At 34.1% G+C, this 121896-nt stretch overlaps 1 protein-coding gene across 1 annotated transcript; it reads left to right on the top strand.

Annotated features, from left to right (window-relative positions):
* Window positions 1-2422: 2422 nt before the first annotated feature.
* On the top strand, window positions 2423-79698 carry TMEM182 (transmembrane protein 182). The gene is made up of 5 exons (XM_003765685.2): window positions 2423-2554; window positions 2794-2893; window positions 5893-5991; window positions 33545-33682; window positions 78361-79698. Exons 1-5 carry the CDS (start codon window positions 2423-2425, stop codon window positions 78579-78581), a joined length of 690 nt encoding a protein of 229 aa, XP_003765733.1. The 3' UTR covers window positions 78582-79698.
* The last annotated feature ends 42198 nt before the right edge of the window (window positions 79699-121896 follow it).

Raw genomic sequence — 121896 nt, 5'->3', positions numbered from 1 at the left:
AGTTGTATCCAAGTCTCCATGACCCCATTTAGAGTTTTCTAGGCAAAGATACTAGAATGGTTTGTTATTTTATAGTCAATTTTATATAATGAGGGAACTAAAGTAAACAGTGACTTGCTCAGGGTCACAGAGCTAGTGTCTGAGGCTGGATCTGAACTCAGGAAGATGAATCTGGCCTTTACTTCCATACATTCCAAAAATTAAATATCTAATGATGTAGTTCTCACAGTCACATATGTAGCCAACAGAACTGATTATACATTATGAGTCAAGTAACAGCCATTGATATTGTAATGCTGGAGAAACTGAGGCAAGATAGAGATTAGAGAGTTTTTAACATTTAATTTGAAAGGGAGAGATTGTGCTGGGGACATGCTGCCCCCCAGGGCTGATGTCCAAAGCATCCAGCAACTAATGTGTGCTTCCCATGAAGTATATATACACATGTGCCTCAGCTACAGGCATAGACAAAGGCAGGGGCAGAGTCAGAGTGCTGACAGCAGCAATGGACTATCAATATGGTTCTGACAGGGTTGGGGGAGGACCGGGACATTCTGATACGTTGGGATGGGGAGAGGCACCGAACATTCTGATGATGTCTAAGATAAAAGATCTTTATCCTTATCAAACATTGTAATGATTAAGATGGAGGAGTAGTATTGTAAGATTGAGCAGAACAATTAGGAACCGAGGCAGAACAATTCAGGGAAACCTAGGCAGGACAATTTAGGGAAATTGAGTCAGGACAATAAAAGGGAACTTTAGCACAACAATAAGATCTTTTTATTTCCATCCCAAGTGATGGGCTATATTTCTCAGTTGATGGCGATTCCTTGCATACCTCATGATTGAGAAATCTGGGCCACAGAATGATTATGTGACTGCTAACTTGAATCTATGTCTATCCTTTTTCTACTATTGCAGTTCTTTTTTCAATAAACAATGAACAAACCCCTTGGGATGTATACAGTGGTGAGAATGAAAACAATAATAGCATATATACAATGATGGGAATGAGTTTAAGGGGACTTACTAGAGTGAGTAATTACAGAGAAAAATGACTGATCTTATTTTAGAAAATACCTTGCAGGTGTGATGAACCAAACGAGCAGAAAACAGGAATGGGAAGGAGCATTCTTATATTTGTCATTTTGATCTATAGTGTGAGGAGGCCAAGTTCTGGTTCTCAAAAAAAACCAACCTTCCCCAATCCCTCTTAAAGTCAGTGTCTTTCTGTGAAATATTTCCTATTTATCCTGTATACAGATTGCTTTGTATATATTTATTTGCATGTGATGTCCCCATTAGAATATAATAAACTCCTTGAGGAAAGGGATTGTCTTTTGCACTTCCCTGCCCTCTTCCCCTTTTTTCTTCAGTTCTTAGCATGGGCCCTGGCACATTCTAGGCACTTAATAAATATTTACTGATTGCTGAATTTGCTGAATTAAAGAGGAGATACGATCTGTTTCCTTAGATCACCACATGTTTTCTAGGACTTTCTCTTTACCCTGAAAGGACAAGAACTTCAGATGCCAATCACTTTAATTTCTGGTGCTTTGTATACCTACCCTCTTATAAATTGTATAAAAACAGTTTCCCCTTTCTCCCTTTAAAACCAGAAAGCTCTGCTACTCTGCTGAGTTTTTACTTTTAAAATACATATCTGAACATATATTTAGCATATCTAAATATCTACAGAGTAACCAGTGATATCTGTTTTAGAACCATCTGCTGCATAAATACTTTTCATATAAAAATGTAGGCAATTAAATAAGAAATTAATTATAAGCTATATTTAAGTGTAGATCATGCATACCACAAGAGGTCTTTGCAATTTGTAACTGTGATTTGTACATCTTCTATGAGCTTCTCAAATATCTTCTGGGATACCATTCAGCTCATGGTGACTATTTTAAAATAAGACTTGTTGAGGCAAGACTTTTTTTTTTTTTTTTTTTTTTTTTAAAGATAGTCACACCTATTGCTTTGGTTCCATTTCATCTTCTTTCCATGTTTTATGGATGAATCAACTTCAATGATGATAATCTGAGACAGTGCCTGACACTAGTTAGTCATGGGAAGGTCAACTATTTTTGATCACTACGATCTTGATGCTCACTGTTCCCCCTCCTCTCCTGAGAAGCTCCTCAATTAATATCTTAAAATAGCAGGTCATCCTCAGCTGCCAGGCTAACGTCTGCCCAGGGGAAAGGAAAACATCAACTGATAAAAGTATAGGAGAAAAGTGACCGAAGACAAGGAAAGAGACACTCCTCAGATTGTGTTTCCTTGGGAAGAAAAAGATTCCTTTTGTCTACATCAGTATATTGCTCCTGTTTTATTGAACATCGAGTTTCACAAAAGATTTTTCAAAAACTTTTTTGCTTTGTTTTTTGAAAACGAAAACAGTAGCTTAACTATGAAACGGAACGTGGCAGTCTTTTTTGGAGCTCTTTTTGGTGCCCTAGGAGTTCTGCTCTTCTTGGTGGCTTTTGGGTCAGATTATTGGCTGCTTGTGACTGAAGTTGGGAAATGTTCAGGTGAACATAATGTGCGTTTTCTTCTTCAGAATAATGATTTATTCTGTTGTTTCTAGTATATATTCACCTCCTCATGTGGATGAAGAATCCATGGAAATAATGGAGTTAATGCTTGTATTCCTACATTCAAGAGATGTGATGATATCCAGTAACAGTCAACATTAGAAATATTTTTCTTTTTTTTTAATGACTAAATGTGATTAGGTTGGTTGCTTTCTATGCAATAATATGGCTTTTATGTTTTGGGCAGGTAGAAAATGTCACTTTCCATCATGAAGGTTTCTTTTGGAGATGTTGGTTTAGTGGTGTTGCTGAGGAAAACACAGTCAACATTTGGAAATTCTGGTACAGTAAGTGAAATTTAACTTCATTTTTCCCCTTTTGTTAAAAAATAACTTTAACATTGTTAGTAAATATTTCACTGAGTTATTATAGCATCTGAAATAGTTGCATTTCCAGTATTTTTAGGGAATAATTTCTTTGGCTAATAGTTGAATGGAAATAATGTGTGTGTGTGTGTGTGTGTGTGTGTGTGTAAAAGGTGACTGGTAGTAGTTAATGTGACATTTAATATCTTACAGTTCCCATCCAGCTAGGGGCAATTTAACTTTCCACTCCCTACCACCATCCCCAAGTATTTGTTATTAATATTATCTTGAAAATCAAACTTCTTTTGATTATAACCCTTTAAAACCTTATGACTTCAGAAATTCTAGAACATCAGGTTTACCTTTAAATTTTTTGTCTAAGAACATACAGCAAAATCTTATAAGAAATAGTAGTAGAGACACGAAATCTATTTAAACTATTGTATAATGTATTGATAGATTTTGTTTTATGTAAATATAGTTTTGAAATGTACATAAGATATTTTCATGGCTCTATTTAAGACAGACTACTATGACCCTTTTCCCCAAAATATATTTCATGTGATTTATATAAGCTCAGAAACTGATTTGTTTGAAAAACAAAACTTGCATTTTGGTCACTTAAAGAATATTCTTTTTTTCCTGATAATGATTGAGAACTTCACTCTTGCTGTTTATAATGTCTATTATAATGTCTATAATAATAAACCTTATGAGAAATAGCAAGGAAAGTTATTACCATATTAGGAAAACTTATGGAATCTATAATTAAGGATAGAATCATTGAACACCTTAGCAACCTAACTTATTGGGGGAAAGGTAAGAATAAAGTTGATTTTAAGAGACTTTTGTATTTAATCATTTTTTTAGTCCTGACTGTAACCAAGTGCAAAACTTGGAGTTTTCTTGACAGAAATACTGGAGAGATTTGACATTTCTTTCTCCAGTTCATTTTACAGATGAGGAAACTGAGGCAAATAGAATTATCTCACTTATTTCGAGTCACACAACTAGTAAGTGTATGTGATGCCAGATTTTGATTCAGGAAGAAGTATTTTCCTGCCTCCATATCTTGCCCTCTATCTGCTGTGCTACTGACTATCCCTTAAAGATATCCTTTGAAGGAATAATAAAGATAAAGATAAATCAGTTAGTATGCTACATTTAGACTTCTAAAAGGTCTTTGACAATGTTGAGTAGAATTTGAGTAGAGTTATGCTGTCTTATATTTAAAGACAAAAATCACATTATATTTTATATTGATAATATGGGGAATGACACATAAACATTGACATTTCCCTCAGTAGTAAGTGTTGGCAATATTTTTCTGTATTTTTAGAAATGAATTTTTAGAAAGAATATATAGTGAAATCTCTAGGTTTCCAGATCTTTTAGAGATGTCCCTTTGAACAAATAAATAATAAACATTTAAGGGAACTAATTTTCTTTCCAATATTATATTTTCTCTACAAATAGAAATCAAAAAAAGACATGTAAAGGGAATATTCTTATTACTGATTTCTGGATAGTGCAGATTTTTTTCTACTGTTGATGGTAAAAGAAAGGCCTGTCTTCATTTTGAAAACTGTCTAGTGGAACAGTTTCCTAATTGATTGAAATTGTAATTGATCTAGCATTTATTGAAATAGTGATTCATCTAGCATGGTTATTATGTGCCAGATCTGTGCAAACATTTGAGAATATGAAGAAAGAAAAGAAAGAAATGCAAACAACTATGTACAAACAAGATATATACAGGATACATTGAGGGTAATTTCAGAGAAAAGTCATTAAGATTAAAGAAGATTGGGAAAGGTTTCTTGAAGAAGATGACATTTTAATTGAGACTTGAAGGAAGCCAAAGAAGCTGAGATAAAGAAGGTCTTTATTCTAGTTATGAATAACAGGGCAAATTCTTAGAGTCAGGGAATGTAGTATTGTATAGGAGGAACAACAAGAAAGTCTGTGTTCCTTTAAGGGAGTAAGATAAAAGAAAATAGGACAGGTAGAAAAGAAGAAAAGAGTCAGGTAATGAAAGGCTTTGAAAACCAAACAGATGATTTTACATTTAGTCCTGAACTTAATAGGGAGAATTACAGATTCCAGAAGCTTACCTTCAATAAACTGCAGTTTATTGAATGAGGAGGAGGAATGGAGTGACTTGCTCAGACCTTCATTTTAGGTAAATCAATTTAACATTTTAGTGGAGGATAGATTAGGATAGGGATAGATTGCAGATAGGGATAGACTGCAGGTAGGGAACCTAAGTAGTAGGGTATTGCAATAGTTTAGGTATGAAGTGGTGAGGGCCAGATCTAGGGTGATAGCAGTGTCAGAAGAGAGAAAGAGTTGTCTAAGAAAAGTGAAGGGACTTGGGGTAGTGATGAAGAGAAAGTGTGAGAAGCTGAGGATGAAACCTAGGTTTGACTAAGAGGATAGTGGTACCCTTGATGGTAATAGGAAAGTTAGAAAGAAGCAAAGGGGACAATCAAGTGGCATAGGGGATAGAACACTGACTTTGGAGTCAGGAGAATCTGAGTTCAAATTCAGCCTCAGTTACTTACTAAGCTGTGTCAGAGTAAGTCACTTAACCTCAATTGCTTCCCCCAAAAAAACAAATCAAGAAAAAGTAAGGGTTTGAGGGAAAGATTCAATTTTAAATGTGTTTAATTTAAAATGTCTATAGGAGCAAATACTTTTGAGCAAACAATGCTGAAATCTAGATTAAACACTTCCAAGCTCCCCTTTGCCCTTCCAAATACCAAATAACAGTAGATCTCTCTCTCTCTCTCTCTCTCTCTGTGTGTGTGTGTGTGTGTGTGTGTGTGTGTGTGTAGGATTTTCTGGATAATGTTTTAATAATGTTTCAAATACTCTATTTTGTGTAATCCCAATTCTTATGTCCCCTTTATTATAAACAAAAACATCTCATTATCTCAATAACAAAGATTTTCTTTTTTTAAATTTTGATTCATTTCTAGCAAATCAGTCACCATCTAAGAATTGTACACATGCTTACCTCTCCCCCTATCCCTTCCTGAGAGATGAGCACAATTCAACTTCCTATGACTCTGCAGTCAGTAAGTACTTCCATTTCTTGTAATGCACACTTTAAAGATTATCTGAGTTAATGTTTGATCAAAAAGATTGGGATTCATTTTAAAAAAATCATTTAGTGAGCTGAAGGTAAGCATTTTTTCTTCCCATAAATAAATCATAAATTTAGAGATACGTCTATGGAATGATACTTGTGTCTTCTAATACTACTATGAGAGGATTTTAGAATATGAAGTCAGAAAACCTTGGCTCAAATCCTAGTTTTGCCAGTTACTACTTGACTGACCTTGAATAAAATTCTTTACCTTGATAAGTCTCAGTTTCCTCACAAGTATTATAGAGAGGTTAAAATAGATGATCTCTAAGTTTAATAAAAATGTCAAGTTTTGGAATTTATTTTACCATTGATTATTTGGCTACTCATAAAAATGAGGTTTTTCTGTCTTTAAGACTAATACACAAGTGGCATAACTTATCCAATTTGATTCTCAGAATAATTAACTAGAAGATATACTTATGTAGCTTCCTTTGTGCCTACATAATTTCATTTGGTGAGTTTTAGAGAAAGTATAGAAATTTTCTAGGTCTCATATACTGTCACCCTTATTTAATCATTGCATAAATCAAGGCTGATCAGCCTGACCAAGTGTAGGAGCCAGAAATCATCAATGTCATCCATGAAGGCCACAATATTTATATTTTCTAAATTTTAATGCCTAATTCATTTTTTATACTGCACAGACTCAACAAATGTTTATATTATCCATCCATTTATTCATTTGTATGTAAAATTGGTTTTGTCTCCACATTATTATATCACTTTAGGTCTTTTAAAGATATAATACTACATTTAATGATAGCATCAATACAATACTTAATGTCAATTTTTTCTTTTTTTCCCCTCATACTTGCTTCAAACACTGCCACTCAAAGTTCTAAAGAATCTTAGCTATCTACCCTTGGCATAAATTAATCTCTAGATAGGCCAAAGTATCAATAGTTACTCATCTAAATAGGATTTTGAGCCTGAATCACTTGATTAATTGTGTAGGATACTGAGCAGAAAGTAAGACACTTAGAAGATATACCACTCCAAGGTCACTATATTTAGAAGTCACATTGTCTAAGTAAGTCGACATGGAAGAATTTATTAAAGTCCCATTTGTTTGCCATGCTACACTAAGCATAATACATGAATAATTTGTCCAGATGCCTCTTACTTTCTCAATATAAAACTAATACTTTTCCTGGTCTAAAAGACTTGTGTATGCCAGAGCATCTAATATATCATCAGAAAGTACCTTTAGCTCCACACTATGTGGTATATTTTACAAGGTTTCTTCATAAGGATTTGCAATCCTTTGTCAACTCAGTGCTTTGTCTAGTTAAGGAAGAACAATAAGGTTTCTATAAAGTAATCATGAATTATAAAGTTAATGTAATCAATAGAAAATATGGTCTGATCGAGCTGGCAAGTACTTGTCATGGAAATCAGGGGAAATTTTTTTTTTTACATTTAGACTCCCTTCTTTCCTTTTTCTTTTCTCAATATTATTATATTTACCTTTGAATAAATGGCCTGCTTTGTAGAGGGCTGGGACTCTGAAAAGGTGTACTTGAATCCAGAACAGCAGAGTACTTAAGGCTAAGTACTTACTCAAGGTGAGATAATGGTTCTATAAACATATACTTAGATGATATGATGATGTGATGGCTCTCCTCAGGACTGGCACCTGCTGAATGTGGTGTGGTGAGGTAATTGTATGTAAGGATTGGAGAGAGGAGGGAGAGAATTCTTCTGTCTGCTGAAGCAAGCTCAGCAGGGAAGACTTCAGGCTCCCGACTCCCAAGTCCAGGATGCATTTTTGATGAGCCACATGGCAGCTTGCCTACCTCCTTCACTTCTCCTCCTAAAGACTAAGGTCTTTGATTGATCCTGACTCTGACTGATCCTGAGGCCCTCCAGAGAGCCAGCCTGGACATTACACTGTTCCATGCTTTCCAGAATAGTATTTGTTATTTAGTTGTTTCTGACTCTTTGGGACATTATTTGAGGTTTTCTTGGCAAAGACACTAAAATGATTAGCCATTCTCTTCTCCAGTCCAATTTACATATGAGGAAACTGAGTCAAACTGGATTAAGTGATTTGCTCGGGGTCACATAGTTAGGAACTATCTGAGGCTAGATTTCAACTTGAGAAGGTGGGTCTTCATGCTCTGTACTTTATCCATTTCACCACTTAACTGAATAATATATTTATAAATCATTTATAAGTTAGATGACTATAATTAGTGGAGGCCTGGGAGGTGGAAGAGACCAGGAAGTCATCCATACAGATTCCTTATTTTACACATGAAGAAACAGAGGCCCAGGCCCTAGGTCCTAGGCCATACAGTCAGTCAACAATCATTTATCAAGTGTTTATTGTGTGATAGCACAGTGCTAACTAAGTTCTGGAATTCAAAAGAAAGGCAGCAGTCCCTGCCTTCAAGTAGTTCATGTTATAATGCAGAAGAGAAAAATTTAAATAATTAAATAAATGTATATATATATATATATATATATATATATATATATATATAGTAGTTAGACTATAAGAGTTTGTAGTCGGGAGTAAAGCAGAAAAAGGTTATAAAGGTTGAAAAGGGTCAAGTTATGAAGAATTTTAAATGTCAGAATTTTAAAAATTGATTTTAGAGGTAATAAAGAGGTTATTAAATGAGGGAGAGTAATAGTTCTGCTGCATGCTGAGTAGAGGATAAATTGCAGTGGAAAAGATTTGAAGAAAGGAGATCAATTATATTTTGTTTTAATAGTTTAGACTAGAATTTGGAACTATGCTCAAAAAGTTATCAAACTGTGCATACCCTTTGATCCAGCAGTGTTATTATTGGGCTTATATCCCAAAGAGATCATAAAGAAGGGAAAGGGACCTATATGTGCGCGAATGTTTGTGGCAGCCCTCTTTGTAGTGGCCAGAAACTGGAAACTGAGTGGATGCCCATCAGTTGGAGAATGGCTGAATAAATTGTGGTATATGAATATTATGGAATATTCTTGTTTGGTAAGAAATGACCAACAGGATGATTTCAGAAAGGCCTGGAGAGACTTACACGAACTGATGCTGAGTGAAACAAGCAGGGCCAAGAGATCATTATTTACTTCAACAACAATACTATATGATGACCAATTCTGATGGACCTGGCCATCCTCGGCAATGAGATCAACCAAATCATTTCCAATGGAGCAGTAATGAACTGAACCAGCTACGCCCAGAGAAGGAACTCTGTGTGATGACTAAAAACCATTACATTGAATTCCCAATCCCTATATTTTTGCCCACCTACATTTTTGATTTCCTTCACAGGCTAATTGTACAATATTTCAGAGTCTGATTCTATTTGTACAGCAAAATAATGGTTTGGTCATGTATACTTATTGTATATCTAATTTATATTTTAATATATTTAACATCTACTGGTCATCCTGCCATCTGGGGGAGAGGGTGGGGGGAAAGAGGGGAAAAATTGGAACAAGAGGTTTGGCAATTGTCAATGCTGTAAAGTTACCCATACATATAACCTGTAAATAAAAGGCTATTAAATAAAAAAAATAGTTTAGGCTAGAGGTGGCCAGATCTTGAAGGAGAGTAGTTGCTGTATGTATAGAGAAGGGGAAATGTATGAGAAATGTTATGAAGGTAGAACTATAAAAGTTAAAAAAATAAGTTTTGATGACAAGATTTGAATCCAGGCCCTCTGACTCCAAAGTCAATGCACTTTTCCTTGAATCAAGGCAAGTTATTTAACCCTGTTTTCCTTGGTTTCTTCATTTGTAAAATAAGTGGAGTGGGAAATGACAAACCATTTCAGTATCTGTCAAGAACACCTTAAATGGGGTCCTGAAGTTGAACACAACTGAAGACAATTGAACAACAGCATAGTAAAGATGTCTCGTTGTTCCCCTACCACAATGAGATCATGTATATGAAACCATATACATGATCTCATTCAGTTGTTACAGCAATTCTTGTGAGATAAAATCAGGAGATCTTGTTTCACAGTTAAGGGTACTGTGGCTCAGATAAATTAAATGATTTGCCAGATGTCACATGATTACTAATTCCAACATTTAGCAGTTTTTCACTTTCTCTCTCTCTCACTCTTTTTTTCCTTGTGTCCTCCCTCCCTCCCTCTCTCCCTCCCTCTTTCTTTCCTTTCTTCCTCCTTCCTTCTCTCCTTCTTTCCTTCCTTCCTTCCTTCCTTCCTTCCTTCCTTCCTTCCTTCCTTCCTTCCTTCCTTCCTTCTCCCTCCTTCCCTGTCTCCCCTCTTTTTCTCTTTCCCTTCCTTTTTCCCCTTCCTTCCTCCCATTCTTCTTTCCTTCCTTCTTCTATTCATTTATTTTTTTTGATACTATCCAGCTGTCTCTCTGCTCTATTAGCTGTTCTTCATATGGGATGGAAAAATTTAATTCCCAAATAAGTCTATTGTTATATCACCATATTAACATAATTATATAGACTGATGGTTTTTTCAGACTATTTGACTTGCAAACCAAGGATCCTGAATTATGCTTTTCCTGACCCAACTATGCCCTTGTTAGCTCTAACTGCATCCCTAGCTTCACCTCAGAAAACTCCTTGAATCTCTCTCTTGCCTTAGCCCAATTCTTTCATGACAGTCCTATTTCTATGCTTACTTTCCAGGATTTCTGACTCTAAATCCCAATAGCCTTATCTTGTTCCAGTCTTACCTCAGCGTATTTTCACAAACAAAGAAGAATATGTTCTTGCTACAGAATCTCTCTTTATTTTCTCCACTTTCAACCAATCTTAGTGTGTAAGAAAATTTCTCTAAATTGAATGTAGATAAAAAAGACAAAGGGTTAAATTAACCTAGGGTTAGCTGTCTAACCCTAGGTGAGATGGAGGGGGAGAGACAATTCGGCTATCCATTCTGTAATGGGCAGAATGTCAACTGTGGAGTCAGAAAACCTGAGTTTAAATCCAACCTCAAACACTTATTAGCTGTGTGACACCCTGGCCAAATTACTTAACCCTATTTGCCAAATAGGGTTTCCTTGATTGTAAAATGAGTTACAGAAAGAAAAAGCAAACATTTCAGTATCTGTGGCAAGAAAACCTTAAATGAGGTCACAAAGAGACAGACATGTTTGAGATGATTCAATGACAACACTTTTAATCTCCATTTACTTATCCCTTAGCTCCTCTCATCAACTCTAATTCTTTCCTACTTTTTCTGATCTGGAAATTTAATTTGTTGATTCTATTATACTCTGTATAGGAAATATCAGGAGTGACCTTGTGCTACAGAAGGTAGTCTAGCATCCTCGTCCTTTTCTCCTTTCAAATCAAAGATATCTAATCTGAAAACCTGAAATTGCAAAGAAAATTACAAATCTAGACATCATCTTTTATTCACTAGATAATTGTTTTCACCTTCTCTTTTCATCTGCCAGAGCAACAATTTGAATCCAGATTTTTCACATCAAAAGTCACTGATTTTTTCACCATTACACACAGATAAATAAGACATGTTTTCTGAACTCATAGGGTTATTATTCTAGTAATAAGCTAGTGATAGCTCCTAGTATTAGGAGATGAGATTTTTGATGTTATTGTTCAGTTATTTTTTAATCATTTCTGATTGGGGTTTGGCATTTCTTCTCTTGGCCAATTTATACATGAGGAAACTAAATTAAACAGTTAAGTGCCTTGTCTAAGATCATACAACTAGTAAATGTCTGTGACTGAATTTGAACTCAGGTCTTCCTGACTCCAGGCTTAGCACTCTATACACTGTCACCTCCCTGCCCAATGAAATCATAGAAGAGATTAAAAAGGAGAAAAATAGGAATGGACTAAAAGGAGGTTGAAAGTGGGAGCTTTGTTTATCTGTCTCATTATAGAATTCTGTTTTTTTTTCCTTTTCATGCCACTGTGGCCTTGGTATACCCAAGTTATATATTTTCATGTCCTTCAAATACATGGAGGTTGATTTCTCACCCTATTGTGAGAACACAAGAAATTTTCTTACATGGTCTAATTAGAGACTACTTTCATGAATGTGGATATGGTGTAAACTCTCTCACTAATGAGAGGAAGAATGTCTTGGGGAAGAATAGAACAAATGCTTTCCTATTATTAAAAGAAAAAGACACCATTCACTTGCCAATCTTCCTTTTATAAGCAAACTCTAAAGTAATGAAGGGTTGCAGCCCTAGAGAGTTGACTGTGCATGCCATTATTATTTTTATTATAATTATTAATATAATAATTAATAATTTGTTTTCCACAAGTAGAGATAATGCGTGGAGTTTTCAGTTAGAATAGAAGTTTCAATATTGGGGGGAAAAAGTCTTTACCTAAAAGAAATAGTGGAGAGCATGAAAAACAAGGTAACATAATCCATGCATAATAATTATAGTGTAGATGGATAGTAAATACATGTCAGAAGAAATTGCACAGCAATTATACTTAGAATTATTAGGTAGCTTCACATATAATTACTATGTCATTTTTTGGATCTAATGACAAAACAATATTCCGCATTTTTTATAATCAGACCCATCTCTGGCACACATGTAAGTAACTCCTTCATCATTTATGGCAACTTCATCAAATCCATATTCAAAACTTTCAGGAATGATGGCAACAGTAAAGAATATTTTGTTATGATAATAGGATCTACCTGAGAAATAATTGTTTAAGTTGACTTTATTCTTTTTTGTCATTGCATACCCAGACATCTGACCTTATGCTTGGTTGTGTGCAACTTGTTTTTCACTTCAGCTGTGAAGAACATATACATATCATTCTAAAACTATACTGTTTAGTTGGAATTAAATATTGTTCTGTGATTCTTTTTATTCTTAAATAACATGAATAGTCTTGTGCTGTATTACTTAGCTACAAATTCATTTTGTAAACTTTATGTTCTCTTTAGAGAATATTACATATGGATTGACTTATCATTGGCAAAGCAAAAGGATCATTTGCAAAAATGAGAGTACATAAGTATGGCAAATTATTTGTGTCCTACTTAGTTTGTGAAAATAATATGCTTCAGTTTGCTAGTATTGAAATAGGCTAAAAATAACAGTCTACTCTATTCTGAAACAATTATTTTGGAATGAATCATAGCATTTTTGAGCTGGAAGGTATCTTAGAGATCTAGTCCAATTCCTCATTTTACAGAGGAGGATATTGAGGCACAAAAAGTTAAGTACACTCACTGTAACAGTTGATTAGTGGCAAAGACACTAGAAACCAAGTCCTCTTTTTTCCTTTTTTGTTTTTGCTATATCAAATTTTCTGTCTGTCTGTCTCTGTCTCTCTCTCTGTCTCTGTATGTCTTTGTCTCTGTCTTTCTCCATCTCCACTTATCTATACCTAACTATTTATGTGTTGTTACATTAGAATATATGCTTCTTGAGGATAGGGATTATTTTTTATTTTTCTTCTCATATCTAATACATGGTACTTAGGAAGAGCTTAATAAATGCTTGTAAATTGATTATAAATACAAGTTGGGAATAATGTGACTCCATAAGATATAACAGAAAGAGTATTGGATTTCATGCCAAAGGACATAGTTTCAGTACATGGCTCTGCCCTCTTTGATTATAGGTAAGTTATTTAGCAGCTTTTTAGTTAGATGGCAAAGTAGATAGAGTAAGGAAGACTTGAGATGAAATTCAGTCTCAAACACTTAAAATCTTGGACAAATAAATAACCTTCATTTGCCTCAGTTTCCTCAGCTTATAGAATGGGGATGTTAAAAACACCTACCTCACAAAATTTTTGTAAAGATTAAAAAAGGATATTTGTAAAGAGCTTAACATAGTACTTGGCATCTAATAAGTGTTATATAAACGCTAGATATTTATATTGTTATTATTATGGTTAATTATCACGTGGACAATAATTTTGGACTAATAGAAAATACAGAGAGGAATTGTTCACTATATAAAGAATAGCTTCTTGGCAATCAGAAATATCCTACAGTTGAGTGGGTTGTTTTAGAAATAGTGATTTCTGCAGCATTTAAAGAGTGGCTGATCTCTGCTCAGACATGCTATAGGAAGAATTTATGCTTTAGGTTTGGATTAGATTAGGTGAGCTCTAAAGTCTCTTCTAATTTCATGAGTCTATGTTCAATAAGTAAAAGAGTTATTCAAGAAACAATTTGTATCTACTAATTAAAGAAACTCAAGTAAAATGTTACATGTGAAGAAAAACATTAATGAATATGATAGTTTTAAGCAACCAAAAATAAAATTTGATTCCAAACATAATGCATTTTTAGTAATTCAAGTGATTAATATAGCTATCTGTGAATTAGTGGATAAAAAGTTGACCTACTTTATCAATCAGGAATATTTCTTATATGACTCTGGTTGAGTTATTTAATTTTTTCAGTGCTTTAGGCAACTCTTTAAGACTAAAAGCTAACACAAGGTTCTGCAAAGATGAATGTTGAAAACTATCTTTGTATGTATTTGGAAAAATAAAATACTATTAAAAAAAAAAGACTAAGAGCTACTGAGCTGCATTTACAGAGGTAACTTATGCTACCAATTTAAATCATAGATTCAATCCAAAAAGAAAGGGACACATCAAAGAGTTGAATAAGATTGCACCAGAGGGTTGATGAACTTGGAACTGTCTTCCTGGGCAAAACAGAAAACTTTAGAAAAAGCTGGTTTTTATTTATGAAGATTATATGTGGATGTGTATTGAACTCCGTATGTACATTCCTTAAATTCACAAGACATTTCAGTAACCTTTTGTTATGCTTTGACTGTAGAAACAAATTGTGTATATACAACACTGAAATGCTCAGATAGAAAGTGAAAAATTCAGTCAGTCATCCAGATGTTTTGTTTATAGAACATCAAATATCTGGGCGGTTAAAAACATCTGGATAATTGACTGAAATGTTTGCTGTTTATCCAGATGTTTGGCATTATATAGATGTTGTCATATTCACAGGCTTATACAACAGCAGTATCAGTTCTTAGTTGTTCACTGTCTCGTTATGTGTGTTTCTAGCCTGGGCTTAATTTCACTGTTCAATTTTCTGTGTCACTCATAGGGTGGCATTCTAAGTTTTCTCACATCATCACTCATGCTGGCATGATCAACTTTTTACAGTTATAGGTTGCAGCTTCAAAACTGTAATTTTAAAAAATCTTTTTTTACAGTTGCTGTTATTTTACGTTCTTTGCACGTTCATTCTTGAAAGCACCATGTGCCTCTAAGGATTGATTGGCAGTTTACAATAACAGTGTCTGCTAATGATAGGCAAATTCTTACCATGAAAGAGACTCTTCTCACTGGCTTCACAAAAATTTCTCTATGTATAGAAGACTCTGAGAACTATGAAGGCAGCTAGGTGGTATAGTGAATATAGTGCTGGGCTTGAAATCAGGAAGATTCATCTTCCTGACTTAAAACCTGACCTCAGATACTTACTAATTGTGTGATCCTGGGCAAATCACTTAATCCTATTTACCTTAATTCTTTATCTGTAAAACTGAGCTTGAGGAAGAAATGGTAAATAATTCCAGTATTTTTGCTAAGAAAATCCCAAATGGGGTCAGGAAGAGGCAGACATGATTGAAAAGACTGAACAATTAGTAAGAACTATGAAAGAGGAAAGGAAGACCTCTAGTACCAAGAATCAGCATCACAGCCAGTGGAAAATGAAAGTATTGGTGATAAAAACCAACCAGTGACTAAAAAAATCAGAAAATGTGCACCTTCCCATGCAGAAATAGGAATCCTATATTCTCATGGCATTCATCCCCCACTCCTCTTTTTGAGCTGCATTTGCACCATTTACACTACACCATCTGTAGACTACTTATTATGTTACTTTGGACTAAAATATCCTTTAAATGTTCCTGGTACATTTTTTTTTGATCTAGTGACATTGACTACTTGACTAGTTTACAAGTATGATACTTCATTTCTCAGTTCTGGGCATTTTTCCTGGCTGTCCTCATGCCCACAATGTTCTCCCTTTTCCACTTTGAACACTAACCTTCCTTGTATCCTTTGAGTCCCAACTAAAACTTTACCATCTCTGGGAAGCCTTCCCCAATCTCTGTTAATTCCAATGCCTTCTTTCTGAATCATGTCCTTAATATATGGATAGAGCACTGGCACTCGAGTCAGGAGGACCTGAGTTCAAATTCGGCCTCAGACACTTAATATTTCCTAGCTGTGTGACCCTGGGCAAGTCAGTTAACTTCAATTGCCTCATAAAAATTTTTAAAAAGCCCTCAATAATTTTAATCATGTTCTATTTAAACTGTATATGGCTTGTTTTGTAATAAAATTGTTTGCGTGTCACCTGCCTTGTCTCAAGTTCCTTGCAAGTTTCTTAAGATCAAAAATCATCTTTTACCTCTTTTTGTTTCCTGAGCACTTAGAACATTGCCTGACTCAGTTCATACTTAATCAATGTTTATGTATTGGTTGAATTCCTTCACAAGAAATGTGAAGTCTTAGGATATGATTTTGAGAAGCTGTGTGGGCTCAAAAAAAAAAAAAAAGACAAAACAAACCTCAATGTACAGAGCTGCTCTTAGAATTACAAGACAACTGGTATGATCTTGAACAAGCCACTTAATCTACTTGATCTAAAATTACTCATTTCTAAAATGAAGGATTTGGATTAAATTGTCACTGAGATTCTTTTTAGCTTTAGATTAGTGATCCTATGATTTTAGTTTGAAATCTGTATCAGTGTAAACTGTATGACCCTGACCAAGTCACTTGATCTCTGCTTTGATTTTAATATCTGTAAAATATAATTCCATGGATCTAGAATTTGAAGGGACCTCAGAAACTATTTAGCCCTCTCCTCCCCACTTCTATAATTTGAATGATAAGGTAACTGAGTTAATTGAAGAAAATTTAATTGACTTGCCCAAAGTCACAAGTATAAGAAATGGGATTTGAATCCATGTCCTCCAATTCTAAAACTATTGATATTTTCACCATATATCTCATAAGGTTGTTGATGAGAAGGAGAAAAAGAGATGGAGATAGAGAAGGAGACAGAGTAACAGTGACGGGACAGAGAAACAGAGACAGAGACAGAGAGACATTTTCTTAAAAAAAAAAACTAGCCAGAAATGGGAAAGGAAAGGAGAAGTAAAGAAGAGAGTTAAATTTCATTTTTTAAATCTGTGAGCCTCCAAAAGGATGCTAGGCCTCTCTGATAAGCATACTAAAAGAAGGAAAAGGAAAGGTAATCAGAAAAAAAGACATAATAAGAACTGTTATCTCTATTTTTAAAATCTTTGAAAATGCTCCAAACACAATCCGTCCAAGTAGCTCTACATAAGATTTCATCTTCCTTCTCATTTTCTCCTAATTAAAATATGGGCATTAAGACAAATTAAATTAGATAAAACATTTGTTAAGTTTTACTATGTAATAGGCTCTCAGCTAAATGCTAGGAATACAGATAGAATTAGAAAGGTAATTCCTGCTTTCAAGGAGTTTACTTTCCAATGGGTAAATATTGTTCACATAAGAGTTAACAAGGAAGTTGTGTGAGGAAGGCTGGATGGAAAAATAGTCCAGAGAGTCAAGAGGTCAAACAGCTAAGAAGTCAACAAGACTGATGTAGGGTACTTTCTGAAAGAAAGGTAGCAAATGGAGACTCACCAATCAAAGGAAGACACCACAAGAGGTGAGGCATCTCCAATATGAGAAGGCTTCTGGGATGGAGCTGAAGAAATCCAGAGTCAGGAATTGATTTAAATCCTAAATCAACCATTATTTTTTCATTTACTTTTCAATCTTTTAAAAATGTCTAGTAATTTTACTTGTATTTTTTGCTGCTGGTTTAATGTAAAATACCAGAGTTTCAGCTATATTATTGATGATTAGCTTGGAAACACAACCACCTTTTATAACCTTCTGAGTGCTGAGATCCAAATAACAACTTGTAAATGGGAGAAAGTGTAGTATAGTACAAAGCATGATGAATTTGGAGTAATTCTCATGATTCTCATCTCTGAGATTATTTTCTATATGATCTAGGTAGATCATTTAACTTTCCTTGGTCTTTCACTTCCCTCATTTGTAACACAAGAGGATTGGATTAGATGACTTTGAAGACTGACTCTAACATTCAACTTTTAGAAAACCTTGTATTTGTAAATTGAATATTTTTCATATTAGATTTGATATACATATGAGAAACTAGCAAAAAAGAAATCATTTGATCTACATATTTACATAATTTCTTACCTCTTTATTTCCCTTTGCTTTCTTAACTCCTGGCATTAGGAGAGATACTTTTAAATTCTCAAGACATTTTAACAAGTTTAGTCAGGTGATTCAGTGGAAAGAATGTTAAAATTAGATCAGAAAGTCCTGAGTTCAAAATCAGTTTAAAACACCACTTATTAGCTGTGTGACTCTAGGCATGTCATTTAAGCATTGCTTGCCTCAGCTTCCTCAATTACAAAATGGGGATAATAACAGCATTTATTTCCCTGGGATGTCATGAGGAAAAAAATGAGATTATATTTGTAAAGATCTATATAAATGTTAGCTATTATTATTAAATCTGGTAGTTTTAAAGCCTGTTTTCTTAGACAATTGTCTAATGCTCAAATTTAAATTACTTTCTTTTATGCCAGCAATTGGGTGGAATTCAATATAAAAAGTTTGACTCTAGATATTTGTGAAATGCCATTTGAATGAATTCATTCTTTTTCATTGCATGGGTAATTATGTTACATGTAATTATCACAATATAATACCCCCTGAACTGAGAGAGTGATTGATGAAATGTTATTTTATAAGAGAAATCAAAAGAATTTATGAGCGATATAAAGTCTAGTCTAAAAGAGAAATGCAATTTTAATTTGGAAAGCATGGAGTTAATTTATTTCTAGAGCAACAGCTGTTGTTATGTAATACAGAGACATATTTACACACAACAGCTTGCATGTATCTAGTAAAGGGAAATCTTCCAACTCTGCACCCTCTCCTTACAAAATACATGAAATGAAGGAATGTATCAACTATGGATATATTGTATTTTTTCTCATGCAAAGATTTGGAGTTGGGAAATGTTAATGTTAACTGCCAGCAATGGGTGGAATTTGGCGCTTTATTATGGCACCTTGATCCCCAAGTTTTCATGAGTTTTTAAATCCAGGAATGTTATATCCTACATGAGAAACATGTAAGATGATTCTTCAGTGTTCCCAATGTACTGTGATTTTATACAGAATAAATTTTTAAGAGAAATTTCAGAGTTATATTTAAATTTTATATAAAGAAAAACCTTTTTTAACAATTAGAGCTATGGAAATATGAAATAAAAAGTTGTGAAAAGTTGTCAATTGTGCAAGGGTAGAGATATTTAAAGAAAAGTCTGTATGACTCCTTGTTGGATATTTTGTGTAGTAAAAGACAAATTAGATGGGACTGAAAGTTTACCTTTATGCATTTTCACACTAAGTCCTAATACTTTACATCCCCAAGAGACACCAGAATGGCTTTAACTACTACATTTAATAGATCATATTTTTGAAAATAGCAAAGATGGTATTTCCTCTAAAGTACAAAAAGTATGATTCTTTAGTCTTTTAATGTCTCTTTACAGATAAGGAAAATGTCTAGAGCTATTTTACAGTGGGAGGAGGAATGCTTGCCTCATCAGAATTTCCTACTATGTCTTCAGTTATCTTACCTATCGCTGAGAGTTACTCATTTTACAGCATCTGAGTTACCTTTGCACATGGTGTGGATCCTAAATTGCCCAGATCCCAGATTCCCAACTGGCAAAGTATTTCTCAAATCACATCTACTCCTTGGCCTTCACAGTGTGAATACACAGAAATACACTTGCATGCACACACACATACATACACACATGCTCACAGACAAACATCCACAAATACTCTACACAATCTAATGGATGCTTTCAATTTTTGTTTGGCTATACTTATAACTCAGGAGAGACCTCAGAATCAAATTATGGGACTTGATCTTCTAGTTTATTTCTCCATCTCAAAGATGTAGTTAGGGAAGAGTGCGAGTTTGCATCCTAGTTTTGCCACTTAATAGCTTTGTGAACTTGGGTGAGTTACTTTCTTTTCCTTGTTGATCCTAAGTTTGATTAACTATAGGATGAAGAACCTGGGCCAGATGACTTCAAAAGGCCCATCTAACTTCTAAATCTTGTGGTCCTATGATAATTTAAAAGGCATCTTTCCTGTTACATTGTTTTCCATAATAGTACAAATTTTAGTTTGTTTGAGGAATAACACAATAAAATTTACAAAGTACCTTCAAAGTACCTTTCAAACATTGATGTTATTATTCTTATTATGTAGACAAAGAAACAGATGATCAGAGAAATGATTTGTCCATGATTATACATCTAGGAAGGGTATTCACTGGAATTCAAATCCAAATAGGGCATCTAATTCAGAGAATGTTTCCTAGGTATTATTGATGAGATTTCCTGGTAGTCAGGGAGTTAAATGATGAGGTTAGTGGCAGGTTTGGGCTTTAGGGAACCAAATGAAGAGGTTTGGCTCCCCTAAATCCCCTTAGGATTCAGTACAAGGTAGGGAGTTGTGGGACCCCCCTTCTAGTGGCACAGAGGACCTTTGTAAAGGAATTTACGAATCTGAAAAACTAGACTGGTAAAAGGAAATCCCGGCAGAGAAGTATAAAGTCTTGTTAGGGAAATAGATGAGAGGGTTAACAGAGGGTAACTCTGAAAGAGAATATCATTTCAGCAGGCAGAGGTTGCTGCTATGCCAGGGATGGTATATTAGGTCTTCTGCAAGGAAATGAGTAAAATTGGCTCTTTTTATAATAGAAGCCTTGGCTACAAGCTGGGGTTTGCTCTTGATGGGGGCTGGGTGAGCTTGAGGTTGAATTGAATAGAATTAAATCCAACAGGGTTGGAATTTTCCAGCTCCTGACTCAACTAGCCCCATCTAAATAAACCAGTTTTATCTTGATTCCCTGAAATGGATCTCAAAGAGGCAGGTTCAAGGAGAATTTCTCCTTCAAGGAACTTCTCAAGTGCTCTACCTCATGGCTCATTCCCAAAGTCAGAAAGAGAGAGAGAGAAAGAGTATCGAGGTTCCCCTCATCATTATGATATCTCTCTTCTAATGTAATAATAAGATGTGTGCTCCTTATGGAAACACTTATTCTTTGTGTATGAGGTTTTATTGCCATTCACTATTTGTAAAATTTTTGTTCAATTAGCATTTGGTAGGAAGGAGCCAAGCAAATGAATATAAGCTTAAGAAATAATGACCAAGAAAGCATCTTTTTGTCCTGAATTAATTATATTCCTCAACACTGCAATATTTAGGAAGACAAATTGATATAATTCTAGTTCAGTAGCCCTCTCTCAGAGAAGTACTACTAGTCCCATGTCTCCTTTTCCTGCCAAGGTCTAGGAATATAATTGATGTGAATGACAATCAAACATATTTATCAAAGCAAATAGAAAACCAAACTCAGAGAAATTCTATATATTAAATATATTAGAAAATATACAAGGGAAAATGACTCTTTAGATAAGTATTAAATGAGATTTCCAGTCAATCAGGCGAGAGGACCAGATAGTATCACCTGAAATCTATAGGGAGGCAATCTTGGATATGAGCTGACTTCTACTACATCTTAAAGAGATTGATTTTTTTACCTTCCCTGAAGTTGGTCCCAAAGAGAATCTGTATCCACATGTGTATCACTGTCTTAAAAAGCTGAACAAAGCACTCAAAACAACTGTATTACTCATGCCAGCACATAAGTGTTTTCTAGAAAGCATTAACTTCACTGTTTACTGGGGTCTCAGGTATGCTTCAGGCTTGACTGGAAACTTGGATTCCAGAATCTCTCTCTTTCTGTCTCTGTCTCTCTCTCTCCTTTCTCTCTCTCTCTTTTATTATATAAGGTGGAGTTCAAATCTAGGCTGCAACACTTACCAGTTATATGACCCTGAGGAGATCTCTTAACTCTCTTTGCCTCCTTTCCTCATCTGTATAATCTAGACAAGGAAATGGCAAACCACTTTAGTATCTTTGTCAAGAAAACCCTAAATAGAGTCATTGACAGTCAGTCACAACTTAAAATTAACACAACAACAAAAGCAACTTACAGAAGGAAAAAAAAAGCATGTAGCTAACACAAAGGACTGCAGAGAAGCAATTGCTTTCTGTGGTATTTATAAATTATTTTAATAAAAAAAAGAGATTTTATAGAATTCTAAGACATAGCTTCCTCATTTCAGATTGTTCTTTAATGATTAGTGATTATCAATAGGATGAGGCTATGTGTAGACAAAAAGCCAGTTCTGTTCATATTTTATTAAAAATTTCTAAATGTTTATATATTATGTGTATGGGTTAGAGAAAATTATAAAGGGACAGATTTCTTGTATAAACAATAATACATAAAAATATCATTTTTGTTTCATTGAGAAAGACAGTGCTAAAATAATCATGAGAATAGCAGAGATTTATATAGAAGGTGAAGATTTACAAAGTATTTTCCATTCATTACTTCTCTTCATAGAAAAAGTATATAAATTAGGTGAAATAAGGTGAAGAGGTATGTATGAAAAAGTATACCTTAAACAATCTCAATTATTACAAAAAGGAATGGGACAAATAACAACCCTCTAGATTCTGTGAGCTCTGGTTTTTACTGTAGTTTCTTTTTATGTGTATAAGTTTTAATTCATTTTTATGGATATTCAGGTAGAATGGTAAAGAATATGATAAAATTCAGAAGAAAATAGAACTCTTGTAATTCTCAAGTACTAATATTACAAAGAATATTTGAGAATATTTATTTCCTCTACTACTATATTCTTCAAAGTATTTGAAGGGATATAATTTTGAAGAGTAAACTTCTTGTGTTTGGCTTTAGAGGACAAAATTAGAAACATTGAGTAAAAGTTGAAAAGAGATATCTTTAGAGTAGGTCAGGGGAAAAAAAGCTTCCTAAGCTTAAGTTGTGGATTCAATTCCTGCAGGAGTCACATAACTTCACTGTGTGCCATAGCAATAGGCTGAATATTTAATTTGACCCCAAATTGTCTTACAAGTGTATACAGGATAACTCAATGGCAAAAACATAGGTGAATTATTTTAACCACATAATGACTAATGAAAAAAAAGTCAAAGAACAGACCTGATCTATTAATAGTGGTTAAGCAGAATAATTTTATCATTATTTTCATCAATACATAGTAACAGGAACAGCAAATATCAGTAGTACTCACTAGTAATACTAACAGCAACTCGTATTTATATAGAATTTTGTGATTTACAGATTATTTTCTCAATAGAGAATTATTATTATCTTTATGTTACATTTAAGTAAAACAAGGCTCAGTTAGCTAGAAAGTGGCAAGGCTAAGAGGTATACCAGTTATATACATATATATGTATGTATACACACACACACACACACACACACGATTTAGAATCCAGAAGATCTGATCTCTAATCATATCTCAGGTGGTTAATAAATATGTGACCCTGGGAAAATTATTTAATCTTTTTCATCTTCAGTTTTTCTCCTCTTCATGACCCTTAAGGTTTTGACCAACTCTAAAACTGTGTCTCAAAAGGTTATTTATTTTAAGGAAGTATAATTGCTTTTTGGACCTTAAAATGTTCATTTCTTGACCTGAAAAAAAAAGTTTACTGAAGTGCATAAGCACTTAAGTGATCACCAGAGAGTGACTATAACACTAGGGAGAATTTGGCTCATTCTCTGAATAACTGCAGAATTCAGAAGCTGACATACTGTACAGCTTGTCCTTCTGTTTTGATCCAGGCATTACTGTATTTTTAGGTTCTCATGACATTGCCAAGACAAGTGGTATACTGAGATGAAAGAAAAGCTCACTGGCCTGCATAACAGACATGTTCTGTTTAAAGCGATTGCAACATATGCTGATAGCTGTGTTTGGGGGAGGGGTTGTTTTGTTTTGGCTCAATTTAGGACTTTTATAGCGTATTTCACACTCAACGTGCTTAGGAATGTGTTGAAACATAGATTTAGATTTCTGAACTATCTTGGGAGTTGTCTAAAGCAATTTAGAGTAAAAAAAATTCAATAGATAACCCTTATATTTGTTTTTGCATTCAATTATGAAAAAAATATTTTCTCAAATTAATTTTCTTGAATATAACAAAGTTTTTAAAATTTTTACCATACTCATTTGCAACCTGTTCTTATTGGGATTGTTCTTTACCTCTTTCCTATTTATGAAAGTATGATTTTTCTATGTGAATTGTACAGATGAACTAGAAGAGAACTATTTGACCTTCCTAAGGGATTAAACTATTTTTGAAACCTTTATCAGCTCCAGTTGCTGTTAGACCATTAATGTACTAATTACAATGTTATTGTAATGTTGTAATATTGTAATATTGTAATGTTATTGTTTTTTTTTTCTTCTCTAAATTGGAGTTAAGAAGAAAGGTAATTTCCTATATTAGCATCCTGCTTGTATAAGTCTACAACAGAAGTAGCACCAATAGCAGGAGTGCAAAGAAAGACATTTATGTAGGCGTAAAGCATCTTCCATATTCTTGTCAGTGTGTTTATAGTCCAATTTTATTTAATAATTAATAAATAATGAGAAACACTTATTGACAAAAAGGGAGAGAAAATGATCAATAAATTGAAAATGCAATTAAAAACAGTAGAAAACAAAATTTTAAAATTTTAAACAATAAAATAGAAATTCTGAAAATAAAAGATGAAATTAACAAACTTTGAAAATACATTGAATAAAAATTAGAATCTTCCCCCCAAAAGAAAACAAAACAATAAGATAGATAAACATTAGCTACATTGAATGAGAGGAAGACCAAATTACCAATATAAAAAATAAAAAAGGGGAATTCTTAACAAATTAAGAAAAAATTAAGTGTATTAATAGAAATAATTTTTGCCTAGCAATATAACAGACAATAAAAACAATCACCAGCAATTTAAATGAAATACATAAATTTCACACAAATATAAAAATGCTCAATATAACTGGAAATAGGTAATTTAAACAACAAAATTTCAAAAAAAAAGAAAAGAAAAGAAATAAGGAATAAATGAATTTCCCAAGAGGAAAAAAAAGAAATCCAGAATCAGGTGGATTTACAGATTAATTCTATCAAACTTTTAAAGAATAATTCATTTCAATATTACATAGTTAGAAAAAGTAGCAAAAGAAGACCAAATTCTTTCTATGACAAAGATAGATTTTTGATCTCTAAGTCAGGAAGTTAAAAGAAAAAAAAAAGATAGTTGTAAACTAATATCCTTAATGAACCTAGGTGTAAAAATTTAAGTAATTTAAATATTAACCAGGAGGTTATAACAATGTTTTTTTTATTATAGCTTTTTATATACAACACATATGCATAGGTAATTTTTCAACACTGACCCTTGCAAAAACTTCTGTTTCAACTTTTCCCCTCCTTCCCTTTACCTTCTCCCCTAGATGGCAGGTAGTCACATACATGTTAAATATGTATAACAATGTTTTACAAAGATTATACACTATGATCAGGTTGGAATTATATCAAGAATGCATGATTGATTTATATAACTAAAACTAATTAATTACACTGTTAACAAAATCAACAAAAGTCATGATTAAAATAATCAATGGAGAAAAAAGCTTTTGACAAAATATAACACACATTTCCCTTACATAGAAAAACACCAGAAACAGGAATAAATGAAGATTTAGTAGAATCTAAAACTAAAATCTATCATTATAATGCAATTGTGATAGACTAGTATCCTTTCCATTAAGTTTATGGGTGATAAAAGATGTCTATTGTCACACAATCTTAGAAATGTTCATTTATAGCAATAAAAACATGAAAACAAATTGAAAAGTAAATAAGAAAAAAAATCATTTACCCCCCAAATAGTATAAAGAAGAAGTATTTAGAGAACCCTCAATAGTCAGCTACAAAAACAGTTTAATAATTTTAGCCAGGGTATGAAATAAATTCACATGATATCAGCATTTCTACATAATTCCAATAAAACTCAGTAGGAAGAAAAAGAGAAATTCCATTTAAAATGCTACAGAAAGTATAACATGCTCAGGATACTATCTGCCAAAATATACATAATAAAAAATGAATATAGAAGGCAGTAAGGTGGTGAAGTGAATAGAACATGAGGCCTGGAGTCAGAAAGACTGTTCTCTTCCTGAGTAAAAATCTGACCTTAAGTACCTCCTAGATAGGTTATTCTGGGCAACCCATTTAACCTTGTTTGCCTCAGTTTCCTTATATGTGAAATGGACTGAAGAAGAAAATAGCAAACCAAAAAGGGATGAAAGAGTTGAACACAACTGAAAAACTGTTATATCAACAAATATAAATACAATTACAAATAACTGTTTACCTAAATAAAGATAGAACTTAGTAATTGGGAAAATATTAATGGCTCATTAGTAGGATTAGTCAGTATGTAAATGAGAATATGGCAATACTTCCTAAATTAATTTACTCATTCAATGATATATCAATCAAAATTCAATTTAATATGACAACTATTTATTAAGCACCCAGCACTAGAAACTGCACTATTTTCTGAGTATACAAAGGATAACATCAACAAATAATCTATTAGAATAAGAACCAACATTTATACAGAAATTTAAGGTTTACAGAACATTTTTCCTCAGAACAATCCTATAAAATAGGAATTGCAAATGTCATTTTCTCCATTTTACAATGAAGACCTGAAAGTGGGAAAGGCTGTGACTTAAATGCATGTAGGATCTGGAATTCTAAGGGATCACTGAAGAAAGTGTAGAGGTCATCTAATTTAAGTTCCAGTGGAGACCCAAATGATTTGCTCAGGAGATGCAGATATTAGTTGACAAAGGTGGAATTGGAATTCAGGTTCTCTGACAACAGAGCCAAGTCCTTCTTTGATGTTACACTAGTCTAGATCTCTAATTTTTACAGATAAGACTTAGAAATAGGAAAGGAACCACACAAGGTCCCATAGATAATGCTCCTTGAAGGTAAGGACCATTCTCTTTTCATATCCCCAAGCTTAGTACATTTTTTTAGGTGGGGGGAAAGGTAAGGCCTTGATTTATGATATTATATATGTAGAACATCAGGAGAAAAAATTCTCTTTAACAATGTAGATAAGCAACTATTTTGCTGTTTCTCTGAATAGAGTTACACAGGGACTAATATAATATAATTATATTATAGCTAATATAAATAAAAAGTGGTATTAGAACCCAGGTCTTCTGGATTCAGAGAATGGTTTTTTATCCTTATACCACATTGTTGCTAATTCTCCCAAATGTTTTCTCCCATCTCTTTTAAAAGGGAGTTCAGAAAAGAATAGCAATTTTGAAGAGACTTGAGCATCTAGACTGGTCAGTATGGATAGCCAAATTTAGGAAATAATTGTCAAACATTAACAATGTGAATTTCTATCTTCTAATGTCCAACCAGTGTTCTTTTGAAAATGATCACATAGCAGGGCCAGAGTTAGCATAAATTTTTCTTCTATTATTCAACAAACATGTCATCAAATGGCAGGCACTGTTAGATGATGAATAAAGAAAAGCAAAAACAAAACCCCTCCTCTAATAGAGATTATAATCTGTTGATAGGGAGAACAGGGAATACTAAACTTAGAAAAATAGAAAGTATTTTCAGAGGTTGAGGGGACCATACTTATTTTACTTTACCATATTACTTTTGTCATATCTTTGTCTTGTGTTTTTTTTTCTTCTTCTTGTTTTTACACCTTTGATGCAGCATTAACTGTCAGTTTTGCAGTTTATTTGCCTGGAAAATCCCTAAAAAATTACTTTGAAGTTTGACCTCTTTAAAAAGAAATACCAATGATTTTGCATTTTATTTGAGTTTGAATCTGAACATCCTATTTGTATAATCTTGATATCAGGCACTTTCTAGTGAATAAAACTGGGGAAAATGGAATCAGAAAATTTTTCATTATCAATATTCTGTTAGAATTAGCAAATGCATAAGACTAGAAAATGAAAACAGAAGAGTTACATAAGGTAGTTCAACAAAACTTTACATGTTCTGTCTTCTTAAATTCAGAATTTTTAATTGAATAAACAAGATTTGAGCTTAAGTGAAATTGTCAACTTTACATGAGCAAAGGTCCTGTAAAGGTAAGTTAATCATATAAGGAAATTTGTTAAGCTTTTTTTCCCCAAGTATTTCAGAAAAATTAAACCATTTATATACAAACTGTGATATGTCTGCATACCTTCATGTTATTGAGTATATCTGAAAATATTTTTAAAATCACATTTATTTGAAAATATCATGTTAAATATTTTACAAATTCATATGCCCTTTTTACTCAACTAATATTAATTTGTGAAGTTTGCTTAAGCTATATTGTAAATTTATATATAATGTTCTAATGAACCATGTTGTAAACCTTGCTTCATGCTTTAAAGACTTCATAGAAGTTCAACTTTTAGTTTATTATATTAAGTTATATAACTTATTTTAATAATATATTTGCATTTAGTATGATGTTATGCAATGTATAGTCAACTGTCAAGAATGCTATTATGAAATGTGAAAATATATTATTTTAGAGTACTAGAGTTGGGATTTTGGTATCATAAACTCCCTTGGCAGTCTAGAAAGGCATATGAATCTCTTCGTACTTAATTCCCTGGAATATTTTTTTTAAATTGAAGGAGATATTAAATTTCATTTATAGGTTAGTTGAAATGAAAATGTAATCATTTTTCCATCCAAGTTCATGGGTCTCATACAATCTATTTATGAGCCCTTGTCCTAGGTTAAGAAGCCCTATGTTGAAAAAAATCAAATGATGGACTTTAATGATTGTCAACATCATTTGATTTAGACAGCAGAAATATTATATCATGTTACAGATGAAGGACTAAGGCCCAGAAAAGCTAGATGACTTGGATAATGTTACAATAAAACCAAGACATCTTCACCATATTTGTACTGAATTCACTTCAGAATTACTCTGTTTCCCACTTAGAATTGCTACTTACATAGATATATACATTTTGCCAAGAAACTACGAAGAAAAGAAGATATTTAACCTAATTGAAAAGCCTATGTGGATTGGTCATGAGAACTAATTTTCTGTAGTGGTTAAAACAATAAAAGTTAAGTTAAAGAAAGAATGAATTCTTTCTTTGCAAGTTTGAGTTTGCAAGCATGAGTTAAAAAAAAAAAAAACTTCCTAATGTTCTCAATTAAAAACTTTCATTTCACTCTATAGGATTCTCAGTCTCTGAACTTTTCTTTTCTAGACTCTGTTTCATTCTCACAAAGAGATCTTTATTGATATTCTTTTATATGATTCTTTTGTCCTGGAGATAAAGAGGATGCATAGGTCAATCAATCAACACATACTTATTAAGCTCTTATATTTTCCAGATACTGTATAAAAATGAGAATTTTTTTAAAAAGTTAAAAAAAAGTCAGCTTTTATCCTCAAGGAACTTAAATTTTAATGGAGGAGGCAACATGTCAAACTATGTACATACAAGATATATATTGAGTAGATTGAAAATAATATCAGAGGGAAGACATTAATTATGTGAATTAGTCCTGGAGCAGTGGGAGACCATGAAAAGCCTTTTGAAGAAAGTAGGAATTAAAGATGAGAATTGAAGAAAGTCAGGGAAGCCAGAATACTAAGTTATTATGAAAAGGCATTCCAGGCATGAGGAAAGCAAAATGCAAATGCATTGAGATTGGAGTCACAGTGTTGTGTATAATAAAAAACAAGAAGGTAATTGCTGCTGGATCATAAAATACATGAAGAAGAGAAAGGTGTAAGAAAGTTAGAAAGAGATTAGATTATGGGGGTCATTAAATGCCAAATAATTTGTTTTTGTTAGATCTTGGGGAAGTGATAGGGAACCAGTGGAATTTTGGGGGGAAGGTATGTGACAATCAGACTTGTACTTTAACAATATCACTTTCACTGCTAAGTAGATGATGGATTATATAGAGAAAGAATTGACCAACTTGAAAGTTCTTTAGTGAAGTAATCCATTGCTGGCAATGTGATGCAGCGAAGGGGACATACATAAAAAGACTTGTCAAGAGATTGGATATTTTGAGTAAGTAGTACAGAATTGAGTATGATTTGGAGATTGTAAACCTGTTGTTTAGGAAGATGACGAGTGCACTCAGTAATAGTAGAGAACTTTGGAAGATGGTGAGATTTGGGGGCAAACGGTAATAATGTTTAGTGAGTTTAAGATGCATGTGAGACATCCAACTTGAAATACCCATAGGGCAACTGGTAATGTAAAACTAGAGTTCAGGAGAGAAGTTAGGACATATACATCAGAGAAGAGGGTGACCAACAGTGTCAAAGGTTATAGAGAAGTAAGAAAATATGAGGATTTAGAGAAAGTCAATAGGTGATTACAGAAGTTCATCAGTGATTTTTGAAAGGTCTTTTGAAAGAGACCTTATCAATGAATGATAAGGTCTGAAGCCAGATTATAGAAGGATTAAAATAGAGTAAGAGGAGGCAATGATTATAGACAGTTTTCTCAAGGAGTTTGAAAACCAGCAAATGGAGGATACATACTTGAAATCTAATTACATCTGGAGAAAAAAGAAAAAAAATACAAAGGCTTTAAATACACATACATGTATGGTTATATATAATACATATATAATTGTTTCTTTGTTGTGAGTCTTAAAGTGTTATATAAATGTTGTTATACTCACACATGTGAAAAACATATGAGAAACAGTTTCTCTTTAAGAACCTAAACATTACTCATTGTTTTGCTTAGTCAAAACCTCATTATTTCCTGCATCTGTGGTCAAATTAATACTAGCATGTCATTGATAGAAATCCCAGACTATCCATGCCTTCTTTTTTTTATTATGGATAACTGTTGTGCAAGTCCTTCTTCAAGTTCTTCTAACTTCTCTCTTTTAAAACCCAGAATTTCTTGCAAAGTGCAGCTTACTTGCTGTCTCTTATAGGAATCTATTCCTAATCATCCCATTTTTAGTGCTTTCTACTTCTTAAGATTATGATGTATTACTTTGTGCTAACTTATTTTTAAACAGACATTACATTTGTGTTGTTACCCAAACCCAGTGGTTTCCAAAAATTTTTGTTCCACTATCCCTTTTCAATAATAAAAAAGTGTTATGAACCCTCAGGCTAATTTTATATACTACTCAAAATATTCTTTATAGGCACCATAAAGGATTTTTAGTACAAACTCTTTAGACCATCATTGGACAGGGTATGTGAACCATTAAATAGAACCACTTCCCTTACCCTTTTTCACTCTCCCAAATATATTTTCAATATAAGCTCAATAAGGGACTGTTTCCTTTTTTGTCTCTGTAATCATTGCACCAGGCACACTGGCTTGTCAAATAGTAGTAGATGCTTAATATGTAATTGCTAAATTGAATTAAGTAGAACAAAGAGCCTTTATGGATGTTATACTCATGAGCTGGGGGACTTTAGTTCTTTTCATAGTTAGTAGGTACCAGTGCAGCTGACATTTTTCCTATTTTTTCTTCTTATCCCAGAATCTCCCTTCACTTCAACATATTTGTCTTAACTCTACTTATATCAGTCCTATACAAGCTTAGAGGGCTTAGGTCAGGCACAAATAGTCCATTAAACATTTGGGATGAAGATGTCTCTCAATTTGTATAGCTCATTTATTTTCCTTGTGCTACTGTGATTCTGTTTTACTCATGGAGCATAATACCTTCTTTGATGCAGACATGTTATGCTGGGTGGTCCTGTGCCAGGACCTCTCATGTCTCACAATGCCAGGCTGATTGTTATTCAGTAATATTAAAATAAGTAGTCCATTGAAATCTTTTTTTGAAGCATTTGTTGTTGTTTAGTTGATCTAGTCACATCTGACTCTTTATAATACCATTTGGGGTTTTCTTGGAGTGATTTGCCATTTCCTTCTCCATCTCATTTTATAGATGAGGAAACAGAGACAAAATAGATGAAAAGTGATCTGCCCAGGGTCACACAATTAGGAAGTGTCTGAGATATGAATATGAACACAGGAAGATGAATCTTCCTGATTTTAGGCCCAGCATTCTATCCACTGTGCCATCTAACTGCTTTTTTTTTTTTGAAGCATTAGACTCAATCAATTCTATGTCAATTTTAAATGATACATAAAGCTGACTAGTTGTTCTAAGATTTCAGGGATAGGAGAGGTAAGCTAAGTAATTCAGGCCAAGATTTTAAAATCGTAAGCATTTTGATATATATTTATTCTCTGCTGTTTTTAATGATTGGTTGACTGATTACTTTAGCTTCAATGATGTCAGCAATGTCACTTCTTAGATCCTATCTGTTCCCCTTATATATTTCCCATTACCTTTCTCACTTTATAAGATTCTACTTGATTGACATATTTCAGCATTGCCAGGTGGACCTTTTAAAAAGATTTTTGCTTCCTTTCTCTCTGTAGTTTCTGTTTTCCTATTCTGCAACACAGCCGATAAGAACTCATAATTTGACTAATAGGTTCCATTGAGGGCCTTTGAGTTAAATTTACAAGAAGAATTTATTTCAGCGTTTTAGCCATTGAAAAATGATGAATTTGTTTAATAGATGTGCAATTAACCAGCTCAAAAATGATCATTAGAAACCCTTTTTTATTTGGCTACTATATATCTCCAAACCCTCAGTCCATTTATCACCAGCTGCATCCATTAATTCAGTATTACTTGTCCTTGACTAAGAGCCTTCTGAAACTTCACATTTTGAATTTAACAAAGTACAAATATTAGGACAGAGTTTTTCTGCCTAAATATATCTGATTTTAAAGCTTGGAAAACATTGTTTTGAGTTTTTCTTATTTTACCATTTTTGTTGCTTTACAATATATTAAAAAAAAAAAAAAGAAAAAAGATTGGCAATCCATACAGTAGGATTGCAGTTGGTGAATATTACCAGTTTTCAAGTGATTGCTTTTTTCTAAGAAAGAAAGAAAAGAAATCGTTCTATCAGGGTTGGGCTGGGGTTTGTATATGAGATTTTTTTTAGATTTAGTGCTAAGAATTTCAATGTCTTTTTATGTTTGTCTACATTTGTGGTAGAATACATATCTGATCCAGCTGGGCAGTAATTCAAAAGAATACTGCCTGCAGCTTTTGGTACTCCAAGTTTTAAAATATGAAATCTGATTGGGGAAAATTAACTCCCTAATTATATTAAGTATGTGTGTAGTGCAAATACCAAGAATCCAGGTTTGACTGTAGTCTACTACCATTTATTCCATGGCTGTTGGATAAAATCTGAAGTTCTAGCCTAATTCAATACACATGATGCATACTATGTCCTAGGATCAATAACAGAAGGGTTGCTGTTTTTATAGTTAGAAAAATGAAAAAAAAAAAGAAACTTTATTTACTACTGGTTTAAGTTCTAAATATGTTTTTCTTTTCCTTCTCTCTTTTATTCTCTCTTTCCTCCGGGTTTCCAGTTTATCGTGGTTTCTGGGCAGTGTTCCTTTTCCTTGGTGTTATGGCAGCAATAATCGCGACCTTCTTCATCATCTGCGCTGCTCCCTTTGCCAGCCATATTCTGTTTAAAGCAGCAGGAGGTGCCTTTATCACTGCTGGTAGGTACAGTAGTACACTGTGTATAGATTTAAGTCCATGTTTTTTCCATGTTTTTTTTTTAATTTCTGTTTTTGGGAATTCTAGACTTGACTCCTAGCTTAGCCTCTAACTTTCTACATGGTTTTGGACAAGCATCTATACAACATAGATGTTTGTCCAAGCATCTCTAAAAATTTTCCCATCTGTTGGATTGTGGAAAGTCACAACTCCATAAATTTGGTGGCTTCTGTGTAACTGTGGACTTTCTTATGGTGTCCACCACACCATAGCAGGATAAAATTAACCCAAACTCAAATATTGTGATATATATTGCCTGTGAATGAGTTGGGCCATGTATCCTATTTGGTACTTTTATAACAGGGAAGGGACAATAATAAGTGCAGATGAATTATTTACCTTAAAATCAGGGTTTATATCATATTTTCTTTTTTTCCCCTTTTTCCTTCTCCCAAGAAGAATAGATGTGAACCTAGAGTTTTCTCTGTGTGTGTGTGTTTCTGTGTGTATGTCTGTCTCTGTCTTACATCTGTCTTCCTTTTACCATATTAGAATCAATAGTAGTTTTACATACCTGATCATGTCACATTAAGTGATATTTCAGAAAAACATTTTACTCATTTTTGTTATTATCTTGCTATTTATGGAATCAATTGAGAAATCTTAATCTTCAAAGCTAGATTCCTTGGAATTATCTTTGAATCATCCTTAACTTTTATTATCAAATTCTACTGATTTTTCCAATACAGTTTCTCTTAAGAATTCACCTTGATTCACATAAATATTAATGTCATGATTACATTGTATGTAATATTATTGGCCAGGGGATTGGGTGATATTGTTCATCCTTCTGAATGATGACATATGAGCAGAAACAGTATGTTACTGGTACGTGTATGGCATGTGTACTTATAGATATAAATCTATTTATATACATGTACTCAGGAATTTAGGTGACAGTGCTGGGTCTAGAGTAAGGAAGATTCAGGCCTTGGATTATGTGATCATGGGCAAGTCACTTGACTCTGTTTGCCCCAGTTTTCTCGTCTGTAAAATGAACTGGAGAATGAAATGAAAGTGAAAAACTACTCCAGGATCTTTGCCAAGAAAACCCCAAATGGGATCATAAAGAGTTGGACATGACTAAAGAACAAACTCATATATGTATATCATTTATAAGTGATATATGATAAATAAATATAATTTAATAAATTGATATATATTCAATTTACATGTGAAATTTACAAATAGAAGCAACCTAGCAGAGGAGATAGAGAGTTTGGAAGACCTGGGTTCAAGACCTGCCTCTCACAGATTTTTTCTGTCTATATCTCAATAAACTCCCAAAGACTTTGAATTGCAGAGAAAGTGTCACCATCTTCATGGACAGATGAAGTTTTCTTAAGGGGAAGACCCCAATATTAATGACTCTCAGGTTTTGTCTCATTCCTGATGTCTTTAAAGTGTTGTTTCCCTCCCTCAAATCCTAATAATTGTTTTAGTTATTCAAATATACATCAATGAGTTGTTTACATTGTCAGAAACCTAAATTAGTGTTAATAACTGATGGCACAAATTAAAAATAAAAGACATGTGAAGAATGATGCTATCTGCATCAAGAGAAAGAACTGACAAATTAGAAATATGTGTGGGATAATTTTATGTGTATATATACCTGTTTGTATCTAATGGTAGCCATTTTTAGGATAGAGAGGGAGTGAAGAAAAAAGGAAAAAAAGAAATTTACATTTTAATTTTATTTGGGGGGAATATTTGAAGGGAATACAAGTTGTATATGATAGATATGCAGTTTCATGTGCAACCATCTTTTAATTTTACTATGTTATTGAAATGCTTGTACATTTCTACAGTGTGTCAAGCACCATGCTAAGTAAGAACTTTACAAGTTACTATCTCATTTGACCCTATGATATAGGTGCTATTTTTATTCTCACATTACTCTTGAGGAAACTGGGACAAACAAAGATTTAGCAATTTGCTGAGGGTCACATAGATTGTGTCAGAGGCTGAATTTGAACTCTGGTTTTCTTGCCTCCATACCCAGGATTTTAACCATTGTAGCCTAGGTGATGATTCCTGATCACAAAGAAATTAAAACTTAGTCAGAGAGATGTAACTAATATAATCCCTAAACAAAATGACTTACAGTGGCTCTTTATTGCTTATTAGTTCCAGCACACACCCTTGAGACCTTTGAAGTCTTTTCACAATTCTCTCTCAGATCTTATTTTGATCAGAGAACAAAATGCTTGACCTGCAATAAAAGTTGGGAAGGATTCAAGTCCATGACCTCTTAGCTAAACCTGAGATGAAGTTATCACCACCTAAAGCTACTAAATCAGGAATTCTTTATATTTTTTGTGTCGTGACCCCTTTGGCAATCTGATGAAGTTTCAAATTAATATTTTAAATGCATAGGATAAACATAATATTACAAAGGAAATTATTTATATTGAAATAGTTATGAAAAATTGTTTTAAGTTCACAACTATACCCAAAGCACTATAAAATTGTACATACCCTTTGACCCAGGAGGGCCATTATTGAGTCTGTATACCAAGAAAATCATTAAGGAGGGAAAAGGACCCACATGTGCAAAAATGTAGCAGTTCTTTTTGTGGCAGTAAAGAATTGGAAAATGAGTAGATGCCTATCAATTAGGGAATGGCTGAATAAATTTTAGCATATGAAGGTAAAAGATTATTATTATTCTATAAAAAATGAAGAACAAGTTGATTTTAGAAAGGCCTGGAAAGATTTATACAAACTGATGCTGAGTGAAACACGTAGAACCAAGACTATATGGCACATAGTAAAAGTAAGACTGTGGGATGATCAACAATGAAAGACTTGGTTCTTCTCAGTAGTTCAGTGATTGAAGGCAATCCCAATAAACTTTAGATGGAAAACACCATTTGCATCCAGAAAGAGAATTATGTTGATTGAATATAAATCAACACATGCTATGTTCATATCTTTTTTGTTTTTTTTTCTCTCTTATGGTTTTTTCCTTTTATTCTGGTTTTTCTCTCCCAACAGGATTCATAAAGAAATGTGTATTAAAAAGGTTAATATACATGTATGTCAGAAACAAATAAAACAGTTAGTTAAAAAAATGTTCACAGATTACAGATTAAAGACCTCTGCACTAAATGAAAAGGTACTCCTTTGAGAATCCTATTTGAGACATATAGAACAGAAGGGCTAATTTTTGTGTAGTTTCAGGGCAGTGTAATATTTTATTTATTTATTATTTTGGTGTTAAACAATGCCTTGTTTTTCCTTTTATTTTCCTTCTTCCTGGGGCAGAGGAATTAACTAAGGGATCATGAATCCCTTGGATCCCATGGATGTAGCACCAAATATTTGAACTTCCCAATTATCCCAGAATGAGTTTAGGATTATAGAATTAATGACATAAATGCAGCAAGCTCAGCCGGGATAAATTACTAAATCGTCTGGGTGCATCAGAAGGGACATACTATTCTATTCATTGCACCAAGCACAACCATCACATATCTGTTGAATTGATTTAAATTGAAAAGTCAGTATCTTTGGAAAGATATTCATGTTATCCACTGTTCGTGTACCTCTAGAGAAATAACAAAAAATATAAGTGCTCATACCTAATTAATGTTTCTTTTATATAACATTTTTTAAATTGCTAATTTTTTTAAGGCATTGACTCAGACTGTATTTGTTAAGGAGAAAATATTGTCCTTAGAGTCATGAAGGCATGTGTCATGTTCCAGCTTTGCTGCTAACTTCTTATGTGAACTTAGACAAAGTTGGTTAATTTCTCTGGATGTCAGGAGATTCTCTGAAATCATCTCTGAGATTCCCTTCTGGCTCTTATCAATATCTAAGTTCAAGTTAATATATTGGAGGAGTTTTATAGTTAATATACACTGTAAATAACAGGATTCTTCTCATTCCCCTACTCTGCTTTTTCCTATCTTTTCTTTAATATTTACACAGAATGGGAGAATGTAACAAAACTTTTCAGTAATTAAACATTACAGCAGATAGACCATATTTTTAAACTCAGAAATTATCCTGGCTATTCACTGATAATGAATTTTTCTTTAAAAGGAGATCTTTTGTCTTTTCTACTCATACATAATTCATATATAAGGCATTACTTGGGGGAGAGAGGGAAGGGTGTTAAAAAAAAGTCTCTAAAAAATCCTCAAACTGAAAACACATTCTTTACCTTTTTAAATTGGAGTCTTACTGTGGATTATATATTTTGGCTGAGCACTCTGTGGGTAAATGAAACAGCTGTTACCAATTCACATGCCATTGACAGGTGGTCAGGGCTTTTTGTTAAGAATCATGCACTAACTGAGCCCCAGGAATACTTATGGGACAGAAACAAATGTGTGGAGGGGAACTTAAAGTTGGGCCCAGGATATCCTGAAATGGAGGCATGCCTCCAAATGTCCCAATATTATTATATTCCCACCATTGGCATAGTATAATATATGCAAACTGCATCTATAAAAAAGTTAGAGATAAGAATTTATGGAATTACATAATTAAAAAAAATTGTTCTTAAATGAAATAAGAAGGCATTTCCCAGATTGGACAGATGAATGAATGAAATGGATGGTGTAGTGCATAGGCCATAAGAATGGAATAAGGAAAAACTGCACTTATCTTGGACATTTGTTAGCTATGTGACCTTAAGCAAGTTGTATCCTCTGTGTTTTAGTTTCTTCATCTATAAAATGAGGATTCTAGGCTTACTAAGATCTCACCCCCTTCAGAATCTGTGATCCTATGAGTAAATTAAAAAATGATTAAGCATTTAGTCTGTGCCAATTACTGTGGTAACTGGTGAGGTTATACATATAAAAATCATAATGTTCTGCTTTCAAGAAGCTTCTGTTGTAATAGAGAAAAACAACATATATGAAAAGGTATAGTTTCAAGGTTAATGGCAAGTCTTGATAATTCTTAGGGTTATAAAGCAGGACAGATTTCAGTCCTGAGGATTAGAGAAGGCATATGGCAGGGCCTAGTGAGATGGAGTGTGGGGTGCAGCATTGAGGATAAGGAAACTCAAGGCTTTGAAGAACATCAGAAAGGCAGGGAAAAGATCTGGCAGATGGTACTACAGGAGTGACCATTATGAACTCTGTACTTTTGCTTGATAGGAACTTCAGAAGGCATTGGTTTCTTCATCTTCTTGTTGAATGAGATGCATAGCAGATGCTTTTTAAGTTTCCTTTTAGCTTAAAAATGGATTTCTGTTTCCTTTTTGATAATTAATCTTAAAAAGTTAGCAGTGCATAATATCTCATATAAGTTTTTCAGAGGGTTTTTAGAAATGGTCTGCCTTTTGCAGTAGTTAGAGACTAGTTACTGCTATCGTTATTTTGAGGAAAAATTAGAATTATTGGGGAGTAAAGCCGTTTTCTTCAGGATAAGCTTGTAACCCTATCTTCAAGGTAGGATGTCGTTTACTGGGTTAATATATCCTTTCTTACTTTCAATTTTCTTCTTGAAAGCAAATAATATAATCCTAAAGATAGAATGGGTGGTATAATTGATAAAACACTAGCCTAAGAGTCAGGAAGCCTCTTCCTGAGCTCAAATTTGGCCTTAAACACTTAGTAGTTGTGTGACTCTGGGGAAGTTATTAAAAACAACAACAACAACTTCCCTCCCTCCCCCACCCTCCCGCCACTTCATTTGCCTCAGTTTTCCCATCTGTAAAATAAGCTGGAAAAGGAAATGGCAAACTACTTCAGTATCTTTGCCAAGAAAAAGTATTAGACATAACATGAACAACAGCAAAAAGAGGAGAGTGTCCATAAAAGAGATCTAGTCTATACCATTTATGAATCAGATCTTCCTCTGAAATATTCTGGACAAGTGTCTGTTCAGTTTTTTCTTTCTTTTTTTAAATACTATAAAATCATATTTGCTGAATAATGTTTCAGATATTAGTTGTTCATGTTTCTTTAAGGTTTACATCCATTTTATTTGATTTCACAGCAACTCTGAATTTTTTTATTGAAAGCTTTTTATTTTCAAAATATATGCATGGGTAATTTTCAACATTCACCCTCACAAAACCTTTTGTTCCAAAATTTTTTCCCTCTCTTCCTCTCATCCCCTTCCCTTGTCATCAAGTAATCAAATATGTTAAATATATGCAATTCTTCTATACATATTTCCACAAATATAATGCTTCACAGGAAAAATCATTTAAAAAAAGGGGAAAAAAATGAGAAAGAAAACAAAATGCAAGCAAACAGCAAAAAGAGTGAAAATATTATGTTGTGATCCACACTCAGTTTCCACAGTTCTCTCTCTGAGTGCAGATGGCTCTCTTCATCACAAGACAATTGGAACTGATCTGAATCATCTCATTGTTGAAAATAGTCACATCCATCAGAATTGATCATTTTATAATCTTGCTGTTGCCATGTATAATGACCTTCTGGTTCTGCTCATTTCACTCACCATCAATTCATGTAAGTCTCTCCAGGCCTCTCTGAAATTATCCCACTGATCATTTCTTATAGAACAATAATATTCCGTATCAGTTTTTTCTTATGCAGCATGTTCATGCTATGAAATGGATCACTTGATTTTTACATTTTACTAGGAAAAAAATTCAACCAGGGTGTGGAAGAGAGGGGAAGACTTTGAAAGAAGAGTAGAGTGCTAAGAGGCTAAGTCAGAGGGCATAGAGAGAAAACTTCCAGTTTCATTTTTTTAGAGGGTTAGCTCTGGGTGAAGGTTCTGTAGATAGATGATTACACAATAATAATTTTTTTTAACTATAAAGCATTATGTCACATAAAGATAAGCTGAAGAAGCTAGGTTTATTTAGCCTGGAGAAGCAAAAACTTAGGGGAAACATAATAAGCTTTCAATTATTTGAAGAAAAAACTGATTAGACTTGTTCTGTTTTCTCTTGGGAAGAAATAGAAGTAGTGGGTCAAAGTTACTGATGAAGAATTAGACTAGATAAAAGAAAAAATCTTCAGCAACTAGTTATTTAAAAATGAAATCGATCTCAATAGATTTAGAATCAAAGGCTGGATGATTACTTGTTAAAGTTGTAATTATGGAAATTCTTGGCCTGGTATGTGTTGGACTACATTGTTTTTCAAGTTCCTTCAGTGTCTGAAATTCTGTGGATCTGTGATTAAAGGATGGGAATATGAAGACCCATATTTCAGTTGGATACAAGGACTATTTTGAAGAAAATCGTGCTATCCAAATTTAAACCTGGAAGGATGCTTTGAGGTCTGAGATTTTCAAAATCATGATCTTATGGTAGGTAAGTCCTACTTTACAGTGTCATCTACCCTGGAGTCATTTGTCCTTTTTTCCCCATTACCAGTAATCTCTTTCCAAATTCAATGCTATATCATAATTCCTAGTATATATGCTGACAACCATACTGAAAGGATGCATTATAAGTACTGTCAAAGCATCTTTCCAGGTCTAAATCAGTGATGACTTTGGTTTTATTCTTGACTTGGAAGTTAACTGTGTGATTCTGGAGAAAGGGTTTGAGGTTGGGTTCTTAATTTTTCTAAATCTCAGTTTTCTCATCTGTAAAATTAGGATAATACTTTTATTACTTACCTTCAAATGCTATATGAACATAACTATTATTATTATGCTGTGTAGGAATCTATGACTTTTCACTCATCCAGACTCTTTTCTGCCATAAACCAATCCAGAATAATACCTTGAGGCAGATAACTGCTGAAACTTAATGTAGTCCATTTCTGCCTTACTAATTCTGTATGCAGAGTTCAATTAGCCTCTTTCCTGAGATTATGCTAAACTAGAAAAGGGCAGAAGTTGGTTCTTCATTGGTACATGACAATATCAACACTAAGTAGTCAGCAGAAAGTGGTGTCTGACATTCTCCCCTTAGCACAGATATACTGTTGTCTTCCTGTGTGTCCTGAAAAAAGGATGGAGCCAGTATCATTTTTGTTCTGTTCTACCTATAATTCAAGCTTAATGGAAAAATGTCTAAGTGTTCCCTAGAGAAGTCTAACTCTGGCAATAAGGTCAGTTAGGCCATTAAGATACTTTAATAGTTTATGAATTCCATAATTTTATCAGTGTACATATTCTCTCAACCAATCTGGTTATAATCTTTCTATACCTTTGTGGATAGTTTACATGATTTGTTTGGCCCTCAAATATTTATTACCTGGTGGCCAATTTTTAAAGTGATGAAGCTCTCTAAGCTTAGTGAGGTTGAACTTCAAAGAATAGGTTCTGCTTTGCTGGGTCCATATGCAAAACCTAGTGAATGTAGTACTGGACCTGGAGTCATGAAGACTCATTTCCCTGACTTCAAATATAGCATTAGACACTTAATATCTGTGTGACCCTAGGCAAGTCACTTTGCTTCAATTTCCTCATCTGTAAAAGGACTTGGAGAAAGAAATGGCAGACCACAGATGTCAAAAAACCACAAATAAGGTCACAAAAATTCATATACAACTGAAAAATGACTGAAAAACAACAGCAACTCTTATAACAACTCTTTTTTTTTTCTAGTAGCAAAGAATTTAAAGTTGAGGAGAGTATTGTCAATTGGGAACTGAATGAATAAATTGTATTATAAGATTGTGATGGAATACTATTGTGCTATAAAAATGGTGAGCCAGGATGGTTTCAGAAAAAACCTGGGAAGACTTAGATCAACTTATGCAAAGTTAAGTGGCCAGAATTAGGGGAACATTATATATAATAACAAAAATATTGGAAAGATGGCCAAATGTGAGTGATTTAACTGCTGTGATCAAGACAATGATTTAACACAATTCCAGAGGACCTGAGATAAAAAATGGTATCTATCTCCAAAGAGAAAACTGATGAATTCTGAATGCAGAGTGAAGCATAATTTTAAAAAATTTTCTTCATTTTTATTACTTTATTGTATTTGTGTTTTCTTTTGTAATGTGGCTTATATGGAAATATGTTTTATATAATCTCACATGTATAATTGAAAACAAAGTGCTTGCCTTCTGAAACAAGCGTCCCGAGGAGGAATGGGAAGATAGAGAGAATTTGAAATTTAAAAGTTTAAAAAATTTTTGTTCAACTTTTCTTTACATATAATTGAGAAATATTTCAAGAAATAATTAAAAATAAATATACATATGACATCAGATCTCTATACAAAAGTGTATAAAGTATAAACAGCAAGCAAAGTGATTCAAAGATTTTAATGCAAGAGGTAAAGTTTTTCCTCATAGATAGCATCATAACTTGATGGACATGACCTATAACTGAGAATAGAGATAGATACTTGACTTTAGATTTTACTACAGGAAATTCTCAGTTAAGCATTTTGATTTCTCTGCATCTTGAGAACAGTTGACTTGTCTAGTGTCAGAGGTCAAACTTGAAACTAGCTTCAATCATGATTTTCTATTTGCTATAAAATGATAGCTCTGGAGATTTATACCTGAAAATTAACTTGGGGAAAAAGGGAAATGGTGGGGAGTGGTAGAGAAGAAAGTGGTAAACAAGATGGATAGTGATTAGCTATCCAATAGTAGCATTGAACATTAAGAAGATAACTTTATGTTAGTGAATACAAGATCCAAAGTGGGAAAGCAGGGTAGGGAATATTTGGATAAAGATAAAGAGAGATAGGAGTAGATGGGATATTGTCAACAGAATGTACTAAAGACTATCTAGACAAAAAAAGAAAAGAAAATAGATAAGGCGTTTTGTTGAGAGGTGAGATTCTGTAACAGTGATGGGGGTCCCCAGGCCCCCACAGGTTTTGCAAAAGAATTCAGTCCTACTCTGCAAGCAAGGTTTTTGACAAAATAGATTTATTTTCACTGAGAAACTCTTTCTCTCAGTGGGCCACTTCCTGATTAGGAAGATAGAGAAACTTGGGATACAGCGTTTTGAATTTTATTTAGCCTTCTATGGTTTGGTACTAGGGAATGATTTGGGGCTAATTTTCAAATCAATCAAATCAAATCAATAAGGGTGGTGATTGTTTCCCAGGCCAAAGTGATTTCCAGATCAATTGGAGGTGGGAATTTCCCATGGGAACAAGGTAGTTTTCCAGAGCTAGGAAAGATTGAGATTTAAGGTTTTTCCAACCCAGGCCCACCTCACAAAAGATCAATAAATCTCCAATAATTCTTTTCCTTCCAAAAGCAGAACAGCTAATAATTTTTTGGCTTTCCTTAATGATTGCTTTATCATTCAAAAGATGGAAAAAACAGTGAATGGAACAAATTTTCTGGGCCTGTTTCTGACCCCTTAGGAGAAAATGTTATTGCCTTGGAGGCACCTTGGAGGGAAGTTATCATTCTATGTGGCTTAAATTGGTGAGTGGTCACCATTTAATAAAAAGCTGGAGATATCTCTGTGAGCAAAGCAAAAATTTATTATATATTCTTGGGAGAATTGGGCATCCCTCCTATAGAGCAAGTAGTTGAAAGAAGGAGGCATCTTTTAGGACAGGTTTTTTACTTTAAATAGTCCCTAATGCAAATACCTCTCCCATTACTGACTATCATCCTCATTGGCTGAGGGCCTTACATTCTAAATGCAGAAACTACCCAAGAACTTGAACTTGACCAATAAGTACATAGTTGCCCATCTTTGATGGAAGTAGGGAGAAAATGATGTCATGGGAGGATAGCAGAACGGGGACTTAGGTATGCTCTTGAATCAATGCTCAAGGATCTTCAGGCCTACTCCAACTCTGAAGCAGATGAAGCCTTACTCAATTTTCACAATTGTTTTGAAAGATCTCACCCCATCTTGTTCAGTCTCCCCCCCACACACACCTCTTATTTGTACACTGTGAACTCCTCAGATTTTCTTAACATAATTTCCCATTCTCTATCTAATTCTTCATCCCCTTCTGGCTCCTGTTGGTCTTCTTGGACCTCTGGCTCCCACCCTTGTCCTTTTAACACCATCAATCTAACAGACCCTTCAGCTTTTCCTTCTAACTTAATCATTCTGGATAATGAGTTTTGGACTATTCTAGTTATCAGTCGGATCTAACAAGGTATGCAGGTAGGGAGTAATAAAACACCACTAAGCTCTATAAGGCCAAACCAAAGAAACTGCTTCTACCAGCTTCCCCCAAACCAGGACCACCAGGAAATATTGAATGGTGAGGTCCAGATCTATATAGGAACATGAGAAAGTTTCCTGATGTTCTTAGTGATTTCTTTTACTAGATTTCCATTGTCATCAATCCTTATACAACATGTTGATAAATGCACGAACTCCCCCTTCTTCAGCCAACAAATAATCCAGCCTAAGTCTGTGCTGTAAAATAGCATCCATCTCTGGTTTGAGTAGCTTGTTCAGCCAAAAGATCTAGCACCTTAGCCATCTGATTGGTGATAATCCCTACAAATGCTTGAAGTCTAATTATCCTGTTCAACATATATATTGGGCTTCCATATCCCCAACTTCCATCTTGAGCCCAGGTGGCTGGCCCATACTCTAATTATTCTTTCTGGGGGCCACATATCACCCAATCATTTGCATCTCCAATCTGGGTAATGGAGTCCATTTCCCTCTTCCCAAATCATCATATAATTGAATCCCTAAATATTTGTCTGTCTGTTTAGAAAGAAAGAAAAAAATTGACTTTATTAATCCAATATAACAGATCTCTGTTCAATTAAGAGATAGGTGAGTATAGGCAGTTAAGCCAAAGATCCAGTAGTGGCCTTTTAGAGCAGGTTGTTCCCTTGAGAATATGTCTAAATTATTCCTTGTAAATGGGGAATATTGTTGGTCTCTTGTCCCTAGGGGACCTTCCCCCCACGAAGGTGACATACAGACATTTCCATAATCCTTGCTCCTTCTTCCAACTACAATTGGCAACTGGCCATTGATCTGTTAGGTTGGAGGTACTCCAAAATGTGGGGTCAGAGTCCCGTGTTTCCCAGATGTCCCTGGGATGGCATTGCACCAATCCCATTGATAACTGTACCTACTGTATATGTTCCCTTCCCTCTAATTCTCCTTTATGCAACTTAATACATCCCACTCTATTTCATTACACTCTCAATAGTAACCTCTCAATAGCAATATCCTTGTTCTCCTTCTGTATCTGGGAAAGCATCCAAGGTGCAACTTTTCTAATCTTCCCCACATTTCAATTGAGGATTCCTCCCCATGTCTCACCAATATTTAGACATTTCCATACAAGCAATTGTCTTTGGCTTCGGGTCTGTTTTTGAATAAGTCCATACTATTTCCCAGCTTCAAACCTCATCAAATCTGATTTAAGCAGTTATTTATTTCCCTTTCCTATCTTCTGTCAATGGGCACTGGTGTTTCTCTTCTAAGTTCCAGAAACCAGTCCCATTGTGAATTAGGCTCAAGGGAACAGATACTCATTGCCATTTGCTCAATTGTTGGGATCCACCACAGATCCAACAATTTGTTAAGTTAAAAGTCCTTCTTATATTCTGCATGAGCAGGAGGAACTGGGTCTCTTCTCTGGGAGGTAAAGGTCTGGTCTCTATGACCATCATGACTAACATGAGGAAACAGGTAAATCCAAAGTCCAGGGAAAGCCTCATGAGATTCAACTGTTATTATATTGTGAGGTTAAGGTGAACCCTAGGGGAAAATATATCAGCTCCCAAACAGGCAAAGGGGCCCAAAGTAATTAATGTAAAAAAAAGTCATACATAGACAGTTACAATGCACTGGGTTCAGAATTTGTGTTCCCATTCAGTGGAGGCTCCCTCCTCAAATGTAAGTTGAGGCCTCCCTTATCTTCACCCTGTCCACTCTGATAAAGGTGGTGTGTCCAGCCTCATTCCTGGGTCCAAATAGCAGTTTCTGGTAGGGTCTGTCCCAGCACGGAGTCAGCTTCTCATATTTCCAGAATCAGATCAAAACCCAGTCTCCAACCTGGATTCTATGATCAGGGAAACCTAGAGGAGGAATCTGAGATATTAACCTTCTTTGTTGTAGTTCTTGTAAATGTTGTATCAATGATTTAACATATCTCTTAAGAAATAAATCCTTTGTCTCTAAAATAGAGTCCCAGTTTCCCATATGATAAGCCTGGAAAGGATGACCATTCAATAATTCATAAGGTGAAAGCCCAGTATCTCTACATGGCTTGGTTCAGATTCTGACCAGAGCGAGAGAAAGGCATTTAGTCCAAGGTAGTTGGGTCTTTAAAGATAATTTAGTCAGTTGCTGTTTTATTTCTTGATTCTCCTGTCTACTTTCCCAGAAGAGGGAGGATGCCAAGGGCTAGATCTAAAACCCTAATCAGATTCTGCAATACTTGGGCAGAAAAATGTGTTCCCTCATCTGAGTCTATCCTCTCCACTACTCCATATCTGGGAATAATTTGTTTTAATAAGAGGGGAATGTCTCCATCCATGAGGTCAGATGGTCCACTTTGACCAGCAAATATTTGAGGTGACCCACTGGGTGGCAGCTCAGTGAAGTCCACCTGGATGATTTGGAATGATCTGATTCCCCCTTTCAGGACCTGGCGTGGAATGGCCTTGTTAGTCCTTTGACAAATGAGACATATGTTCACCAGTTGCCGAGCCATAGTACATAGGCCATGGGAAACATACCTTGTCAGTACAGCACCACACACAGGTTTTGGACATCCCAGAGACTGCCCTGGTTCAATTGCTGAAGGATCTTCTCATACTTGCTTTGGTCAGTACTTTGTCTTAGGTTTGGATGTGTGTAATATTCCCTCAATTCTGGCAGGGTCCAATCTCTTGCTGCCTTTACTAATCAAATGCCCTAAATATTTCACCTCCCTCTTCACAAATGGCAATTTCTCTTTTGATACCCTAAACCCCAATCCTCCCAAAAAATTTAATAGATCAATGGTACAACTACTGGTATGTTCCTTTGTATCCCCCACTACTAGTAGATCATCTACATACTGTAACACCCAAGTTCCCATCACTGTTTGGAAGTCTCCTAGGCAATTTTCAAGGATTAAACCACACAAATTCAGTGACTCAGTATAGCCTTGGGGCAAGATGCACCACCTCATTTGTTGTTTCCTTCCAGTCTCTGGATATTCCCATTGGAAAGCAAAGAAGTTTCTGCTACTCTTCTCTAAAGGGCAGCTCCAGAATGTATCCTTCAGATCTAATACACTGAACCCCTTAGAGGAACTAGGAATCCGGCCGGAATGATTTATGGGTCTGTAACCACAGGGTGGGAAGCTAACACGATTTTGTTAATCTCTTTTAGATACTGAACTAACCTGTATTTCCTTTCTTCTTCTTGATGGGAAGTATGGGTGTATTGAAGGGTGAAATGCAAGGTTCTATTAGTCCATTTCTCAATAAGCTTTGTATCACAAGCTATAAACCTCTCCTTCCTTCTAGTGAAATGGGTATTGTTTGACTTTTACCATTTCCCTAGGGTCTTTTAATGTGATTTTTATCAGGACTATGTCTGCTCTGCCTGGATTATCAGGTCCTGCCTAAACCTTAGAGTTTATCCCAGTCTGAGTTTCTTCATTCATTAGTGCCATTCTACTGGGGTATATGCTGGGTCCATGTGGAATCAACACCATTTCTAGTTTAGTTATTAAATCTCTTCCCAGTAAGTTTACTCCTGCTTCTGAAATGAGCAGAAATCTGCTTTCTCCCATATAAATTTTATAGGGCATGGTCACAGATACAAGAAAATTTTCTCCTTTGACCCCAGAAATCACCAGGGTCTCTTTAGATAATTTAATCCCCCTCAGGCAAACAGGTCACTGAAGATCTTGATGCCCTGCTATCTACTAAGAACACAAGAGTCCAAGAGGTGGAGTCCCATCCTTAAATTTACCAAGGGTTCTGGGTGGGAGTCTTTCAAGAACTCCTTATTCCTCTAATCTTCATCAAATTCAACAGGGAAACATGTCTGTTGTTCCATCCTCTGCTGGTGACAGTCTTTTTGCATATGCCCTACTTTTTAACATTCCCAATATGCCAAAGGCTTTCTATTGTCAGGAACAGCAAGTCTCTTGTTCCTTCCTGAATATCTCTGTCTCCTTTCTGTGGGGCTTTGTCCTGTCGGTTTTTCTAAATTCTTTGCAATTCCCTTTACTGTCTGGACTAAGATTTTGGCTTTGTGCTTTTGTTTCTCATCCCTCCTAACATATACTTTGGTGGCTTCCTTCAATAGATTGGAAAGGCTCTTATTATTCTATCCTACTTTTTGTAACTTTCTACTGATATCTGCCCATGCATTGGTCACAAAGTGCAATTTCAAGATATCTTCTACTGCTGAGTCATCAGGGTCAAGCCTAGAGAACTACTTCATGCAATCTTTTAGTCTATTCAGATATTACTCATCCTTCCCTTAAATCACCCGAAAGGCCTTTTTCATTTCTGTGCCTTTGGTACTGCATTTCGAATTCCTGTAATTATCAGTTCTCTAAGATCCCCATATTTGTCCAATGTCCAGGGTTATTGTGATCCCAATTTGGATCTACTAAAGGATATTTCTGATCAGTTGGGACTACTCCTGCCACTGGAGGGTGTCTCCAATTCCACTCCTTCATAGCTACTCCTCTAACTAGTCCCTTTCCTCTTGTGAGAAGAGAGAATTCAAAATAGACATAAGCTATCCCCAAGGAGGGCTCGAGAACTGATCAAATTGTTCTGCTAGCCAGGTGGGATTTTCTAATAAGGGCCTCATTTCCTTTTTAAAGGTCCTGACTTCTGTGGTTCTCAGGGGAGTATTCACATACTATGCCACCCTGAACCAAGGGAACTTCTCTTAAAGGATAAAATTTAGGACTTGGGGTTTGGGGGTCTGGAAGAGGGTAATTTTGGATATCCCTTTGAATTTACTCTAATTCCTTCCTTGGTGAAGCAAATGGCCCCTTTGTGGGGCTTGGGTGGGGTTAATTGAATTAAGTTCTCTCTTTCCCTTTTAGGTCTGGAGGCCATGGCTTCCTGGGATGGGGCTAAGTATGGAGGAGGGGGAGATAACAATGGGTCCCATTGCTATGTCTTTAAAATCTCCTTCTTTATTCTCTTTTCACTTTGATTCTTACTCAACATTATTGGGGCCTGGAGAGCATAGTCTAGCATATATGGCCTCCTCTGGATTAACAGATTCTTTGCTATTAACATACAAATTTAATTTTTGGCATACCTAGTCTTCAAGGGAGCCATACTTAGGCCAAATGGTGCCTCCAACAATATCATTGTTACTCCAGAGAAAACAACATTATCTTACTATATTTTTCTTGCTTTTTCTTTTATATTTTGGCAGTTTGGAACAATTACTTATCTCCCAAGTAATTGAATCAAATAAGGTAACACTTGTAATATTTGTAAAGCACTTTCCATATAGTAGGCTCTATAGAAATGCTACCACCACCACCATCATCATCTATAGCAATTACCATGATTATGAAGGAGGGTAGGAATATTATCCATCTAAGAGATAGTAGTTGAGCTAAGCCTTGAGTGGAACTAGGGATTTCAAGAGGAAGGTGAGAATGAAAAACATTCTAGGCATAGGAGACACACAGCTTGTGTTAAGTCAAAGATGTGGGAGACAGACTGTCATGCATAGGAAACAACAAGAAGGCCAGTTTGGCTAGAAGAAGAAAAAGAATGTAAAATAAATCTGTAAAGAGGTTGGTGCCATCTTATGATGAGGTTTAAATGCCAAATGGATAGAATCAGGATCCAAAAAGATCTCAACAGGCTAGGAGATTGAGCCAAATGTAAACAGCTAACAGTATAGTATGGCAGCCATATAGTAAATCTGATTTAAGACTGCATTAAGAAATTTCTAGAACTAGAGGTTCTCTATATTGCCTTTATTAGAATATTATTTATGAAGCATTTAATCAGGGCAAAATTATTATTATTATTATTTGCTGAGGCTATATAATGGTGCTTTATCCATTTATCTGCCCCAGAGCACCATATTTTGAGAAAGATTTTGTTAAGTCATAGGATGTCCAAAGGACATTCAGAGGCGGTGGAAAGCCTCCAGATGATTACCTACAAAGACTGATTGAAAGAACTAGAGATGTGCCTGGAGAAGAGAAGACTCAAGGGAATGGCATATAGAAAAATTATACTTGTTATGTTTGGCCTGTGAGATCAGAACTTGGATCATTGGGTGAAAATTGCAGAGTGATAACTTTAGACTAATATTAAGGAAATATTATCTAATACAGAGTTATGTAAAAATTGGGTAGGCTTCTTCAGGAGGGGATGGGTTCTGTCTAAAAGCAAAAGTCTGAAAGCAAAGGCTTTTTAGGCTATGAGTGTGAATTCCTAATCTGGTATGGACCAATGTAGTTTTGGACCATATGAAGTTGGATTATCTAGCTTTTGAAGTTCCTTTCAACTTAGATTTTGTGATTCTAGGTAGGGTGAATAGTCTATATTAATAGCTGTTGCTATTGTCATTATTCAGTCATTTTTCAGTTGTGTCTGACTCCTTGTGACCACATTTTTTTATTTGTTTGTTTTTTTCTTGTTTTTTTTTTGGGGGGGGGGCAAAAAATACTGAAGTGGCTTGTTATTTTCCTCTTCAGCTCATCTCTAAATGAGTTCATCTCAAATGAACTCTCCAGCTCATCTCTAATGAGGAAAATGAAGCAAACAAAGTTAAATAATCCACCCAGGGTCACACAGCTGCTAAGTGTTTGAGGTTGATGAGGTATGAGAATTGAGGGTAAGAGATCCTCTCCAGTTGATGTCGCACATTCTTTATAAAAAAATTTGCAAACCCGAAGTTTGTGGCCAAAGAGAATTTATTTACACTAAGAAAACAGTATTCTAAGAAGACAGCTTTCTTAGCAGGCAAAGTCCTGATTAGGAATTTAGCAAAAATGGGTTGACAAACCTTTAGTTATATCGTATTAGTCTTGGACTGGAGCTGGGGAGCAGTTTGAACAACTCAATAGAGGATGTTGACTATGCCCCAATGCAAAAGATTTCCAATTGAATGAGATTACTTATCTGGGAGTTGTCTGGGAACAGTGTGCCCCTCCCAGAGGCTAGGTGGGTTTGAGAGTCAGGAGCACCCTCCCCCCAAAGGAAACCTGAAAGGGTTCCTTTCCAAACCCTCCCCTCAAAAGGGCCCCCCACAAAGATTAAAGGGGACACAATTTACATCAAGATCACATTTGAACTCAAGAAGATTCAGTCTTCCTCACTCTAGATCTGGTGCTCTATCCCCTGTACCACCTAACTGTATTCTATACTCACAAGCAACTACTTAAATCCTGACAATATAAGTGATGATTTCATCAGTATAATTGGGTATAAAAACATTCTTACTGTATATGAAATCAACTTTTTCTTGAAAGTGAACTCAGAATTACATTTGTGTATATAACATAAACTGTTATGTTTATAGTCATTTTCCCCAGTGGATCTGGCACCTGAAATGTATCTTCCTTCTGTTGTTAACAATTCTAAAAGTACCTTGTAAATATTCAGTTGATGTAGTGTGCTATGCTTTCATTTCCCTTTGCACTTGCCCTCATGTACTTGCTCTAGTGCTGGCAAAAAGAGACCCATTTCACTTTATCCCTTTTCTTAGAAAATATTGCTAAAGAGATTAAAGGTAGGGACTCTATCACTTACAGGGCTAGTTAACTTTGTTCTCCTTCAAGAAATGAACAATCTTCTTAATAATGTATAGGTGCTTTGCAAACACATGCTATTGATCACTAAGGGGAACCAGGATGGAGGATATGGTTTAAAGCAAGTAAGTCCATCATCACTTCTAGGGAAAAATCCTCCTATAACAGTGCTTCACTGAAGATGCATCAGCAATTGAAGGATAACATATTCTATCCCACTTTCCTGTAAGCTAGAAGAGCAAAGGAAAAATAATATAAAGGTGCTATAAAAATCCACATAATTATAAAGTAATAAATACACGATTTAGGAATTAAAAGGATTTCAGTAGTGATTTTTCATATTCTTTTTCTTGAAGAAGTAAGAGTAGGGCAAATTGAGTTTGTGTCATGAGATGATCTTACAAGTAGATTAGCAACACATGATTTCTTCTCATGGAGATTTAGGTATAAGAAGGATGATTTTACACAGGCTGAGTTTGTTGCATTAAAACTAGAAAAAAAGTATTGTGAGAACTAAAGGACACATCTGACAATTGCTTTTCTTTGTCAAGGAAAAGCACTTCTTAAATTCTGGCATTTTCTAAATTATCTTCCAGATAAAGTAATCTCTGAGGGTAGTAATAGTACAAAGAGAATATATGAAATAAGTAGAGGAGGTGAAAAAAGAAAGGAAAGAAACAAGCATTTATTAAACACTTACTATGTTCCAAGCTTAGGCATTCTTAACTTACAGGCCACATGCATACAACTATACACCCACACAAGGCTCACATCATTCTTTGTGCCTGTTGTCTTCATGTTTGTATGGTGAAAGATCCAGGCTATAAACAGCCATCCAGAATTGACAAGTGAAAGGCATTGCAACCTTGGAAGAATATGACTTGGAAAGATTGTAGACTGTTTCATGAATTCACAAGAATTTTTACTAGTCCTATATTCTTTTTTCAATATTCAAGAGGCTGGCATTTGAGAGAAATTCAAAAGAATAATTGCTCAGTGTAGAAGAGAGTGATCTGAGGAAAATATACATCTTATCACAATGCAGCAGACTGAGGTTCTTGAGGGGCAGGGAGAAAGAATAATAATATTTTTTACTGATAGCCAGAAAAATTTCATACTGCAAAATTAGTTCTTTACTTTTTGTGATGTATGGCAGAGTAGTTTCCCCTCTTCCTATTTGGTTCCCTAAAATGTCTATGACACTTGTACTCACACTCTAAGAGGCAATACAAGATCTAGTCACTCTTGTGTTTTCTAAAATCATTGACTTTGTGAACTCTCCTAGGATTTGTTTGTTGTGACTAAGATTTGGTTAAAACTCTGCAAAGAGGCAGTAACAACTAAATAGCTTGAAGTAATTTCTTTTGCCTTTTTAAGTTGTGGAAGACAGGTATTCCTAACTCTAGGACCAGTGCTCTATCCACTATGCCATCTAGCTGCCCTTTATTCTTGAAGATGATCATAACTTCAGGGAGATGATGCATTGACATGCAGGTGAGTTGGGTTTAAGTGAGAGAGCACTCTGCAAAGTCATCAACCTTACTTTCTCCTCTGGAACCATCTGGATTCCAATGCTTGGAATCAGAGAGGAAAGATAGGAGAAATGATTAAAAGTTCCAAAGAGGCAGACTTTGATTTGCTGTATGGAAAAAGTTTCTCATAGTTAAAACTCTCCATAAGTATATAGCTGCTTCAGGAAGCAATATGTTCCCTTTTCATGGACAACTTCAAGGATAGGCAAATTGTCCCTTGTTGGTTATGATGTTGAGGAGTATACTTGTTCAAATACAGGTTGTATAATTGTGATTTTGTGGGGGTTTGCATTGAAAGAAAAGCATAATTGTTGATGGAGTTGTGAAATGATCTAACCATTCTGGAGAGCAATTTGTAACTATACCCAAAGGACTATAAAACTGTGCATTTCTATATATATCTTTTTGTGATAGCAAAGAATTAGAAGCCCATCAATTGGGGAAAAACTGAACAAGTTGTGATATATGAATAATGGAATATTATTGTACTATAAAAATGATGAACAAGTTGATTATAGAAAGACCTAAAAAGATTTATATGAACTGATGCTGAGTGAAACAAGCAGAACCAGGAATACACAATATTGTACACATTAACAGCAAGAATGTGCAGTGATCAACTATAAGAGACTTGATAAGAGACAGTGACCCGAAGCAATCCCAATAGACTTTAGACAGAAAATGTCATCTGCATCCAGAAAAAAAAAACTCTGGAGATTGAATGTAAATCAACATATGCTTCTTTTTTCTGTTTTTTTTTTTTAATCTCTCCTATGTTTTTTACCTTTTGCTATGATTTTTCTCTCCCAACATGAAGCAATGTGTATTAAAAATAATTTTTTAAAAAGAAAGAAAAGCATAGAAATTGTATTAAAATGACTCATTTGCATAAGCTAAATAGACATTACACACAATCTACGCTTCTTATAGCTTTTCCATATCAGTATAATTTGGGCAAAATATTAAAATGTGAAAATATCTTTCAATGTAATGGTGTGGCAAATTAAAGGATTCTTGATTTGATCCCTTCCTAAATGTTTAATAGTGGAAATATAAGATTGCTGATGCCACCTTGTGGATGGCACCAATAAAGACTCATTGTAAATATTACATTAAACAAACTTAAAAATGCCAAACCACCTGCAGAATTTATAACCCTAAAACCTATTTCTTTCATAGAGTTTTAGGACTAGAAATGCTGTTGTGTTGAAAAATCAGCTATTCTTTCCCTCTGACTTTCTAATAGAACCACTCTGACAACAGTGAAGACACATGAGAGTCTATATGACTTCAGAAAACTTTAGAGATTAGCCCCTATCAGGCACCCATTCTACTTAGGAGTTATTGCTCTCAAAAATAAAAATTATACCTAATCTAAGTCATCATTCTTTAGACCGAAACCATAATAACTTTTCCTTTCAGTAGAGATTGCAAATGCCTGATCACTATATGGTATAAAATGCAAATTTTAGGATTGGGAACAGAAATACAATAGAAATATAAGAAAGTAAAAATTTTGGATGCTCAATCAATGAAAGATACAGGCAAAATAAATGGGACTTCCTGACCTTTCTGTGTGTGTCAGGGACCCCTTTAGAAGTTAGGTAAAGCTTACAGATCCTGCCTCAGACTAATTATTTTTAATGCATGAAATTAATAAAATGCATAAAATTGCAAAAGAAATAATTTTGAAATAGTGATTTTTTTTCTTATCCAAATTTTGTAGACCTTCTTAGTGGCTTATGGACCCTAGGTTATGAGTCCTTGATATAAAGATGAAGAGTTTATGTATAAAGAATAGTATGAGGATAAAGTAAAATTAAGGGGAAAAGGGAGACAAATAATGAATGTTTTAGGAATTAAAGCAATCTGATACATGTGTAAGAGTGAATATCTGAAATAAGATATACTTAATAAAATATTTTACAAATGTTTTACAATAAATTGTGGAAATAAGAATATTAGGGAAAAGAAAAGAAAAAATTCCTAAGAAGAATGGAAGAAAAAATCAAGTCAACAGCATTTATAAAAGATTTACAAGCAAAAAAGATAGTTCCTGCCTTTAAGGAGCTTAAATTCTCCTGGAGGAAGACAAAATATAAAAGAGAGCTTTATTTTATTTTATTTATTTATTTTATTTATTTTTTTGTTAATAACTTTTTATTGACAGAACCCATGCCAGGGTAATTTTTTACAACATTATCCCTTGCACTCACTTCTGTTCCGATTTTTTCCCTCCCTCCCTCCCTCCCTCCACCCTCTCCCCCAGATGGCAAGCAGTCCTATACATGTTAAATAGGTTACAGTAGATCTTGGATACAATATATGTGTGCAGAACCAAACAGTTTTCTTGTTGCTCAGGGAGAATTGGATTTAGAAGGTATAAATAAACTGGGAAGAAGAACAAAAATGCAAACAGTTTACATTCATTTCCTAGTGTTCTTTCTTTGGGTATAGCTGCTTCTGTCAATCCTTGATCAACTGAAACTAAGTTAGATCTTCTCTTTGTTGAAGAAATCCACTTCCATCAGAATACATCCTCATACAGTATCATTGTTGAGGTATATAATGATCTCCTGGTTCTGCTCATTTCGCTCAGCATCAGTTCATGTAAGTCTCACCAATCCTCTCTGTATTCGTCCTGCTGGTCATTTCTTACAGAACAATAATATTCCATAACATTTATATACCACAATTTACTCAACCATTCTTCAATTGATGGGCATCCATTCATTTTCCAGCTTCTGGCCACAAAAACAGGGCTGCCACAAACATTTTGGCACATACAGGTCCCTTTCCCTAAAAGAGAGCTTTAAAGGGGAAGGTGGGAGGTACCTCAATGGGGAAAAGGTAGAGAAATTTAGAGAATGAAGAAAAACTATAGGAGAAAACATGGAGTCAAGTTAAGAATAATTATGTTGAAGATTATATTTTTACAGATAACACTTACTGAAGTATATTGTATAAAATAAGCAGAACATGGAATTTTATTGAAAGGAGAAATAATAACTTGCTAATGTAGTTAGGAATGAATGGGATTTTTTAAACAAACAGTGACATTTAGAATGTTTTTCTTAAGAACTCCCTACAGATCTATCATCTGAGAGAAGTATTTTATATCAAAAACACAAAATGAAATAACAGATATAAAATAATTTAAGAACAAAGTTGTAGATAAAGAAGTATAAAGTATTATTGTCTGGAAAATAAGGGAGTAGAGAATTCTTCCTTTTTCTTAAAGAAATATAAGGAGGGTTGTTGTGGTGGTGTTTTATATTACACTAAGAAAGGATTTTGAAACCTTAGCCACCCTGGTTGCAAATGATACTCATTGAATCTGAAAAAGTTAGGGAATAACATTTTCCCGGTTGTGTTCTGCCACCTAATCATCCTTTGTATCTTTATCACAGTAGAAACCTTCTAGGAAACTTATGCCACACTTAATGGCATAAGTTCCTTCTTGGCCATGACCAAGCCCTCTTGGTGAGAAAAATAAGGTATAAAAAAATTCTATTTTACTGAGTCTTTGCCAATTTATCTCAAAAAAACTACCTTAGGGTAGAAAAACACTTCTCTATATATGTTCACTGAGGTATATCTTTTAACTGAAATTCTGTTTGCAAAGCCAATCCTAAGAAAATGATAAAGCATTAGCAACATTCTTTTCAATGTCTGAGCCATTATTAGAAATTGGGAAAGTGGTCAAGATGTAGCATTTCAATAGACATCTATAGGACAGAAATTTCACACCCTATTTAATTTCATAATTCAATTCAGCCTTAGGGGAAGAATGTTCTGCAGTTGAGTTTTAAGTTTAGGCATGAAAATGTCTACAATGGACAGAATATACTTCACACAAGAAAATTAAGTGAATAAAACAGAGGAAGAAGGTACAGAATATGAACAAAGAGTTATTCTTCCATGAGAGTGTAATCAAAAGAAAAATGGCTTTTGTGCAGTGTACATTCTGGAGGACTCTATTACTAGTGGTGGTAGTCTTTGAGATCAGTTTGGTAGTTGTCGCTGCAGAGATGTAATAGGGATAGGTACTGTTCCTATGAGTATGATTTCATTGGCATAGAAAGCTGTAATATTACACTATTGAATATTATATTGTATATTTAAAATTATATAATTATATATACACATCTTCATAAAAATATAAATATTTATAATTAACTAATATAATGTTCCTTCTAACAGTGCAATTTGGGGTCTTTCTCTTCCTTTTCCTCTAGCAGAACAGTATTTGACCTCAACTTTCATGGCTACAAGGTCAACTCTCTGTCCACATAACTTTAATTTCTAGTTTAGTATGCATTACTATCTTTTTAAGCTTTGGGCCAAAAGAAAATTAATATATAACTACTATGATCATTTAACTCAACATTGCTTTTGCTAAAAACCCTCTCAAATGAAAAGGAATCTTGGCACAATTCTGAAGTTTGGAGTGTTATATGAAGGAAACCGGGAGTGAGAAGGGATTCAGAAAACCCAGATTCAAATCTTAACCCTATTTCTTCTTATCCATGTGACCTTGGGTACAACAATAACAATTCATATTTATTTAGGATCTTAAGTTTTGCAAAGCACTTTATAATACCATCTCATTTAATCCTCACAACAATACTGGAAAATAGATACCATTGTTGACACCCATTTTTAAAGATTAGGAAGATAAGGTTAAGAGAAATAATTACTAACCATCCAAGGAAAGATTTGAAGTAAGGTCTTTATGACTCCCCATCCAATATTTCCCACTGCACCATCTCTTGGCCATGGTTTGCTCCTTCATAGTAGGAAGGTTTTGGCCTAAATTATATTTAAGATATATCAGCTCTGTATCTATCATTCTGACTGAAGGTCACAACTGAGAATTAATGCATTCGTAATTTCAAGTTAGCTCTTTGTCAACATTCACCATAGAAATGAAGTATCGCTAGCTATGTAGGCAGGGTCATGTTAGATTTTGAAACTTAATGATTCCAAAATAATGTATCATTCTTAGGACTAAAGTTTTAAATCTCTAATTTTGAAGTTATAAGAAGTTTTTTTTTTCCTTTTAAAGCTTAGAGATTTGAATAATTCTTGAATATGAAGAGCCTTTTAGAATAACTTTGTCTGATGATACCAATCAAATCAATCTGTTAGGAGACATTTATTAAGTACTTGCTATATACCAGGCACAGGGGAAACAAAGACATAAATGAAATAGTCCTTGCCCTCAAGGAGGATAAAATATGCACACATACATGTTGTTGTTGCTTGTTGTTTTTTTTTGTTCTTGAAGAGGACCATGACATCAGGGAGGTGATTCATGACATGCAAGTGAATTGGATTTAAGTGAGAGAAGGCTGTACAAATTAGTATTTACAAAATAACATATATATATATATATTTATAATATAAAAGATAAATAAACATTTTTTGCTGGAGGGGAGAAGGGCATAAACACCTAGGAGGATCAAGAAAAGGCTTATAAAAGAAGGGATATATGAGATAGTCTTTGAAAATAACTAAGGAGCATAAAATATGGAAGTGATCAGGTAGTATATCCCAGGCATAGAAAGGCAAAGCAAAAGATGAAATTATCATGCCTTTATGTATGTATAAATTTTTCTCAAAAATATTCTGTGGAGATGATCAATTTTGTACATGTATAACTACATGAATTGGTGTTTATTCATATTTCTTGGTCTTCTATTTTTGGTAATTTTCAATTTTGGGTACCTCTTATCTTACAAAAAAATTATTGACATTTTCAAAAATTGTGCTGCTCCCAGGACAGAATTCTTCTGTGTATATCTTGTCTCAACCAGATGTCCTTCGATTTTTTCAATTTTTCAAATTTTATTTTTGTTTTCTTGAGTGATATTTTTATTTACACATGGACTATAAAGCGTTAGAATATAGATGATATGCTTCTGTTGTCATTGATAGAGGAAAGAGTTTGTTATAGATATGTTTATAGATTTTTTTTTCATTTGTTGATTATCCTTCCAGTTTATTTTTTAATGCACTTAGTTTGGTGGCTAACAAGTTTTCTTTGACTTTGATTTCATTTTCACTGCTCTTTGATCTTATATCTACATCTATATACAGATATAGATAGATATAGATCTTAGACATAATACTGTATTTAATCTTTTGCCTTCCTCTTTTGCATGATTTTGCAAATAAAGTTATATTATAAATTGATGTTATCTTTAGCTATCTTTTATTTGTTGACAAAATAGAATATTTTCTGGTAAAGATGTTTTTTAGACTTTAATGCTCATTCTGGTAATTTATAATTTGTTTTAATTTCTTTTCTTTTGTCCTCCCCACCTTTTTGGCATTAATAGCTTAAGTAGTTAATAATTTTTATTTAAAATTAGTTTTTTTTTAAAGAAAGTATTCATGATAGATATGACTTATAAGTCTTTCACTTTTCTTGTTTCTTATCCTCAGGTTCGCTCTCTCTCTCTCTCTCTCTCTCTCTTTTCTCTTCCCCCCATCTTCCCTTCACCTTTGCATTGAAATATTAAAGTATGTGTTGATTCAACTTGAAAAGTCTTTATAGGCTTGTTTATTTATCTTTTCCAAAGGACATTGATGAAAAAAACTGTTTCCACTCCCCACATTGTTATGTATATACTTATCAAATGTACTGCATGCTGCATGATGAGATGGCCAAAGGTCCAAAGAAATAATGTTTTTTGTTGTCTTTGAACAATGAAATAAAGCCAACTCCATTCTCATCCTCACCTCTTTCTCCCTCTCAAAGAAATAAGCCTATGTTGAGTTGTAACTTCTTTTCTTCCAGTTTCTCAGAAAAATCAAGATCTGAGTTTTTATCTTTATACACTGGGTCTTTATAACTATTTAAGAGGCATCAAGCAGAAGTTCCATTAATCTTTTTAAAAATCACTATTGAAACATTCACTAAAATGTGAATTTTGCAAATTTATAGCCAGTATTTATTAGCAAAATAATACTACTAAAATCTGTTAGAAATGCTAGTATTAGAAGCAAAATTTGGATATTACATGTCCAATAAACTCTTTAATAGGATTATAAACCTAAAAGTTACATAGTAGGAAAGGATCTCACATGGCCAGGAAAGATCCTCTTTGTACTGATAAGGAAACTGAGGAACAGAGAGAAGTTGAATATAGTTTGTCATGAATTATGTATTTTCTTTTTCATGCATTTATCATTAATCATCTCCTAAATCAGTGCCAGTGCTATTTGTGTAAATGCATTATTTCCCTATTAGACTATCATATTTTTAAGAGCAGAGACTATTATTTATCATCTTTATATATTTCTATAGACTAGTAAGATCCCTTTTAAAAATAGACAATAAAATGATTGTTGAATTGAATAATTGTGTTTAAGAAAAATTGGCTGTAAGTTAAATATTACTTTTCCATTAACTCACATTAAAAAAAGTTAGAGATATATTTTATAGCAAACATTCTCTATAAGACTTAGTTGGCACTGGTTTAAAAAGAGAGATATTAAAATGATGCTAATAGTTACTATAAGGTCTAAGTCCACTTGCAACTAAATTATAGTAAATTTTATTATTACTTATAATTTTATGGGATCAGGAGTTTGAGAAAAATCAATGTTCCAGTTTGGGAGTGAGTGGATGGGCAATTAGCAAGTGAATTCACTTTACAAAAGTCAAGGGGAAGAACAGAAATGGCATAGCAATTCATTCATTAATTCATTCCAGGGATCCTTTTCTATGGAAGATCCTGCTTTTTTCAAAGCTGTTAGTGTCACAGTAGCAAGGAAAACATGACAATTATTCAAAGAAGTAAAGGAAAATCTATGTGGTATAAAATTTGAGGCTGGCTTGATTTTTTTTTCCGTTTAAATTTTGCTTAGATTCAGGTAACTTAAATGACAAAAAGGATAGTTGACTTTTTATGCACATTATCTAGAACAACTTCCATGAGTCAATAAGGCCTTTTTTTTTTTTTCAACATTGACCCTTGTAAAACATTCTGTTCCAAAATTTCCCTTCATTCCCCCCTACTCCCTCCCCTAGATGGCAGGTAGTCCAATACATATTAAATATGTTAAAATATATGTTAAATCCAATGTGTGTGTGTGTGTGTGTGTGTGTGTGTGTGTGTGTATTTATAGTTATCTTGCTGTACAAGAAAAATCAGATCAAGAAGGAAAAAAAAAACCTGAGAAAGAAAACAAAATGCAAGCAAACAACAACAGAAATAATGAAAATGCTATATTGTGGTCCATATTCAGTTTCCACAGTCCTCTCTCTGGATGTAGATGGCTCTCTTCATCACAGAACAATTGGAACTGATTTGAATCATCTCATTGTTGAGGAGAGCCACATCCATCAGAACTGATCATCATCTTGTTTTTGCTATTTATAATGATCTCCTGGTTCTGCTCATTTCACTTAGCATCCATTCATATAAGTCTCTCCAGGCTTCTCTGAAATCATCCTGCTGGTCGTTTCTTACAGAAAAATAATATTCCATAACATTCATATAATATAATTTAGTCAGTCATTTTCCAATAGATGGGCATCCATTCAGTTTCCAGTTTCTTGCCACTACAAAAAGGGCTTCCACAAATATTTTTGCACATACAGGTCTCTTTCCCTTCTTCAATATCTCTTTGGGATATAAGCCCAGTAGTAACACTGCTGGATCAAAGGGTATGCACAGTTTGATACCTTTTTGAACATAGTTCCAAATTGCTCTCCAGAATGGTTGGACCCATTCACAACTCCACCAACAATGTATCAGTGTCCCAGTATTCCCATATCCCGTCCAACATTCATTATTATCTTTTCCTGTCAACTTAGCCAATCTGAGAGGTGTGTATTGGTATCTCAGAGTTGTCTTAATTTACATTTCTCTGATCAATAGTGATTTGGAGCACCTTTTCATATGATTAGAAATAGTTTCAATTTCTTCATCTGAAAATTGTCTGTTCATATCCTTTGATTATTTATCAATTAGAGAATGTCTTGAATTCTTATAAATTTGAGTCAATTCTCCATATATTTTAGAAATGAGGCCTTTATCAGAATCTTTGAACGTAAAAATGTTTTTTGCTTCCCTTCTAATCTTGTCTGCATTAGTTTTGTTTGTACAAAAACTTTTTAACTTAATATAATCAAAATTATCTATTTTGTGATCAATAATGATCTCTAGTTCTTCTTTGGTCACATTCCTTCCATCTCCACAGGTCTGAGAGGTAAAATATCCTATGTTCTTTTAATTTATTCATAATATCATTCTTTATGTCTAAATTATGAACTCATTTCGACCTTATCTTGGTATACATTATATTATGTGTGGGTCAAGGCCTAGTTTCTCCCATACCAGTATCCAATTTTCCCAGCATTTTTTGTCAAATAGTAAATTCTTATCCCAAAATCTGGCGTCTTTGGGTTTGTCAAACACTAGAGTGCTATAGTTATTGACTATTTTGTCCTATGAACATAACCTATTCCACTGATCAATTAGTCTATTTCTTAGCCAGTACCAAATGGTTTTGATGACCACTGCTTTATAATATAGTTTTAGATCTGGTACAGATAGGTTACCTTCATTTGTTTTTTTTCTTCATAAACTCCCATGAAATTCTTGATCTTTTGTTCTTCTAGATGAATTCTGTTTTTAATTTTTTTTCTAGGTCAGTAAAATAGTTTCTTGGGAATTTGATTGGTATAGCACTAAATAAATAGATTAGTTTAGGAAGTCTTGTAGGTCAGTAAGGTTTTGTGACTTATACAAGATTACACAAACCAATACTTGTTCCTCCCCTGATCTTTGTCATGTTCATTTGACATTGCGACTTGTAATTGAGAATGTCTAAGTATAACATAATTGTGTTGAAACAGTTGACTCAAAGTGGAGCATGAATTTACAATTATGAACAATTTACATCTTAGTCTTTAGAATAAATTTGAAAAACTTTTCCTGAAAACTTTCTTTTTTTTCTCGTCTCTTATTCTCATGTTCTTAGATCGTTATCATATTTATAATTCATTACCAGCATAATATATATTAAAAAAGAAATATTCAACTATTTAACCATTGCTTCATGGTGAAAAACTTTGCACTCACCACCACTAATTATAGTATTCATCTCTGGAAAAATAATCTCATGATCTAGGTCTTTCAGGATGGCAGTAAAAATCTCTTAAGAATTTTCTTTGAACTACCTTACCTATTAGATACTTAACTTAAACTAAGTTCTCGAGATGTGTCTGAATCTTTTTCAAAAATGATATTTAGCACCTAAATTTCTGAGGAAAGAAGTTCCTTGCATCCTTTCTCTCTGTACCTAAGTCTCTCCCTTGTCATGACAGCATTTTTTACATGACAATACAACTTCCTCTCTCCAAAGACTTTATCGCTTAAAAATATATCAGTATTAATGCCTTGTCAGCAGAATTTTCAACTGATTTAACCAACTTTGGAAAACAATTTGGAATAAATAAAAGAGTAACTAAAATGGCCATAGTTTATGACTCCAGTAGGGGGCAAAACAAAAACATCTAAATTTCTAAGAAATATACAATTCATATTTCATTTTCACTTTGATCTAGCCGCTTCTCTCTGCCCATACAGCTGTGGTTTTTCTATATATCCAAGAAGGTCAAAGGAGTTGGTTTAAAAGATGAATTGAATGTAATTCCTTTAAATAATCTGATGCTTGAAGAAGTCTTCCTTAGTTTATTGTGACGGAAGCCAGCAACTTACTGTAAATGTGTTTCAGGATTTAAATGTGCCTTTTGTTTTAATGTTTTACTATTTTCCTCAACTAGGCTATTTAAATTCAGGTTAATTTTTGAGGAACGGTTTTAATTTCTGAGACAAATGTTTGTTCTAGAAAAGTTTTAATCCAGTTTTTCTCCCAGCACTAAAGAAGGTTACTTTTAATTTTTTTTTAAAGACTATCTTTCCTTTTCATTTCAGTTGATTATAGAAGGAATGCAATTTTATTTCTCAGTCTGTTCTTCTGCCCCTAAGATGATCTTTTTGTTTGCTGTTGCCTCGATATCATTAATAATTGATTACCTAATGAAATTTCTGACTAAATACAAACAACACTTAATGTGTTATTTGCTTCAGGGAAAATAATCTCAATTTGAATTTGAACTTTTTGGAGTTCAGAGTAGGGGGTATGTGGTAATATGAAGCACTTATAAGATTTTAAGTCTGGAAAAGTCCCAAAACACATTTTAATACTGCACTGTGTTATATTCAGTCTGATTGAAATCATACAAAATCTCAGTGATTTTCGTTTTGATTATATCTTGGTTTATTCACTTGTAGTTTATTTTTAATAAGTGCAAAATCTAATGTTTCCAACTTTAATGGATAAATTAACCATCTAGGATTTATTATGTATCCAATATGGGCCAGGGACTTGAGTGCCAAGTATACAAAAATAAAAATGAAATAATTCTTACCCTCAAGGAACTTATTTTTGTAGAGAAGAAATAACAAACTTGTTTATACATAAAACATACAAAATAAATATGTTGTGCTTCTATAAGGGAGATTATAAACTTCCTGCTCCTGGAGTAAATAGTAACAAAATTAAGCATCTTTTAATTCATAAATAAATCTCCAGACAATATGGACCATACTAATTTGAGAAATAATCATAAAACACAACTCACAGAATCATAAAATCTCAGAGTTGGAAGAGAGAGACTTCAAAGTCTGATGAAAATCACACAAAATATCAGGGATTCTGAGCCTTGTTTTGACTGTATTTTAAGTTAGCCATTTTCAGTTTATTTTTGACGAGTTTTAAAATCTCATACTTGTAACTTTAATTAAGAAATAAATCAACCCAGAACAATTTGTTCAACCCATACTGGGATATGAATCTCCTTTATAATAAACACTTTGCCAAAGAGTCATCCATTTTTTGCTAGAAAATCACTAGAAAGGGGAATTTGTTATCTCTAGAAATAATTCATTATACTCAGATTATCTCTAATGGCCAATAAATTTTTCCAAATATAAAAGCCTAAATTTGTGTTTCTGTAACTGTTGCCTAAATTCTAGTTTTGACCTTTAGGGATAGAACTACTCTGAACTTCTTTCCCAGATGATAGTTGAGGACTAGGGGATTTTAAGCAACTTTTTTATGATATCTTTTTGTGGTCCGTTATCATCCTGGCTGTTATCTTTTAGTCAATGTTCTTTCTCAAATTTGGCAACCAGAACAGAATGTAACAAGTTTGATATGATCAGGACAGTCTATAAGGAGACTTGTACCTCTGTAGTCCTAGCTACAGTGTCTTTTCCTAAGCCTAAGGTCATAATAAATTTTATTTTGTTTTGTTTTGGCTGTGATATTACACAATTGACTCATATTGAGCTTGTGGTTCACTAAAACAACTCTGTCAGATTAATTTACCCATTTTACACTTGTAGCATTCCATTTATTTTTAAAAATAATAGAAATATATTTATTCTCTCCCTTTCTTCCACCCCATTAAAAATAAAATAAAAATAAATATCACAAGCATATGTACTCAAGCAAAACAAATTTCTTCAATAATTATACCAAAATACATGTCTTATTCTACACCAAAATCATCAGTTCCCTGGAGTTATAGATGATCCTTACATTAACCATAGTTCTTTTAAAGTTGTTTAAAAGTCTTTTCAGTTGATATTCTATATAATTGTTATTTTATAAAGCATTTTCCAGGTTATGCTCATTTTATTTCTCATCTGTCTGCCTCAGAAGTTCTTAACTTCCTTTTTGTTTCCTTTTTTTTATTGTGGACCCATTTGGAAATTTGGTAAATATCTGGACCTCTTCTAAGAATATTTTTAAATACCTAAAATAAACCACATAAAAATTACAAAGAAAACTGATACTAAAATATAAAATATCAAAAATCTGAGCTATCAAAATATTGTTTAGTAAAAGTTTATGGATTCCAGATTAAGGATCTACTATTCATGGTGAGATAATGACCTTTTCATCTCCTTGGTTCTATCTGTATCTGTGAGTTGTGTTAACGAATTAAAGGTAAAGGAGAACGACCTAAGGTAAAATATCCTTTTGCAAAGGAAAGAATGTACACAAAGACATATATACCAATTGTACTCTTCCCTAACCAGACTCCCTTTTGTGGGCTGCCTTTTGATTTTAAAAGTTTCATTTTAAGAAGGATTGTAGTGAGATTTAAGATGTCATAGAATAAGAGAACCAGTTATAAGAACAAGGGTTGTTTATTCTGAAGAATAGACATTTTTTAGAGACTTGCCTGCTATATTAAAAAGATTATCATGTATGTAGAGAATTATATTTTACCTTCTTGTCAACATAAGATGGAACTAGGAGCAATAGGTTAAAGGTACAAAGTTAGATTTTTATGTAAATGTAAACAGGGTCAATTCTCCCCCCTCCAAGTTCTTTCCCTCAGGGTTCTTAATGCCTTGATGAAAATGGGAGGATATCTCTTCCTTTTGACATAAGTTTGAGCCTCTATCATCAATGTTTTACTGATTTTAGAATCCAATAACTAGCAACTTATTTTCATCTAATTATTTAACATAACCTGGTTTTACAAAGGATATTTACAAATGCTACAAAAAATACAAACATTTTCTTTGACCTTTTTTCTAACTTTTATTTTCCTCATTACACATAAAAACAAATTTTTGATTATGCATGTATATTAAAAAAAACATATTCCTTATGAATCATGTTGATAGAGCAAAACCAGGACAAAAGGGAGAGACATGAGAGACCAAAAAAAAAAAAAAAAAAAAAAAAAACATCCAGAAGGAAAAAAGAAACAGTAAACATAGCATTGGTTTATATTCAGTCCCCATGGTTATCTCTAGATAAGGATCGCATTTTCCATCCAAAGTTTATTGGGATTGCTTTGGTCACTGAATAGCTAAGTACTAAGTCTATCATAGTTGATCACTGGTTCTGCTTGTTTCACTCAGCATCAGTTCGTGTAAAATTTTCCAGGCCTTTTTAAAATCAGCCTGTTCATCATTTTTTTTTTTTTTTAAATAGAACCATAGTATTACATTACTTTCATATGCCATGACTTGTTTAGCCATTGCTCAACTGATGGGCATGAACTCATTTTTCAATTCTTTGCCATCACAAAATAGCTACTATAAACATTTTTGCACATGTGGGTCCTTTTCTCTCCCTTATTATTTCCTTAGAATACAGTCCCAGTAGTGGCCATAAAGGATATGGCCAGTTTGATAGCCTTTGGGCATAGTTCCAAACTGCTTTCCAGAATAGTTGAATCAGTTCACAATTCCACCAGCAAGGCATTAGTGTTCTAGTTTTCCCACATCCCCTCCAACATTTATCATTATCTTTTCCTGTCCTCTTAAGCAATCTGAGAAGTGTGAGGTAGTACCTTAGAATTGTTTTAATTTCCATTTCTCTAATCAATAGTGATTTAGAGTATTTTTATATTATTATAGATGGCTTTAATTTCTTCATCTAAAAAAATTGTCTGTTCATATCCTTTGACTACTTATCAATTGGGGAATGACTTGTATTCTTGTAAATTTGAAAGAGTTCTTTATATATTTTAAAAATAATACCTTTGTCAAAAAAAACAGATTATAATTTTTTTCTCTAGTTTTCTGCTTCCTTTTTAATTTCAGCTGCATTGGTTTTATTTATGCAAAAACTTCTTAATTCAATGTAATCAAAGTTATCCATTTGCATTTCATAATGTTCTGCAGTTCTTCTTTGGTCATAAATTCCTCCCTTCTCCAAAGATCTGATAGATAAACTATCTCTTGCTCTCTTAATTTGTATCTTAATTTGATAGTATCATCCTTTCTGCCAAACTTATGTACTCATTTTGACCTTATTTTGGTATGAGGTGTGAAATGTAGGTAGGTATGCCAAGTTTCTGACATGTTATTTTTTCAGTTTTCCCAGCAATTTTTGTCAAATAATGAGTTTTTATCCCAGAAGCTGGAGTTTTGTGATTTATCAACCAGTAAATCATAATAGTCATTGATTATTGTGTCATTTGTATCTAATCTATTCCACTAATTCACCACTCTATTTGTTAGCTAGTATCATAAGGTTTAATTCCTTTAACTCCTTAAGTTCATCATCAAATAGATAATGTTGATTATATTAAGCTAAAAAGTTTTTGTACAAACAGAATCTAAAGCAGACAAGATTAGAAGGGAAGCAGTAAACTGAAAAAACATTTTTGACATTTAAGAATTCTGATAAAAGTCTCATTTCTAAAATATATAGAGAACTGACTCAAATTTATAAGAATTCAAGCCATTCTCCAATTGATGAATGGTCAAAGGATATGAACACACAATTTTCAGATGAAGAAATTAAAACTTTGAATGGATCCATCCATTCTGGAGAGCAATTTGGACCTATGCTCAAAAAATTATCAAACTGTGCATAATCTTTGAGCCAGCCAGATATAAGGGCCTTTAGATCTTAGAGAAGGGAAAGGGACCCACATGTGCAAAAATGTTTTTGGCAGCCCTCTTTGTAGTGGCAAAAAACTGGAAACTGAGTTTATGGCCATCAGAATAGCTGAATAAGTTATGGTATATAGGGACTGCTAGGTGGTGCAGTGGACAGAGCACTAACCCTGAACTCAGGAGAACCTGAGTTCAAATGTGACTTCAGTCATTTAATACTGCCTGGATGTGTGACTCTTAACCCCAATAGCCTTAGCAAAAAAAAAAAAAGTTCTGGTATATGAATATTATGGAATATTATTGTTCTATAAGAAATGACCAGCAGGATAATTTCAGAAAGGCCTGGAGAGACTTACATGAACTGATGCTAAGTGAAATGAGCAGAACCAGGAGATCACGGCAACATCAATATTATGACAATCAATTCTGATGGATGTGACTCTTTCCAACAATGAGATGATTGAGGCCAGTTTCAATGATCTAATAATGAAGAGAGGCATCTATGCCCAGAGAGAGAACTGCAAGAACTGAGTATGGATCATAACATAACATTCTCACTCTTTTTGTTGTTCATTTGCATTTTGTTTTCTTATTCATTTTCTTTCCTTTTTGATCTGGTCTTTCTTGTGTAGCAAAATAATTGTATAAATATGTTTACATATATTGGATTTAACATATATTTTAATATGTATATATATGTAAAACATATATATTGGATTGCTTGCCATCTAGGAGAGAGGGTGGGAGGGAAGGAAATTTTGGAATACAAGGCTATGTAAAAGTCAATGTTGAAAAATTATCCATGCATATGTTTTAAAAATAAAAGACTTTAATAAAAAAAAAAAACCTCTTTAAGTTCATAATCCCCACTACTCAACATCATGGAGGTATGATATTCAACTCAAACTTAGCTCGATTCCTACATTACATTGGTCCCACCAAGATCAGGTCCAGATGTGCCATGATAACAGGATGAATCCTACAGGGTTGGAATCCTTAAGAATTGAAGCACTTGAAGATTATTCCTTATTTTCTGAGGCATCAGTGAAATGAGAAACCTAGAACAACTCCAACTCTTAGTTGCTCTTTTGATCTTTTGAAATTCCCAGCTCTGGAGACAACACTCTCTTTACCCAGTATCATGTTCAAAGCTGTCACCTAGTTCCTGGCAATGAGGTAGAGATTATGCTTGAAGTTCACAAGCCTTTTTGAATGCTTTTCTAGTCAATCAAAAAAGATCTTCTCTTCAATATGTGATTAGTTGATCAGAACCACTGTTATTTCAATATCTCCAAGACACTTTCTTTACATAATATCATGATTCTTTAAGTAGGGGCTAGATAGCCACTTTGCTGGAAATTCAGTAGAAAGGAAAACTTCTGAAGTTTTGAGGATTATGAGATTCAAATATTATACTTGGGAGGGCTATCTGAATATGGTCAGATCTCCTTATTTTCCAGATGAGAACCAGCTTTAGAAAAGTCACTTTGACTGCTATGTGAGAGATAAATTGGGGAAACTCAAAGCATGGAGACAAATTTGGATGCTATTGCAATAGTCCAGCTAAGAGATGATAAGAGAGCTTAAAAAATAGGATTGTGACAACTAGAGTGTGCGGAGAGAGAAAGGGTATTGATTGGAAATGTGAGATAAAATAGGAGTCTATGATGATACCAGGGTTGTGAACCTGGGTGAGTGATAGAATGGTGGTATCCTGAACAATAATTAGGAATTGTGGAAAAGGATTTCTTTTGAGGAGAAAAAATGTAATGCAGTTTATGAAGCAAATGGCAACTCATTCATACCTGTTTATCTTATGAAACTCATTCTGATCCACTAAAACAAAAGAGGGAGGTGGGGTTTTTATGAACAGTAACTGACCTGGAGCTCAGACTTTAGCCATAAGCCAAGACCATAGCCAAGTAGTGATTTGGAGAGCAGGGTCAGACTCATTGCTAAAGAGGCAAAGTTTTCCCATTGGTACCTGTCCAGCTATTGCTATGGATTCCCTGGTAATGTTTAGATTATAATTGCTTGAATAGGCCAGTGGCTTAGTTTAGGAGATTATAAATTTGTGGAATAAGGGAGGAATTTTGTAGAATAAGGCTGTATGGTCATGTTAAAACCAAATATCATTGGGAGTATTTAATTCATCTTCTAATCCTTTAAATGGGTTATCAATACCCTTAGGAGCAGGCCACATATCCCATTTGGAAAACATTATACCAAAAAATTCTCAAGCAGAAGATGGATCACTTATTAGGAATGTCATATAAGCTTCAGGTGAGTGTAGACAAGGTAGGATCACCTAGGTATCTTCCAGTGATGAATCTTTGAATGTTAGAGCTGGAAGAGACCCCAGGGATCATAGCATTATAAGAATTAGAGATGAAAAGTAGATTGAAATAGAAATCACTTATATTGACATCTTCATTTTATACCTGAGAAATTTCTGAAGCACAAAACAATGACTTGATGGTTATATTACTAGTAAGTGGTAGACTTAGAATACATACCCAGACCTTTTGACTCCTGTTCTAATACTCTAAGTACAATACTGCTGAGCAATTATATTCCCAATTCATAAACAAGTTTAGTATAATCATAGGGATGGAAAGCATAGCCCCAATGGAATACTCTCAGGAAATGATTGCTCTTTACATTGTTAATATTTACATCAGAGATTATTTTATTACAGATTATGTTACATGTTACCATGGCATTAAGAAATCAGTTGGGAACATAATTTATAGGCCTGCCTGTACCAACATGATAAACTTTAATCCTTATTTTGAACACATTATAATCAGAGTAATTTTTTTTTGTAAATTTTGAAAAAAAAGGTGATATATAAGCCTTGATTATTTATGAAGACAATTTTCTTTTGTCACAAATAATTTGAAAGTGATATATAAGCCTTGATTATTTACAAGGACAATTTTCTTTTGTCATAAATAATCTGAAAGAACTCTATTATTTTTTAGCAAATAAGATAAAAACCATCATCAACAAAGGATAGCAAAGACTTTGAAAAGTATTTTCATAAGGTAAATGATAATATGCAAATTGCTAATTATGGCCTTTATATTATCAGAGCAACACTGTCCAATATATTTGCCACATAGATTTAAATGCATAGTTCTGCTGTACAATACCTGACATTGCTGTGTTGTTGTGACCTTCTGAAATATAAAGTTTTGTGAAAGGTTTGTTCCCTAACTATGACTTTTCTATTTCTTATGATAGAGCTGTAGATCACTGGTTTGCCTTGTTCTCTTTTGAGTGCTAGTTATAGGCTGCTGAAATGACAATTTGCATTTACATGAAATGGAGGGGTAAGGGGACCACAGTTATTAGTGAAACTGCTGCATTTATTCTATCTTGCCTCTTAGTCTTGGTTATAAATATTGGTAGAGTTTGATCAGCTTAGGAAGGGCAGAATGTTAATAGCCCATGTTTATTTTATATTTCTCTTTTCTATTTATCAGAAAGTTCATGCAATAAGTGAGAGAGCATGGTACCTCTTCTTTAAATTGGGAAGAATTCAGAGTCCTCCAAAAAGAAATGCTTTATCAGTGGAGTATAATTAATGGTGTTTTTTTTTTCTGATATGTGTATTTGCTAGTTTCAATATCCATCTATATTTTACTGGGTGTTAGGGGAAATTCAAAGATTTATCCTTATATGGCCATATAGATTTCTATATACAATCGGATGCTGTGTTATACACAAATAATTATATAGTTATTGTTTCCACATCATGACTTTCCCCATTGCAGTTTTGACATATTGTGAGTTGATATAAGAAATTGAATGGGAGTTTTTGAAAAGTTTTGCAGAAACTGCAGATGAAATGTGAAGGCCAGCATACAACACCGAGACTATGACCAAATACTTAATCTGAATTTTCCAACAAGATACTGTAAATATCCCATAAAAAAGAAAACAAATTCAGACTTTTTCTGTGGTACAAAAGGAGGGTCAAAATTTTTTAAGATTTCCCAGATTGTGAGGGCTCTGCACCCTTAACCCACAGGATATGTAAAGGGTATAACTATAATATAAGCACATATATGATAATAATTTGTGAAGGGTAGAAATAAAATGCCAGGCGATCTCTGAACTCTAGGGACATCCATATAGAGGCGATGAGGTAGGGAATAGGAGGAGAGATCCCCTCTGCTTGGAGAGGCAGGTCCAATGCGAAAGAATTCACAAACCCAAAAATCTGTGGCAAAAGGGATTTTGTTGTTCACTAAGAAGGAAGTTTTCTCAGTGGACAAAACTCCTTATTAGGAATTTGGCAGAGATGGATTGACAAATCATGATTATATGGGATAAGTATTGGCCTGGAGCTTGGAGTTGTCTGGGCTGATCAATAGAGGACCATCAGACAGAGATTTCCAATTGAATAACTGGGAGTTTGAAGGCTTTTCCCAGGGTCTGGGAACTCCCTGAAGGGGATCTGAGCCACCCCCAAAAGATCTCAGTTTCAATGGAGGGTGATTTGACCAAGATCTCCAAGTGAATGAAGCCACTTAACGTGTGAAGGGCTTGTCTGGGAAAGGTATGCTTTTCCCAGGGTTTGTGAGTCTCCCCAAAGGGGACACAGTTTACACCTACCTCCCCCAGATTACATCATTTTTCCCAAAAAAGATCTCAGTTTACATCAGAGGGATCAAGGAAAGCTATGGAGGCTGTAAAAGGTTGGGAGAGATTCAAATGACAGAAGGAAAGAAAGGACAAAGCATAAAATAAAATATGGTATTAAACAAAGGAGTAATGTTTGAAAAAGCAATTCAATTAACAAAAATTCTTAAAGTACCTACTGTGTGCAAGGTACTGGGAAAGCTCAGTGATTATAGTCATGATAATAAGTAGCAATTTGATATCAGGAGGAAACAACTGGAAGATCTTAAGGATTAGGATAATGTGACTACTTCCATGCATGAGAAAGGTTAGTTTATTTTAATGTGAAAGATTCCTTTGAGGAAAAAGGGAAGAGAGAGGGGAAAAATGTTAGGAGGCTATTCCAGGAGTTCAACTGAGTGCTAATCAAGATTTCTACTTGAGTAATAGCAATTGGAATAGAGAGTGCAAAAAGTATTGGTTTGATGGAAATAACAAACTTTGACTACTAGATTGGGTATATGAGGTACGGGAAGAGAAAAGTGTCAAAGATGACATAATAGTTTTAAGTATGGGACACTAATGAATGGCTAACAGCAATGAAAGTAAAAGTAGTATATTTTGAGCTAAAAATAAAAAAAATTGGTTTTAGACTAATTGAGCTTGAAATATATATATGTATATATGCACATATGCATATATATACACATACATGCACAACATATATAAACACACACATGTGTATGTGTTTTCTACCTCTAATTCTTATTACCTGTGTCACCTTAAACAAGTCATTCAACTCTGGACCTCAGTTTCCAAATCTGTAATATAAATGGGCTGAATTTGATCATTTCTGATATCCCTTCCATCTCTAAATCTAAGTTTGTAATGCTAGAGAAATTGAGGCAAGATAGAGATTAGGTTTTTAATATTTTAATAGTGGTGAATTTGGGCTAGCAAAGCCAGCCGGCTGAATGGGACTCTTGTCTCAAACCAACAAGTAATTCCAGAGAATTTAAAAAATATTTTTATATTTATTATTTATATTTATATATTATATAATAAAAGATAACTATAGTTTATTAATAATATTATTATATTATATATTAAAATAAAATATAAAATATAATAAATATATATTCCTTCCTTCCTTCTTTCCTTCCTTCCTGAGAGGTAGGAGAGAAGGAAGAAAGAAAGAAAGAAAGAAAAAAGAGAGACACACACACACACAGAAGAGGTGTGTCTGAGTTCTTTTCCATAATCCCACTATCGCAGAGCAACAAAAATTCAATTTCATAGTTACCAGAGAAAAGTTGCAACTGTTGATATAAGGAACCAAGATAAAGTTCCCAAGTAGGAGGAAAAACTGACCAATAGCTCCTCATTACCAAAAAAAAGAAAGAAAAAAAAAAAAAAGAAAGTTAGATTGTAAGCTCCTTCAGAGAAGACTTGTCACCTTTAGCTCTGTCTTCCCACCATTATAGTGTTTGGCATAGAGTGAATACTTTATAAATATTTGTTGACCAATTAACTGATTGAATATGAAGCCTTTATATGGGTGATGGTGATAAGGAAGATGTTTGGGTATTTTGGGTAGATAAGGCCTTTCATTTTAGGTTTATATTTCAGTTGGTGAAACCAAGGACAAGTGGAGAGCAAAGGTGCAGGAACAATTTATATACCCTCTGAGGATAGGAAAAAGGCAAAAGAAATAATCAGATTGTACTCTAGTTTAACTCAGCCTTCCAAGAAAAGGACAAGGAAGAAAAAGGCCTTAGAAAGAAGATTAAAGAGAGAGTCAAATGGTGAAGCACTGAAGAAAACTTCCAGAGAAGGGATGAGGATGTAAGCAGGACAATTATTCTGTGATAGTGTGATTTTTGGCATGGTCATGGGAGAGGGTCCAGATTATACTTGTATTGTTAGCCTGGGGTTCCCCTATTATGCTCCTTTATAGCTGGGTTGCCACAAATAGTATAGGCTATTGGTGTCTGTTTATACCGACACTAGGCTTTTAGGAAAGCTAGATAATGAGAAACCTTTTTTTCGTTGTTGTTGTTAACCTATAGATGGTGGTGGGAAAGATCATGTAATAAGAGTGATTGGAATTAATCTATATAGGGTATAAACTCATTGGTGTTGAAATAAAGAAGCAACTTTAACTGAAAAATTGGCACACTTATGTTTTGATATTTTTTTTCTCCTTTATCTTTGGCATATGTGTATGTACTAGTCAGTTTGGAGTCATGGATCATGTTGCTCTGACCTTACAACTTTCTCTAATCCAGTCCATCTTTTATGCAGTTGCTAAAGCAATTTTCCCCAAAAGCAGGTCTAACTCTCTATAATAAATTCCAGTGGTTCCCTATAGTTCTAGAATCAAATATAAGATTCTGTTTGGCATTTGAAGCCCTTCACAACATGGCTTCTTCCTAGCTTTTCAATCTTCTTAGACTTTGCTCCCCTCCATGCATTCAATGATCTAGCTGCATTGCTGTTCCTAGGAAAGGATACTCCATCTCTTGACTATGGTTTTTCCCTCTCTTCTCACCACTGATTCTTGGCTTTCCTGGTTTCCATCAAGATCAGCATTAATTCTATCTCCTACAAAAGGACTTTCCGAGTTTCTCACTTTGAGCCCTTTATCTATGGGATTATTTCCCATTTATACTATATGTATATATATATATATATATATATATATATATATATATATATATATATATATATTTTTTATGAACATGGTTATTTGGATGTAGCATCCCTCATTACAATGTGAACTTGATGAGGTTCAGCTCCCCTCGATTTCTGGTTAGGGAGCCAAAAATGGAGGAGTTGTGGGGAGCCCCTTCTGGTCGGTGCAGGTCCTTTGTAAATGAATTTACAAACCTGAAAAGTTAAACTGGCAAAAGAAGTTAATTATTAGTATTGAGAAGTCAGCTTTTGCAGGCTGAAAGTTTCTAGCAGAGAAATCCCGACAAAGAGGTAAAGCGTGATAGGGTCCTATTAGGGGAATAGATGAAAGAGATAAAGAGGGAGTAGCTGAAAAGAGAAAGCCTTTTCAGTGGACAGAGGGTCGCAGCTATGCCAAGGAGAGGTTCCTTGGCATAATTCCTGCTTTTGGGTCCTTTGCAAGGAATTGAGCTGAAGATATGATGCCGGAGAAATTGAGGCAAGATAGAGATTAGAGAGTATTTAATATTTTATCTGAAAGGGAGAGATTTACTGGGACCAGATGGATCCATGGTTTGATCCCAGGGCTGAATGAGACTATTGTCTCCAAGAATCCAGCAAAAAATATGAGTTCTCAATGACATGTATACACGTGGCTCAGACTCAGGGGGTAGACTGAGGCAGGGGAAGAGTCAGGGTGCTGAGAGCTGGGAACAGCACTCTGACAGGATAGGATGAGCCACTGGAGATGCGGATGACATAATGGGGGAAGGCACAGAGATGGGGAGAGGGCATCTTGATAAAAAAGTAACTGATATTCTGATAGCTTGGGATGACAAAGGCATTCTGATATTCTAAAATATAAGATCTTTTATCTTTATAAAATATTCTGATAATTAGGAGGGAGGGGTGGTTGAGCAGAACAATTAGAAATAGAAACTGAGGCAGAATAATTCAGGGAAACCAAGGTAGAACAATTTAGGGAAACTGAGTCAGGACAATAAAAGAGAACTAACTGTGGCACAACAAAGGAAGCTTGTTACATGGGTAATTTCTGGTGGAGGCTGGGAGTGGAATCAGAATAGAGAATCTTTGAATTGAATGAGTGTCCCTGGATTACTCTCCAACTCAATAAAGTTGGATAGAAATTTCCATCTCCAGCTTAGACTGAGTAGGAGTGGTCTTGGACTATACTAGTCCCACCCAGATATCAGAATGAAACCATTTTGTCTTGATTCCCTGGAGCAGGTTTCTTAGGGGAGAACTTGTCCTAAGGGAGTTTCCCAAGCTTTCCCCCCAAAGTCAGAGAGAGAGAGAGAGAGAGAGAGTGTTTCGGGGCTCCCCTCATCAAACTCTTTTAGTGCAAGATCTATGTTTTTCTATTTCTTTGTTTCTTTAGTACTTACTATAGAATTTAGCTCATGTTGTTCAGTTGTTTTTGTTGTGTCTGACTTGTGATCGGGTTTGGTGTTTCCTTAGTAAAGAGCTGTGCCTTTAGTGTTTTTAGTGGTTTGACATTTCCTTCTTCAGCTCATTTAACAGATAAGAAAACTGAGACAAATAAGGTTAAATGACTTACTTAGGTCACACAGCTAGGAAGGGTCTGCATCCAGATTTGAACTCAGGAATTGTTTCTCTAAAAACCTCTTATTTATACCTTTGGAGTACTAGTATCTGGCTATAGTGTATACATACTATAAATGGATAGTGCTTCCAAAATGTATAAAAGCCCTCTAATTTGTCTTTTTTTTTTTTTTTTTTTTTAGGTATCCTGTTCTCCCTGGTGGTGGTTTTATATGTCATCTGGGTCCAGGCTGTAGCAGATATGGAAAGCTACACAAATATGAAGAGGAAAGACTGCTTAGAATTCACACCCTACGTCATGTATGGCTGGTCATTTTTGCTGGCTCCGGCTGGGATATTTTTCTCTCTCTTGTCTGGATTACTATTCCTCTTAGTGGGGAGGCATATTCACAGATACTCTTAATCATCTTTCTGCCATCATTGGATATCATAATTTTGTTGAAATGTTTAACTGGAATGTAATCTTTACATGGTATTTCAATTATTCCATTGTAGAGTTGTTTGGTGTAACTCTATAGGTGTTTTAAATGAGTCATTTTATTTTTAATTTCTTTCTGACAAGAAGGCACTCAGCTCCTTCTAGAAAGCAAAACCTCTTAGTTTTATCCAAATGTAATTATGAATTTTCACTTCTTTTAGGAACTTTCTCTCCTCATGGGTCTCTCTCTCTCTCTTTTTAAATAGCACATAAAGTGTTAGATTTCTTAGTTCTGGAAAACTGATAACAACCAAACATCACATGGGTCAAATAAGTTTTTTTTTTTTTAAGCTGCCTCTTAGCATTAACTTTCTTTGCTTTGGAAAAGAAAAAGATCTTTGTAGAAAGCTTGAGAATGACAAACAAATGTTGATAGAGTAACTCAATCCATCTTTCCCCCACCAGACACATTCATATCTGCATACACATTAATTGAAACTGATGAACAAATTCTTTACTGTTTAAAAATAGACGCCAGTTGTTCCTAGTGTACAGACCATAAAAATCCATCAGTAAAATGTAACAGAAAGCGGGGGCAGACTAACATGTACATATACTACTTAGAATAGAATATTTATTAATTTTTGTAAATTTCATTATCTTCACTAAAATTTTGCATGTTGATGTAAACCTTAATGTATATTAAGAGATGGTAAAGATAAATGACAAAATTAATATACCTAGTGTTGAATGGATAAAAAAGAAACAAATATGGAGTTAAATCAATAAAATGTTATGTGTAAAGATTTTTAAAATTACATAGAAATGAAAAACCTTAGCTTGGGGTATAATTCTATTTAATATTTTAAAATTCCCATTTTGAAAATATATTGCTATGATGTTTTCAGTGTGAAAGATTTATTTATGGGAGTATGTTTTTAATATTCAAAAGTCACAAACATTCAAAATAACTTTATGTGAGTACGAGACCAGAGTTGTTTTGTTAAATAAGGTAATAAATTAACTTTTCCTACTCTTTTTATTTGCCCTTGAACTCCTTTTGAGTATATAGCTTCTTTAATTATGGTTCTTCAGTTTCTTGGTTGGGGAAATTTTTTTTTTTTTTACATTTTCATGTTTTTAATCACCTTTGACACCCTGAGGGGAAAATCCCCTTAGGGAAAGCCATTTTGTGATTTCCCCAGTTTGGGCATTTCTAATATCTAAGAGATTAGTTTCATTTGGCCTTAATTTGGATGAAAATCAAATCCATCTGAGATGCATAGGTATCATTTGCATATGGAAAGCTACCAAGTAGTTTTGTTTTAGAGAGGGAAAAAGAGAGAAGGACTATTTTTGGCTTTGTTCAATTCAAAGTACTTCATTCCACAGCTATTATAATTACTAAAGGCATCTCTAAGAGACAAGGAAAGAGTAGAAGCAGTGTGATAGATTGACCATGGCTTCCAATCTAACTGCTTTTGTGATTGAAAGACTACCAGGGTTTTCTCTGCTATTCATTTACTTTTTCATTAAGGCGCCTTTTTTTCTATAGGTCAGTGTGAAAAAGGTATGGAAGAATAATAAGAATTGGAGATAGCAAGGGGATCGAGAAAACATTTTAGTGATAGCAAGGGGCATGCCCACAGTCAAAGATATCTAAGTGACTTAAAAGTTCTCTCAAGTCACTTCAATTATGTTGATAATTTTTTTTTGAGAGTTCTGGGTTTTTCTTTTAACTTTCTTATTCCTTTATTTCCTTTTTGACTTTTTATTTGGTTATTAGAAACTTAGTTGTAGATTCTGCTATACATATTGCCTGTAATATTAAGTTACAGTATACTATTAGGTCTTCCAGATGATGCTAGATACATTTGATTAGGATATGTCATCTGTAAATAGTTTTTTTTTTTTTTTTTAGAACTTTGGAATCTAGCCTTTCTGATGTAATGTATGTCATTTAAATCTCATCTACAATCTGCTTTTAGTAAAGGTTTGAATATTTATAACTTTCAGATGGTTATCCTCACTTTCTAGAACAGTTATACTGGTACCATACATTCATTTCAAAGCAATTGGCTTAACGTTTGATGTGTATGATACTTTCCCACAGGCCTACACTTTGGAAATATTTTACAGTTGTAATACATCAATCACATTAATTTCAAACACATTTCCTAATCTAATGGCAATGCCCAGAAAGGGCAATGATAAATAACCTTTGTTTAAAAAAATGAATAAATGCTGCCATATATTCCCCTAGTTCTATCAACTTCAATTGGTTTCACCTTGCAGTTTGTTGCTGGAGCACTGTTTCACTATAGCCTTCATCTAACTCAATGAAATTATCTAAGTTCATTCTCTAAGAAGAATACTAAAGTTACCAGTGTCTTAAAGTTCCTAATTTTAAAAGTAGGTTATTTTTATACTAGAAACATTTAGTTGAATAAATTAGAATCTTTTCCCAATACTAAAATAAAATAAAGTACAGTAAATCCATTTGTAGTTTTTGGTGAAGCTTTTGTTCAGTCTCTCCTGATATTTGCATGAAAATCTGGTTTAGTTATATTTGGCCATGAGATTGCATGATTTGATTGCAGATTGTAAGGTATTGGGAAAACAACTATAACAATAAAAGCTTGATGTATATAATTATTGAAGGGAGTAGGAAAGGCTGAGGGAAGTACCTGTGATTCATTAGGGTAAAAAATTTATAGGAGAATAAACTCCTCTACCGATGCTGGTTGGCATTTACAAGTTATAGTCTTAGAGAGTTTCCTTAAAGTATTAGGAGCTAAGTGACTTGCCCAAGGCCACAAAATCAATTATGGTTAGAGTATTGACTTGAATGCAGGTCTTCTTTTCACCAAGGCTGGCTCTCTATTTAGTATGCTTTCCTTATTGGGAAGAATTATGTTGGAAAAATATGTTAAAACATTAGATTTACTCTTAATAGGCATTAAAAAAATCAGGGATCTATAAAAATAAATTCTTGACATTAAATGTAAAGTTACAATGGATTACTGCTACTACTACTACTACTACTACTAACTAGCATTTATATAGTACTTTTAGGTTTGCAAAGCAACTTACAAGTATTATCTCATTTAATCCTCACAACAATCCTATAAGGTAAATACTGCTGTTATCCCCATTTTACAGTTGAGGAAACTGAGGCAAAATAACTTAAGTGACTTGCCAGGCTCACACAGCTACTAAATATCTGAGACTGGATTTAAACTCTGGCCATCATGATTCCTGTTAGTCTATCCACTATACCACCTAAGCTGCCTATCAAGGCAAAGTGGTAACAGAACTTGTAGATCCAACATGATTAAAATTTTGGAGAAGAAAGAATAAATTGTATTCAAGTTTTTATTTGAACCTTAGAAGGCAGCTAGGTAGTACAGTAGATAGAGTGCTCGTTCTGGCATCAAAAAAACAAAACCTCAGTTCAAATCTGACCTCAGATACTAACTATACTATCCTGGACAAGTCATTTAACTTCTTTCAGCCTCAATTTACTCAATTATAAAATGGAAACTATAAGAGTCCTTGCGGGATGTTATGATAATTATGACATAATATTTATAAAGTGCTTAGCACAATGCCTGGGATATAATAGATGTTTAAGAAATATTTGTTCCCCATCTACTTATTCCTATTCAGAAGAAATGGGTGGAAATTGCAAAAAAGTAAAATTTTAACTTGATGGAAAGTAGAAAGCCCTTCTCTTAGCAGTGTTGGATTGAAGACTTCCTTGGGGTTTTCAAGTCCAGGATGGCAACTCTTTGTAGGATATGCCAGAATGGAGATTCCTTTAGTTCAATGAATTGGGCAATGTATCTGTGGAGGCCCCTTCCAACTCTCAGATCCTATGATTCTATATATATAAATCAGCCTGGAAAATTGGAATTGATACAGTTTTTGAAGTTGTTTATTGTGAAATATTGCCAAGATAATACATGATATAATTATAGAACATTAATTAATAGACTTCTTGATACATGCTTATCTCTGTGACATGTTAGATAGAATGCATGATAATTTATTAAGGAGAAAGGATTTTCAAAAAATACTTCATAATTCATTTTTAAAAAAACCCTATATTTTGTGAGAAAATAAATTTTGACTTTCTTCTCAGCCAAGGGGAAAAAAAAGCATTTCTTAAGCACTTCCTATGTGTCAGGTACTGTGGTAAGGACTTTACAAATATTGTCTTATTTGATCCTCACAATGACCTTAGGAAGTAGATGGTATTCCCATTTTACAATTGAGGAAAATGAGGTAGACAGAGGTTAGGTGACTTGTTCAGGGTTCTAGAATTATGAGCAACTGAGACTGGTGATAAACTCAGGTCTTCCTGACTTTAGTACCACTGCTGTAGCCCATTGCTTCACCTAGATGCTTCACAAGGTATCAATTCAATTGCTTAACTAAATGAATGGCAATTAGGTTCAAGATTTATCTTTTTTTTTTTTTTCTGAATTTACTAAATTTACCAGATGCTTAAGCTTGATCTTGAGACTATTTTTGAGTTTAACACTGAAGACAGAAGTACTGATAAATGGTCATAAACCAAATCTAAATATGAAAATGAATGAAATGAGCTAAAGTCATTGGATTGTAGAGATGTTCCTTCTGCCTACCCCACCAAATTTTAATTCAAAGAAGGAACAAGAGAGACCCTAGTTACTTGATCTTGGTGAGACACTTTAAATGTTGCAAACAATATAGGGGACCTACATAGGGATCAAAAGGTCCGAGAAGAAGAAATGAAGGATTTAATTTCTGATGGATGAGTAAAGGTGCTAACCATATTAGTAGCATGTCTGAATGATGATCAGTAATCATTCTTGTGGTTTTACAAATCATTACATCAGGGAGGAGAGGAGACTTGACAAAACTTACTAATATAGTATGTGAAAAATGTTGAGCACTAAAGAGGGAGAGGAAATATTTACAGTATATAGTACAGAAGATAACAAGATGAAACTAGGAGAGGAACATTTAGTTTGAATAACAAGAAAAACATCCTGTTAAAAGTTTATGGTTTCTGAAATAGGGAACTTGTAGTACAGGCAATAGAAGGTCCATTGCTTGGGACATCTAAAATTAGCTTGGACAGCATCATTGGGAAGGGTACTACGTGAGGACACAAATCTGAGCAACTATTGAGATGGACTTCTATGCCTTTGAACAGATCATATTCTATTTTTGTTTGAATACAATGAGTCTGTCATGAAAGAGAGGCAGCTGGTGGCTCAATGAATAACGTGAGTACAACTCATCTTCCAAGTTAAAATCCAGCCTCAGAGACTTACTAACTGTGTGATCTTAGACAAGTCATTTAACCCCATTTGCCTCAGTTTCCTTTGGGGTCACAAAGAGTCAAATATGATTGAAAACAACTGAACAACAAATCAAACAGAAGACATATTTTTGAAGGACTCTTCACTGGAAAAGATTGTATTTTATCTTTACTCACCACACAGTAGTTTATCTTTTTAACTCTACACATTTTCATTTATGTAATTGTCCACATTTTCCTATTACTCATATGGATTATGAATTCTCCAAGTGATGACTTGAATATATTATGTAGTGACAGTAATTATCTAAATTTACTGTTTGATATTAGAACAGTTGAAGTAATTGATATTTGTAAAAATGGTGAATAATATATGGATATTATAGCAAAAGACATGATATTTTACATCTAAATATAGTTCATATATTTATAATTCTGAAAATAGTCTATATATTCTCACTAATACTTATTTTGATATCTTTTACTGAAGATATAGTCCCTCTTTATTAACATCCTAACTCTTCCTATTCCATTTTTTCTTAGCTTTTCTTCCATTCATGCTAAAAATGGGTTTCTGGTAATGCAGAACATTCATTATTTGAAGAAGTCTTTACCAATGGAGGTTATTTAAGGGAAAATTTTTTTCAGTCTACTTTTTTATGTAGCCAAAGAGACCAGATCCCTGCATTCAGATTCAGCATAACATTGCCTACCTTTGCACATTTGCCACAGTCAGGTATCTCCCATGGTTGGATTCAACTCACTCTTTACTTTCTTTTAGAATTCTCAGCTTTTTTTAAGCCCCAGCTCAGGTACCAACTCCTAAGTGAAGCCTTTATGATGCTCTCCAGTTTTTAGTGTTCTCTCTCCTGAAATACCCTGTCTATTTATTTATCAGGATTCTTAGGATTTATGCCCAAAGAGTTGTTCTTTGGATTTTGTAATTCGACACGTTGTGTAGAAATGAAATAAGGTATGAACCTAATCCCCCACAGGAAATAATGGGCATCCAAGTGTTGGGAGGGGGGAATCTTTGCATAATCTTGCTATAACTTTGGGGTAAATATTTCTTTGTAAAAGACAATCCCACTCTTAAGTAGTTAGATGATAAGCTAGAATCAAAGAAAGAGTGCCTGGACATCCCAATCCCCTTAAGGGTACTAGAGAACTCTAAAGAAAGATGAAATATGCTCTAATTGACTACAATGGGGGCTAAGGCAGACTGTTACACTTACATATGTCCATGTCATTTCCTTCATTAGAATATTCATTTCTTGAGTGAAAAGACTCTTTTATATCTGAAGGGCTTAACGTGGTACCTGACATATAATAGGTAATAAATAAATGATGGATGATTTACTTATTGATTCATCAATAAATTAATTAGGCAATCAAAAATATATTTTATGAATGGTGCTAAGTGCTGGAAATCTAAGTACAAAGAATGAGCAAATCCCTGCTTTGCAATGAGCATACACACAACACAGATTTAACTAATTGTAGTGCTATATATGCATATATATATATGATAAATAAAATTTAAATAAATGCAACTATATACGAGGCTGCCAGATGTAATATAGTTTGAGGAAAAGGGCATGAGCAGTTGGGATATCAATAAAGTATATATTGAACAGAGCAGTGAAAGTGATAGCTCCACTTTGTTGTATTTCAGACCACAAATGGAGAGTTTTTAATTATTGGTGTCAAATTTTAGGCAGAATATTGATTAGTTAAAATGTATTCAGAAAGAGGTGCCAGGTACTGTTGGGATTCAAAGAAATGTCAAATAAGGACAGGTTGAAAAAAAATCCAGATGCTTATTTTTGAGAAGAATATACTAAAAATAAACCATGTTACTTTCTTCAAATATCTGGAGGATTACCAGTCAGGTGTAAGAAGGATTAAATTTATTCTACTCATTCCAGAGATAATAAATATCAATATCTTTGTAAGGTGATGTATCAGTATTTTATTGTTATTTAATAATTCAGAGTATTCACAGTTCATTATTCATAATAATTAAGACCAGTAGGTGGAAACTGGGCAACTAGGTGGTACAGTGGATAGAGTTCCATATTTGGAGGCAGGAAGACTCAGCTTCCTGAGGTAAAATCTGTCCTGAGACACTTATTAGCTGTATGACCCTAGACAAATCACTTAATTCTGATTCATTTTCCTCATCTGTAAAATAAACTTGAGAAGGAAATGGCAGACCACTTCATTATCTTTGCCAAGAAAACCTCAAATAGGATCATGAAGAATCAGAAATGACTGAAGAATGACTGAACAGCAACAAGATAGAACTATAGGAATGAAGATTTCAGCTGAATGCAAGAAAAATTTTTCTAAAAATTAGTTATTCCCCCACAAAAAAAGAAAAAGGTGCCTCACTTGTTACTATAGGTATCATTATGAATACCAATATTATTCTTAGTTTATAGATATAAATTTTTTTATAGATTTAAAAAAATTTAAAGTATAATCTATGTTCAATTTTATTTTTATTTATTTTGTTAAGTATTTTCCAATCACATTTTGGTTTGGGGGGATACTTAGAAATGTTGCTAGTCACTACAGTACATTTGACATCTCAGCTATGGGTAATTATTCATTTCTCGAGAAGGGTATTTAACCTCCATTTCCTAACTTATAATCATCTTTTTAATAAGCCACATTTGATGCTAGAAGAAGCCTTATAAATGAAAGATAAAATGTAATTTATAGAAAATTAAAAAAAAATAAAACTTTACTTGATTATTCTGGAACCTGAGCCTCTTTCAAATTCTTTGGGATTTTATTATCAGAAATTATTATATTACATTATTTTAGTTAATGTATTTTATTTAATGATAAATTATTTAATTTATATTAAGTTAAATATAAATTATTATATTAAATCAGAAAAATTACTTTTTTAGAAGGACAAAACAAAATGAACTCACATTTAGAACATGAATGATTAGCAAAAATGTTGTAATTCAAAATATCTAGTAGAATATAAACTCATAAAAGTCAGGAGCTAGATCTGATATTTTCTTATAATTCCATTAAATTCTAACTCCTCATTAGATATGAGCTCCTTGAAGGGGACTATCTTTTGCCTCATTTTTTATTCTCAGTGTTTAGCACAGTACTTGCACATAGTAGACACAATATATTTTTATTGATCGATTGATCAAATCAAATCAAATAGGAATCAATTCCTATAACAAGAACTGTAACCAACAATTTTTCACTTGGGGTACATACCAGAAAACCTAAGCCAAGAAACATGAAAGGTGCAGTTAAATCATCTATTTTAGGCAAATTCAACTTGAGGGGTGATATTAAACCTTACAATGTGAAAGCTCAGATGAAGTAGAACACCCAAGAACCCAGTTTCTTGAAGGAACTTAAGATTCACTGTGAGGCAAATGCTCTACTATCAACCACTTTGAATTTGGCAATCCATGGCAAAACATCAGTTACCTATGCAGGCTACTGGTATTTCTATATCACTGGGTACATAGTAGTAATAGTAATAGTAAGTAAACTGGTAGATAATTTTTGATAGATGGTTATCTTTCCTCCTCTAAGTAGATCTAACATTTTCAAACTTTTAAGGGAAGCATTTATTACCTATCTAATTAATTTAATTTGATGTCTTAATATGATAAAATGTATTTAAAGATAATAAAAATCATAGAGTCTAGAATTAATCTATCTGCCAAATGCTTCTTCCAGGATGTTACTTCTCAAATCTAAATCAAATAGAATTGAAACAAAGATGATAACGCATTGTCTATACATGGGTGAATCATTTCATCTCTCTAATATTCAGCTTTCCCATCTGTAAGACAAAGAAATTCTTCTAGAATATGTAATTGGGATTCTAGGAGTATTAGATCCCAGGTATACTCTTTTGTGATTGTACTTCTAAAAGGTTTACATTGCTTCAGGGAGTGTGAGTAGATTACATATTTCTATTCTGAAGGACCAAGTGAACAGGATTTTCTGCAGCAAGCTTTAGTTTCTTAAGAACAGTAGAATTACTTAGTGCTTGCTGTAATCTGTTATCACTGATGTTTTATCTCTTTTTTAGAACATTTCAACTTACTTGACCTTTTTCTCTAACTCCTGAACTTCAGTGATTGTATTTATCTATTAATCTTGTCTATTATTGATTTTTTTCCCTTAAAGAGCATGGAAATATTAATTGTGTAATTGGAGGATAAATTTATGGTAATTTTTTCTGTGTTGAAAAGTTTTCATTCTTATAGACATAAGGATAAAGTTCTGCTGAAAATTTTTGTGCTAAGAGTTCAACAATTTAAGCTTGTTGTTTGTTCCTTTTAAAGTCTAAATACCATGATTCTAGCACATGCTTTCCTTGACCTTCACTTGTGAAATGGGTATGATAATAACTACCTCACAGGATTATTATGAGAACTCTTTATAAAATATAAATTACTTTGAACAAATACAAGCTATTATTATTATTATTATTATTATTATTATTATATGAAATTGCCTACCAAACCTTTTTGATATTCAATTTGAATGATAAGATCTTTGGATGAGAAATCCTAGAGTGACCATATGTTCTGATTACCTTAATATACAGATGAAGAACCTTAGCTTTTATTTTTCAAGTTTGTCTCTTTTTATCCCCAGAGCTGACAGAACTAAAAAGGAAGGGTGACATCCAGCAAATCCATTAACCTGTAAATGTAGCAGCTTCATGGCTGGGAAATTTGTGACATCAACAAATATTAAACTGAATAGTTTATAAGGAACTTCCCAGCCTCCATATTCTGCATTTCTTCCCAAGTGTTTCATTCTCATGATAATAGTCAAAATGTCATAGCATGGCTCAGAGTGGTAATATATAGTGTACCATCAAAGACTGTGAATTCTGTTCCCAGATTTTTCACTAATTAGGTGATTATTTTCTTCATTGTTTAAAGTTTTTAAAGGGAGAGACAATAATGACCCATTTTTCAGTGTCTGTCAGTTAGCACACATTTATAAAATACCTACTATGTGCCTGGCTATGTTCAAAGTATACTGAGAAAAAGACTTGTATTCATTTAGTAGAGGGAGCATTTCCAACCCCAGTTTTATAAAATTCATATTCTAAATGAATAAGAGTTAACTTTTATTGGGGATACACTAGCATCTTGAGTCAGAAAAGACTTCATGGTGGTACATTAGCTGATGCTTTTAGAAAAGGAGTTTTTTTTTTTAAATTCCCATAGTGACCTATACTGTAATATGAAAACAAAATATTTTTTATGCCTTGAGAGCACAGTGGAAAAATCCCAAATGTCATGTGAAAGAAGAAAAATTGTCTTGAAAACTTGATTGGAGCAGAGAGCCATCCTCTGATATGTGGGTTAGCTCTGCATTCATAAGGTAAATCCCAAATAAAACAGGGGCTCTTCATCTTTCATTTCATCATTATCCATGAGATTGTAGAATGAGTTTAAAAAAATTAATTCAATTCAGAGTTTCTGGGTTCAAAACTTGCCTCTCACAATACCTGCACGACTTTAGTCAGGTCACTGAATCTCCTTGAGACTTATTTTCTTCATTGGTAAAAAAAAAATAGGGTTTTAGATTACATGGCACCTCCCAGCTTTATCTGTATTATTTTATAATCTAAATTGAGGAAAATGGATTAATTTCTTTATTAGAGACTAGAAACTTTGAATTTAAAAATTAATTCTTTGTTTTTGGAAATCATATCTTCACAGTGTGTATAGTGATAATATGCACATCTCAGTGATAACAATTATATCTATATCTATATCTATCTATTTATCTATCTATCTAATTAAATGATTATAACTTAAAAGGGCAATGATCCTTTCATTTCTCAAAAATTTGTTTTGGATTTTTTAGCTTTTATTTCTTTTAAAAACAAGAGGATAGAGTTGCTAGTAGCATTTTTTTTTTTTTTTTTTGTTGTTCCCTCTCCTATACCAATACAGGAGATATTGCTTTGCCTTCTACCAATTAATGAATATTAAGAGTAAAATTTTGGTGGATTAGAAGAACTGCTTTTGGAGTTTGAAGAACAGAGTTCATATTCTAGTTCTATTACTTACTGGTTTTGTCACTTTGTTCTGTTGAGTAACTCCTCTAAGCTTCAATTTCCTTATCTGAAAAATTATATGAGATAGGGCATGTGAAAACATAGCCATAAGGCACCAGATATGTTTGAGTTACTATTATTACTCAAGCATTTCCTTCAGATTAGAAGGCCTGGAAGAATTAGAAAGATTAGGGTTAAAACGTTTTCTGCTACATAGTTTAAGACCTTGAAGAAAAAGCAGGGTCAGAAGACCATACTCTTTATGCCTACTTTAGCAAGAACAGACCTCTTAAGAACACAAATTCTTTCAGAAATACCTTGGGTGAGTTCTAAAACATAGAAAATCCAAGAAAAGTATTCAAATTAAATTAGCATTCTTTTATGATAAAGAAATGACATATATAAAAAAGGGAAAATAGAGACAATGAAAACCAGTTTTCCCTCTTCATCAACTCTCTGAATGTGGCTTTACTTTGAAAGAGATCACTTTCATTGCAACATGTTATGATGCAAATAACCTCAGCATGGCTATTTGGCAGCTATTTAAAGCACAGATCATATTTCTCTGTCTCACTGTTAAGCATCCACATTCCAACTGGTACATAACAGATCCAAACAGAAATCAGCTTCATGTTTTATTCTCTAAAATTAAATTTGATGGCATGATCCCTGTGATTCCTCCTCCTCCTTTTTCTTTTTTGCATCATAACTTTTTTGGAACAGTGCTTTGCTAACACCATTGGGGAAACTGTGTTAGGTTGTTAGTCTAATATTCTTCATTATCAGCAACACAAGCTTTTCTTCCCTTTTACATTTGTTTGTGAGTTTATAAACCAGAGAATAAAAAGTGCTATAAATTGAAGGCTAGCCTCTTTTTCCTTTACTTTTTGCCCTTACTACCTATTCCCTCTAACTAAAGTACTTTGAGTGGTAAAGGCTTCTGAAACTTGTTCCTTGAAACTATTTTGTCTTTCCCAGTGAAATATAAAGTGCTTAGCACAACTGCCTGGCACAGAGTAAGTACTATATAAGCAATATATATAATTATGTGACCATGAACAAGTCATTTTTAATAGTATTTTATTTTTTTAAATACATGCAAAAATGGTTTTTAACATTTACCTTTGTAAAATTTTGTTCTCCAATTTTTTTTTCATTTCCTTCCTCTCCCTCCTCCTCAAGACAGCAAATAACCTGATATAAGTTAAACATGTGCAATTCTTCTAAAAATATTTCCATATTTGTCATGCTACACAAAATATCAGTTTAAAAGGAACATGAAAAAGGGGAAAAATAAGCAAACAAACAACAACAACAACAAAATACTATGGTTTGATCCACATTCAGTTTTCATAATTCTCTCTCTCTGGATGTGGATGACAACACAAGTCTATTGAAATCGCCTTGAATTATCTCATTGTTGAAAAGGAACAAGTTATCACAGTTGATCATCACATAATCTTGTGGCTACTGTGTACAATGTTCTCTTGGTTCTGCTTACTTCATTTAGCATCAATTCATGTAAGTCTTTCCAGGTTTTTGTGAAATCAGCTTGCTCATCATTTCATATAGAACAATAATATTCCATTATATTCATATACCATAACTTATAGAGCCACTCTCCATCCCCAGATGGCCCCAGGGGCATCCACTCAATTTCTAGTTCTTTGCCACTACAAAAAAGGCTGCTAGAGACATTTTTTACATGTGGGTTTTTTCCTTCTTTTATGATCTCTTTGGGATAGAGGCCCAGGAAAGACGCTGCATGGACAAGTCATTTAGTTCTAATTTTACAGAATTTTAAATAAAGCAAAAATGAGAAATTTCTAAGAATTAGCATATGTATTTTAAATTGTAGCAAATTTGTGGTCCCAGCAGTACAGAATAAAATTTTTTGGATGCTACATGGTTACTACAGCCTAGTTATTATTGTTGTTGTTGGGTTTTTTCAGCCTAATTGTTAATTATATAAAACATCAAATTGTTGAGTTATGATTGGTCAAAAGCCATTAAATATCAGTTGTACAACATGTGGGAGTTTTATACTTTTTTTTTCCATTTCCTTTTTTTTTTTTTAAAGCTTTTTATTTTCAAAACATATGCATAAGCCCTGTTTGTAGTGGCCAGAAACTGGAAACTGAGTAGGTGCCCATCAAATGGAGAATGGCTGAATAAATTATGGTATATGAATATTATGGAATATTATTGTTTGATAAGAAATGACCAACAGGATGATTTCAGAAAGGCCTGGAGAGACTTACACAAACTCATGCTGAGTGAAATGAGCAGAACCAGGAGATCATTATATACTTCAACAACAATACTATATGATGATCAATTCTGATGGACCTGGCCATCTTCAGCAATGAGATGAACCAAATCAGTTCCAATGGAGCAGTAATGTACTGAACCAACTACACCCAGTGAAAGAATTCTGGGAGATGACAGAACCATTACATTGAATTCCCAATCCCTATATTTTTGCCTGCCTGCATTTTTAAAAAAATTTCCTTCACAGGCTAATTGTACAATATTTCAGAGTCTGATTCTTTTTGTATAGCAAAATAACAGTTTGACATGTAAACTTATTTTGTATTTAATATGTTTCTTTCTGGCCACTTGCAGTTTTTTTTCCTTTACTCAATAATTCTGAAATCTGGCTAAAATGTTCCGTTGAGTTTTTATTTTGGGATTTCTTTTTTGAGGTGATTGGTATATTTTCTCTTTTTCTTTGTCAGCAATAGTATCTTATTTTTCCAATTACATGTAAAAATAGGTTTCAGCATTCATTTTTGTATGAGTTCCGATTTTTTTTTCCTCCCTCCTTCCCTTACTTTTCCAAGAAACCAAGCAATCTGCTATAGGTTATATATGTGCAATCATTTTAAATATATTTCTATGTTATGTTGGAAAAGAAAATTCAGACAAAAGGGAAAAACCATGAGAAAGAAAAAGCAAATAAAGAAACAAAGGTGAAAATAATATGCTTCAATACATATTTAGTCTCTACAATTCTCTCTCTGGATGTGATGGCATTTTCTGTACAAAGTCTATTGGAATTATTTTAGACTGCTATATTGCTGAGAAGAGCTAAGTCTATCATAGCTGATTATCACATTATCTTTGTTACTATTTATAGTTTTCTTCCAGTTCTGCTCACTTCACTCAACATCAGTTCATAAAAAGTCTTTCCAGACTTCTGAAATTGGCTTGCTCATCATTTCTTATAAAATAATAATATTCCATTACATTCATATACTTTAACACTCAACCATTCTCCAATTGATCCTCCCTCTCTCTCTCCAATTCCTTTTCACCACAAAAAGAACTGCTATAAATATTTTTGCACATGTGGGTCCTTTTCCCTCTTTATGATCTTTTGGGCATTTAGACACAATAAAAATACTATTGGATCAAAGGATATGTCCGACTTTATAGTTCTTTGGAAATAGTTCCAAATTACTCATCAGAATGGCTGGATCAGTCCACAACTCTACTAATAATGCATTAGTATTCTGGTTTTCCTACCATTTCTCTAATCAATAGTGATTTAGAGAACTTTTGCCTGTGGGTACAAATGGCTTTAATTTCTTCATCTGAAAATTGCCTGTTCATATCCTTTGACCATTTATCAATTGGAGAATGCTTTGTATTATAAATTTGACTCAGTTCTCTATATATATTTTAGAAATTAAGCCTTTATTAAAAATACTGGCTGTGAAAATTATTTTTCAGCTTTCTTTTTTTCTTCTAGTCTTGGTTGTATTGTCTTCTGCAAAAAGCCTTTTTAATTAATGTAATCAAAATTATCCATTTTGTATTTCATAATATTCTCCAGTTTTTCTTTGACCATCAATCCTTCACTTCTCCAGAGAGCCGATAGAAAAAACTATCTCCTATTCTCCTCATTTGCTTTTAGTATCACCTTTTATGTCTAAATATGTATCCATTTCAATGTTATCTTGGTATGGAATGTGAGATGTTGGTCTATGCCTAGTTTCTTTCATACTATTTACTAGTTTCTCAAGAAATTTTTTGGTGATTTCTTATCCTAGAAGCTGGAGTCTTTGGATTTATCAAACAGTAGATTACTATAATCATTTATGATTGTGTCTTGTGTACCTAACCTATTTCATTCATCCACCATTCTATTTTTTTAGCCAGCACCACATGATTTTGATAATTGCTGCTTTATAGTATAGTTTTAGGTCTGGTATGGGTGGGCCACCTTCATATGAATTTTTAAAATTAATTCCCTTGATATTCTTGGCTTTTTGTTCTTCCAGATGAATTTTGTTATTATTTTTTCTAGCTCTGTAAAATAATTTTTGATAGTTTGATTGGCATGGTACTGAATAAGTAGGTTACTTTAGATAGAAGTCATTTTTATTATATTATCTTGGCCTAACCATGATTAAATGATTTTTTTTTTATTTCATTAGAATTGCCTTTGTGTGAAAAGTGCTTTGTAATTGTGTTCATAAAGTTCCTGAGTTTGTCTTGGCAAGTAGACTCCAAAATATTTTATATTATTAAGAGGTATTTTAAATGGAAATTCTCTTTTTATCTTTTGCTGGGCTTTGTTGGTAATATGTGGAAATGCTGATGGTTTGTATTGGTTTATTTTATATCCTGCGACTTTGCTACCATTGTTAATTGTTTCAAGTAGTTTTTTTAGTTGATTCTTTAGCATTCTCTAAACATATCATCATATCTATAAAAAGTGATAATTTGGTCTTCTCATTGCCTTCATTTTCTGCCTCAATTCCTTCAATTTCTTTTTCTTCTCTTATTGAGAAAGCCAACATTTCCAGTACAATGTTGAATAATAGTGGTGATAATGGACATCTTTGTTTCACCCCTGATTTTTCTAATAATGCTTCTAATTTATATCTATTGCACATAATACTTGCTGATGGTTTTAGATAGATGCTATTTATTATTTTAAGGGAAAATCAACTTGTTCCTTTTTTTTCTAGCATTTTTTATTAGGAATGAGTGTTGTAGTTTGTTAATTGCTCTTTCTGTATCTATTGAAATGTCATATGTTTTCTCTTAGTTTTGTTATTGATACAATCAATTATGCTGATAGTTTTCCTGATCCTGAATGAGCTCTGCATTCCTGGTATAAACCCCATTTGGTCATAGGTATATGGTGATAAATTGCTGTAATCTCTTTGCTAATATTTTATTTAAGATTTTTGCATCAATACTTATAATGAAAATTAGTCTATAATTTTCTTTCTCTGTTTTGGCTTTTCTTGGTTAGGTATCAGTGTGCAGCATATTGGTATCATGAATGGAATTGGATAGGACTTCTTCTTTCCCTATTTTAGTTTTTATAGTGTTGTTCATTACATGTTTGTCAGAATTTGCTTGCAAATCTATCTGGCTCTGGAGATTTTTTTTTCTTAAGGAGTTCATTGGTGGGCTTGTTTAATTTTTTTCCTTCTAAAATAGGATCAAGTATTTTATTTCCTCTTCTGTTAATCTGGGCAATTTATATATTTGTAAATATTAATCCATTTCAATTAGATTGTCAGATCTATAGTTTGGGCAAAATAGTTCCACATAAATCAATAATTATTGATTTAATTTCTTTTTCATTGGTGATATTCATTTTTGTTGCTGGTCATTTGATTTCCTTCTTTCCTTTTTTCTAATCAAAGGTTAATCTATTTTATTGTTTTTTTCCCTCATAAAACCAGCTCTTAGTATTATTTATTAGTTCAATAATTTTCTTAGTCTCAATTGTCAGAATTTCTTCTTTGATTTTCAGAATTTCTAATTTGGTATTTAAGTTGAGGTTTTTAATTTGTTTTTTTCTAACTTTTTTAGTTGAATGCCCAATTACTTGATATCCTTTCCCCCCTCCCCTCCCATTTTATTCATCTAAGCATCTAGTGATATAAAATTTCACCAAAGAACTGCTTTGACTAAATGCCACAAGTTTTGGTATTATCTCATTATTATAATTTTCTTGGATGAAATTGTTGTTTCCTTGACTGATTGTTTTATCTACCCATCTTTTAGGATACATTTTTTAGTTTCTGATCAATTTTTGGTCTGTTGATGGCTCTTTATTACGTGCAATTTTTATTATATCATGATCTGAAAAAAGGTACATTTAATATTTCTGCCTTTTTGCTTTTGATTATGGCCCTTATATATGATCAATTTTTTTCTAGGTGCCATTTCTTATTGGAAAAAAAGTATAATTCCTATTATTCCCATTCAGTTTTCTCCAGAGGTCTACCCCTCTAACTTTTTAAAAACTTTACTCACCTCCTTTAGTTCCTTCTTTTTTTTTAATGGTTAAATTTGTCCAGTTCCAAGAGAGGGAGGTTGATATTCCACCACTAGTGTAGTTTTGCTGTCTATTTTTTCCTATAACTCATTTAAATTTCTCCTCTAAGAATTTAGATGATCTACCATTTGGTACATATATATTTAATATTGATATTATTTCATTATTTATGATAACATTTAGCAAGATTTAGTTTCCTTCCTTATCTCTTTTTGTGCTTTTGTTTTGTCTGAGATCAGACTTGCTACCCCTGCTTTTTTACTACAGCTTGAAGCATAATATGCTCTGCTCCAGACTTGTACCTTTATTCTATGTGTATTTCTTTGCTTCAGATATGTTTTTGGTAAACAACACATTGCAGAATTCTGATTTTTTAAATTTTTTAATCCATTTTGGGATATACTTCTGTTTTATGGGGGAAGAGTTCATCCCATTCATAGTCACAGCTATGATGACTAACTGTATTTCCTTCCATCCTATTTTTCCCCTTTTATACTTTTCTCTATATCCTTTTGCCCTTTCCCTTCTCACCAGTGTTTTACTAATGATTATTTTCCTCCCCACAATCTGCCCTCCCTTCTATCTATTTTTTTTTCTTCCTTTGTCCCTTCCTACCTCACTATATGGTAAGATACATTTTTATACCTAATGAGATATATATATGTTATTCCCTCTTTGAGTCAAATCTAATGAGATTATGGTTCAAACAATATGCATCCTTCTCCCTTCTTTCCACCTAGTGGAACAGGTCTATTGTACCTCTTCCTTTGATGTAATTTACTCCATTTATCTCTCCTTTCCTCTTCTTCCAGTACAAACCTTTTTCCACTTCTTGATTACTTTTTTATATCATCACATAAAACTCAACTTATATCTATACCCTCTATCTACTTATACCCCTTCTAACTACCCTAACAATGATACAGTTCTCAACTCACAAATATCATTTTCCTCTGTAGGGATGTAACAGTTTATTGGTGAATTCTTTCAATTCCTATTTTTCCCTCTGGTTCCAGGATACTAGAATAATTTTGCTTGATAATTTCCTGAAAAGTACAATCCAAGTTCTTTTTTTAATTATTGTTTTCAGGTTAATCAATGATTCTGACATTATCTTTCAGATATGTTTCTTAGGTCAATTACTTTTTCAATGAGGCATTTTAAAATTTCCTCTATTTTTTCATTCTTTTTTAATTTGATTGATTCTTGATGTTTTATGGATTCATTAGCTTTCACTTGCTCAGTTCTAACTTTTAAGGATATGTTTTCTACAGTTAGCTTTTGTACTTCCTTTTTCCATTTTATGAAGTATACTTTTTAAGGAGTTGTTTTCTTCAGTGGATTTTTATAACTACTTTTTCATTTGACCATTTCTACTTTTTAAGAAGTTTTCCAAGATGTAACTCTTTTTTTTTTTTAATAATTCTCTTGGTTGACTCTCTTCTCTTTTCCCAAATTTTCTTTGATTTCTCATCTAATTTTTAAATTCCTTTTTCATTTTTCTTCCTCTTTTCTCTGAGATTCTGTCATTTGGTATTTTAACATTGTTCTCCTTTTCTGAGTTTGCATCTTGGTCTTCCGTGTCACCATAATAGCTTTAAATGGTAGATTTCTTTTTTGTTGTTATTTTTGCTCATCCTCTTTGGTCTTTTTACTTTCTGTAAATTTGAGCTTTCTTCCCAGGACATGACTTCAAAAGCTTTTTGTGCCAGTGATTTCAGGTCTTGCATGTTTACCTGATGCTGTGTTGATGCTGTCCTGAGATTCATGGGAAATCTTTGAGTCTGATAGTGCACTGAGGGGATAGACTAGGGTAGGAGGTAGCTGGAACTTCTGGAAGTCTTAGGGGTCGGACAGCTTTTGGTGCTGATCTGTAGTCCTACTGCTAATTTCTAGCACCTGCTGAGACTTGGGAGGTGTTTCTGTGTCTCCCTTGTACTACAATGAAGTGCATTGTATTCCAGTCTCTGGGGGCTGCCTGTTTGTCTGTAGTTATGATGAAGCATGTTTGGGACCAGTGCTAGTTCTGCTGTGATGAAGCATGTCGAGATCTGGCTGTTGAAGGGCAAAACTGAAGTACATGGTACATGGCCTCTTATAAGCCTGATCCATATTTTTCCATCTGTCTCCTCATGTTCAACCCCATTTTATTTTAGAACTCCCTTTGCTTCACTTTTTCTCCCCAATACTTACATGATTCCAGGAAATCTTCAGGAAGATTTTCCCTTGGGTTGTATGGAAGGGTCATGAGCATTATAAACATTAAATAAGCATAAACATTTTAAATAGGACACACTTATTTGGAAGCATGAATATTTATGGAAATGTATGATAGTGTATGATAAAGAGAGGAACAAGTTAAGGAGAGCTAGGGATTTTGATTTTTACTCTTAAAGTCTCCACTTAAACAATTCTGGAAATCTTGGTAAAGACACTTCCCTGTTCCTGTCATGTATTGGTTATATTCAATAGGATTTGTTATATTAAATAAGATCATCTAGGCAATTTGAAAACAAACAAACAAATAGAAAACCATAGGCAATGGTTTACTGATAAAAACTGACCAGCTCTTTTTGGAGTCACAAAGAGCTGGGCATAATTTTGAAGATTCATCTGCTTTTGGGTAAGAAGATAATTATTAGGCACTGGACTAAACTCTTTCTATAAATAACTTTCTGACCACCATCCTTGCTTCAGTTCTAATTCTTTCTTTTATTTCCTTACCCCTACTACTTTCCCATCCCAAACTATGACCAGGATAAGTCTTACCAGGATTTCAATGCTTGGATATGATTTGAGAGAAAAGCTACAGGGAGGTCACAGCATTAGATAGTAAATATATCATCATTTTTGGTATATATGCTTGCCTTTGCATCTGAGACATCTATCTGCTATGTTTGGGATTAAGAATAAGCGAGACAATAGAATTATTACAATATTATTATGATTATTATCATTGTTGTTGCTGTTGTAGTAGTTCTACTCACTTTGCTTTGCATCAATTCATATACATCTTCTGAAGCTTCTCTGAAACCATCCTTTTTACAATTTTTTACAGCACAATATTATTTGATCACATTTATATACAATACTCTGTTTAGCCATTCTTCCATTTATAGGCATTTCATCAATTTCAAATTATTTGCTAAAAGGATTACTATAAATATTTTTTGCACATCCCTAATTAAAGTTTGTTAGCTTAGAACTAATATTTTCCTTAATTCACCCTCTTAATTATTGCCCTCTCTTCCTTTTTTTTTCTCTCCTATTTCCCTCTTCAGTGATCTGAATTAGAGTAAAATTTGACTGTAGTTCTATTTGTCTAAATTCTACAAGTTTCCAACTTGGGTTTGGGAAGGAGCAACAGGATTATTCCTTGCTAGAATTCTAGTAGACTGTTGCTATGTGCAAACCCTATCAGCCCAGTGAAAATTTGTAATTCAGAGTGACAGAACTATAGGTGTTCCTTTGGATTCTTTTCTCCAGATTGGGCTGAAAGTTGTAATAGAGATCCCTGACCTGCTTCATTCCTGATGTCAGAGCCACAACTACTACTTGGTTCTCATGATGGTCCTTGCTTAGTACTCATTGTAGGGGACCTGATCACACCTGTCTTAAATGCCTCCAGTCCCCTCCTCAGCCCATAGTGGCTAAGTGACATGGAATTAGATAATGGATAACAGATGTTCTTCTTGTTTCATGTATAAGTTTAGACTTTTATTTATTGGATTGCTTATTCTTCTTGCCTTGGTTCCTGTCCATTCCTTGTGTTAATATGGTCAGGTCAAGTTATTCCTTGCTGACAGCTTATTCTCTATTTGTTTTGTTAGGTTGACCTGCACTGGAAAAAATGATATGCTTTAATTTGTTTTTCTCCTTGGATTTTTAGTTTAGAACTCAGTCTTGTGCATTTTTTAGATATTTGTGGAGGTGTGGAGGTAGAGAGTTTGGTTCTACTTCTTTTTACTCCCCATCTTAGTTCTCTCAGTATTTAGCTCCATCAGCCTACAGTATAGTTGTTTTCTGTGTCTTTCTATAAAAAAATAAACACTTTATCCACCTAAATTCTGATGACTTTCTTCTAATTGTTTTAATAAGTTGAGAGTACTAAGAGAGTTGTAAAACTATCAGTCTATTTTGTTCTGTTTTTGATATATGCCATTGATATATCCCATTTCAGGTGTGTATTCTCTTTGTTACATTGGGCAAGTTACTTAAAATCCTTTCATCACAGTTTTCTTGTCTATAAAATGAGGGACTCTATTATATCTGAAGTCCTTTTCAGGGAATACTAATGGCACCTACCTCTCAGAATTATGAGGTTCAAATAAGATATTTTAAAGCATTTTTAAACCTTAAAGCACTATTATGATTATTCATTGCATTGCTTAGATAGATATAATGGAAACAGAAGAGGAAAGTATAAAAATATTAAGTTTTAAAAATAATATCTTCTGCAGGGAAAATTTGGTCTATTGCAAATATACATATATAAGCCAAAATAAGGGAGAGGTGGGAATCAATGCAAAATTTTAAATGATCAGATTCAGAGAGACAAAAACTGCATATCCTCAACAGGACATTTATTATAACTGTTTTTAGAAAGCTATTCAGCTATTTTTCCCACTTTGGCTCTCAAGAAGTGCCAAGATATCAAGAAACTTTTTAATCATAATTTATACAATGTGGTAGTTTTTTGAATATTTTAGAATATTTATAGCCTGATAACATATCTGCCAAATTGTACAGAGCAATTCTGTGTTGGCAGGTAGATGTTCTGGATAACCTTCTAGGTCTTTTTAATCTCTAATATCTATGATTCTCTGAAACACATCTCAAAGCTTAATTATGACAGTAAAGTCTCTAAAAGAAATTCTGGACTCTAAAGGCATCTGTCAGGAGAACAATATAAAATGATTATTTTACACTAAACTTAAGCTTTTATATCAGCTTCTTTAGAGAATGTGCCTTGCTTGGACTTCATGGAAGAACTCTTTCACTTATCACAGGATGAACAGTATGCCCTCACATTTAGCCACGACTATTTTCTTACAAAGTCATCATAGGGACCATTAATGGGGAAACATCCTCTTGAGAAATGAAACAGCTCCTTTCCCCTTCTACATCTTTTCCAAAGACAGTGCTTACCAGAAGAAGAGGAACAACTCCAGTTAGGGAATTTTGCAATGCTTGCTCTTTGGATACGGAAATGTGCTGTTGATTAGAAAAAAAGAAATCATATTTCTGGACCTGTTCATCGAGAAAGAAAATATTGCCATTTTCCATTCCCACAAGAGAACAAAGGTAGTTTTATAATTGCAATACAAGTTGAATTAGTCAGCAAACTAGTGTAACAAATTTGTGGCTGCATCCAGGCAGATAGCAGCTGAATCATGCATATACAATGTCACAAGGACCTAGACTTCAAGACCATAATGACAAGCTACTTGCCTGACAACTATACTTATAAGGAGGAAATGTCCAGCCTAGGCCAGTCAGATTAACTTTTCATGCTCTTGTGATTCTTGTAAAGACTGAAAAAATCTATTTAAAATAGTATGAAAATGAGTTAGATCAAGACTTACCAGATTTAACTCATTGTATTACTTTAAAGAGGACATAAAGAAACATGGTGCTTTACTAAATATCTTGATAAGCAGGTTATCATTCATTTAATTTTTTAACAATATGCTAGTGCTTTAACTATAAATAAACTTTTTTACATCAAGTAACAACTTTATGGGTTGTAGATCTAAAGAAAACTTCATTAGGATTAATTGGGCTTCACTTTTACATGTCTTATCATTACCATACATAATTACCAGATTATTTGAAATGTGCTGGAATCCCAGGTAAAAGATCAAACAGCTAGTCCAGACACAAGGCCAGAAATTGCCTTTGTCCTGAAAATATTTTGTTTGCTGTGTACATAGATTTAGTCGGGGAAAAGAAGACTTTGTGAAGATGGGACATGATAGCAGCCTTCAGATATTTGGAGAATTGTCATGTGGAAAAGGGATTAGAGTCATTCTGCTTGAGTTTCAGAAATTAGAAGAAGGAGGAATGGCTGGAAATTATAAGGAAGATGAACTCTAACAAAGAAAATGAAAAGTCTTACACTTGGATTCAATTTACTGTGCAAGTATGGGTGGTTATATAGTAGTAAATCTGGCTAGAAAGAATTTCACATGTAAATTCTTATTAATATCAATGATAATAACTAGAATTTAAATAATATTGTAAGATTTGCAAGAGCTTTAAGTATGTTACCTCATTTGATTCTCATAAAAACCCTGTGTATTGTCATCTCCATTTTATAGATGAGGAAATTGAGGCTGGAAGAAATTTAAATTATTTGCCAGATCACATACCATTAAGTGAAAAGTTTGAAGCAAGATTTGTATTACTGACCCTAGGTTTTACACTCTATTCACTGTACTACATCATGGGATTCTACTGACCTCATTAGATCTCTAATTCAACATTTATAAAATCAGAAGGTTTGACTAATTGACCTCTGAAGTCTCTTAGAGATTAGTATCTATGGTTCTATTATTCTATAACTAAGGAGTTAGCTAAAAAAAGATAATTTTGTTTTAGTTTATTCTAAATTGAAATAGAATATTCTCTACAATACGATAGTAGTAGTTCCATTCCATTTTGTTTTGATAAGACCATATAAAGAATATTGTGCTCACTTCTGGATGTCACTTTTGGGGAAGGACATTCATTGTGCAGGGTAGATGTGTAAAAAGAAAACTAGTCTGGTAAGTGGATTCAAAACCATGTCATATGAGGATTTAGTGAAGAAACTGGAGAGATTAAGCCTTGATGATAGAAGACTTGGAGGTAAAGTGGGATAGGGTGGTAATTTTCAAATATTTGAAAGACTGTCTTGTGGAAAAAGTTTCTTTTACTTGATCTTGGACGATAGAACTAGAAGCAATGATAGAAATTAAAATCCTACTCAACATAATGCAACCACTTTAAAAAACATTTTCATCTGGCCTCAAATTTCTCATTGTGGTTCTTCTTCCAACTTTCTCATCAGAGTACCTTGCCTGAGGACATTCATGGAAAGCTGTCTCTTCTCCTCTTCTTCCCATTTCACATGATTAAGATGTCTTCCACCACTATGCCCTTCACCCGTATTTCATATAAAGGGTTTGGTCTTTGCTCAGAAAAACTCTACTTTCTCAAATAATCTAGTAGCTTGCCCCCTCTACTATCTTTACTTTCTCATTTATCTTTAATTTCTCTCATATTCTGGCTATCTTTCTATTGCCTACAAACATGGCCATGTCTCTTTTAACATAAAAAAACTTAATCATTCCTTCTCCAGCATCTGTGGTCTCATATCTCTCATGCTAAATTCCTTAAGATGACTAAACTCTTTAAGAACTCCTACAACTGATGCCTCTATGTCCTTTCTCTTGACTCTCTACAATCAGACTTCTGATCTCATCATTCAATTGAAACTGCTCTCTTCAAAGTTACCAATGGACACTTAAATTCCCAAAATAATGTTTCTATCCCCCTCAATCTTCATTATTCTTGAACTTATTGCAGCTTTTACACTTTGAATCACCTTCTTGATACTCTCTTCTTTCTAGCTTTATATGATATGACTCTATCCTGGTTTTCCTCCTCCTTGTCTGACTGCTCCTTCTTGGATCCTTGTTGGATTTTGATCCAGTTCATACTTGCTAATGGTAGGTTTCGTCTAGAACTCAGTCTTGGACTCATTTGTTGATCTCGTCAGCTCTCACATTTAATTTTTATATTAAAGCAAAAGACAATAAATTTCATTTTAGACATGTTGAGTTTAAGATATCTATGGGATTTCCAGTTTGAGATATTTAGTGGGTAGCATAAGAAAGTCTGAAGATTAGAAGAGAGAGCTTATTGCTGAATAAGTAGATTTGAAGATCATCACCATAAAGACTTTTATAAAATAACAGAGTATCAAGTCCTTTTCCCTTTTTAACTTCTTTAAATGCATTTTAAATTTATGAATAAAACAATCATTTCCATAACAATGTAATTAATATGATTGCAAATGAAACTGGAAATCTTTTATGTACAACTTACTATTATTATTTTTTTGCTGAGGTAATTGGGGTTAAGTGACTTGCCCAGGATCACACAGTTAGGAAGTGTTAAGCATCTGAGGCCAAATTTGAACTTGGGTCCTCCTGACTTCAGGACTGGTGCTCTATCCACTACACCAACTAGCTAGCCCTATTCTTTTAAAATATATAATAAAATCATCATATAAATTTCTTTGAATTTTTCCCTCTTCTCCTTTTAAGTGCTTTTATTATTGCATAGCAAAAAGTATGAGTATGTTCTGAGTCACTCCTGGTTTATAACCTAAAAATCATCCTTTCTCCCTCTAATCCTCACATGTTTATTCTGTTGACAAATCCTGTTGATTATCTACCCACTTAACATTTCTAATAAATATTCCCTTCTCTACTACAATACCATCTCTATTTTTATGACGTTATCCTGACTATTGCAATAGCCAGCTTATTAGTCTATCTTTCTATTCCAGACTGTCTTTCACTCACTTTTAAAATGATCTTAAAGTACAAGTCTGATCATGATATTCCCTCAACTCCTCCATTTAATAAACGCTTGTGGCTTACTATTATTTCTTTCTTTCTTTTTTAAAAATTCTTCTGTACATTATTTATTTATTTATTTTTATTAAAGCTTTTTATTTATAAAACATATGTATAGGTAATCTTTCAACATTGACCCTTGCAAAGCCTTCTGTTCCAAATTATCCCCTCTTTCCCCTTGCCCCTCCTCTAGATGGCAGGTAGTCCCATACATGTTAAATATGTTAAAATATATGTTAAATCCTGTGAAGTTCTTAGTTCATTTTTCTGGAGGTCTTGGGAGAGCTTTCCTTTCAGCAGAGTAATCACCACAAGATTAACTAGGGGTTAAAGTCCAAATCCTTTATTATCTCTTTCAAAGTTCTGTCTCCTTTTCTGGGGCTAGGTTAGCTTTCTTAAAGGCCTTCTGGAGTCTTAGTTTCAGTGGAGAAAATGCAGGAGGACAGGCCTGCCACCACAGGGTGTGGGATGGGATGAATGAATCTGAGTCCAAGGGCTTGTGCTTCAGCCTCCTGTCCGCTTGTCTTCTCTAGCTCTGAATCTGGCTGAAGCTCCCTGCTTATATCCTCTACACTGAGTATAAATCAATCATTATATCACTAGGAAACCATTATTTGTTGTAAGATTAAATCAATCATACTAAACTTAGAGAACTATTAATCACCATGCTAAACTAAATAACCATTGTCCCATCAATTCTATTTAGTTAGTACCTTATAAAAATTCTTGTTTCAAGTTCAGAGTTTGGGCCCATAACATCTCCTTCTTTCTTTTGTTTTAGAACATAGGTAGTCATGCCTTCCCTGACTTCTCAAGGAGGTGAGAACCCCAAAAAGGTGGTGATCACGCCTTCTATGACTCCTCAAAAAAGGGGCAAAAACACCAAAAAAGGAGGTGATCACGCCCTCCCTGATGTCTCAGGAAGGGAGATGAAAACCAAAGGAAAATGGGAAATCAAACCAGATTAGCAGGTTTCTGAAGGGTCTCATTTGAAACAGGTATACATAAATCCATCAACATGGGAGGTATTACATTAAACACATAGCAATATAACACAGGCCAGTAGTGATGTAACAAATAACATGAGTCAACATATCCATAAGTCCTCAAAATACTCCAAAACTAGTCCATTACTTCATGCATCTGGAATCCAATGATTCCTGAAAGTTTTGAAGTCCTGCAATAGTCTCATCTTGTGTTAGGGAATCCAATGATTCCAGCAGATTTTGAAATCCTGCATCTGTCTTATCAACAATTTTTCATCTTAGAGAATCCAATATTTCCTGCTGGTTTTAAAGTTCTACAACAATCTCATTATCAGCCATGCTCTTTCAGTGTCAGATATTTCTTAGGTCTTCTCCTTTGTTTCCAGGTTTCTCTCTTTTTTTGTCTCTTTCCAGGTACTTGTTGCCACCCATTTGAATCCTTCTCCATCTGTAGAGATACAAGGAAACCCTTTCTCCCCAGCAGTTAAGCTATCTAGTCCCTTTCATTTGCCACTTTTGGGATTTCTCCTCATCCCCTGGCAATTATATTGGAGCTGCTTGTATTGGACACTGTTCTTCTGTTAGGTTAAAAAACCTGTATTCTCCCCAATTGTAATCCCTTTCTCCCATCCCTTTTTTCCATCAAATTGCTTCTCTGCAGATTGATCATATCAGAGTCCTGAACTTCTAAAGATTCTCTGGGTATAAACTCAGCTGCCATCATGTCCCACCTGTTTTTTGTTTGAGGTCTTGAAGCTGGGCCCCACCTCTCATTTCATTGGGTCAATCTACATTCTGATTCCCGTGGAATTCCTTATTACATTTACCTGCTAGTTGGTCAAAGGTGATTTGTATATTGACTTCAGTTTGCCTATTTCGTTGGGCTTGCATCCTACAGAGTTCACTGTACTCTGAAAGCTACAACAAGTTTTGTCCAGACTCTAAACATGTCCTTGCTATAGATTTCTAATCATTAGGGATTAAAATTTAATAATCCAAATTCTCTAATATTGTCTTAACGTAAGACGATGTAGCTCCCCAAAGAGTGCAACCCTTTTTAAAATCTTTAATAATTTCCAGATCAAAGGAGTGCATCTTCTTGTGGCTTGACCTGAAGAGTCAAACTCTTCAATCACAGGGTATGCATTTATCAGATAAGATATATCCTGTCCTTCTTTTTTTTTAGCTTTAACTAATGCCTTTTGTAATCTTATCATAGGGGGTGAACAAAACTCCTTCATGGATGGTGCTGATGATGTCACTGCCCCTCTTCCTCCTCCTTCTCCCTCCACTCATGAAGGGTCAATTGAGGAGGGTAGGTCAGGGATTGGGGAATGCCCTAATGGCTTCTGCTGTGAAGCACCACACACACACTCCTTAATTTCATCAGAATTGTACTTAACTCTTTTCTTGTCTAATTCTTCATCCTTTTCACTTAGTTTGTCAGTATCCTTCCCCCTCCTGCACTATCTTCTTTTTTCTTAATCTTATACTTATATAATTCCTTAAAGCCAGTTGTATTAAGTTATATATATATATATATATATATATATATATATATATATATATATGTATAAAGTGTTTCTTTAGAAATTGAATGGATACCATTATCATTGTAGTATTCACATAATTGCTCTCCTACTAATTTCCACTTGTCTGGATCTAATTCTTTTTTCTTTGAGAACCAAGGAGATGTGTATTTTAATATTTTGAAGAATTCAATGATTTGGATCCAAGTTACAATCAAACCTTGGTTTTTCATAAGTCTAACAATACTTTCTATACATTGTCCTTGAAGTGGAAAAGGCTCCTTTCTAATTTCAGGTGAAGTACTAACTAGTTCAATCCTTTACAAAGTTTCCTTCTTGTCTATTTTTGTACTTACCCTAATTTCTGGATCACAGATGTAGGTCCTTGGTCCCACATTAAGGCAACAAAATGTAAAGTTCTTAGTTCATTTTTCTGGAGGTCTTGGGAGATCCTTCCTTTCAGCAAGTAATCACCACAAGAGTAGCTAGGGGTTAAAGTCCAAATCCTTTATTATATCTTTCAAAGTCTTGACTCCTTTCCTGGGGTCCGGTTAGCTTTTTTAAAGGCCTTCTGGAGTCTTGGTTTCAGTGGAGAAAATGCAGGAGGACAGGCCTGTCACCACAGGGTGTGAGATGGGATGAATGAATCTGAGTCCAAGGGCTTGTGCTTCAGCCTCCTCTCTGCTTATTTTCCCTAATTCTGAATCTGGCTGAAACTCCCTGCTTATATCCTCTACACTGAGTATAAATCAATCATTATATTGCTAGGAAACCATTATTTGTTGTAAGATTAAATCAATCTTGCTGAATGTAGAAAGCTATTAATCACCATGATAAACTAGATAACCATTGTAGCCTCAATTCCACTTAGTTATTAGTGCCTTGTAAGAATCCTTGTTTCAAGTTCAGAGTTCTGGCCCATAACAAAATCCAATATATGTATACAATTTTATATAGTTATCTTGATGCACAAGAAAAATCAGATTAAGAAAGAATAAAAAAACTGGGAAAGAAAACACAATGCAAGCTAACAACAACAGAAAGGGGGCTCATTATTATTTCCAAGAATTCTGGAAGTAATAATATACTGTGTTTGACATTCAACTCCTTTTCTACCATGACCCCTCTTACTTTTTCTATCTTCTTGTATCTTACTCATCCCCCATGTTTTCCATGATCTAGTTACACTGGCCTCCTTGCTGTTCCTCCCACAAGAGGATGCCACAATCTGGGCCATTCCTCTCCCTCTTCATCTCCAGCTTCTGGCACATTTGGCTTCCTTCATGTCTCAGCTACAATCTCACCTTCTACAAGAAGCCTTTCCTTATCCCCCTTAATACTGTTATCTTCCTAATGATGATTATCTCCAATTTATTCTGTATGTGGCTTGTTTGCTTCTAACTGTTTAAATGTTGTCTCCTCCCTTAGACTATGGGATCTTTGAAAGCAGGAATTATTTTTCCCCCCTTTTCTTTGTAGCCCCAGAATTTAGCTCAGAGGAACACTTAGCCCATAGCAGGTACTATTGTATGCTTTTCGATTGGCTGACTGACAAGGGAGACCATTTTCTCTTAGTATTGAAAACAAGCAAACAAACAATAACACATATAACAACAAAAATAAAAACTCTTCTAGCAATAAGAATCATTCCAAAATGGAAAGGACTACCTCAGTAGATAGTACTTCATCAAGCACTGAGAGTATTTGTAATGTAATAACATTACTTTTGGAAAAGATTTGCCTTTTCAGTATTCAAGCAGAAGTTGGATGCTCATTTGTCAAGAAGATGGTAAAAGGAATTTGGGATTTTGGCAAAGTTTAGTGTAGACAAAGAACTAGCTAGGTGATACAGTAGATAGAAGGCTGGCCCTGGAGTCAGGACAATCCAAGTTCAAATCTAGCCTTAGACACTTACTAAGTATTTGACTTTGAGCAATCATTCAATACTGTGTGCCTCAGTTCCTCATCTGAAAGAATAGTTAGAGAAGAAAGTGGCAAACCACTCCAGTATCTATTCCAAGAAAACCCCAAATGGAGTCACATAGAGCTGGACACAATTGATTATGACTCAACAACCACCAACAACAAAGTGTATAGTCCCTGAGCTCTAAGATCAATTAGCCTACCTTTATAATCACCCATCTTCCTTGTCAAATAATTTATGATTTTCTAAAGTGAGAAGAAATGAGGAAAGAAAAGGAAAGGTGCAATAGATCCTAAAAGCTGTGCCCACAAATGTCCTTTGCTGTTCTTAGTGGCTTTTATATGCTCAAGAAGGAAGACATTTAATCCCAAAGACAAATAAATAGGATGGCTCAAAAGACAAAGCACTGTGAGCATGGAGCACAATGTAACTGTGACTTTACTATCAATTTGTTCTGAAATCTCTGGAACTCAATTACTCTGGTATCTGTGATAGTTGCTATTTCACATGCAAACCACTCCTGGGGCTCACTATTAATTTAACACTGAGATGTAAATTGTGTTTCTAGTATTTCACTAAAGGAGCGAATTGCATATAAGTTATAACTGCAAAATAGGAACCTATTGTGTTTGTTTCCTCCTTTTAAAATTAAGGATAATAATATCAGTTGGTGGCATGGTAGGCTATTGTGCCAAAAAAAAAAAAAGATGAAAGGCTGCAAAGCTTTTGTGAGAACCAAGTTCTATAAACATGCTTAAAGTAGTTGTAATAATTATGACATTTGTGTAGATCTACCACTAGAGGCTACAATAACACAAATACTTATGTAAAGCTGATTTTTGTTAGGAAATGTATTCTATATATATATATATATATATATATATATATATAGCATAAAAATAAGCTAAAGAAAACTTAAGAAATCATTTAGGGCAACTTTCTGTACTCAAAGAAACTGAGACAGAGGAGAAATAGAGGTTCTTATTCAAGATCACTCAGCTAATTAATTGTAGAACTATAATTCAGAATTTTTGACTCTTCATATTGTAGTTCATCTACTATATTGACTATTAGCAGAAGCATAGTATAAATGGATTTGTGCCTCAAATTTGAAATTTAGTTAGCTTTTTATTTTAGATATATGAATATTGGATAATTGATAAAATCATTACTTTTTTTTCTCTTTTAAAATTATTGTTGTGTTGTGTTAACTCTTTGTGAACCTATGTCCTAGAATTTTCTTTTTTGTGTGTGTGTGTGTATGAGGCAATTGGGGTTAATTGACTTGCCTGGTCACACAGCTAGTAAGTGTTAAGTGTCTGAACTTATTTGAACTCCAGTCTCCTGGATACTGGAGTATGCCATTTCCTTCTTTAGTGAATTAAGGCAAACAGAGATTAAGTGGCTTGCCCAGGTAGTTGTGTTTTAGGTTAAATTTGAGCTCAGGTCTTCCTGACTATAAACCCAGAGCTCCATCCACTAAGATACTAGATTTTTCTGAAGGCAGCTTTTTAGATATGCTATTTTATTGTCAATATATTTATTAGCATTAATATCTCACATTTTCAAATGATTTTAAGATTTTCAAAATCTATTTTCTGGAACTGAACTTCAGAAAGATAAATGAATTTTCTGTAGGCCATACAGCTAGTTAGTGGTTAAAATTAAAACCTAAATCTTCTGTTTCTGAGCCCAAAACCCATCTTGCAATCTGTTATAGTGCCTTTCATTTTCATCAATATGCTGAGAATGGAGGCAAAAAGAATATTGAGACTATATTTCTAGTCTATTCTTTTGGTGTCACAAACCTCTTTGGCAGTTTGTGGAAGCATATGGACTCCTAATAATGTTTTTAATGCCTAAAACAAAATACATGGAATTACAAAGGAAATCAAACATGTTGGAAGTTTTTCTATCTATCAATCTATCTGTCTATTATTCATAGATGTAATGTTCTTCCCTAAATTATATTGTTCTCTGGGAGCAGGTTTCTTGCGGGGCTCTGGAGGCAGCCTTAGTTTCAGTTCAATATAATCACCCCAAATGCAGCCAGGAGTTAAAGTCCATATCCTTTATTTTCTCTTTCCAACTATTGTCTCCTTCTTTGGGCCCGATTAGCTTCCGAGAGCTCTTGGTGCTAGTGCTTTGCCTCTGCCAACTTCAGCCTCTCTTCCTCCGAATGTCTCCAGTCAGCACAAAGGTGGAAGTTGGAATGAATCTGACTCAGCCTCTGAGAATGGGCTTGTGTTTTAGTGGGCTTCCTCTTTGGTGGGCTTGAGAGCTCCTCCTTATATATGCTCTTTTAAAAGTATGAATATTGTGAAACTCTAATAAGTACTAAGAGAACTGTTAAGCACCTTGCTAAACAGCTATTGTCTCTATCAATTCCACTGACTTAGCACTTTGTAGGAATTCTAACACATGGACCCCAAATTAAGGAGCCTTTTGCTAAGTAAAACTCTTTATCATTAAAACTGTCTAAAAATCAGTGGAAGAAGAATATTTTTTGTTATTATTAGAGCTTTATGATGCTGATAGTTTATTTAGAATGCTTTATCTACCCAGATTTTCTGTCTCTTCATGGATTCTCCAATTCTTTTTGAAAGTAGAGTAAAATTTTATAAGTCAAATCACTATTAATCAGAGAAATGCAAATTAAGACAACTCTGAGATACCACTACATCCAACCATTCTGGAGAGCAATCTGGAATTATGCCCAAAAAGTTATCAAACTGTGCATACCCTTTGACCCAGCAGTGCTACTACTGGGCTTATACTCCAAGGAGATACTAAAGAAGGGAAAGAGACCTGTATGTGCCAAAATGTTTGTGGCAGCCCTGTTTGTAGTGGCTAGAAACTGGAAAATGATCAGATGCTCTTCAATTGAAGAATGGTTGGGTAAATTGTGGTATATGAATGTTATGGAATATTATTATTCTGTAAGAAATGACCAGCAGGATGAATACAGAGAGGCTTGGAGAGACTTACATGAACTGATGCTGAGTGAAATGAGCAGAACAAGGAGATCATTATATACTTCAACAATGATACTGTATAAAGATGTAGTCTGATGGAAGTGGATCTCTTTGACAAAGAGACCTAATTCAGTTTCAATTGATCAATGATGGACAGAAGCAGCTACACCCAAAGAAAGAACACTGGGAAATGAATGTAAATTGTTTGCATTTTTGTTTTTCTTCCTGGGTTATTTCTACCTTCTGAATCCAATTCTCCCTGTGCAACAAGAGAACTGTTCGGTTCTGTCCACATATATTGTATCTAGGATATACTGCGACATATTCAACATATATAGGACTGCTTACCATCTAGGGGCGGGGGTGGAGGGAGAGAGGGGAAAAATGGGAACAGAAGTGAGTGCAAGGGATAATGTAAAAAATTATCCTGGCATGGGTTCTTTCAATAAAAAGTTACTATAACAAAAAAATAAATAAATAAATTAAAAAAATATTTTACAAGCAGAATTGATTCTAGTCTATTTAACAAAAAACAAAAAAAAATAATATAGGTGTAATAAGACATATCATACTATTTGTAAAAAAAAAAGACAAGGCATGTAAAGTGTTTATTTGACAATCATGATTGTCTTTCTGAGAATAAATGCTGGATTTTGATTTCTAGAATTCTAATACTGGCTCTTCTGCTTTCTGTTTTTGTGTGGTTTTGGACAAATCACTTTCCCTGCCAAAGCTTCCCCATATGTTCAGATAAAGGAGGTTGGACTCTATAACCTTCAAAGTTCTTTCTAGCTCCGAATCTAATAATTATTATAACCTTTCTTGCTCTAATCTCAGTTTTAGTGCTCTTTCTTCTTTCTCATATTATCTTGTTTTTACTTATATGTGTACATGCTATATTTCCTAGTAAAACTTTTGAGGGCAGCTATTATTTTCATTTTTTGTTTCTCATTTCCAGATTATACTTTGTACCTTGTAAGCAAAGGTACATGCTTACATGCTTTTGTAAAAATGCTTACAGAACTAAATAGATTCTGTATTTCAAAAAGATTGTTTTGTAGAAGTAAAAAAAACAAATAAACAGTTGAATTAAATACCAGGAGGCCTAGATTCCAGTCTTTGTGATTGAAACTTTGAAAAACTCTCTGACTCTCACCTTCCTCCATTATAAAATTAATGTGTTGTAGAATATATTCCTTGTCTACTACAGGAGAATAGATACGAAAGAGTTGTTTAACTCCAAGATTCTATTATTATTTTGGTGGAATAGTAAGGACATTATTGTTCAGTTGATTCAACTTGGCAATAAGGAATGATGATAAAAAAAGTCTTTATACAATATAACACTGCTTTGCATAGCTATAAGTAACCACCCTTATGTTTTTGTTTCTGTGAATGGTATTCTTATGTATTTTAAATTTACATTTGTCCTACCAACACTTATAATCAACTGGGAGCAATCTGAAGATTAGTGCTGTGTTCTATTTATGTTGTAACTTTCCTAACCTAACATAATCAACATGTGCTATAATAACAATTGGTGCAAAATCAAGGATGCAGTTGTTGATTCACTACATGGTTATTTAGATATTATCAAATTATATTCAAGTACTTTACAAATAAATTTGTTAACCTCTCTCCAGTATGGAAAAAGAAGTTGAAGAAAAGAAGCAGTTTACAAACATTTCTTTGTAAATCTGTGTCTAATAGTTCTCTCGCTACATTATTTTTTAGAGATTTTTCTTTTTTAAAAAAATATAGTTTCAAACAGCTCTTATGCATTACCTACTGTGTATAGACTACTATGCTATTTGCCAAAAGAAATTATCCTCATAGTCGTAATTCATATTTATGGGTTTATCCTAGACATTTTTGACTCTTCACTCTCCTGTATTCTATATAACTTATCAGTTGCAGGATGATTTCAGAAAGGCCTGTAGAGACTTACACAAACTGATGCTGAGTGAAATGAGCAGGACCAGGAGATCATTATATACTTCAACAATAATACTATATGATGACCAGTTCTGATGGACCAGGCCATCCTCAGCAATGAGATCAACCAAATTATTTCCAATGGAGCAGTAATGAACTGAACCAGCTACACCTAGAGAAAGAACTCTGGGTGATGACTAAAAACCATTACATTGAATTCCCAATCCCTATATTTATGCCCACCTGCATTTTTGATTTCCTTCACAATCTAATTGTACAATATTTCAGAGTCTGATTCTTTTTATGCAGCAAAATAACGATTTGGTCATGTATACTTATTGTGTACCTGATTTATATTTTAATATATTTAACATCTACTGGTCATCCTGCCATCTGGGGGAGTGGGTGGGGGATAAGAGGTGAAAAATTGGAACAAGAGGTTTGGCAATTGTTAATGCTGTAAAGTTACCCATATATATAACCTGTAAATAAAAGGCTATTAAATAAAAAAATAATTTGTCAGTTGCTAAGTTTTGCTGTATTTACTTGTGAAACACCAGGTATATTCAATCACTTCTCTTTAGATTTTTATGACATCAAACTATGATTATTGCAACAGCTTCCTAAAATTAGTTTACCCGTTTTAAGTCTCTTTCCACTTCAATCTATCTCTCACAAACTGCTAAAGTAATTTTCCTTAAATGTCATGTCATTTCCTATGGTATTCACCTACTTATTAAATTCCAATGACTCCTTACTGCCTCTAAGATCAAGTACAAACTCCTATAAATATAAGAGGTATTCAACCCCTTCACATTTTGGTCTACCTTATCTTTCCAGTCTTTTCCCCAAATTCTGTAATCCAGCCAAACTGTCCTTCTCTTTGTTCCTTTTTCATGGCATTCCATCTTCTTTTTTGTGCTTTTGTAGTCACCCCCATGTCTGGACTATATTTCCTTCTTACCCCTGTCTCTTAGAACCCCTGGTTTTCTTTGAGACTCAGTTCCAATCTCAACTACTTCATGAAGCTTTTTCGGACTCTCTTTCCCTCCCAACTATTAGTTCCCTTCCTCCTAAACGATCTTATCCTCTTTTTATTTTTCTGTATATGCATATATTCGTAATATAGGATATAGGTATACTGAGAGATGTACACAAGATTATCTCTGTCTCTCTGCCTCTATCTCTGTCTGTCTATCTGTCTGTCTGTCTCTATATATTTGTATCATCAAAGCCTAGTTTAATATCCACCAATTTAATATTTGCCTTTAATATGAAAATTTTATATTTGTCTTTGTGAAACTCATCATTTCCTTGACATAGGCAGATAATAGTACTACAAAATAACATATTATAAGAGAGATATTGTACAAACTTGTGGAGGGCTGAAACTCTGAATCAGACAAAAGAGCACTTAAGACTACCTATTCAATGTAAGATAATTAGCTCTATATTTGGATGATGGCTCTCCTCACCATTGGTGGTTGCTGAATGTTTGGTAGTAAGATAATCATAGGCAAGGAGTGGAGGGCAGAGGGAGAGAAGTGAGAGCCACTTGGCAGCAGGGCAAGAAGGAGAGATGCTGGAGACTCCCCGTATTTTACATTTGGTGCCCAATGTGGACCAAGGACCCTAAATTCAGTGAAGAAGTCCCTGTGACCAAGAAATAGGGTGAGTATTAAAATAGACAAACAGGGAACTTATTTTGTTAAGGACTAAACTAGTAACTTTCCTTTTCTAGCTGAAATGGGGCAGATATTAGGAAAAGATCCTCTCCCATCCCCACCCCCACCCCAAGGGGGCTCTATAGAAAGCATATTAGACTAATAAAGAGGCAAGGTTTGCTCATAACTTTAGAGCAGAATGGTGAACTCTTGGAAATATTAGAATACATGTCCCCTTGGTATTTCAAGGAAGAAGAAATAGAGGCAGATAATTGGAAACTAGTAGATCAACTATGTGAATATTACAATGATAAAGGTCCTGATTGAATTTCTAAAGAAACATTCTATATGTTCAACTTAATACAATTGGCCTTAAAGAATCCCACAAGTTCTAGAAAAAAGAAAAGCTCTAAGGAGAACAGTCAAACAAGGAATCCTGTGGAGAAAGAGGAAGAGAAGGGAGAGAGTAATGAAAATATCTCCAAAAGGTATGGGGAGTTAAGTGAACTTAAAGGGCGTGGTGATGCTCACTCTCACAGCCCAGCTTCAACTCTGCCTATACCCCAGCAGGTTCTTAACCCTCCCCCAACAATTTCACCTTCCTGGGTGGAGGGAGGAGGAGGAGTGGGAGGGGCAGTGATATCACCTCCTCCCTAGCACCTCCCCCTTAGCAATCACTCCCCCCCACCATGACTTGATTGAAAAAGGCATTACTTAAAGCCAAAGAGAAAAGGCAGAATACAGCTGATTTGAGGATAGAAATATGTCCTGTGGTTGAAAAGCTTAACTCTTCAGGTCAAGAAAGGAGAAGATACACTCCTTTTAATCTAGAAATTATCAAAGACCTGAAAAAGGCTTGCATTCTTTATGAGGCTACATCATCTTATGTTAAGATGTTATTACAGAATTTGGCTTATGAAATTTTAACCCCTAGTGACTGGAAATCTATAGCAAGGACATGCTTAGGACCTGGACAAAACTTGTTGTGGCTTTCTGAACATAGTGAACTCTGTAGGATACAAATCCAACAAAATAAGCAAACTGGAGTTAATACACCAATCACCTATGACCAACTAACAGGTGTAAGTTCTTATGCAGACATTTCAGCACAGATTAATTACCCCATAGCAGCATTTCAGGAAATTGCTTCTGCTGCTATTGAAGCATGGGGTTTTCTCCCAGGTAACAAGACAGACGAGAAGCCTTCATGAAAATAGAGCAAGGTCCAAATGAACCTTTTGCTGATTTTGTGGGACCTCTGCAGACAGCTATCATATGAACTATTGGTGAAAATGCAGCAAAAGAAATTATGATAAGACAACTTGCTAAAGAAAATGCTAATGAGGTTTGCAGAAGAATTATACTAGGGCTGTGCAAGGATGCTCCTTTAGAGGAGATCATAAGACGCTGTGCCACAGTGGGCACAAATACCTTTTATGCCCAGGCTATGATGCAGACTTCCCAAGATCCAAACATGAGAAGACAGGGTTCCTTTTGGCAAGGGACTTCCAGAGAGACTCGTCAATGCTTTCAGTGTGGTAAAGTAGGACATTTGAAAGGGCAATGTTGGCATAAAGACAGAGTGAGAAAATAGAGTGGGAGAACAAGACCCCAAACCCCATGTCCAAAATGCAACAGAGGCTTCCATTGGGCATCAGAATGTAGATTGATTCAGGGAAACAGGATGGGGGGCCCAGCCCTGGGGCCTCAAAACAAAAAATACTTGGGGAATGATGGCAGCAAATGCTACACCCAGAATCTTTAGAAGTTCAGTACTCAGACATGACCAATGAGCCAAGAAGTAATCTGATGGGAGAAAGGGATTACATAATCAATCAGCCAGGAAGCAACTTGATGGGAGAAAGGGATTACAATTGGGGAGAATAGAGTTGCATGAAGCTGAGACTACTGAAATATCCCCTAGAGTGGTGAAATCTATTCCTCTCCATCCTATGGATCCCTTGCCTCAGGCACAGTAGGTTTAACCATTTCACCTTCTGAGAGTATTTACAAAACAGTGTTCATCCATACACTGATGTGGGAAATTGGGGAATGTGTAGACAATATTCCAGTTACTAATACAGGTAGACAATGTGTGACTTATCAACCAGGGGAAGTAGGAGCATCAGGTTTACTGATACAGACTCCTAATAGGCAGTCTGGTGATAATCACCCAGATTCTGACTCCAAGCAACAAAATCCAGGAATATTCTGGACAGCAGCTGTGACAGCTGATTGTCCTATGCTCATTATCTATATAAATGGCATACCATTAGAAGGATTGCTAGACACAGGTGCAGATCATACCGTCATTAGAGGTGCCAATTGGCCCAGTCACTGACCAAAGAGTTAAGGCAGACACCTGGCATAGGAGGATCAATAGCAGCTAAGTTAGTGCTACCCCTTTGAGATGGATATTTTAAGGTAAAACACGAGATTTTATTCCTTTTATAGTTGAAAAAATCCCCATCAATCTGTGGGGAAGAAACATTTTACAACAATTAGGATTAAAAATGAGTACTTCGGTTTTTTAGGCAGGGCTGCTGTTGAAGACCTGCCAACACTCTCACCTGTTCCTATTCAATGGAAAACTGATACACTAGTATGGATAGAACACTTAGCTAGTGATAAAAATTCAGGCTTTATTAGATATAGTATAGAAGCAACTTGATCAAGGACACTTACAACTTTCTCTAAGTCCTTGGAATTCCCCTGTTGTAAGAAACAAATCTGGAAAATGGAAGATGTTGACTGATTTAAGAAATGAACAGTTGGAAACTATGGGAACTCTTCAGCCTGGACTTCCATCTCCTACTCAGTTGCCTAGAGAATGGCCTCTTTGGGTTATAGACATTAAGGATTGTTTCTATTCTATCCCTCTGGATAAGGAGGATATGAAAAGATTTGCCTTTTCAGTGCCCAGTGTTAACTTAGCTGAGCCTTATAGAAGATATGAATGGAAAGTTTTACCACAGGGAATGAAAAACAGCCCTACTATGTGTCAAATGTATGTTGCTGTTGTTCTTACTCCATTAAGAAAGGCATTTCCAAAAGTAATGTAATTACATTACATGGATGATATATTGGGATGCGCACCTGAGTAATAAATGTTAGAATCATGTCTACAAAAGACCATAGGAACACTAAGGAACTACAAATTGCACATAGCTCCAGAAAAAATTCAAAGACATGTTCCTTTTCAATATTTAGGATATGAAGTAAGGTGCTTACAGTACAAAAACTATCCTCAAGAACAGAGATGCTAAACACCTTAAATGACTTTCAGAAATTGATAGATATCCAATGGATGCGTCCAGTGTTAGGCTTGACTACCTATCAATTGCAACCATTATACGACATTTTAAGGGGAGACAGTGCTTTAAACTGTCCATGCCAGCTTACAAAAGAAGCTCAAGAGGCTTTGAGAGAAGTTGAACTGGCTTTATCCAATGTGGTTGAAAGTCACTCAAAAACCCTTGGAAATATCAGTTCTTGCTACAAAAGAGGTACCCACAGCAGTCATTCATCAAGGAGACAGTGTGTAATAGAGTGGGTGAACCTCCCAGCACAACCAGAATAAAGCCTTACTCCTTACCCAGTGTTTGTGGCTAGAATTTTATTAAATGACATTAAGCGAGCAGTATAATTATCTGGGATAAGACCTGACAAGATATACACATTTTATACTAATTTATACTAATGCACAAATTAATGTATGCTATGAAACCATTCCAGAGTGGCAAATTTTATTGGCCACAGCTCCAGACCTTACATATGGATCTCCATTAAAGATAACCAGACTATTACATAATTGGCAATGGATTCTTGAAGAAAAAGGTTTCTAAAGTTCCTCTTAAAGGACCAACTATCTTTACAGATGCATCCAAACATAACATTTGTGCTGTATACTCTTGTGACCTAACTATAAATAGAGTAGTTAGAACTCCTTTTCAGTCCACTCAGCAGAATGAATTGTATGCAATCATTCTAGCTCTTATGATCCAGGAGATATAAATATAATATCTGATTCGGCTTATTCCAAAGGTGTGGTATAAAAAATTGCCACAGCCCAAATAAAATTTGTATCATCCAATATATATCAGCTCTTTAAGGAACTTCAAGAGCAAGTGAAAAAGCATTCACGTAAAATTTACATCTAGCATGTCCACTCACATAGTGGACTTCCAGGTCCTATTTTTGACGGTAATTTAAAGGCAGATAACCTTCTAAATATATTGGCCAATACTCCTTTATTTCAGGCAGCCCAAGAATCTCATTCTAAATATCATCAGGCTGCTCGAGCTTTACATTTGCAATTTGGGATAACAAGACAGGAAGCTAGGAGCATAGCCTCTATAGCTTGCCTTCCTTTCCATGCTCCTATGCTCCCTCCAGAGAAGAACCCTCGTGGTTTGAGACCCAATGGAATTTGGCAAATGGATGTGACCCATTGCAAATCTTTTGGTCATCTGTCTTTTATCCATGTTGTGGTAGATAACTTTTCAGGATTTACTTTTGCAATACCAGCAGCAAAAGAGACAGCCCAAGTGGTCATTGAATTCCTTATACAAGCCTTTGCAATTATGGGTGTACCACAAGCAGTAAAAACAGATAATGGATCTGCATGCATTTCTAAACATTTTGTACACTTTTGTGCACAGCATCAGGTTTTATACACCACTGGCATATTCTTTAATCCTTAAGAACAGACAATAGTAGAGAGGAGATCTCTCTACTCCTCCAAGCGACATCAAGATACTCCTCCAAAAACAAAAGAAAGGGGGAGCCATAGGTAACTCTAGAGAACTTCTAAATCTAGCTCTTTATGCAATTAACTTCTTGATTTTTATTTTTTATTTTTTAATAGTTTTTTATTTACAAATATGTGCATAGGTAATTTTTCAGCATTGACAGTTGCAAATCCTTTTGTTCCAACTTTTTCCCTCCTTTCCCCAGATGGCAGGTTGACCAATACATGTTGAATATTGTTAAAGTATATAACTTCTTGATTTTTGACAAAGATGCACTGGCTCTGATAGACAGATTTTATACCCCACCGGAAAGGCAGTGTCCAGTGCAAGCAGCTCCACTATCTTTAGATAATCTCCAGGTGATGTGAAGAGATCCAGAAAGTGGTGAATGGAAGGGACCAGATAGATTAACTGCTTGGGGGAGAGGGTTTGCTTGTATCTCTACAGATGGAAAGAAATCACATTGGTGCCAACAAGTCATATTCGCCTTGTCTGTCAGATAAGGAGCAGACTCTTGAAATGAAAGAGAAGTCCCAAGAAACATGAGGTGGTTCCATTGCTGACTGTGTCCACCACTGAAAGAACCTGGCAGTTATGGTGACTGACTCATGGACATCAACAATTGTTAATGAGACTGATTCAGGACTTGAAAACCCTCAGGAATCATTGGAATCCCTGAGACATGATAAGATTGTTGTAGGACTTGAACCCTCAGGAATTACTGGATTTCCTGAGACATGATAAGACTGTTGCAGGACTTCAAAAACTTGCTGGGATCATTGGATTCCTGACACATAATGTAATAGACAATAGATTGGTTTTGGACTATCTCTTGGCTGCTGAAGGAAGTATATATGTGATTGTTATTTACATACCCTCCTTCTAGGACTTCTGGAAATCTTTTACAATACCATGTTGATTCATATTGTTTGTTATACTTCAATTTGCATGTACAATTCATGTTTGTTACACCACATTGAGCCTGCACCGACTGTGGGGAGAGTCATCTCTACTAGCCTGTGCTTTATTGATATGTGCTTGTGTAATACCTCCCATGCTGATGGGTTTGTGCATACCTGTTTCTAGTAAGACCCTTCAGCCCAGAAACCTGCTAACAATATCTGGCTTGACTCCCCACTTCCCTTTGGTGTTTTTCATCTCTCTTCCTGAGAAGTCAGGGCGGGCGTGATCACCTCCTTTTCAGTGTTTTCA

Source organism: Sarcophilus harrisii, chromosome 3 (assembly GCF_902635505.1).
Source record: "Sarcophilus harrisii chromosome 3, mSarHar1.11, whole genome shotgun sequence".
Taxonomy (NCBI): domain Eukaryota; kingdom Metazoa; phylum Chordata; class Mammalia; order Dasyuromorphia; family Dasyuridae; genus Sarcophilus; species Sarcophilus harrisii.
This window is presented reverse-complemented; position numbering and strand designations above follow the sequence as displayed.

Bases quoted from the DNA above. Each gene is read 5' to 3' on its own strand.
- TMEM182 (XM_003765685.2), top strand. From the start codon at position 2,423: ATGAAACGGAACGTGGCAGTCTTTTTTGGAGCTCTTTTTGGTGCCCTA. The intron at 2,555-2,793 runs GTGCGTTTTCTT...TGTTTTGGGCAG, and splicing joins AATGTTCAGGTGAACATAAT to GTAGAAAATGTCACTTTCCA. The intron at 5,992-33,544 runs GTAAGTACTTCC...CCGGGTTTCCAG, and splicing joins TTCCTATGACTCTGCAGTCA to TTTATCGTGGTTTCTGGGCA.